This window comes from Typopeltis vanoorti, chromosome 24 (genome assembly GCF_054136105.1).
Source record: "Typopeltis vanoorti isolate ZY-2024b chromosome 24, IOZ_Tvanoo_1.0, whole genome shotgun sequence".
NCBI lineage: Eukaryota > Metazoa > Arthropoda > Arachnida > Uropygi > Thelyphonidae > Typopeltis > Typopeltis vanoorti.
Genome location: NC_143572.1, coordinates 44,339,034 through 44,483,212, shown reverse-complemented (window position 1 = coordinate 44,483,212; position 144,179 = coordinate 44,339,034). Strand labels below are relative to the sequence as shown.

Below are 144,179 nucleotides of genomic sequence, written 5' to 3'. Positions count from 1 at the left end.
GGGTGCTTTTTTAAGGGCTGTTAAAGACTACCCAGTTAAGGATAGCACCTGTTTCCCATTGTGATGAAACCTCTGGAGAAGGGTCAGAGATTAGTAACCGTAACTAAGGAAATGAGGAGTCTGGAATGTTACTTTGGTAGGATTGAAGCTTAAGGGAAGAGAAAATTACAGTTTAGTGGATATTGCACTAAACTGCAATTACAAGACAAGTGAAGAAATGATGCGATAGACAGAAGTTTGTGAGGACAAATACCAGTTTAATGGACCTGGTTGGCCAAGTGGTTAGCGTATCCGCTAACCATTTCTTCCCCCCCCCCATAGAGAATGGTGGGCAAGTGGATGTTGGCAAAGTGTGTTGCAAATGATAGCATTCTGAATGAGTAAAATTTAATGTTGATAAGTTGCTAGTTGAATGTGTGGCCTCTAGCGATCAGTAATTCCGTAGAGGTCGGTTAGTAATAAAATATCAATATACTGTATAAAGAAATGTATCTCTTTTGAATCCTCGACCCTCGTTAAATTCAAGGCTTAGGCATCGCATGCAACAAAAACAGAAGGACTTTAACAACTTAGTTGAGTTGGTCACGTCAAAAAGCAGCTTGGGATCACGGAAAGTGTTAAACTAGATTATTCCAGGTTAAGTTTACTGCTTATTAGCGTAAAAAATTCGCTTTTATAAGCAATACTATTAATGGCGACCTCGGAGAAAGCAAAGTTAAAAACTTTGAAAATCCTCAGAATGATAACACATTCTTACGAACAGAACCCAATTAACGTCATCGTGTGGATATTTTCATGATAGTGAATTGATGAGTGGAATTTTAAAACGCCAAAATAAGTTATTTTATTTTTTCAAACACACCTTTGCCATTCAGAGGGGAATACGAAGTTTGTCACATTGTCATGGGCAAACACCGAAACAAAAAGTGGGAGAAATAATCCTGACTTGCGGTGACAGTGCAGAGTTGAGCTGAGCTGAAGACCTTACGTGATTCAATATTAAAAAGATTTTTTCCTTCTATATATATATATATATCATCATCAATAGCAGTTGTCGATCCAATGCTGGATGAAGGCCTTTCCACGATTACTCCAACATTCCCTGTCCATGGCTCTCCTTTTGCATGTCACTCCTGCAAATCTGATAATATCATCAATCCATCGTGATTTAGGTCGGCGTCTTGGTCGTTTTTCTTCTCGTGGAATCCAAATCCAGTACTTCTTTTGTCCATCGCTGATCTTGTCTTCGAGCAATATGCCCAGCCCATTGCCACTTCAGATGTTTCACCCTTTCTATGATGTCAGAGACTTTGGTTTGATTTCTTATCCATGTATTACTTTTGTGATCCAATCTTGTGATACCAAGCATACTTTTTTCCATATTAAATTGTGGTTCTTAATTTATATATATATATAAATTAAGAACATATAAATTGTGGTTCTTAATATATATATATACAGTATATTCCTCAGTCATAAGTTTCCCGTATTTTTTTCCAATGTATCTGGGATCCCATATGATAGCAATTGCTGGCCTAACTTGATCGAGTTACCGAAATGCAACAGAGATCAGCAATCATTTCTAAATAAAGGCACTAATTTTTACACACCACTGCCATACTCCGGTCGATTATTTCGTGTTTATAATATACGTACAGGGGAACGTCAAGGGCATTTGTCGCTCAGGTGAAAACTTTTATCGGGCGCCGCTAATGCCGCATTGTATAATCCAAATTAGATATTAGCTACATAAAATGCCGCCCTATCAATGTTGTCGCCCGGGTACGGTGCACCCTTGGGTTGGCGCGGCCCTGTATACATAAATCAACATATATATAACCCTCTAAAGTCTGGCAGCATCATTCATAAACAAGCCGGTGACGAATAACGTCAAGTTCCATATTTATAAATTGACGCTCATGATTTCATACAACTCCATGAACAAATGCGATCAAGTGGAAACATTTACTGAATCGTATGCCTTGGCCCACGCAAAAACACAAGGCCGAGCAACTGCATGGCACATCCCACCTCATGTTCAAAGACTTCAGGGCCATTTACGTCACTCACGTGGCATGCAGTCTGGCGAGTGTATCCGGGTCGTTTTGTTTATACGTCACATAGCTTGCATCATAAGGGTAACATGTAATTCGTATTCCAGAAGTATACATGCAATATATAAAGAAAATTTTACGATGATCTCATTTCGTTAGTCGTCATTTCTCTGTCTTCTTTTCTAATGTAAACTAAAAGGGAACAAAAGAAACGTTACTTGTTTATACTTTAAAAGCGATGTGTCACTTTGGAATAACCTCAAGCTGCATCACATCAAGTTCTTAAAATATAATTAACAACACTTCCGTAATCTTACTTCCGGTGGCTCCGCCCTTTTCGCCATGTGCAAACAGTATTAGTTACTAAAAGTTAGACTGCCCGATGTTTTTGTATGCAAGAAGCAGTTTTAAAATAAGTAGCTCATATTTGCTTTAAGTTCAAATTTCCCGACATTACATAAACGGCTTGATCGGGTCTCGTATGGATTATTGTGCACAGATTTGGTTCCATGGTTTTCATGGTGAAGATATTATTGGAAAGGGTTCGGAGAAGACTGACTAAGGTCGTAATTGGTTTTTGAGATGTGAGGACAGACTGAAGGAATGCAGTTTGTAAAGCCTTGTGAATAGGAGGAAGAGAGGGAATATGACAGACATTTAAGTTGGTAAAGTGCTGTTACCAGGTTAATGTGGAAGAAATTTTTCGTGGAGTGGGGGAGGGTAGAACAAGGAGACATGCTTGAAATTGTATAAGGAGGGTGAGCAGGTGCATAACGACTAGGTTCTTTGCATGGAGTGTGGTCACTGGAATGCAGTGAATGCAGATACATTAAATGAGTTTAAAGCATGGTTTGATGGGCTTTGTGTGTGGCAGTGTTTGCTTCCCCCGATGAGTCTTGACCCCATGGATGTCTGGTGTTAATAATAGCAGTACATATCACAGTAAAATTAATAAATGGGAGAGTCATTATTTTCTGAAAGTTCACCTAAATTTCAGTTTCTATGACCCATTTTAAGTATTTCATATTCAAATTCAAAAATTGCCGGCCTGGCTGGCCAAGTGGAGGAGATCATCAATTCAGTCCAGTCTAGAAGAATGACTACAGCAGAATGGACACACTTAACCTCCAACCTTACATTAGATGAACCCTCCAACCAACAACAGAACGACACCTTCATCACTCCTAGTGGAAATGGGGCAAATCGGAAGTAAATTCGGAAGGATACTAACTCTCCACCTCCATCAGAGGAAACAGCGCCTGAGTCACTTGGAACAGATCTCCTACCGCAGGAAAAAAAAAGAGAGTGCTCTCCTACTTCATTGCATATCAATGTTATTTCGCTGTACAGATGTATATATGATTTATCTTGTAGAATATATATAGATTGTTAAATATATAATAAGTGTGATATATATTTATATATATGGTATGTAAATATAATTAACTGTATATTCTTAAAAAAAAAAAAAAAGCTGAATTATACCTTAATTGATGTAATAGGAAGTAATGTGTATGTAACTACCAGTTATGAGATTCCCTGTTTATAAGTAAAGGAAGTCAAGGCATTTTAAGAGAACAGTAATGGAACAACTACATTATAACATGATGATATAATATAAAAGAAACTTCGATTGAAATAATGGTATAACAATTGTGTATATTGTATATATAATTCATTATGATGTAAATAATTGCAAAAGTTGATAATAAAGTTGTTAAAAAAAAAAAAAGCTGGCTAAGTGGTTAGCGTATCTGCTCGCCACCCAAAGGGCTGCTGGTTCGAATCCTGCCATGGATGTTCGTGACTGTCTCTGAAAATACTATACTAGTGGTGGTAGATGGCGTGTGTAGTTGCTGTTCGTCAGTGGATTGAGTGGTGGAGACCGTTGTAGAGTAGGTACCCTCCCTCGATGAGTCTTTGAACTCCCTGGAGGTGTCAGGTAATAAGATTTATTACCTGATTTTTTTTTTTTTTTTTTTAATTTTAGTCAATAAAATAAGATTGTAAATTGTATTCAAATTTTATTCCATTAATTGTTTCAAATTTTATTCCATTAATAAAGAAATTAACAATAACATTCAGGGTTCAAGGTTTTCTCATCACTCCTTTTTATTAAATGTGAATCCCACCTATACAATTCTTGAAACTAAACGTGATTTTTTTTTTTCAAGCTATGGCAGGCTTTCAACTTTGAGTTTGAATTATTGCCACTTGGGGAATCAAGTCCAGCATACTACCATAATGTGCTACCAAAGTAGAATCCAATATATATATATATATTTGAAAAAAAAAAAAAACCCTTTTTTTAAAACTTTTCATAAATCTACACCTAACTCCCATGCAAGATGCCTCCCCACCACCTTTGGGAAATGTAAAAAATTATCCCTTAACTGAAAACTAGTGATTGCACATCAGCCATGACTTATCTTGATTAATATCACTTTCTGTAATGTCCAAGAAACTGGTCACTAATAACAGTCACTACTAGTATAACAAGCATGAAAGTGATCCTTGTTTGGTCTTAAGCTTTCCACAAACCAATGAGGTTCTTTAGGCTGTGGATGTTACAACCACAACTCTCTTGAGGATAAGTTAATCGCCTCTATGCTTCCCGATGTGTCCACAGAGCCAGTTTGCCTATTCTGGGGGACAAAAAAAACCCAAGTTTCTAGGTGAAAAAAAAACCCTACCTCTATATGAGGCCAGCTAACTCACTCTGAAAGTGATCTAAGCAATAAATAAAAAAAAAAAAAAGTGCAGTTTGCAATAGAATTCTTAAATTGTTACATTCATTATAATAACAGCAACCAAACTAGTTTTTAAATATATAAATACTTGTTTTAACTTAAACAAATTTAAGTATTAAATTCCTTCCGTTTGCATGTGCATGATTCCAAGATTTAGACAGTTCAAGTGCTGATGATATGCACAATATATTATTATGGGCAACTCCAAAGACTCATCAAGGGAGGCCCTAAACATCATGTTCAAGAACAACTATTCGACATTCACACAGTATCTATCATACCTCGTCTTCAACTCATTCACAGTCATGGCACCCACAACAGACTCTGGCAGCTTATTTCACTCATTTACCACTCTCCAAGTAAAAAAACCTAGCTCTAACACCCTTGCTAACCACACTCTTGCCCAGTTTCCATGGATGGCCCCTAATCATCCCACCACCAGTCCTGTTCTCAAAAATATCCTCTGAATTAATCTTATAGAAACCCTTCAGTAATTTAAATGTCTCAATCATATCTCCCCTTTTCCGCCTATTGACCAATTTCTGCAACCAACAAATCTTCAACCTGTTCTCATAAGGTTCATTCCATATATATATATATATATATAGCCTCTCCAAGCTAGGCCAACCTTCCCTTCTCAGAGAGCCAGTCCATTTTCACAAATGGGCTCTGGGGAAAAACACAGACTAGACCTCTATAGATAGTATGCCACCAGTTGAGATTGCCACTTGCTTATCGGAGGCTTGGTATTGCCGTTAGAACTTGATATTGGCTATTGCCATATCTGATTCAAGCTCCAGCCCCTTCCCATCTCACAATACAGCAGTAGAGCAGTTTTATAAGCCAGGTACCAGATTGTACATAAGACCAAACACAATAATTACTCGGAAGGCTTTGCAACCAGCTAGTGAATGATTTGTTGCCACTCCTGCCAGCTCATGTTTGGAGGAAATCCAGATACATTATATTTAACAAATTATATTCTTGTTTTAATTCTTTACTCAAGCAAACAAAGTTTGCAGGTGTACTATCTTCACAGTTAGTCTACTTATATAGAGGCTGACTTCACATCAATTGCCTTTGTATATCACAAAGCACAACACACTTCATTTCAAATATGTATACTCAGGGGCATGCCAGCCATATGTGCAATGTGTGCAACGCACACAGGCGCCAGGATAGTAAAGGCACCAAAATAGAGGAAATACTTAAAACTTTTTTCTAAAGTGATTTTTTTTATTGGAGTGGGGGAGATAGGGGCACCAACTAAAGTTTTGCACACAGGCACCGGGCACTACTGCCATGCCCTTGTGTATACTGCTATGCATGCATTATGGGAAGGATTCACTACCCAGATTACTTTGTAAGTAATGGGATCACTAACCTCAATGAGTGGCCTGAAAGTTTACTAACTCATTACTCTTGATCACTTAAGGATACTCAGCAGTGGTTCTGCGAGTGAATGCTTACCAAAGCTTTAGTTCTACAAAAGGTCAAAATTCTACCACTAAGCAAACGACCAACCAGCAAGAACTACTCATCTCCTAGGACAAGTATCCAAAGGTACCCTGAATAGGATCACATCAGGAGTCATGCAAATAGGTAAGCATAACCTTGGGATGATCATCCCAAGAAACCCAGGTGACCAGACCTGAGCACAGTAATCTAGATGTGGTATCAAGGCTTCATAAAGATGATGAATGATAACTCCTTTATTTCTGTTAGTGTGTTTTTCAATAACCAAGTAATCCCTTCCTACTTAGCATTATGCCCTCTAAACTTCAACTCTATCATCTATTACTACCCCAAGTCACTGGCTTCAATTTCCTGGAGTACAGTTCCCTCAATGTGATACACAGCTTGTAATTTTTGTATCCCAAAATGCATAACTTTACACTTTTCCACATTAAATTGACATCCATTATGTTTTGCTCATACTATCAGCCTATTTAAATCATCCTGCAAGCTCTCTACATCATCTTGATTAACTATTACTTTGCCAAACTTTACATCAGCAAACAACTGAATATCTTCCTTCAAATTATTTCTTGTATCATTTATGTACAAATTAAACAGCAATGATCCAAGTACTGAGCCTTGAAGGCAGGTCCACTAGTGACCTGCCTTCTCTTGGATTCTGATCCTCTGTATACTATATATTACTTTTTAGTATCTCCCCAGCAGCGATAGATGTGGTATCCAATGCCTTTGCAAAATCCAGCAGTATCACTGGTAGTCATTCCATGTATCCAACTAAGTTGTCACTATTATAAAAAATTAGATTACTAAGTCATGACTGATCCTTCACAAAGCCATCCTTCCCCCTCGTTGCATCATTCTTATCCACCCATTCCTGAATTCTCTTTGACTAACTTTTCCATTACTTCTACCACTACTCCTGAGATAGTAATTACTCTATAATTTGCTACCACAGACTTAGATCATTCAGGTTCCAAGGAAGTGGAAAGAAGGTGAGGCTGTGACTTCAAATTATAGGCCAATTTGTACATCTGTAGTTATTTTGTGACACCTCCAAGGAGTCTAAAGACTCATCAAGTGTGGGCTCCTGCTCTGTCTCCACTACTTAATTAATGAACTACACCAACACCATCAACTGCCCTCCACCACCATCACTAGTATTTTTTTACCTGTAAATTGCATGTGTTTTCAAGGCTGATTTGACTACATGCAGGACAAAAAAACCCTGATACTTCCATATGAGACTGGCTAACCCACCTTCAATTGGAAAAAATCCATATATATATAAAAAGATTCCTCTTATCATTACAAGAATCGAACTTAGACCTTTTCCAATCGAAGGGTGCAATGTGCCGTCGTTCTTCGAATTGTGCTACGTAGGAGTTGTGAAGGTACTAGAGAGATTGTGAGAAGTCAGATGTAGAAATGAGTTGATAACAGCAGCATTCTCTGTGGTTATCAGCATACGTTTGTTAAATGGAGATCATATTTTACTAACTTACTTATATACAAAGTGACAAATGTTTTGGATAAGGGAGATGCATATACAGTGGTATACTTAGATTTTGTAAAAGCTTTTGATAGACTGCTACATGACAAGCAGTTAAACCGAAATGAATGGGATTTGATAGCAGACTTCTGAGTTGGATCAGTGACTGGCTTTCAGATAGTATCAAAAAGCTGTATATAGGCAAGGTTCTGTACCCGTTTTTGGAACCATTGTTGTTCAGTTTGTATATTGATTATATTGGGATGGGTTTAACTGGTGATATATATACAGCTGTTTGCAGATGATGCAAAATTGGGGAGAGCAATACAGAGTCAAGCAGATGTAATGGCCTTACAGAAGGACTTGAATAGATTGCATGAATGGGCAGGTAAGTGGAGCTATCAGTTCAATGTTGCAAAGTGTAAGGCTTTGAAATGTGGTGAGCAACAATGAGATGCAAAATATACACTTGGTGGGAAAACTTGAAAGGAGATAGAAATGAGATCTGAGAGTGGTGGTGAATAATGACATGAAATTCAGGGGCCACATTTATCTGATGTGAAATTGTCACATCAGATAGTGGCAATGATGCAGAGGACACTGACGTGCAGAAATAAAGAGGTTATGATGCCATTGTATAAAGCTTTAATCAAGCTTCATGAATCATTGTGCACAGATGTGGTCACTGGGTTTTCACAGTGACAAGGATATGTTAGAGTCCAGAGAAGATTCACAAAGATGGTCTTTGGAGTCATAATTATTCATTTATAATTTTACAATTATAAATTGGGAAACCAATCAAAACAAATAAGTAGTCTGTATACACTAAGACAGGACTTGGAGGTTCTTATGATGTGAAGGAAAACCAGGCTTCTCTGTCATATGCTAACTGACAGATCTCCGATGCGGAGTTGGGGGGAAAAACAGGGAGAATATTGCTGATATATATATATATATATATCCAATATTGAGTTCGGGGTCTGCCTCATTTTTTTTTCCCATCTGTAGGAGCGTAGAGGACCAGAGCATCAAAAGGTGCAGAGGGTGGGTGTCTGAGTTGGTGGCCGAGCCATTTTATTTGGTTTCTTTGAATGGTGCTGACTAGAGGATCTTGCTGGATTTCATCTAATATAGTTCAATTGGGAATGTTGTCTTGCCAGGAGTAATCCACGATATTTCTTAGACAAGTAGTTCCAAAGCTATTTATAATATTGGTTACTGTTTTTGTCAATAGATTCCAGGTCTGGGAACCATATATAGAAAGGTAAACTGGCTGGTGCACTTGTAAAGATGAATCTTTGTCTCCTTTTAGATGAGGCTCTTTGGAGTATGAGGACGTATTGACAGAATGTTAATTGCAAAGACTCATGGTGCAGGAGGGAGAACATGATTGAGACAAAGTTAGTCAGGGGTTGTTATCAGGTTGATATGGGAGAGATGGTTCATAGAATGGAAGGAGGGGTGGGTGGGTATAGAACAAGAGGCCATCTCTGGGAACCATATAAAGAGGTATGAGCAGAGGAGTGAGGAGAAGGTTCTTTACATGGAGTGGTTAGCAAGTGGAATGCATTGCCTGAGTGTATTGTGAATATATATAAACACTCAGTTTAAGGTATGGTTGGATAAGTTTTGTAGTTGATAATAATTATTTGATAAGTGCCTCCGTAGTGCAGTTGGAAGAACGATGGTACGTTGCGTCCTATGATTAGAAAAGGCCCAAGTTCGATTCTCGTCATGACGGGAGGAATCTTTATATGGACTTTTTCAATCGAAGGTGAGTTATCTGATCTCATATGGAGGTAGCAGGGTTTTTCTCCCAGAAACTCGGGTTTTTCATCCCACATGCATACAAATCGGCCCTTCAGAACACATGCAATTTACAGACAAAAAATAGTAGCTGTGGTGGCAGTGGTTGTGGGCAGTAGACGGCGTTGATGTAGGTGATTGGTAGTAGAGGTTCTGTGTAGTAGTGGAGACGGAGAGTTGTACGGTAGGTGTCCTCCTGCGATGAGTCTTCGGACTCCTTGGAGGCATCACGAATAATAATTTGATAATGTGTATACCTCCCATGATGCGTCTGATTTCATGAAGGTCAGATAATATCTGATGCCAAAAACTTCCCCCTCTTTTTACTGATATTTCTGGTATTAACATATATAGATAGAAGCTGCAGCATCTCTGTAGGTGTCCAACCATCTTTATTTTCTAAATTGACTACACTATTCAATATTTTTGCTTGAGACTAGATTGTTTTTGTTCATTCACATACTAATTTGCTTCATGAGTACTTTCACACACACATACCTACCTCTGCTTCCTCCCTAATTGCTTTAGCTTTTCCGGACTTTGTGCTTCCACATTCTCAGTGAGCAGTGCTCTCTAAACACCCAACTCCAGAGGTCCTCTACATTATTCCTTCTGCACATTTATCATTAGCTATCATTGCTTTCCATCTCAGGTTTGCCACTATTACAGCATGGCAGCAGGCTCAAACTTCACCTTCTTGCTTTTCTTTTTCATTTCTTTCAATAAATCTTTCACATCTACCTTCATACAATATTTCTCACCTCTCAAGTCATTGGTTCCAGCCAAAACAATTCTCTCACCTTTTCTTTCTACATTCTAACAGAATTACTAATATTACTTTTCACACCAGGGGAAACAAGATTTTGTACAACTTTTGTGAAGTATTCTCCTTAGCATAGCATTGCCATAAAACATTATCTGCTTACACTCTCTCATTCTTACAATTTTTTTTTTTTTTGGCTTTGGACCTCTTGGTTTTTTTTTATATTCTTAGTTTGACTAATTTCTTGCTGTTTCTGCAGCCTTTCAATCTTGTTCTTTGTCCTGTGAAGGACTACATGTAAGTAAGCTATTTCTTTATTCAGGTCTATGTTTTCCTGAACTTCTATTACCACAACTTATGTATACATCTTACTGCTACTAACATTTCTAAAGGATTTAATCACATTTGTCACAGGCTACTCAGCCAGCTAATATCCAATGTTCTGCCTTCCATCTTCTGAAACTGATCACCAGCTTTTTCAATGGTTACTCACTGCAATTCATTGTGGATGGTTTCCTCTCCTCTAATTTCCCCACCAACACAGGAGTAATGCAGGACTACTTTCTCCTGCTCTTCCTTCTGTATATGAATGACCTATGACTTCAAATTTTATAGTTTTTTTATGAATAAGATTTTCATAGAAGAGTACACTGTTCCTTCCTTTAATTTGAAAAACCTTATAGTGCCCAAGTTTTAGAAACTTCAAGATCTACCATAACCAATGTCCTGACCTGTGATCTTGCTATCAATGGGGCAAGGACAACCTTGTAGACTTGAATACCAACAAAACCCAGTCCATCTCTCTCTCAAAAAAAATATCTCACGCCCCTTCTCCTAATGTTTGATAATACCCAGACAGCTAATTGTGATCAGATTTTTCTTCTTGGCTGATCTGTACCATCAGCCTTACCTGCCACAGATCTCAGCCATAGCTTCAGCTACACCCAAAACTACTTTTTGGTATGCGCAGGATCTAAAATCCTTTGGTTTTCCCCTCCCCCATAATGCTTTTTTGTTTTAATTTTATATTTTTTTATAGCCACTATTAGAAGATTTATTCCACAATAATTTTCAAGTCTTTACAGTTGTCTTTTTTTATAAAGTGAAATAACTATGCCCTTCTGCCAGTAGTTGTTCTCTATTTCATGTTCTATTCAGGAATCACTTGTTCAGCTGCTAACTCTGTAAAAAATCTCAGATGTCTAACCATGGGATACCACTCATATTTGGGGTGTTGCACTGAGAAATCCTTTAAGATTACTTGATGCTATCCGAAAGAGGTTAATATGGTTAATTGATCATCCTTCTCCCACAGATCCATTCCAATCTCTTAGATGTTCACTCTCTGCTTTTACAAATACTTTCATGGACAATGCTCTGCTGAAATGGATACTATCATTCCTCCAAAACAAGAACAAACAACTGCTGTTGATCAACAACCATTTACAGTTCAGGTCCAAACTTGCCGAACCCACTTCTCTACCACCACTCTGATTCCATCTTTTTTTTTTTTTTTTTTTTTTTTTTTTTGGAACAGTCTCTCACTCCATCTTCTCCAGAGAACAATCTTTGGCTGTTTTTTATATATATATATATAAAATAAAATGAAGCATTTCTTCTTAATCCTCTTGCCCACACATGGCACTGATATGCTACTGATCTTGCATCAGTGTGTAGGTCAGATATTAAAAAAATGTTTAAACATGATTGATGAGTTTGATAGCTTATTTGGCTAAACTTTTCAAAATGATAATGCCAGCCTGGTTGGTCCAGTGGTCAGCAGATCCCTCTCCAGCCAAAAGGCTACGGGTTTAAATCCCACCATGGGCATGGATGTTTGCAATTGTCAGTGAAAATACTAGTGATGGGTAGTAGATGGCATTGGTGTAGATAATGAGGGTTTGTCGCAGTTCGTTGTAGAGGGTGGACGGAGAGTTGTAGAGCAGGTACCCTCACTCGATGAGTCCTTGGACTTCCTGGAGATGACATAATTCTTCCCTGCAATTAAATGAAAATTGATATTTAGGATCAATGTGAAAATTTGGCAAGCAGCTTCAATTGAATCATTTTAATAGTAAAACAAAACACTTACAGATGTATAAGGCTACGTTGTATTCCCTGCTTCAGGAGGCAGATGAAATTTGAGATATAGGGGTGATGATTGACATTTGTCTGAAATTCAGAAAACATAGTACATTGAAAATGTTGCGAAGACTAAATATAGTGCAATGCTGCCACAAAGAGCACACTAATAAGAACAAGGAGGTAGTTATGCCTTTGTACACAGCACTGAACACAACACATACTGTTGTGCTCAGATTTGGTTGCTTAGTTTCTATTGTAATGAAGAAACTTTTGAGTCCACTCTTAGGTAGTAGATATATTTCACTGCTCAATGAGACCACCATCCTTGCTTATTGGAGTTGTGAAGTGGCATGGGGTAAAAAAAAAAACGTTCCGTCTCTAGAGCAGGGTTTGCAGCCTTTCCGACACTGTTTCTGGCTGGCCGAGTGGTTAGTGTATCCACTCTCCAGCCAAGAGGCTGCAGGTTCGAATCCTGCATAGGCAGATGTTTGCGATTGTTCTCTCCCAATATGGACTGGGTGGTCACTATGGGAGTAGTAGACCCAAAACTTCCCACAATGGGAGAGGCCTTCACTCTGCAGTGTGGGTAGAAAAATAGGCTGTAAATTTTTTTTTTAATTTAAAATTAATAAAAATAGAAAACAATACTAGCCTACTGGCTATTAATGTACCATAGTTCTTTTGCGAGTGGGAGCCACATAAAAAGATGAGTAAGGTAATATCTGGACTAGTATGTTTGTTATGAGGAGAGGTTGAAGGAATGTAAATTGCAAGATTTAGTGGAAAGATGGGATAATATGATTAGAGTAAGCTATTGAGGGAATTTTACCAGAAAGAGAAGCCATCCCTGGAAATTGTGTAAGGGTACTGTGAATGGAGCAAGGAATAATTTTTTACACAAAGAGAATACCATTCTCTTATCTCAATGATATATTACTTTCTGAATGAGACCTCTCGTAATTCATGTCGACTCCACAAAAGTTATGTGCCAAAATAGTTTTCGTTCAATTGTTGCAGGAACAAATTGTGTAAATGTACAAGATTTACTAATCAGGGCTGTACATCTTGATTACAAAATTTACCATTAATTGCTATTGTTTTATTAAATCATTAAGCTATCAAAACAACAGCAGTTAATAATTTGTTGTTTTGATAATCATTTTCTTACTTGTAAGTCTAAATGAGTAACTTCCCTTCATGCCAAACTTTTGCTCTAGGATTGATTATATAGGTTCCTTTCAAATCCAGTTTATGTTAACCACCAAAAGCATGAATCCAAGAAACCCAATTTGCCATGATGCATTCCCAATGCATTTGTCTTTTTTTTTTTTTTTTGATCAGGGCTGTACATCTTGATCATTAATATGCCAAGATGTGGTAGGCCTTTTCTTCCACAACTTTTATTAAAAATGCATTGGACAATATTTTAGTTTGTCAGCTGAAATTCTTCAGTATTCCATGTGATACTTTCTTGGAATCTTTTGGAATGAGGAATTGGATGGGAAGGAAATCAATGCTGTGGTCCCTACTGAGGAATTATCTGGCAGAGGCAATGACAGTGTATTCCAAAGGTCAGGAGATTAAATAAGATGGGTATAAAATGGATGACTGAAGAAGCGAAGCATGTAATCTAGAAGGAAAAGGCATTGTGGAGGCAGTACAAGATGAGTGGTGATAATTCATTACATGAGAAGTACAAAGAGCAAGCAAGGAAGATGACTCGCTAAGGATAGCAAAAGTGCAGTATGAGCAGCAGTTGGCAAATGAGGCTAAAAGAAATCCTAGGATGTTGGAATTTTTTTTCTGCTTGGTTATACTATAAATTAAAGATGCCAAGAAATTATATTCTTGGTTTAATCCTTTGTCCAAGGATAAACAAAGTTTTCACCTGAAGTATTTTCAGGACTGGGGCAACTCATATACATACAAGCTAATAACTTCACATCACTTGCCTTAGTATTCCATAATGCAAAGCACATATCTTTACTGACATGTATAATGCTATGCATTATGGGAAGGGTCACTACCCAAACTGGTTTCAACCTTTATTGAAGCCTCATCAGTGGGAGCCAGACCCAGAGGTGATACCAAAATTGCAATAATGCAGAAATCACATTTTCATATACAAGTATCCAAAGGTGTCGCACCTTATTGTTAAAATACTCTCAATTAGATAATTATTAGAATTTGCTTACACTTGGATAAAGGATTAACCAAATATATAATTTCTTGGTATCTTTATAGTATAATCCAATGGGAAAAAAATTCTAAACCATCTCTAATCCAGAGTATTTTAACAATAAGGTGTGACACCTTTTGGCTACTCATATATGAAAATGAGTTCTGTATTACTTCAATCTTAGTAGTATCACCTCTGGGTCTGGCTCCCACTGATGAGACTTCAATAAAGGTCTTAACTGGTCTGGATAGTGGACCTTCCCATAATGCATAGTATTATACATATCCATAAGGATATGTGCTTTGCATTATGGAACACTAAGGCAAGTGATGTGAAGTCATTAGCTTGTGTGTGTGTATACAGGGTGTTCGGGATAAATTTGACAGTTTCGTAAGGAAAAAGAAAATCTTCTTTGTATCTATTAAATTTAATGAATTGACAAAAAAACATTACAGGCAGAGTTAATTACAATACTATCAACAAGATTTACTCAAAATAACCACCATTAGCATCGATCAGAGCTTCAATTCTGCTTCGGAACCTCGAACAAGCTGATGCTACAGTCTCCCTGGGAAGGGCCGCAAAAACTGTTTTAATTTTATCCATTAACTGGGCTTTTGTATTACTGGAAGTGCGATTGGTGTCTTTTTCAACTGCGCCCCATACAAAATAATCCATGGGGTTAAGGTCTGGGGAGTTTGGAGGCCAAACATTTGGACTGGTGAAGTCGTAGAAATTTTCAGACAACCATTTTTGACTTTTCCCAGAGGTGTGGCAAGGGGCCGAATCCTGCTGCCATACATACGGCCTACCATTGGCTACCCTTGTTATCCAGGGCTTGACTACAGTTAGCAACTCCACGAACAAAGCCCGAATTCCAATGCCAGGGTTCTTCAACACCTGTTCCTGCAGATTTGCGAGGAATTCTGCTGTACGAACGCAATCAGATCGTCTGCTAGGGATCTTTCTTCTTGCTACATCCTCGTAGTCACCATTGCAAGTCTCTAGTTCATGCCTGATTGTTTTTACTGTATTCAGGGAGCATTGGGCAGCAGTCGTAATATCCTTATTTTGATGGCGGGCACGAATCATCATGATACAAGTTATTCTCTTCCATGATTCAGGTGGGTTCCAGCTATCCATCCTTTCTGACATCTTGTATATGAATGAAGAAGGGTCCAAACTTTTAAATGAAGAGAAGTGTGTGTTAATACATGTAACTTACGGAAAAATATAATTAATTATAAATATGTCAAATTTATCCCGAACACCCTGTATATATATACACACACACACACACACACGAGTTGCCCTAGTCCTGAAAATACTTCAGGTGCAAATTTTGTTTGCTTACACTTGGATGAAGGATTAAACCAAGTATATAATTTCTTGGTATCTTTAATTTATATAGAAATCTTAGGGAGTTTTTTTCCTCTCGATATGTGGCCAGTAGAAAGAAGAACAATTATGGGAGGAGGATGTTGGTCAGAAAGAATGATAAATGAGGATAGAGTAGAGGTGTTAAATAAGCAGTTCATTAAAATATTCCATTCTTGTAATTGTAATATAATGCAGAACGTGAGAACAGTGGGAATATGGCAAGGGGAAACTACATCTCCATATCAATAAGGCCATGGGACTTCATGGTATATCACTACACGTCTTGAGGAAATGTTCCAGAGAGTTAACAGGAATTTTTTAACTTTAACTTACCTTTGTAACATGAGTCTTAGATTGGCCTGAGTTCCAAAGGAGTGGAAAGAGGACAAAAAATTGTCCTCATCCATAAGGGGGGGGGGGGTGATAAGAATAAGGCTTTGAATTTGTGGTGAATGAAGTGGAGGTGAGTAGTCTATTGCATAACCTCAATGTCAATGCATCGGTGGGATTAGATGGTATACCAGCTTGTGTCTTACGTGAAGCGGCTAAAGAATTGTCAGTACCCTTGACCATTTTGTTTAATTTGAGTCTCGGGTCTGGGTTAGTCCCGAAGGGTGGAAAGAGGGGAAAATAGTTCCACTGCATAAAGGAGGTTCCAAGACTGCTGTTGTAAATTACCAACCAATTAGCATATCAGGAATCGTTTTCAAGGTCTCGGAGAAATTAGTCAAGAAAAGAATACAGGATTGGATAGATGAAAATGGGATATTGTATGGGGGACAACATGGTTTTGTGAAGGGTAGATCATGTCTCAGCAACTTGCTCACGTTTTATAACACAGTGACAGCTGAACTGGATAAGGGTAATGGGTTTACAGTGATTCTACTGGACCTTGCCAAGGCCTTGGACAGGATACCACATGGAACTCTAATCAGTAAACTGGAGCAGATGGGGATGGATATAGGGCTGGTGAGATGGATAGGAGGGTGGTTGATGGAAAGATACTAGAGAGTGGTTTATTCAGGAGTTGAGTCCAAAAGACGGCTTGTGACTAGTGGTGTGCCACAGGGCTCTGTTCTTGGACCACTACTTTTCAATTTGTTCATCAATGATATAGGAAAGGATCTGAGAGGAAGTGTTCACTTGTTTGCTGATGATGCAAAGTTGGGTAGAGCAATTGTGAGTGCACAGGATGTCAAAATTTTATAGGATGATTTGGAGGACTGGTCTAGGGAAAATGGATGTCAATTTAATGTGGCAAATTGTAAGGTTATGCATTTTGGGGTGAAAAGAATAGCAGCAGTATATCACATTGGTGGAACCGTACTCCAGGAGATTGATGAGGGCAGGGATTTGGGAGTGTTGGTGGATAGGGAATTGAAGTTTAGAGGGCACATTGCAAAAGTGGCTAAATCAGCCCATCAAATCACTTGGCTTCTGAAAAATACTTTAACAAGCAGAGACAAACAAGTTATTGTTCCTCTGTATCGAGCCTTGATAAGACCCCATCTGGACTCCTGTGCCCAGATATGGGCACTAGGATTTCTTCTTGATAGGGAGGAGGTGGAGAGGATCCAGAGACGAGTGACCAAGATGATAGCAGGTCTGTGGAATGAACCTTATGAGAGCAGGTTGAAGATTTGTGTTGCAAAAATTGGTCGATAGGCAGAAAAGGGGTGATATGATTGAGGCATTCAAATTACTGAAGGGTTTCTATAAGATTAATCCAGAAGATATTTTTGAAAATATGACTGGTGGTGGGAGGACTAGGGGCCATACATGGAAGCTGGGCAAGAATGTGGTTAGCAGGGGATGTTAGAGCTAGGTTTTTTACTTGGAGAGTGGTGAATGAGTGGAATAAGCTGCCAGAGTCTGTTGTGGGTGCTACGACCATGAATGAGTTCAAGGCAAGGTATGATAGATATTGTGTGAATGTCGAATAGTTGTTCTTGACATGATGTTAGGGCCTCCCTCGATGAGTCTGTCGACTCCTTGGAGTTGCCCGGAATAATAATAATTATAAGCCAATCTGCTTGTCCGTAGTTAGTATCAAGGTGTTGGAAAAACTAGTGAAGACAAGGATTCAGAACTAGATTGACAGCAACAGTTCTCTAATGGACAACATTTGCTAAGGGAAGATAGTGTTTTAGCAATCTATTTACTTATAGAAGGTACCTAAAGAGACCTTATAAGTAAACTGTTTTGAGGCCATTATTTAACCCTGCAGAGGTTGCAGCTGATCTGACAGATACATGCAAAATGTTTAATATAAATATTCTTACACAATTCAGTGTATAGCTTGGGATTATATAAGTGATATTCCACACTGTTTTTTGCTGTCAGTTTGGTTTAACATGTGTTATGACAGTAAATTGTATCCGAGAAATACCGTGATCTCCAATGTCAGTATAGTATTGGCTTAGTTTTTTTTTTTTTTCTTTGTTTAATAATTTCTAGATTGTAATTGAAAATAAATAAACAGTTTATTATATTTGCAGTGTTTTTTCTTTATTTTTTTATTGCATTTTAGCACATACTAGTAATGAATGTATCTCTCAGATGCACGTGACCTACGCTGCAATTTTTTCGACTGCAACCACCAAAGGGTTAATTTGTATGTTTGTTGATAAATTGTCTATTTACTTATAAGTAAATAGATTGCTAAAACATTATCTTCCCTTAGCAAATGTTATCCATTAGAGAACTATTGTTGTCAATCCAGTTCTGAATCCTTGTTTCACTAGTTTCTCCAACACCTTGACCACAACTACAGACAAGCAGATTGGCTTATAATTCGAAGCCTTATTCCTACCCCCCCCCCCCTTTATTGAAGAGGACAATTTTTTGTCCTCTTTCCACTCCTTTGGAACTTGGGTCAATCTAAGACTCATGTTAAAAAAGGTAAGTTAAAGTTAAAAATTCCTGTTAACTCTGGAACATTTCCTCAAGAGATGTAGTGATGTACCATGGGCCTTGTTGATATGAAGTTAATTCAGTTCCTCATAAGGAACTGAATATTTGCTTCATAAGTAAACTGCTTTGAGGCCATTATTTAATTTGTATGCAATTGAAAGGACTTAAATAGTGATATATGGTTGTTTGCAGATGATGCAAAGCTAGGGAGAGTTTAAAAAAGTAGAACAGATGTATCCTTGCAAGAGACCTGAATAGACTGAATGGGTGAGTGTGTCAGTTTAATGAAGCAAAGTATAAGGTTTTAAAATTTAGGAAGCAAAGATGGGATTCAGAGTATAGGATTGGTAGCGATATCTTGTGAAAGATATTGAAGATATCGGGGGTGATGGTGGATAGGACTTGAAATTTCGTGAACATTTTGCTAAAGTTGCAAAGATAACACGGCAGATTACAGGAATGATGCAGAGAATACAGACATGTGGAAGTAAGGATATTACTGTTCCATTGTCCAAGGCTTTGATCAGGCCAACATGGATTATTGTGCATAGATTTATTACTAGAAGTTTAATAGACATGTATATTAGACATAACATAATTTTAAAATAACAGCTTCACATGTAACAGAGAACTAAGTATAATTTATTACTCCTATATATTTCACTCAATGGAACATATGCATGCTCTGCAACTTGTTTTTGTATTCACAGTTTAAACTGTTACCAGTTTTGCCTTCTCCCTGAAAGCAACTCATGACATATTGACAAAATATAGGAGTAATAAATTATATTTAGTTTTTTCTTGTGAAGTTATTTTATAATTATACTGCTGTGCACAGATTTAGTTGCAGAGGTTTTCAAAAGGATGACGAGTGGACAATGGTGTGCAGTTTATAGCTGTCTTTTTTTTTTAATTTTTATGTTGGGACCATATACAGGAGGTTGGCTGGTCAACCTATAGTACATTAGTACCATATATGGGTGTTGGGTTGTGAAAGGAGAAACTTGTTTACATTTGATTTGAACACCTGTATATTGTATTCCTTGAGAAATACGTCAGGGGGAAGACTGTTCCACAGTACTGCAGTAGCAGGGATGAATGAGGAGGAGAGCAAACTGGTTCTATGGGTTTCGAGGTGTACTGTAAAAGGATGTTGGGTGGCAGCTGTACTTGTTCCAATGGGCTTGGTACAAGGTGGGGGAATTATTGATGCTGTTTCAGATGAACCTCTCCCATGAAAGTATTTATAGAATATACAGATTGCAGAGACCAAGCATCTATGTGAAAGTGGGGGGAGCGAGTTAGTGAGGGATGGGTCATTTATTAGTCTAATTGCTCTCCTCTGTATTGAGTCAAGCATTTTGAGGGGGGACCCCACTCCAGATGTGAGAGCAGTATTCGAGAGTTGGGCGGATTTGTGACTTGTATAGTGTTAACAGCTATTTAGAGGTGAAGTAGCGTCTTGAGCGAAAGAGAAAACCTAGTTTTTTTGGAAGCTGAGGATGCAATGGTTGTGATGTGTTTATGCCAGGAGAGGCTTGATGTCAAGGTAATTCGAGAAAAGAAATTTCGTCTTGTCTGTGAATTTGAGTGTCATCGAAAACAATGTTGGGGGAAAATGGTTCTTTTTTTTTTTGTGAGAAATAAGACAGAACTGGGTTTTACTAGCATTGAAGTTGACAAGGTTGTCTGAGCCCCATCAGAGGATGGCTTGGAGGTCGGAATTAAGGGCAGTGGTGGTTGATGTTCTGTGGGTTGAAGCGAGTTGTGTAGGGTTTGTCAAATGAAAGGGAGGAATGTAGTGTGCGGTCATCTGCAAAACTGTGTATTGGGTTAGAGGTCAACTGAAGTAGGTCATTGATATATAGAAGGAAGAGGGTCGGTGAGAGAACTGAGCCTTGAGGGACCCTGGCATTAGTTGGATGGTGAGTGGATATGGAGCCATCTACCATCACACATAGTGTGTGTCCAAAGAGGAAGCTGGCTATCCATCTGCAGAAGTCCTGAGGCAGTCCAAATGATGGGAGTTTGCTTAGTAAGCCTTTGTGCCAGACTCGGTCAAAGGCTTTGGAGATATCAAGTGCAACTACTTGGGATTCGCCGAATTTCTCCATAGCATTTGTCTAGTGATGGATGAGAGTAGATCTCCTGTTGAACGGCTTTGGTGGAATCCCTACTGGTGGTCGCTTAATAGCCGGGTACCTTCAAGGTAGATTAGGATTTGAGAGTTGATTTTCTCCATTACTTTAGATAGGACTGAAGTGAGCGAGATAAGGCAGTAGTTAGCTGGCAGTGATTTGTCATCCTTTTTAGGAATAGGTTGAATATAGGCCAGTTTCCAGGTTTTGGGATATATACCAGTGGAGTAAGAGTGTGTACAGGTGACATAGGATAGGAGTCAATTCAGATGCACAGACCTTCAGGATAATTGGAGGAATTCCATCTGAACCAGGAGACTTTTTTGTGTCTAATTTAGACAGCAGGTTTGCGATATCTGGAGTGAATTCAATTGATGTAAGGACCTGTATGTCTGACGGACTGCACATAAATGGCTTTGGAGTTAAGTGCTTGCAGAAATTATTCAATGAGAGTTTGGAAGTGTATAATCAGAGAAACTAGCAATATTTGGAGAGAAGCAATCGAGCAAGTGTCTAGCCCCCCCCCCATTGCAAGAGTTAGCAAAATAGCTTGGAGGATTACTTGGATGTTGAAGAACATACTGATAAGTAAAGACAGAGAGGTTATTATATCTCTTTATAAGGCTATGATTCAGCCACATGTTGAATACAGTTTTAGTCATCTGCATTTCTTGGGGAGGTGGTAAAGTAGATTCAGAGATGAGTGGCCAAGCTGATAAGAGGTCTGTGGATCTATCCTCAATCTATCCCTACGAGGATAGATTGCAAGTGTGTGGGTTGCAGAGTTTAGCTGACAGGAAGAAGAAGAGAGAGGGGATATGATAAAAACTTAAGTTACTAAAGGGATTCTATGAGATTGACACAGAAGAAATTTTTCAATACACAGGGAGCAGAGAGAAAACAAGAGGGGAGGGTCACACTTGGATGTCTAAGAGTATGGTTTGGAAGAGCATGCAGACTAGGTTATGGGTTGGAGAATGGTAAATGAGTGGAATGGATTGCCAGAAATAGTTGTGAGCACATCAACAGTGAACAGGTTTAAGGAGATGTATGATAGGTATTGCATTATTGGATAGAGTGGGTTTCCCACAATGAGTACCCATAATAAATAAGTTGTTGGAAAGGATTCAGACAATTGATTAAGTTGGTTTCTGGAACATGGAGTATAAAGACAGACTGCAAGATAATGCAAATTGCAGAGCATAGCTGATAGAAAAAAGAGGAGGCATGATTGAGATAAGCTGGTAAGGTAGTTACCAGATTAATGTGGATGAGATTTTTCATAGGATGTCTGGTGACAGGGAAAGAACAAGAAGCAATTCCTGGAACTTCATGGAGGTCTGTTGATAATAATATCAAACAGTGTAGTTTCGTCCACATCCCTTGTACTTATGAGTTCATCCCCTACATTAATTTATTACAGATACATTGAAAGAAAACTAGCTTCCAGCAGTTTAAACCCTAACGTTTAGTTCAGATGCATTAATGATGGCAATTTGCTCTGTATTCACCAGATATGGATACTTACCTTATGCATACAGGTAAATTAAGTTTATAATATCTTTCTTAGATTTGATAGAAGATGAATATACTTATCTTTTACAGGAGATCATAAACTGACAGGTAGTGCATAACTTTCAAAACTGATGTAATAAATTAACATTATACTTCCATGGACTCATCACAGGAAGTTTCTATTGTCCTACACAAATTTCTATTGCCGGCCTGGTTGGCCAAGTGGTCAGCATATCCACTCTCCAGCCAAAAGGCTGCAGGTTCAAATCCCATCGTGGACATGGATGTTTGTGATTGTCTTTGAAAATACTAGTGGTTGTGGACAGTAGATGGCATTGGTGTAGATGATGATGGTAGTTGTGGTTCATTGTAGTTTGAGTGGTGGAGACGGAGAGGATGCCCTCCCTCGATGAGTCTTTGGACTCCCTAGAGGTGTCACGTAATAATAATAATAATAATAATAATAATATAAAGCTCTCAAAAATAATGCTTCATTCATTCATCATTTCTGCATTCACCTTGCTCTGGCAATGCATTTTACTTTAAAAAAAAGTATTAACAAAATGAAATATTTGCTTAAATGATTAAGCTCTATCATTAAAACTCAAAATACATGTATTAAATAATTTATGAAATTTCCAAGATGCAATTAAAAAAAAAACACTTTATTTAAAATAGAATTACAATCTGTTTAATAATTGCATAAAAACATTAAGATAACATTATTAAATTCTTTTAGAATCAATATGAATTCCATTACAGAGCACTTAGCAATTCATTTTTCAATTTAAGAAAGGTATTGCAATAGATTAACAGTACTAGGAAAACTCCTGCATTCCAATACAATTTCCCTGAGTAGGCTGAAGCTGGGTTGGGAGTTAAATCTAGAGGTCAAGAATTATATCACATAGTAGCTATTTCAGTAAATAGCCAACGCTAGAAATTCTTGGGAGCTCCAATTTTAAAAAACAAAGGCACTTGTCTATCTCTGAATATAAATTTAAATCTATATTTTATTTTAAGTCAAATTACTAATACTGAATACAACATTGCTAAATGTTTCCATTAAAAACACTAACAAATTAAATCGCAACATTTACAGAAATTAAGATGAACCAGACACTTTATACAGCAGATCTGAAGACTAATAGCATCAATCTTTTACTGCTTGACTTAAGCAACATGCAAGGATGATACCCACAAGCTGCAAACAAAACAGAAAAAAAGTTAATGTATGCTTTTTTTCTTTCTTTTTGGGGTAAAACTATTGAAATTAATATTTACTAAATCTGTTTATTACTTAATCTACTAATTATTATAGAAAAAAAAATTCCAAAAACTGAACTTCTATGAAATTGATTCAATGCAGGGCAGTGACCAGCCACATGAATACTCTGAAAAGTATTCACAATGGAAAGTTCAGGAGACAACTAAGTAATAGCATGAAATGAGGAGTTAGATGGAAAGATCAGTGTTGTCAGTGCATTGGCCAAAAACTACCAACAGTGATGTCTCACTGTATTCCACAAGTCAAAAGATTAAACAGGTTTTGTGTAAAATGAATGAATGGTAAGATTAAATATGCAAGCTGAAAGGGAGACAATATACATAGAGAGTCAATTGGCTACAGGAAGGGTATAAAAAGCAAGCTAAGAAAGGTGGCTCACCTGATAAAGAAAGCAGAGTATGTGCAACAAATTAGCCAAATCATATCCAGAGATACAAACTGTTAGGACAGTAGTCATAATTGGCTGGACAGTACATATCTAATCCACACATGAAAGATCACAAATCCTATAAACACAAGAGTGAATGAACAGCTGGGAAGGGATGTTCCTTACGGACAATTGTGCAAGGAAAGCAGTTCCAAAGAATAGAGATAGATGTTGGTTCAAGAAGTGTTTGAAACTGAACTATATGTGTGGATATTGACCAGCAGCTGATATTTTTACATGTTTAAAGGAAAGTGAAGGAATGATAGTGGTGAATTTGACAGGGTAACATACCTATAGAAAAGTGTAAGGTAGAAAGAAAAAAATCTAACAGGTTACTTCACAATGTGTCAGTTGGTGAAATAATTATGAAAGATGATATGAGTAACTACTGCAGAAGATATAGTTGAAAAATTTAATTAACAGTCCATCTAGGTATTTTATACCTAGAGTATAAAAAGTAGTACCTCCTTCAAGTCACCTGACTCATTACGGGTGGCAGAAGTTTAACTTTGTGTATTCTAACAAGTTTGCCTATTTTGCAAGAAATTAGCTTCCATAAGAAAAATACCGATACTTCCATGAGACCACATAACTCACTTGTCAATTCAAAAGCCCATATAAAAATTACTCATGAGAATTGAACCCAGGTTTTTCTTTTTTTTTTTTTCTTTCATGCCACATCATTTCTGGAATGAATGAATGGAATAGTGGAGCAGAAACTGGTGGAGAGCACGGTATACAAGAAATTAAATAAACTTAATGTTAATGAAGTGTGTGACATCACTGTGCTTTAAGAGAACATTCCAGAGATAATGGCAACCTTGAATAAGAGCCTTGCAACAGGGTCAGTCCCAAATGATGAAACTATATACTATAAGGGAATAAGATGCTTTAAATTATATACAGATTTGATTAATCTAGTTGTAGTTAAGAGGTGGGCGAGAGCTAAGAGCCAGAACACAACAACAGGAGGCTGATTAGCATCAATTTAAGGAGAGGTTATAACATGCAAGTGGATTGCATAAATAGAGTGACAAATGCACTGACAAGAGATGCATATTGAGTGATAGATTTTTTGGTCTTTTGATAGACCACCACAAAACTGACAATTAAATTACCAGTTTTGTGGTGGTCTATCAAAATGAATTTAAACAGATTAGTGATCTAAAGAGTAGACTGGTTGCCTGATAGGTATGAACCTTGTGTATGGGGAAGCAGTATTCCATGAGAGGAAATTTAGTGGTTTGTCACAGGTATCTGTTTAAGGGCTGTTATTAACATGTTAATGATATCAGAAGTTTAAGTAAATAGATGCAATTGTGGCAGATGTGCAAAGTTCGAGAGAGATAGGAAGTGGAGTAGATGTGACCTTACCAAAGGCAGTATTTGAATATATTGAGTGGGCTGCCAATCCAAGATGGAGAATGGTGGGTGACAATGGGATGTAGCATATAAAATTTGGTGAGAATATCTTGAAGGATATACAAGGACTTGCAATTTAGGAACCACACTGAGGATAGCAAATTATGCCAATGAGGAACACATTTACAATGAAGTAATGTTGAAGACTACAAACTAGTGATTAGTCTTCAAGGGAATCAAGATATTTTGGAAAGGATCCAAGAAGAGTGACTAAGGTATTGTGAGCTCTCTGGAATGTTGGGCATGAGGATACTATTTGCATATACTGGTGAAGGAATCATGTGATTGAGACAATGTAGTAGGAGAGATCTTTTACAGAATGGAAGTAGGAGAAAGAGAGAACAAGAATCTCTACAGCTGTAGAGTAGGATTTTTACATAATGGCTGGTAAGTATGCATTCCTTGAATAAGAAAGTGCAGAAACAGCAAGTGACTAAATCATAGTTAAAATGTTAAAATATGTTAAAAGCATAATCCTAATTGTATTTCTTCTGTAGTTAAGATTTTGGAGAAATTGGTAAGAACTTGTATACAGAATTGGCAGATGAGGGAAGGCCCGCATGGATTCATTAAAGGGTACTCTTGTTTTAATAATCCAGTTACCTTTTACAATAAAGTAAAAAGAGTAGTAGATAAGGGTAAGGCATGCACTGTCATTATATTGGATTTTTCAAGACATTTGACAGGGTGCCATGACAAGTTGGTTTTAAGTTGCAACATGAGTTTCAATATCAGGTAAAGTACATTGGTACTGCTCCCCCATATATAACTCTATCAGAGTTGTATATGGGAGGAGCAGTATCTGGGAATAGGAAGGTTAAAGTGGAGTTCCATAGAGTTCAGTACTGGGACCATTGCTGAATATCTTTATGCCAGTGATATTGAATACAAGGAAATATTCAGTGATTTGAAGATGATATGAAGCTTGGGAGGGTTATTAGTAATAATGCTGAGGCTCTTCAAGATGATCAGATCTGGTCACCAGGATTTGAATGTGATTAAATAAGCTTTGAGAGGATGCAGACACAACAAAAATTATATCAAGACTGTACAATATTAATTATGAGGATAGACATGCAGATTACAGTTTGCCAGGGGCGGGGGGGGGGGGGGATATGGTTGAGACATCTAAGCCGTTGAAGGCTAATTATTGTAGTAATACAGATTTTTCATATGGTAAAATAAGGGGAATGAACAAGGGCCCATCTCTGGAAATTACAAACGGGGGTGGTGAAGGAAAAGTTTTTTTTTTTTTTTTGTTTGCATTGGAAGTGGTAGGAACATGGAATGCATTTCCTGAAAGGATGGCACGTGCAGACAGTAGATGAGTTTAAGGAGTGGTACAATAGACCTTAGTCAATAGCACTTTTACTTTCACCAATAGGTCACTTGTTCAAATCTAACTGTAGTCATGGGTGTTTACAAATGTCAAAGTGGCATATTGATTTTATTGCCTCATCTGAGACTACAACCTTGCATTAATTGGATACCTGAAGTGGTTTGAAAAAGTTTAACATTTGATATCTATAAAGGTTTCCAATTATCCCTTAGCCCAATCATGGTACTAATATACAAGTTTACAACCGTTTTTTCATGACTAGGATTCATATTAAAAAAAATCTGATCAGATACCAATGAAGTGCAAACCCAATTTCACTGGTTTAATATCAATAAATAATTACAATTATTTTCTCAGACATTCCCATGGAATCAAACAAATGTGAAAGTCTCATGCTAATCATTATTCAGACAATACCTATCATACTTTTCATTGAGCTCATTCACCAACAAAGCATTCTCAACCTCTGGGAACACATTCCATCCATTCACTACTCTGCAAGCAAAAAAAATCTAGTCTTTTTACCCTAGTCCCTCTTCTTACCAGAGATGACCCCTTGTTCTCTCCCCTCCTGCTATGTATTGAAAGTCTTCAGTTTCAAGTTATTGAAAGGGGTTTTTATAGGATCATTTCTAATCAATTCCCCCTCTTTTCTTGTCCATCAAGTAATCTTTGTAATCTGCATACCTTCAATCTATTCTCAGAGCATTCCATAGACCTATCAAAATTTTAGTCACTTACCTCTGGACCTTCACTTAATCACAAAACAATCCAGTTCTGCATGCAGTAGCTAGATGTGACCCTGTTATAGTCTTACAAAGTAGAATAACAACCACCTTATCTCTGCTTGTCAGTTGCATGCAACATTTTAGTAATATGAGCTAATTTGGCCATGTTTTCCAACATGCTGTCTAAACAAACTCCCTGTCTGCATTCATCCTCAGATCTCTAGTCTCAATTTTCTAGAGTGCAGTTCCATCAATGTAGTACACAACTTGTGATATGTGTATCCCAAATTGTATGACCATAAACTTAACGTTAAACTGTCAGCCGTTATCCTTATCCCATATTGCCGGTCTAAGTAGTACATGTTTCCATTCCAATTATCATCTTTATAAAAAGTGAGTGAATTACTAAGATAATTCGCTCACAAAACCATGATGCTCTTGTAAAGGATCATATTCCTGTTCATCCATTCCTGAATTTCACCTTTTACTAACTTCATTACCTTAACCACTACTCCTGAAATACTGATTAGCCTCTAATTTGCTACTTCTGTCTTAGAGCTATTATTCTAGGGAGCTAGGGGTAAGAGTTAAAAATTGCAAACTTTTCCAGAAATTATGTTTAAACTTTTGTCAAAGAAGATTGATCCCCAGCATATTAAGGCCTGTGACTAGTGGCATGCCACAAGGTTCTGTTCTTGGACCAATACTGTTTAATTTGTTCATTAATGATATAGGAAAGGATCTAAGAGGAACTGTTCAGTTATTTGCCAATGATGCAAAGTTGTGTAGAGCAATAATTAATACAGATGTCAAAATTTTGCAGGATGATTTGCATAGATTGGCAGACTGGGCAAAGGAGAATGGATGTCAGTTTAATGTGACAAAGTGTAAGGTTATGCATTTTGGGATGAAAAGATTACCAGCTATATACCACATTGGTGGAACTGTACTCCAGGAAATTGATGAAGCCAGAGACTTGAGTGCACTAGTGGATAGGGAGTTAAAGTTTAGGGGTACATGGCAAAAGCAAGTAAAGCATGTCATGACTGATTACTTGGTTACTGAAGAATACTTTGACGAGCAGAGACAAGCAGGTTATTGTTCCTCTTTATCGAGCTTTGATAAGACCCCATCTTAACTACTGCATGCAGATTTGGGTTTCTAGACCAGGGTTTCTAGGTGATGAGGAGAAGGAGAGGATCCAGAAGCAAGTGACCAAGATGGTAGCAGGTCTATGGAATGAAAACCTTACGAGAACAGATTGAAGATTTGTGGGTTACAGAAACTGGTTGATAGGCAGAAAAGACGCGATATGACAGGCATACAAATTACTGAAGTTTTTTTTTTATTTTTTTTTTAACAAGACATGGTGGGAGAACTAGGGGACATCCATAGAAACTGAATAAAGGTGCATTTAGCAAGGGTGTTAGAACTAGGTTTTTTGCTTGGAGAGTGGTGAATGAGTGGAATAGGTTGCTAGAGTCTTATGGGTGTCATGACTGAATGAGTTCAAAGCAAAGTATGATAGATATTGTGCAAATGTTGGATAGTTCTTACATGATGTTTAGGGCCTCCCTCGATAAGTCTTAAGGATTCTTTAGAGTTGCCTATAATAATAATAATAATAATATGCTTCTATTACATAGGCTGATATCCATTGGTTGTATTTGCATTCAGGTTCTACAATATCCAAACATATCTCCACTTCATCTACTTCTATTCTCACATCAGTCAATGTCACATTTAATGCTGGAATATCTTCACTGGGATGGTAAACTAAACTCTTAATCAATCACAAATATTAAGAAGAAAGAATCAAAAGGAATCATATATCATTGTATAGGAGCTATCATTAGAAGTGTGATGACTAATAAAGTACACAAAACATGCTTTTCTGGTGGAACACTGAAACAAATAACTAATGCTTTGCAGAGAAGGAAAGAGCAGGCATCAGAATTAGTGGTAGTAGTGGGCACAAATGACTTAGTTGGTAAAAAAAAGGAATGCTGATAGAGATTTGAAGTTGTTGCAGGAGGTAAAGGATAATAGTGTTGTTGGAAAAGTTGTTAATGTGTTGCCAAGACATGACAACAGTGAATTGAGAAGGAGAGCAGAGATAATGAATAGCAAGATGGCCAAGTTGTGAGAGTCAAAGGGGTTCACAGTTTGTGAATCTGTGGAGTGAATTTGAAGGAAAGCTAGAATGGTTTAAAATCTAATGGATCGCATTTGAATGGGTTTGGCATTGGGCGTTTAGAAAGGCTACTGTTTGTTAAGAAAACACAAAATCAAGAAGTTAATGTAGCTAATGATCAAAGGATATTTGTGAAGCAGAATAGCACAGCTAAATAGGTTTCATGACAGGAGGAAGATAGGTACATGGGTAAAGATATGTTGCAGTAGGAGAAGGTGATGTAGTATATAAAAGGTGAGAATGAGATGAGCAGGAATGGCAATTAGTCAGGATCAGGAGAAATGGGAGTGATCTGAACAAAGAGAGGTATGGTATAGCAGCTAGAATAGAAAATGTTGATGGAGACTGGCCTCACAAACACTAATTGTTCTGTTTGTATGCAAATGTTAGGAATATAAGCTGAGTTTATTGCATTGATTGAGTCAGTATGTCCAAAGATAATTGGTATAAGTTAAATGTGATTGTCTGAGGATAATGTGATGTCAGGAATAGAAATGGAAGGATATACAATTTTCCAGAAAGTAAAAAGAGGGGGGGGGGGAGTACTATTAATGACTTAAGGAATTGTATTATCAATTTCTACACCATGTGAACACATGTGCAGATATTTAACCTGTGTAGCGTGAAATTAAAAATTAACAGGTCATTATATCTGATAAGATGCTATTATAGGCCAGGAAATGTAGAGAATAGTAATGATTGTGAAATGTTTAAGCAAATTGGTTGGGGAAGTAAAAAGAAGGTGATCATGTTGGGAGAACTTTAATTACAGGAATATAGAATAGAAGGAGGAGATAGCGTACAGGAACAAGGAGAGCAAGTTTGTTGAATATCTGAGAGATAAATATCTTAAGCAGCATGTGACCAAAACAACTAGAGGCTATAGTGTTTTGGATTTGGGGATAACTTTGCAAGATGTAGTTGTTAATTAGATCTCATTAGCACTGCTGCCACTTGTTGAGTGTGATCATGAGGTGCTTGTTTGGGAAATGGTGAAACAAGAGAAGGTTACTGCCAAAAAAAGATGCATGTGGAATTATAAAGTAGGTGATTTATAGGAAACTCTGTAGTCAACTAGCATCAAAATGTTGGGTAGATGAGCTGTGCAGAAAAGATGTTAACAATGCATGGAAATTCATAAGGCAGTATCTGACACAAGCAATGTATAACTGCATTCCAAGGGTCAGGTAAATAAATAGAGTAGGAATGAAATGGATGATCAGTGAAATAAAGAGCAAGCTATGCTGGAAAAGAAAATGTGTGGAGGAGGTACAAGAGACTTGGTTGTGATCAGATCAATAAAGAGTAGATAGTGCAAGCTAGGAAGGTGATGAGCATGGTAAAGAAAGAAAAGGTGCAGTATGAGAGGAGACTGGCTGCTCAGGCCAAAGTTAACCCAATGGAATTTTTCTGCTATATGGCAAGCAAGAGAAAGAATAATTATGGTAGTAGATAATCATGGTAGCAGAATAAGTTGCAAAGGATATAGTGGAATTATTGAACAAGCAATTTATCAGTGTATAATCATACTGGTGTAAATAATGCAGTGCAACATATAAAGGAAGGTAAGTATTAGGAAAATTGGAAGTGAAAGAATCAGATTATCAAGTGTTAATTGGAGTGGATGTACGAGGGTGGTTTGAAAAGTTCTTTGCCGCGACCATAGATGGCAGCACTATCGGCAAGTTTTTTTTTCTAAGTTGGTACATCTGTCATAAGCATCCATGTGAAATTGCAAGTCATTCTTCATATTGGAGATTTAATGGATTGTATACGGCACTCAGAAAGGATTAAAACAGAATTTAATACTCCCTATATATTTCGTCTCAGTAAATGAGACATCTTCAGGGATTACAAAAAAATTAATGTAACATAAAAACAAGTAACACACAATACTAAGCCCAACCACATGGGTGACACTAAAGTCCTATCTAAGTGGAGCGCAATCTAAGGGCAGTTATAGGTGGCCTAGAATGTAAAGTGGGACTTTATTATTTCAAGATAATTGTATCAAATAATTTAGCATTTTTCGATAATAAAAGTGAAACTGATCACTATAAATAAAGAAATCATTTTTGGCATAAATACTGCATCAACCTGTGAAAGAAATGTCAGTTTTTCTGTGTTAGGATGTCTGCTAATCAACAAATGAAAACAAAACTAGAAATTCTTGCTTGAGGCAATTTAATGCGACTTACAGGAAACTTTCTCCCGTGTTTCTCAAAAGAGTAATCCAAGACTTTTAGCCTTTTCTCCATCTAAGAGGATTATTTTTCAGCATTTCTAAAACGTATTTCAGAAATAGCAACCAGCAGCAATAGAAGTAATAATATTTAGAATAAAAAAGAAAAAGAAACAAACAAAAAACATAACACAACTGAACTTTCTTTTGTGTGGTCAATGCTGTGGCATGGGTAGGAGGTGCCCTGGTGCAAAACGTTTTTCAGCACCCCCATAAAATAAGTTTCCATGAAAAATTTTACTTTGTTAAAAGTAAAAAAGTTTATACGCATATAAATAAAAATAAATTTTATTCAATAGTAGTAGAACATTGTTGTCACTGAAATTCATTAATAAGGAATTTTTAATAAAAATTTTCAAAAATGTTTATTCCTTAATATATAAATACAACAGAATATATATATATATATATATATATAAAAACAAAAATTACTTTTATTTTAATATAAAAAGGAATATTACATAAAGATAATCGCAAAATGTAAGGTTATGCATTTTGGGGTGAAAAGATGGGAGGCAGTTTACTGCATTGGTGGAACCGTGCTCCAGGAAAGTGATGAGGCACGAGATTTAGGAGTGTTGGTGGATAAGGAATTGAAATTTAGGGGACACATTGCAAAAGTGGCCAAATCAGCTCATCAAATCACTTGGTTGCTGAAGAATACGTTGACAAGCAGAGACAAGCAGGTTATTGTTCCTCTGTATCGAGCCTTGATAAGACCTCATCTCGACTACTGTGCTCAGATTTGGTCACCTAGGTTTCTTCTTGATGGGGAGGAGGTGGAGAGGATCCAGAGGCGAGTGACCAAGATGATAGCAGGTCTGTGGAATGAACCGTATGAGAACAGGTTGAGGATTTGTGGGTTGCAAAAATTGGTTGATAGGCGGAGGAGGGGAGATATGATTGAGACATTCAAATTACTGAAGGGTTTCTATAAAATTAATTCAGAAGATATTTTTGAGAACAGGGCTGGTTGTGGGAGGACTAGGGGACATCCATGGAAACTGGGCAAAAGTGTGGTTAGTAAAGGTGTTAGAGCTGGGTTCTTTACTTTTAGAGTAGTGAATGAGTGGAATGCGCTCCCTGAGTCTGTGGTGGATGCTGTGACAGTGAATGAGTTTAAGGCGAGGTATGATAGATACTGTATGAATGTCGAATAGTTGTGATGAAAATGATTTGGGGCCTCCCTCGATGAGTCTAATGACTCCCTGGAGTTGCCCGTAATAATAATAATAATAATAATAATAATAATAATTTGGATATATGCTTTTAACTATATAACAATTAGTATAAATGTAGATTTATTTTACATATTTATCCATCTTGCTTTAGCTGCCACAAAATTTTTAATAATATCTTTAATGTCTAATAAATCCATAATATTATTTTCAATTGATATAATTGTTAAATTCATTAGACACTCTCCAAACATTGTTGACCGCAAATAATTTTTTATTAGTTTCAGTTTTGAAAAACTTCTTTCCCCTGATGCTATAGATATTGGTAATGTTAAATAAATACGCATCACAATCATAGTATTCGGAAACGTGTCGGTTAATTTATTTTCGTATATAAGAAATTAGTAAAAGGACCCCAACCCCAATGTCTTCCAACCAGAACAAGAACATATATATATAAATATATCTCTTATTGAAAATTATTTATTTTCTAGACATCTACCCAACATAACAAAAATCTTTTGTTTTTAAAATAAGATAATTAACTAAAATGAAACAATTTAACTGATTTTCAAACTTAGCAAAATATAATATATGTACTTATTTCTTTATGTGAATAATAATCCAAATTCACAAAAAATTTACTAAACAACAATAAATATATTTTATAAAACAAAAGGCAACTGCACAATAACACTGTTACTGTAATGCACAAAATGAAATGATGCAAAAATACACCAAAAAAGTATCTAGAAAGGGCCAATTGCAGTATATGTAAACAACTTAGATCATCTAGAATTTTATAGCTCATAAATAATGTTTATTAATTTAATTCAAGCCGCGTCAGCCTGACGTGCTGATAGTCTACCCCGCATATATACGGGATTTTTAGCTATTGTCCCTCAGCTGATTAATATGTTTATAATTTATAAACTATTATCTTTAAAATTTTATTTTTGTCTATCAAAAATCCAAAAATAAGTACACAATTAAAATCAAAGTCAAAAATTGTCCAAAGTCACTTAAACACAGAATACACAATACACTCAATATGTTTCACATTCAAAATTTAAATGATGCTGAAAAAAATGTAAGTGGATATTTGGATAGATGCTATTTCATCTATCCATATTCGAAGCAGAATTTAAGAAAACGAACAGGTTTTAGATTAAATATTTTTGGATAGATCAATATGTCTGGAACTTCAGATATCTGTGTGCCCCTCTTTAATTTTTATTATTACCAAGTTCCTTTTTCAAAATACTCATATCAAAATAATAATAATAAAAATATATTTCATTGTAAATGTCTGTTTTATTTGAATTTAGATGTACATTTAAACAAAAAAAAAGATTTATTTTTAATAGAAAAAAATTTATAAAGATACTTTACATTTTTTCTTAATATAAATAATTTATCATCAATGAGAGGAGTGAAATTGCTTATTTCTATATCTGCTGTATTACTCTCTTTTGTGCGTTTTTTAAATCCAGTCTTTAACCAATGATCCATACTTAACAATTTGAAAGCTAAAAAAATTACCATATTTACTCTACTATAACTCACTTTTTCCCAAAAATTAAAGCTAAAAAATCATGCTGCAAGATATATACGGGGATTTTCGGAAACTAAGTTTTCAGGAAAAAAAAAAACTGAAAATGGGTATGATTTACCAAGAAGCTTCTATTCTCCGTCACTTCTTCTTTCCTTGAGAGCGGCTTCCTTGTGTGCAATCAAAGTTATCTACCCAAATAGTCATCTTCTTTCCATTATATCAAGCAAAAATTACCAGTAAGTTAAAACTTGAGATACGTAATGAACAATCCTTGACAAATTACTAATGAGAAGTGAAAGATGTGCACGATTGTAGGCCAGTAGAGAAAAAGCAACTATTAAGAAGTGCATATGATTGGTGCGATATTAACAAAAGATTGTGCGACCCAAAACAAGCTGACAATTGAATTGAAATTCAATTAATTAACTTAAAAAATTAATTCTCTTAAACCAATTTTCATATCTGTAATGCATTCACTATATATTTCTTAGTTTTAAACGTTCATGACGAGGGGGGGGGTAGTGTGAAGCAAAACCATATGTTGCACCTGCAATATGTGGTTTGCTTTGCTTGAGTGTATATAGCAGCTTCTGTTGGAGGGAAGATGCGATTCATTAGTTAGTTTTTATATTCCCAATTGTCTGTATTTGCACTATTTGTTGAGAAATATTACACAGTCTGCAAATGTCTGTGAACCTTATCCAGTGACATGATAAAACTAATTGGTTTTCGTGTTTCTGCAGTATAATGGCTGTTGGGGATAGAGTATTGCTGCAGGGAGCGAGTTATCGCTCCAATGTGAAATTCGGGGCGATAGAGACTCGCAATTTGAGTAGGAGAATTCATGCATAATATAATTTTATATACACACACACACACACACACACACACACACACACACACATATATGACTATAAAAGTTTATGAAATTCGTATGAAACTTCATGGGTTGTTTCCTTAAGTATCTAATAAGTGGATTCTAAAATGTTTAGTTTTAGTATGTATGACTAATTTTTTTTTATTAATAAAATATAATAAGCACATATTTAACTGTCAATGGGAAATGGCGCTTTTTTATTTGGTAAACTAAATGCTCTATTTTTGTAAAATATCTTGTTGCCGTAATACACTGAACGAGCGCCTTTATTAAGCAGCGCCATGAGGCAGGCTGCCTCTATGCTACATCCTGTCGATGGTACTGGACAAAGCACAGCGTAAGAATGAATTCACGGTCTGTCTTAAACTAACAATTTCCACTAAAAATATAATAAACAATCGAGAATATTTATAAAATTTTCGCTGAGTCAATGCTTACTCTGTGAAATAAAATCTGTGGTAATATTGATAACGTTTCACTTCAAACAAATTATAATAAAACTGGCGATGCATTAAGTTAAAAATGTTGTTAGATTATTAAGAATTCATAATAATTTGACTGATTTAAAATTTCATTTTTATTGCATTAACTATAATTTGTAATTGTGTAATTTATATAGTTCGATATAATTCAAGAATAAGAAAATTTATACATTTTTTTTATTTCCCGTGGTGAAATGGCACCCCTATCTTCAAGTGCCCTTTCGCGGCGCACAATCTGCACAACCGCATAGTGCGGCCCTATGTGTGGTATACAGTTTTACCTATTGACAATATAGCATAGTATTTCTAAAGCTTATAATAACTTCAGCAGACTGCTGACCAGCTGATTTCAGATGCAAAGAAAGAGCAGAATTAGAAGCTTCCAATATACAACAATATTATTGCTTTATTTCTTTTGTCAAAAAGGTCAACTGAAATAAGAGATTTTAATACTATCTGAAAGCTTTCAAACTAGTAAAAATTTAAAGTAGTTAAATTTCTACTGGTTACATTTAGCTACTTTTAAAGTAGTTAAATGTAACCGAGTTCCAGGACAGTTACATTTAACTGTCCTGGAATTAATCCGGGGGAGGGGGGGGGAGTTGCAGTAAAATATCCTAAAAATGAGCATAAATTTTTAATCATTCCATACAGGATATCCTTCCTATTATATTTTCAACGCAACTACAGTGGTTAAACAGTGGATATTATAGTAATGTGCATCCTACAAAAAAAAAAAAAATCTCTTGCAATTTTAAGCAAAAAAAGACTAACAGTCTCTGATAAAATACCATTGGATATAAATTTTTGATACTAAAAAAGACAATATCGGAAACCAACAGTAATGCAGTTTATAATCATCCATTTTAAAAAAAAATGTTCCTAAAACTGAAATGTGACAATCCATATAAAGGTATTTTGGAAAGAAAGAAGGTAAAATGTGATATTTATTTCACTAAATGTTATTTAAAAATATAAATATTTGCAAAATATTTTAAATTCAATCAAACATTTGAAAATTTGTGAAAAAAATCTACATTGTCAGTAAAATGAAATGAAGGAAATTTACTATTACTGAAATATGTTCATTGCAAAAGCTGATTTGTGGTCATTTCAGGATTGATTATTTATTTTGGCAGATGTGAAACTTCTATTTTTGTTTTGTTTGGGAGAGTGAATTTAGATTAAGAGTGACTGACCTGCAGAGGGAGATAGATGAGTTGAAAGAGGAGGTGGAATGTCTTGTGAATGAGAGCAGAAGTATGAAAGATAAGATTAGGAGAATGGAAGAGATAAATGCAAGGCGAATCAGAGTAGGAGAGAGAGAGAATTTAGGGAGTATGAGTGAGAGGTATGGGGGTGCTAGAAGAGGAGAGGATGGAAACAGTAAGAGAGATGGAATGAGAGAGAGATATGGAAGTGCTAGAAGAGGAGAGAATGGAAACGGTAGGAGAGATGGAATGAGAGAGAGGTATGGGAATGCTAGAAGACAAGAGGATGGAAACAGTAGTAGAGAGACAGAATGAGAGAGGGATATGGAAGTGCTAGAAGTGGAGAAAATGGAAACAGCAGGAGAGAGGGAATGAGAGAGATGTATGGGAGTGCTAGAAGAGGAGAGAATGGAAACAGTAGAAGAGAGAGGTATGGGAATGAAAGAAGAGGAGAGAATGGAAACAATAGGAGCGAGGGAATGGTAAGAGGTATAATGTATGGCGACTCAATGATCCGTGGTGTTCAAGATAGGATGCGTGAGGAGTGTTTGCCAGGAGGAACAATAGAATGGGTGGCCATGGCAATTAAGAGAGGTGAAAGGGTGGATGAGATGATTGTGATGGTAGGAACGAATGACTTGAGTGGTAATGTAAGTCGGGCAGCGAGAGATATGAGATTTTTGCTGAGACTGTACGGAAGAAGACAGAGGAAAAATAGTGTGCGTGTTGCCTAGGTATGATAATAATGAGCTGAGCAGAAGAGCGGTGATATTGAATGGCATAATAGCGAGAATGTGTGACAAGAGAGTACTGGTATATGTGGATGCTTGGAGTGCGTTTGAAGAAAGAGAGGAATTGTATGCGAGAGACCGTTTACATTTGAATGAGGAAGGACGTAGGCATCTGGAGAGATTGCTGTTCTGAACGAGTCAGTGTGTCCCAGGGAGGATGATAGCAGGGGTGGCCTCTTGTGGGAATGGATATTTGGGAGAAGGGAGACAATGTCAGGTAACACTGAGCCCAGTGGAGACTAGAAGGGATAATGCTGGGTATAGAAACAATGGCATTTATATGCTTTATACTAATACCAGGAGTATCCGGAATAAGGGAGAGGAATTGGTGGCACAGATAGCATCAGCCTGGCCAAAAATTATTGCGATCACTGAGACGTGGTTGACAGAAGGGGATATAACAACAGGAATAGAAGTCGCTGGGTATAGCATTTTTCGTCAGGATAGGAGGGGAAAGCGTGGTGGTGGGGTACTGCTTATGATAAGTGATGACCTATGTCCTCTAAGAGTGGAGAATTTGGAAGGAAGTGAGAAATGATTTTGAGAGCATAGTATGGTGTGAGGTAGAGGTAGGTAAGACAGGATATTTAGTGAGGTGTTGCTACAGACCCAGGAGCACAGAATATGGGGACCAGGAGATGTTTAGACAGCTAAGTTTGGCAAGTGCAAGAAGAATGATTGTTATGGGAGATTTTAACTTCAGTAGTATAAATTGGAGAGAGGAAGATGCATGTAGCAATAGGGGAATGGAATTTCTAGAATTCTTGAGGGACAAATGTCTTAGGCAACATGTAACAGAGGGAACAAGAGGTTCAAAAGTTTTGGATTTGGTTATAGCATCAGAAGAGTTGATAATAACTGAGTTGACGTCTCTCCCACCAGTTGGAGAGAGTGACCATATGGTGTTGACTTGGAAAATGAATAGACATGCAGGAGTATCAAAGAGACGGGAACTTATGTGGAATTATAAGACAGGTGATTATAATAGTCTTAGACGTCAACTTCGGGAAGTTTCATGGAGGGAGGAATTGGAAGGCTGGGATATCACTAGTGCGTGGGAAATTGTGAAAGAATATTTGTTATCAGCAATGGTAAGTTGTATACCATGAGTGAAGAAGAGGATGCAATTTGTAGTAAAGTGGATGACAAACAATATTAAACAGGAATTGCATGCGAAAAAGAGGCTATGGAAGAGACATAAGGAGACAGGTGAAGAGATGCATGAGGAATATAAGACACAGGCCAGAAGAGTGACTAGTGTGGTAAGGAAAGCGAAACTGGAATATGAGAGGAGATTGGCCCTAAGATCCAAAGAAAATCCTAGGGAATTTTTTAGCTATGTGGCCAGTAGGAGGAGAAATAACTGTGGAAGAATGATATTGTGGGATAAAAATGGGAATAGAGTGACTGATGCAGAGGACATAGTGGAATTGTTCAATGAACACTTTATTAGAGTATTTCATCCTAGAGGAGTCAGTTTTAATGCTAGAGGGATAGGACTGGTTCGAGGTCTGGAGGTACAGGAGGAGAGCGTGTTTCAGATACTGAGTACTCTGGATGTCAGTAAAGCTGTGGGACTGGATGGTATTTCACGAGTTTTGAGAGAATGTGCTAGGGAATTGACAGTGCCTTTAACGTGGCTTTTCAATGAAAGTCTGGCTTTGGCAAAGGTGCCCAGGGAATGGAAGGAAGGTAAGATAGTGCCTTGCATAAGGGTGGTAACAGACTGGAAGTGTCTAATTATAGGCCAGTCTGTGTGTCATCGGTAGTTGTTAAGATCTTGGAGAAAGTAGTGAGGGACCGTATACAGCATTGGGCAGATGAGGGTAATGTTATCTGTGAGAATCAACATGGATTTCTGAAAGGACGCTCTTGTTTTAGCAATATGCTAGCCTTTTATAATAAAGTTACAAGAACATTAGATGAGGGAAAGGCATATACTGCAATTTTCTTAGACTTGGCGAAGGCATTTGCCAGGGTGCCACATGATAAGCTGATATTTAAGTTGCAGCACATGGGTCTGGATGTCAGATTGGTCAACTGGATTCAGGATTGGCTGTCTGATAGGTATCAGAGAGTTGTGTATGGTGGAGCAGTTTCCAGGAGGCAGAGGGTTACAAGTTGAGTCCCACAGGGCTCAGTACTAGGACCTATATTGTTTAACCTTTATATCAGTGACATAGCCAGTGGATTGCAGGGGGATATTCAGTTGTTTGCGGATGATGCAAAGCTGGGAAGAATTATTAGTAATAGTGCAGATGTGGTAGCCCTGCAAGAGGATTTAAATAAGCTAGATAGATGGGCAAATGAATGGGGGTGTCAGTTTAATGCAGCAAAATGTAAGGTCTTGAGGTTTGGGAAACATCGATGGGATGCTGCATACTCTATGGGAGGAGTTATACTGGAGGAAGTAGGGGAGACAAGAGATCTGGGGTTGATGATTGATAGAAACCTGAAGTTTAGGGGACATATTGCAAAGGTGGTGAAGGTAACACAGAGGATTGCTGCTATTATGAGAAGGACACTGACCTGCAGAGATAAGAGGGTTATCATTCCGTTGTATAAGTCTCTGATCAGACCACACTTGGACTATTGTTCTCAGATTTGGTCTCCAGGATTTGAAGGGGATAAATTAACTATGGAAAGGATACAAAGAAGGATGACAAAGATGGTTTCAGGACTGTACAAGGATAGTTATGAGGATCGGCTGAGAGAATGTGGACTGCAGAGTTTGGTGGATAGAAGGAGAGGTGATATGATCGAGACTTTTAAACTGTTGAGAGGTGGTTACAGGGTTGACACTGGGGAGTTCTTTCGCTTGGTTGAATAGCAGGAAGGAGTGATGACAAGAGGCCATCCCTGGTAGTTACGAAAGGAAACTGTGAGCAAGAGGGTAAGGAGTGGTTTCTTTGTGCGGAGGGTGGTTGAGCCGTGGAATGCATTGCCTGATGGAGTGGTGGGAGCGAGAACGGTCAGCGAGTTTAAAGAGTGGTATGATAGACTTTGTGTTTCTCGGGGGGGGGGGGACCTCCCCTCGATGAGTCTCGACAGACTTTGTCTTAGGAAGGACCTCCCTCGATGAGTCTTTTGTCTCCTTGGAGGCCTGAATAATAATAATCATAATAAATATCCTAGTACAGTAAAGCAAATGCCAAGTACCACAGTACATGTAAAGACAAGCGAAAAAGTCCCTCCACCACAGATAATCTGTTAATGGCTCTAAAATCGCCGTTAAGGGATTAACAGCAGAGGAGGGTAAATACTTGATTAAAGATAGAATGCTGATGAAGTTTTGATCCATGAAAAACTCTGGGGTTGTCTGGCTATTTCATCTGCCTCGGCCAGTAGGAGGGTTAACTGGAGATATATAATTGTTTACAAATGGTGCAAAACTGAGGAATAGAATGAAGAATCAAGCAGATGATGTGGGCTTACAGGAGGACTTGAATAGATTGTGTGAGTGGGCAAGCATATGTGGAACTGTCAAGTTTGATGTTGCAAAGTATAAGGTTCTGAAATTTGGTAGGCAACAGTGGTATACAAAGTTAACAAAGATACAAAATTTGCTTACTTGGTGAGATAATTGTGCAGGAGACAGACCTGGAAGTGGTGGTGGACAAGTGCCTGAAGTTCAGTGGTTACAGCAATAGTTGTGAATGTCATTACATCAGATTATGGCAATGTTATGGAGGAACTTAATGTGCAGAAATAAAGACATTATGGTTCCATTGTATAAGGCTTTGGTCATGATTCATTTGTATTATCATACAGATTTGATTTCATGGTAATGAGGATATATTAGAAAGGGTCAAGAGAAGACTAAGGTGACAATTGGTCTTTGGGATGATATGAAGACAGATTGAGGGAATGCAATTTGCCAAACCTTGCACATAGGAGAAGGAAAGGAGATATGATTGAGACATTTAAGTTGGTAAAAGGTTGTTACCAGGTTAATGTAGAAGAAATTTTTCATAGAATGGGAGGGGATGTAGAACAAGGAGCCATCCCTGGAAACTATAAAGAGGGTGTGGGCAAGGGCAAAAGGAGCAAGTCTTTTGCATAGTGGTTAGTGAGTGGAATGCATTGACTGACTGATGAATGCAGATACATTGAGTTTAAAACATGGTTTGATGGGAGGTGCCATGATGAGTCCTGACTCCATGGAGGTCTGGTGTTAATAGTAATTAGATATATCATATCCACTAAACTTTGCAATTTTGCATGTTGATTACAGGAAGATGAGGAAATGTGCAGTCCTGATATTGCCTTAGTCATTTGTCTTTGGACTCTGTTTCCACATTATAACTGAAATTAGGGATCCAATGCCTTGCAGTTTTGCAACATCGATTGCTACATGTCAGTGTCTTATCACAGCAACAATACTTCTTGTAGTCTGACACTTTAAAAATATCCTCTAACCAGAAGGCCTGGGTCAACCATCATTTCCATTATCTAAATCTGAGTTCCTAAAGAGTGCAGAAGTGTAAAGATGTGTACTGCATTTGTGGAAATGTTCCACCAATACAACATGAAACCAAAATGCAACATCTTGCAATTAAAATTAAGACTAATCCACTCATTCATTCAAGCTAAGCATCTATTTCAATCTTTGAAATAGATTGCTTATTTCAAAGTGATCCTAACAGGTACTTAAGCACCCACAACCTTTCCGTAACTTCAAGGATCAGGTGGTTAGTCCTATGCCTCCCGGTGTCTCCTATGTCTGTAGATGCACGTGTTCATAAGGCCGGTTTGCCTGTTCTGGGAGACGAAAAACCTGAGTAAGTGAAACGCATGGATGAAAAAACCCTGCTAAACATCACTGATTATCTCCTATTTTTGGATCAATTTTTTTTTTTGAAAATGAGAGGGGGATTTTATACCTACTGAAAGATTCAAATAAGGCAAATTTTCAGCATTTAATTTTTATACCATTCATATTGAAAAGTTGTGATCATGTAGTTTCAAGTACTGTGCAATTAATAGTTTGTTTAGTATTATTTTAGACCTCAGTGGTCTACATCCATTCTCCATGCAACACTGAAGACTTTTTTTGTTTAATCTGATGGCACCTATGGCACAACTTAACATGACTCTTGCAACAAGGCAAGTCCCAAAGGAATAGAAGGTGGGAAAAATTATTCCACTTCATAAAGGAGGGGGTATAAGACTAAGGCTACAAATTATAGGCCAATGTGTGTCAGGGATTGTTGTTAAGGTATTAGAGAAGTTGGTGAGGACTAGGATTCAGAAGTGGGTTGATGGTTGGCATGGGAAGGTCATGTGTCAGCAATCTGCTTATGTATTACAACAAAGTGACAAACTTGCTTGATAAAGAAGATGCATATACAGTGGTGTACTTGGATTTTTTTCAAAGGCCTTTGATAGACTGCCACATGAAGCTGGTAACTACACTGAAACAACTAGGATTAGATAACAGAGTAATAATTTGGATAGCTGATTGACTGTTGGATAGGTATCAGCAGGTTGTTATCGAGGAATGGTATCTTAAAAGAGGATGGTCACTAGTCGTGTACCACAGGGATCTGTTTTGGGACCATTATTGTTTAATTTTTATGTTAATGACATTGTGACCAGCTTAACTGGAGATGTGCAGCTGGTTGACAGTGATACAAAGTTAGAAAGGGCTATGAGAAGTAGGGCAGACATGGCCTTGCAGGATCTGAATAGACTATGTGAGTGGACAGATGATTGGAGCCATCAGTTTAATGTTGCAAAGTGCAACGTTTTGAAATTTTGTAGGCAAGGTTGGGATGCAACATATACAATTAATGGAGAAATTTTGAAGGAGGTGGAGAAGATGAGAGAACCAGGAGTGACGGACAAAAGACTTGAAGTTTAGGGGTCACATTGCTAAAATTGTAAGAACATTCCAATGGATTATGGCAATAATGAGGACATTGACATGAAAAGGCAAAGAGGTTCCCCCTGTATAAGGCTTTGATCAAGCTACCAATGGACTACTGTTCACAGATTTGGTCACCTGGTTTTCAGAGGAATGTACTGGAGAAGATCCAAAGAAAGTTTACTAGGTTAGTATCAGGTCTATGGAATCAGATACGAGGAGAGATTAAGGGAATGTAACTTACAGAGCCTTGTGAATAGAAGAGAGGATATGATTGAGACATAAGTGAGGAGTTGTTACCAGATTAATGTGGAGAAAATATTTCACAGAGTAGAGGGCAGCAAGGGTAGAACTAGAGGCTATCTATGGAAACTGTATAAGGAAGGTGTGATCATGGAAGTGAGAAGCAGGTTCTTTAAGTGGAGTGATTAGTGAGTGAAATGCATTGCCCGAAAGTGTGGTGAGTGAGGAAACTGAATGGGTTCAAGGCACGATTTGATGATCTTTTAGCATGAGAGTATAGACCTTCTACAATGAGTCCTTTGATACCATGGAGTTAGATAATGATACGATTATGACAGACTGGTGAGAGCATCTTATTAACTAATCTGAGATCCTGTAGATAAAGAGGTACATATCTAAACAATACCTTGAAAACTGATGTATATAGCAAAATTCATGTACTTGGATAGTAAACAATACAGCAAATATTGGTTAGTTACAACTAGGTGGATATCACGAAGCATTTGAAACTGCATGGATAATCAAGTGATAACCTTGCAATAAATTATTTTAAATTACAAAAAGTTCAAAATTATGTAGACTAGCATTTCTTAGCATTAATAATTCATTATTACATGAATATAGTAACTATACATATTTGTAAATGGATCTTCAAATTAAGATGTAAAAAAAAAACTTACTTCAATAAAAAGGACCCCAATTGCTATTCCACCAACTTTAACAATGTTATCTTCAAGAAATGCTTTCAGTTTATCATAGCATCCCTAAAATGAGAAAATAAGTCTAGTTTAGTCCACTGAAGAGACAGTCGTCCTGCAAAATATGCCTACCTATTCTCTGTGTGCTGTGCCACATAACTGGAGTAAGACTGATCTGCACTTATGTCTTTTGCAACTAATTCTGCATCTTTCCCAACTTGCTATCTTTTTCTGTCATTCTTTGCCAGATTAGTTTGGTAAAGCAAAACATGCCATACATCCACCATAAGAAGAAATTTCTCATTCCCACAAACAACTTTGTTTACCAAATACTGCAGATTATGTTCTCTAAATTCATCCATTATAGCCAATGATTATGATATTTCTTATCTGCCTCTGAAGTTTTTCATTCCTTTGAAATTCAGGTAATGGAGAAAACTCAGGATTTGAGTGCTGGATATATCATTAATTTCAGGGGATTTGTTTATAACCAATATAACAAACTGTGCTTCTGATCAAGAAGAATTATCATGCAAGTCTTGTCTTGGGAGGTAGCTAAAATGTAGAATTCAGTTAAGGAGTACATGTGGAACTAAGAACCAGTAGTTATAAATTTTAGAAACTACTTTGAGCAATTCCATAGCATAAAAAACTACAACGAAAAGAGAAACAGTCAATGAATGTTTCGAGAAAAGCAATATCAGCTCTCTGATTCTGTTTAAGGATAAATCAGGCAAGAATTAAACAGATGAGTAGCAACAACTAAGCAGAAGCATTGGAAAAATATACATGGAATAAAGGAAAATTATGAAACGCAAGCTCATGAACAGTATGAGCAGAAATAAAATGCGACTAGCATGGTAGACAAAATCAGATAAGAGGAAATTCACCAAACAAAAGAAGGTAAATAGTAAGAAGACAACAGAAGCAGAATAAAAAAGAAAGAAAGAAAAAAAGGTGAATTTGGAATGAATGCAGGTAAAATGAATTGAGGAACATTTGTGAGAGGAGCAGATAGGATGGTCTGGCCATATATTATAAGAAAGCAAGAGACTAGCAATGCTTCTGAGCAAGTTGTTTAAAACATAGCAATGGCAGGATCCCAAGGAAGTAGAAACAGGTTATTTTACATAAAGGAGTTTCCAGGCTAGAGGAAACAAGTTATAGACTGGTTGATATCTCAGTAATATGATACCCCTGAGTGAGGTCTAGAGGGGATAATGATAGGTATAGAAGCAGTGACATCTTTATGCTTTATACTAATGCCAGAAGTATCCGAAATAAAGGAGATGAATTGGTAGCGCTGATAGCATCAGCCTGGCAAAAGATTATTGGGATCTCAGAGATGTGGTCGACAGAAGATGATATAATAAAACAGGAATTGAAGTAGCAGGGTACAGCATTTTTTGGCAGGATAGAAAAGGGAAACATGGTGGTGGAGTACTGCTTATGATAAGTGATGACTTATGTCCTCTAAGAGTGGAGGCTTTGAAAGGCAGGACACTAATGGTTTTGAAAACATATGGTGTGAGGTAGAAGTGGCCAAGACAGGATATTAAGTAGAGTGTTGCTACAAACCAAGGAGCATAGAAGGTGGAGAGCAGGAGATGTTTAGGCAGTTGAGCTTGGAAAGTGCAAGAAGAACAATTGTTATGGGAGATTTTAACTATAGCAGTATAAGCTGAGAAGAGGAAAATGCATATAGTAATAAGGGAATGGAATTTCTAGAATTCTTGAGGGACAAATGTCTCTTAGGCAACATGTAATACAGGGAACAAGAGGTTCAAGAGTTTTGGATTTGGTCATAGCATCAGAAAAGCTGATAATAACTGAATTGACATCTCTCCCACCAGTTGGAGAGAGTGACCATGTGGTTTTGACTTGGAAGATGAATAGACATGCAAGTGTATCAAAGAAAAGGGAACATATGTGGAATTATAAGGCAGGTGATTATAATAGTCTTAGATATCAACTTGGAGCAGTTCCATGGAGGGTGGAATTAGAAGGCCAGGATATCATTTGTGCTTGGGAAATTGTGAAAGGTTATTTGTTAGCAGCAACAGTAAGCTGTATTGCACGAGTAAAGAAGAGGATACAATTTGGTGTAAAGTGGATGACAAACACTATCAAACAGGAACTGAAGGTGAAAAAGAGATTATGGAAAAGATATGAGAGAAGGTGGAGAGCAGATGCACGAAGAATATAAGATGCAGGCCAGAAGAGTGATTAGTATGGTGAGGAAGGCAAAACTGGAATATGAGAAGAGATTGGCACTAAGATCCAAAGCAAATCCTAGGGAATTTTTTTAGCTATGTAGCCAGTAGGAGGAGAAATGATTGTGGAAGAATGACATTGCAAGATAAAAATGGGAATAGAGTGACTGATGCAGAGGACATAGTGGAGTTGTTCAATGAGCACTTTATTGGAGTATTTCATCCTGAAGAAGAAGGTTTTAATACTAGAGGAATAGGGCAGTTCAGGGTTTAGAGGAGAGTGTTCCAAATACTGAGTACTATGGATGTCAGTAAAGCTATAGGACTGGATGGTATTTCACCATAGGTTTTAAGAGAATGTGCTAAAGAACTGACAGCTCCATTGATCTTGCTCTTCAATAAAAGTCTGGCTGCAGGGAAAGATACCCAAGGAATGGAAGGAAGGTAAGATAGTGCCATTGCATAAGGGGAGTAGCAGACTGGAAGTGTCTAATTATAGGCCAGTTTGTGTGTCATCTGTAGTTGTTAAGGTCTTGGAGAAATTAGTGAGGGACTATATACAGCGTTGGGAAGATGTGGGTAATGTTATCTGTGAGAATCAACATGGATTTGTTAAGGGGCACTCTTGCTTTAGTAATATGATTGCCTTTTATAATAAAGTGACAAGAGCAGTTGATGAGGGAAAGGCATATGCTGCCATTTTTTGCAAAGGCATTTGACAGGATGCTACATGATAAGCTAATATTTAAGTTACAGCACATGGGTTTAAATGTCTGGTTAGTACTGGATTCAGGATTGGCTGTCTGATAGGTATCAGAGAGTTGTATGGTGGGACAATATCAAGGAAGCAGAAGATTACAAGTGGGGTTTCCACAGGGCTCAGTACTGGGACCTGTATTGTTCAATCTTTATATTAATGACATTGTCAATGGATTGCAAGGGGATATTCAGTTGTTTGCAGATGATGTGAAGCTGGGTAGGGTTATCAGTAATAATGCAGATGTGGCAGCCCTGCAAGAGGATATGAATAAACTAGACAGATGGGCAAGTGAATGGGGGTGTCGATTTAATGCAGCAAAATGTAAAGTCTTGAAGTTTGGTATCCATCGATGGGAGGCTGCCTATTTGATTGAAGGATGTAGGGGAGACAAGAGATCTGGGGGTTATGATTGATAGAAAACTGAAATTCATGGAGCATATTGCAAAGATGGAGGTAACCCAGAGGATTGCTGCAATTCTGAGAAGGACTGACCAGCAGAGATAAAAGAGTTATCATTTCGTTGTATAAGACCCTGATCAGACCACACTTGGACTATAGTTCTCAAATTTGGTCCCCAGGATTTGAAGGGGATAAATTAACTGTCGAAAGGGTACAGAGGCAGGTGACAAAGATGGTTTCAGGACTGTACAATATCAATTATGAGGATTGGGCTGAGGGAATGTGGACTACAGAGTTTGGTGGATAGAAGGAGATGTGATATGATCGAGACTTTAAACTTGAGAGGCGGTTACAGGGTAGACATTGGCGAGTTCTTTTGCTTGGTAACACAGCCAGAAGGAGCGATGACAAGGGGCCATCCCTATAGGTTACGAAAGGTAGCTGTGAGCAAGAGTTTGAGGAGTGGTTGAACTGTGGAATGCATTGCCTGAGAGAGTGGCGAGAGCAAGAACGATCAATGAGTTCAAGGAGTGGTATGACAGACTGTGTTTCCTAAGAAGGATCTCCCACGACGAGTTTCTGGACTCCATGGTGGCCTGAATAATAATAATATTGGTTAAAGTACTGGAAAACTTAGTTAAGTCCAGAATTCAAGAATAGGTGAATAGGAATGTGGCATCTATGAGAAAAACTGCTTTTCAAAAGAGAGTTCTGACCTTAGTAATTTGCTCAATTTCTACAATAAAGTGAGCAGCTAACTTAGATAAAATAAATGGCTACACCATGAAATTAATGGTCTTTGCTAAGATATTTAACAGGATACCAAGTAAAAACAAATATGAAACTGGTGACATAGATAAGAGGATGGCTGATAATGATTAGTATATAACAAAGTAAAATCAAGGAAAATGTTGGTGATCATTGGAGAGCCACATGGTTCTACACTTGAATTGCTATGTTATATCAATGATATTGTGGATAGTTTCAGGAGAATATCTAGTTCTTTGATGATGCCATACATCATTAAAACATTAGGAGGCCATGTATGGCCTCCTCAGCTGTCATACTTTTTCTTAAACTCATTCATACTAGATGCACTCACCACTTCAAATAGGCAAACTAGTCAACTCGCTGCTCGGAGAAAAATCTACCTCTTGTACCTTTCTTAACTACACATTACCTTCCATGGAAGCCCCATGTTCCCTCCCCACCTTCCACATAACGAATTTTGTGGTTTTTATGTATTTATGAATTTTCAGAAGTTTTTTGGCTTCTGTCCTATTGCACTTCTTTCTCCTCTCCCTATACTCTCGATCTATCTTCAAAATTTACCATAATCCTGATATGATCTTTGTGCTGTTCTTTGCACCCTTCCCACAGCTTCATTCCCTCTGAACCCAGGGGACCAAATCTGAACACAGAAGTCCAAGTGTGGTCATATCAAGAACTTGTAAAGAGGCAAAATGATTTCCTTATGCTTACATGTCACTTTTTATCAGCATCACAATTATCCTCCACGTTGTATTTGCAATTTTTGCAGTGTAACCTTTTAACTTCAAATTCCTATCCAAGATTCCTATCCTCAGTTTCTTGTAGCATAACCCCACCACTATAAATGTGGTTGGAAATATCACACCAAAGTGTATAACTTGACACTTACTAATATTGAACTGATAGCCATTATCATTTTCCCACATTTCTGGCCTATTGATTGCTCTGCATATCTTTGCATTATCAGCAAATAATGGAACATCTCCTGCCAGATCCTTTCAATATTATTAATGTATATATCAAACAACAATGGTCCAGGGACTGATTCCTGGGGTACACCACTGGTTGCCTTAAATCTGGCAGATTTGCACCCACCCACCCTATGCCACTTTGATACCTATCTGTCAATCACCCACTTAATGCAGGTCAATAGTTTATATATTTCAGTTCCATATTCTTCAGTTTATGCAACACATTTTATGTGGTACTGATCAAATGCCTTTGCAAAGTTTAATAGTATAATGGTGTACCCATTTTCTTTATCCAACTCGGCCATAATACAAAATATGAGCAAATTGCTAATACATGACTTTCTTTAAGTAAACTCATACTGTTCCCTGAAAAGTATAGTTTGTTGTCTGTTGACCCATTTCCATATACGAGTTCTTGCCAACTTCTTTAAACTCTTCACCACTACTCCAAAAATAACTTAATTCAGTAGTTAGACATTGGTTTTTGTACCACCTTTGGTACAATGGAACTATCATATTTTCTTTCCATTCCTATGGTTTCTTTTCTGGACTCAAGTTGTACTAACTGTCACTGGTAAAGCCCAATTTGGCTGAACATTCCTTTAATGTGCATGCTAATATTTCCTCTGTTCATATTGCCAAATTCTTATCCAGGTTATGCAACAACTCTTGAACCTCATTTTCATGTAGATTATCTCTTCAAACATAGTAGCAGCACTATATGCTATGTTGCATGCACTGGGTATATAGAGAGCTTGCTACGACAGCAGAGTGAGCCCTCATTATTTGAGCAATATCATCAGCTTTTGACACAAGGGTATCATCTGCATTCAGTAAAGTTATGCTTCCACATTCATTCTTTCGTTTACTTATGGCCTAACGATAAAATTCTTTTAGATTGCTTTTAAGCTTGCATTTCTTTTCATATTCCAGTTTAGTTTTTTCTATACTCAACTTTTCTGGCTTACAGTTTATATATTTCATAATCCCTCTCATTCTCATGATATTCCTTCTCTCCATATCTTATGAGTCTCTTCCTTCATAATTTAAGGTTGCACATCCATTTTACTCCCACCTTAACTGTTTTTTGTACTCAAGGACATACAGATATTTAAGCACCTTTTCAAGCTTCTCATGTATTACTGATCTTTCCTGTTCAGGAACTAATACCCGAGTTTGTTATTATTTTGTAGTTCAGCATGTGACTTGACCTAATTGGAACATCCAAGGTCAGCATAACATCAGTCACCATTTGATGGCAAAAATGTTGGAGCTTCTGAGAAATAGGAGAACAGGATAATCCTCAGCAACATTAGTATAAAAGTGCAGGGTAGGAAGGTCATGAGCATAATGAGGAAAGAAATTAGATATTCTTAATTGGGCAGATGAGGGTAATATCTATGCATGTCAACATGGATTTGTGAAGGGCACTCCTCTTTCAGCAATTTGCTTGCCTTTTATAAGGCAAGTAAAAAGGACCAACAAGGATAAATAGTTTTTTTAGATTTTGTAAAGGCATTTCATAAAGGTACCAAGTTGATATTTAAATTCTCACACATAGGATTAGATATAAGGTTAGTAAATTGGATTAGAAATTGCCTGCCTGATAATCAAAGACAATGTCACACATGGGATTTTACACGGCTGAGTAAACTTTGCTGTTTAACTTTGTCGATGATATTGTCACCAGACTACAGGGAGATATACAGATATTTGCAGATGGATAGGCAAATGAATGGGGATTTCAATTATTATTATTATTCAACTCCATGAATCACAAGACCCATCCTAGACAATACAAAGTATATTTGTACATAAAAAAAAAATAGTATACAAAGTATAGTATAAAAGAAGGCCTGTGACTAGTGCTGTACCGCAGTGTGCTTGGACCACTGCTATTTAATTTGTTCATTAACGATATAGAAAGGATCTGAGAGGAACTGTTCATTTATTTGCTGATGACGCAAAGTTGGGTAGAGCAATAGTGAATGCACATGATGTCAAAATTTTGCAGGATGATTTGGATAGATTGAAAGACTGGGCTAAGGAGAATGGATGTCAGTTTAATGCAGCAAAGTGAAAGGTTACACATTTTGGGATAAAAAGATTAGCAGCAGAATACCACGCTTATGGAACTGTACTCCAGGAGATTGATGAAACCAGAGATTTGGGAGTGTTGATGGATAGGGAGTTGAAGTTTAGGGGACACATAGCAAAAGTGGCTAAATCAGCTCACTTGGTTATTGAAGAATACTTTGACGAGCAGAGACAAGCAAGTTATTGTCGATCTTTATCGAGCCGTGATAGGTCCCCATCTTGACTACTGTGCCTAGATCTGAGTGCCAGGGTTTCTTCTTGATGGAGAGAAGTAGAGAGGATCCAGAGGCAAGTGACCAAGATGATAGATGGTCTATGGAATGAACCTTACGAGAACAGGTTGAAGATCTGTGGGTTACAGAAATTGGTTGATAGGTGGAAAAGGGGTGATATGATTGAGACATTCAAATTACTGATGAAGGTTTTTACAAGATTAATTCAGAGGAAATTTTTCAGAACAGATCTGGTGGTGGGAAAACTAGGGGCCATCCATGGAAACTGAGCAAGAGTTTTAGAACTAGGTTTTTTACTTGGAGAGTGGTGAATGAGTGGAATAAGCTGCCTGAGTTTGTTGTGGGTGCCACGACTCAAAATGAGTTTAAAGCAAAGTATGATAGATACTGTCCGAATGCTGAATAGTTGTTCTTAACATTATGTTTAGGACCTCCCTCGATGAGTTTAAGGACTCCTTGGAGTTGCCCATAATAATGATAATATATTGCTAACTGATTCACTGCTCATATTCTCACCATCTTATCAGGCAATGCATTCCATGGTTTGACCACCTTCCATGAAAGAAACCAATCTTCACTTTTTCTGCTATGAGATCTGTATCAACTTCAATCTTAAATAAATATATATATATGTTAAAAATACCAAGCAATTTTAAACCAAGCAAAAAAAAAATTCCAACACCAGGAATATGTTAACCATTCTCATAATATATTCGCTATAAATCTTAAAGATAGCATACAACCCTGCCACATCCCTTTTTCACCTCAAACGCTTTTTCCAAAGACTGTTTTCCTGAAGCTTCTTGGGTGTCATACAGTTCTTATCAAGAGAATTAGATGTTCAGATATTCCTATTGATCCCATTACAATCCACAGTGGTGTACTTAAATTTTGCAAAAACGTTTGATAGACTCCCACACAACAAACTGTTAAATAAATTGAAACAGAGGGGATTGGATAACAGACTTCTGCATTGGATCAATGACTAGCTGTCAGATAGGTATCTGAAAGTTCTATATGAGGATACAGTATCCTGAAAGAGGAAGATCACTAGTGGTGTACCACAGGGTGTGTTTTGGGACCAATATTGTTTAATTTGTATATTAATGATATTGGGATGGGTTTGACTAGTGATAGCGATATGCAGCTGTTTGCAGATGATGCAAAACTGGGGAGAGCAATGCAGTCATGAAGATGTTATGGCCTTGGAGGACTTTAACAGATTACATGAATGGGCAGGTAAGTGGAACTATCAGTTCAATTTTGCAAAGTATAAGGTTTTGAAATTTGGTAAGCAATGATGGAATGCAAAGTATACACTTGGTGTGGAAACTTTAAAGAAGGTAGAGGAAATGAGAGATCTGGAAGTGGTGGTGGACACCGACCTGAAATTTAGGATCCACATTGCAAAAGTTGTGAAGATGTCACGTCAGATAATGGCAATGATGCAGAGGACCCTGACATGCAGAAATAAAGAAGTTTTGATGCCATTGTACAAGGCCTTGATCAGGCCTCATATGGATTATTGGTTGCAAGGTTTCCATGGTGACAAGGATATGTTGGAAAGTCCAGAGAAGATTCACAAAGGTTGTCAGTGGTCTTTAGAGTACAAGGACAGAGTAAGAGAATGTAAATTGCAAAGCCTCATGAATAGGAGTGAGAGGGAGAGATATTGAGACATAAGATAGTGAGGGGTTGTTATCAGGTTGATGTGGAAGACATTTTTCACAGAATGAGATGGGGAAGTAGAACAAGAAGCTATCCCTGGAAACTGCATAAAGAGGGTGTGAGCAGAGAAGTATAGAGCAGGTTCTTTGCATGAAGACTGGTTGAAATGCATTGCCTGAGTATGTTGAAGGTAGATATATATTGAATCATTTGAAGGCATGGTTGAATGAGTATTATGTGCAATAGTGTGCACCTCTCACAATGAGTCTGACTCCATGGAGATCAGATGTTAATAATATATAATCAATAAAACAGATGAATACTTCTGAAATTCTCTTGTTCTCTCTATAATCTCATGTTTGCTATGTGATCTCTAGTTGCTCTACCCCCCCCCCCCCCCAAAGCCTGCCTGTTCTTGTGACATCTCTATTCAAATACGGCTCCAACCTTTGTTGATCACTTTCAGCATAACTATCCCATCAATCTATCCCAAACTTAAAGATTTTACATTTAGCTGAATTAAACTAACACTGTCCTGCATTCATTTTCCTATCTGTCCAGCTTATACAAATCCTCTTGAAGGGCTAATGAGACATGGGATGTCTCGGCCTCATATCTGCACTATTACCAATAACCCTTCCCAGCTTCAAATCTGGAAACCACTGAATATCCTCTACAATTCACTGACAATGTCATTGATATAGAGGTTAAACAATGCAGGTCCCAGTACTAAGCCCAATGAGATCCCACTTTTAACTTTCTGCTTCCTTGATACTACTCACTCATACACAACTCCGATATCTATCAGACAGCCAATTTCCAATCCAGTTCACTAACCTAGCATTGAAACCCCTGTACCATAACTTAAATATCAGCTTATCAAGTGGAGCCCTGTCAAATACCTTTGTAACATCAAAAAAAAAAAAATGGCAACATATGCCTTTATTTTATCAACTGCTCCACTCTTGTTACTTTATTATAAAAGGCAATCATATTACTCAAACAAGAGCACCCCTTAAATTCATGTTGGCTCTCATAGATAACATTACCCTCATCTGCCTAATGTTGTATATTGGGTCTTCAACTTTTCGGACAGTGCATTAAAAATTTCAATGAAGCCCGCGGGCCACTAAGCTATACTGCAGTATTTAGAATTATAAGATGCTTTCCAGATTCACAAGGAACGCTGTGCATTTGATACTTTACATAAAATCCTATAAAAATAAACAAACTCAGCTTTGAGAGCATAGGTAGGAGTCGGGTTCATGATAAGTAAATACAATCAATACTTGAAAAAAGATAATATAATGAAGAAAACATTCATTTTTTACAATGTCAATGGGCAACTTGGCAATGTTTTTACTTGATCAGCTTGTCGATGTTGGAAGTCGCTATGTGCAGAATATTCTTGAGATGTTGGTCTGTAATCTGTGTTCTTGTCTTGGACTTCACATGCTTCATTCTGGAGAACTGCTCACATAAGTATGTGCTTCCTAACAAAGCGCACATCTTCAAAGCATTCTGACAAAGATTAGGGAATGCATCCTCAGAAATGTAGTCTGTAAAATGTAAGCAAGGGCACATTGCATAATTTTTCTCTCAAAGAATAGTTGATTTGGAGTTCAAGCAGCTCCATTTGTACTGAGCCTGGCATTTCAGTAGCATTGAAAATAAATCTAAAAGACTGTTGGTTATGAAAATCATTAAATCTCTCTTCAAACTCACTTCGCAATATGACTAATTTTGTAGCGTATTCATCAAGAGATGAACAGTTAGACTCAGTGAGAAGCTGAAAATCAGTTAAGTCTTTTTTTGCAAGTTGTGCTTCCCAAAGTTTGAGCTTGGCCACAAAAGCTTTGATGTGATCAAACAGTGTGCACCAGTTGATCTTTGGATTGTAGCCGCATATTTAGGTCATTCATATGTAATGAGATGTCTGTAACAAAAGCAAAGTCATCCACTTCGGATCATTAAATTCCACAATCAGCTTCCCCTTGGTTTGCATGAACTGCTGTATTTCGCTCCTTAAGTCAAAGACTCATTTAAGAACCTTCCCTCTGCTCAACCAACACACAGCACCATAATAAACCACCTCACCATGATCCGCTTCACACTCTTGGGTCAAAACTCTTGGCATTGATGATGATTCAATCCTCCTGCCCTAATAATGTTGATGATAGTCACAATAACTTTCATGACATTCTCAAATCCAATAGTTTTTGCACACAAATTCTCCTGGTGGATTAAACAGTGGTAATGGACAAAATCTTTTCCTTCTAGTTCCAGTTCTTTCCATAGCAGCGCAACAAACACTTCGTTCTTTCTCACCATAGAAGGGGCACCATCAGTTACCACACTCTCAAGGTTGGTTAAGCTGAGGTCGAAACGCTGGAGCATTTTCTTAGCGGCTTCAAGAATATCAGTGCCTTTCGTCCTTCCCTTCATAGGTACAAGAGCTAGCAGCTCTTCTGTCACAGTAAATTGTTGATCAATGCCACAGACAAAAGATAGCCAGTTGTGCTGTATCCTTCACATCTGTGCTCTCATCTAAAGCAAGTGAATATGACATAAATTCAGACGACCATTTTTTTAAAAGTTCCTTCAATGTCATTGGAGTTCTTCGACATGTCGTGCTACAGTTACCCCAGACAAAGTTGTTTTTTTAAACACTTCCTTATTATTTGGGCACAGAATATCCCCAGCAGCAATGAGACACTCTTTCACAAACTCTCCATCCAAAACAAGAAGGCTTTGATGTTTTAGCAATTTTTTTCAGCTATTACATAACATAACACATGCTTCGATCTCTTCCCCCTGCCTTTTAAATGTACTCTGCTGGCATTTTAAATCAATTTGGAGATGGTTCACTTTGTCCACACGAAGCCACCCTTGAAGGTGATCGAAACTGGAAGCATGCTTTGTCTCATAGTGGCGTTTTATATTGTATTCTTTTGATACTGGCCAGTGGTAGCGCTGCAACTTTCGAAATATACATACACACTGTAAGTACAATGTATACATGTTTGGATAAAATATCAAAATTATGGTAAAAATTTAAAAAAAAATTAAACACGAAACAATATTGTTTATTATCGATAAAATTATACAGTTTGGTATAATTGAAAATTATACCAAACTCTATATTTATACTAAAGTTATGATAATGGATTTTAAAAATAAAATCATTATCATAACCCCAACAATGCTCTAAAATAAAAACTATAACAATTGTTATGTCTTTAATTGTAATGTCCAAATATTTAAAGAGACAGAGTAAACACGATAAACACTCTACTACTGGTGCAAACTGCATATAAACAGTGGAACTGCGCAACGGACAGTGCTGTATTATGCTAATAGCTCGCATCTCACTATGACGTGCATATGCTTGAACGAGTAGCAATATTTTTTTTATACAAAATAAGAGAATTGTGTAGGATTGTTGATGATAAAATTAAATATTACAAGCAAATATAAATTAATATATTTATATATTGATAAAAATTGGGAGTGCTGCAGTTCCTATGCACGAGCCGCCTCCAATACTGACGCTGACTCATGACAAATTAAACACACTGGCTTATTGTCAATCAGCACAAAAAAGTACAAATTGGTTCACTTTTCATTAAAAACTGGACAAGAATCTTGATTTAAGATTTTTTACTCTCAGACACCATAGTGATGGAAGGTGAACCCAAAAAATTATTCAGAAATGGCTGTTACAATATGTCTTACTCATTTGATTTCAATATGTCTCACTCAATTTCAGTATGTTCACTCAATATGTCTCACACTAATGAAAAAAGTCTGGCAATATAAAACAACAATAGGCTATGGCTGACACGACGAACCTGCATGCGCTTATATATACGAATATCACACTGTTCACAACTGATTGTGGATGAGATCCTCTTGTATTTATATGAAAATAATGAAGTATCAAGAACCTTTGAGATGTATCTAGACAGCACACTCGACCGAACTACTGCTTCAGCCATCTGCCTGTGACGTTATTACTACTAGTACTTAAGTACCGCTTGGCACTGGTAGATGGCTGAAGAAGCATGTCGATTTAATATTTATTTTTATAGGATTTTATGTAAAGTATCAAATGCACAGCGTTCCTTGTGAATCTGGAAAGCATCTTACAATTCAAAATACTACAGTATAGCTTAGTGGCCCGTGGGCTTCATCGAAATTATTTTTTATTTAAATCACGTTTTAATGTTAAGTAGTTATTTTTTTTAAAGGCCAGCAGGCCATGGCAAAGAGCTCCGCAGGCCACAGGTGGCCCACGGGCCATGCGTTGAAGATCCCTGCTATATATGATCTCTGACTAATTTCTCCAAAATTTTAACTATTGATTAAATATAAACTAGTCTATAGTTTGACACTTCTGTTGTGTCGGAAAATGAGCTGACTCACTATTTGTAAGCCATCTTGTTTCCGACCCAACACACAGTGACGATCAGACCTAAAGATAAGGACATGCTTATGCCTCCAGAGACAGGGCTAAGAGAGTATTGTATACATGTTCATTCAAAAGTATATCAAACCGACTGAGATTGTTAATATTAAATAAACTTAGGAAATCTGTATTTAGAATTGTGGGCCAAGTACTGCGGACGTGTTTTGAAGAGCTCCTGATTCAGATAAGTTTTTACTAGGAATAATTAAGTATATATGTGTGATTGTTTGAGTAAGAGCGGCTGTAAACGTTGTACGCTACCGGTATTATTAGTGTGGGTTTTTTTTTCTTGTCTAAACTAAATTACGAAATCGTTATTATTAGACCTATAACCGGCAGAGAGAAAAAAAAAATGGCGGCGGCATTGTCATTCCATGATTTGAATGTAGATTTCAGTCGTTTCGTTAAGTGTGAGGTCTGTTATATGTATTCCTTCGATTACATAAATGATTTGTGGATGTTTAGTGCGGATGGAAGAAGGGTGTGTGCGAAGTGTGACCTGAACGAAGAACTAATGAATGCGAATATGAAATTGATGACAGAAAGTGCTAGTACCGATTGTATCGCGATTGCACGTTTGAAAGAAAAGGATAGTGAGCAGGAGAAGCGAAAAAATGTTAAAAAATCAGGAAAAAAGAAAAAGAGCGATTTGACAACCGTAACGGATGTTAAAAGGGACGAAAGTGAGGTGGAAAGAAACGAAATTGAGAGAACGAATGAAAGTAGAACTTGCGTAATGCAGAAATCGCAAGTAAAAAAAATCGAAAGAATAAATGATGGCGAAAGTTCGACGCATGTTGGACCGAAAGTACTGAAACAAAGAAAGATGAATGACAGTAAAAGTGAGAAGAATGATAGCGAAAGTTGGACGCATGTTAGTCCGAAAGTACGGAAACAAAGAAAGATAAATGAGAGTGAAAGTGAGAAGAATGATAGTGAAAGTTGGACGTATGTTAGACCGAAAGTACGGAAACAAAGAAGGATGAATGAGAGGGAATGTGAGAAGAGGGGGTCGAGAGTTAGAAAGTTAGAAAGATTTAATGATAGAGAGAATGTGTCGCGAGGTTCGGAAAGTGAATTAGATTGGATGAGGCAAGAAATGAAATGGATGCGGAATGAAATTAAGAGAATTCAGGTCAAAACTATTACAATAAATCATGATGGCATGAAAGAGTTAACGAAAGATGAGCGAGTGGCGTTGTATGGCGACTCCATTATTAAAGGTGTGCTAGAGGATAAAATGCACAAGGTATGTTTTCCAGGTGGTAAAATAAGTAGAGTGATTGAGGCATTGGATATGAGGCGGGAGCGAGCAAAAGAGTTAATTGTATTAATTGGTACAAATGATTTGAGAGAGAACAAAGAGCATGTCAAAATGAATGTCAAGAGACTGCTTGGAAAGATAAAAGAGAATAGTGTGACAGGAAGGGTGGTCAGTGTGTTGCCTAGGTATGATTGTGGTGAAATGAGGCGGAGAGCAAGGATTATGAATGGTATTCTGGCTGAAATGTGTGAGGAGATGGGAGTACAGTTTGTTAATGTGTGGAATGAGTTTGAGGGACGAAGTGAGCTGTATGGGAGTGATGGACTGCATTTGAGTGGTTATGGTGTGAGTCGCTTGGAGAGACTGCTGCTGGAAGGTAGAGAAGTGAATAGAGAAAATGAATCAGATCGAGAGGGGAGTGATGTGGAAGAGCAGGAGAGTAAGACGGGAGAGATTGAAGAAGTGGAAATCAATGGAGAGGTGAGTGGTATGAGTATAGAAAATGAGAGAATGGGTGTGCAAGAGGAGCAGGGAAACGGGGAGGCCCAGGGTGGACAGGGATACACAGCGTGAGAAAGGTGGATGCTCCAAGAGGAGGTGAGAGCATGTGTAGGCAGGAAAGTAATGGGATGACCAGGGATCAAGAGGAAACAGATGTTGTTGCAAAGGGTTCTAAAATGAAGAAGCAGAAAGAGAAATGGCCCCAGTCCAGCATGGAGAGAGCACATCGAGTGAATGGTATCAGTGGAACTAGCTGTAGATCCAGAAATGAGTTGTTGTGTTTATATACCAATGCTAGAAGCATAAGAAACAAGGCGGATGAAATGGTTGCACTAATTGCGTCTGTGCACCCAGAGATTGTCGGAATAAGTGAGACATGGTTAGATGAGGACGACATCCTGACAGGAATAGAGATGGAAAGGTATGATGTGTTTCGTGAGGATAGAAGGGATAAAAAGGGAGGGGGAGTGCTATTGATGATAGAGAAAGAGTTATGTCCATACAAGGTAGAGATGCAAGAGGGAAATAGGGCCAGTGGTTTTGAGGCAGTATGGTGTGAGATAGAGGTGAATAAAATCAAATACTTGGTGGGATGTTGTTATAGACCTGGTAATGTGGATGGTGGTGATAGTGAAATGTATAGTCAAATAAGCCAAGCAAATAAGAAAAGAGTGATCATTATGGGTGATTTTAATTATGGCAATATAGACTGGAATGAAGAGATAGCGACTGGAAGTAAAGAAAATGAGTTTCTTGAGTTTTTGAGGGATAACTACCTCAGACAGTATGTAACAGAGGGCACACGAGGATTAAGGGTCTTGGATTTGGTCATCTCATCGGAGGATGTAATTATAAATGAGGTGTCAAATCATCCACCAATTGGTGAAAGTGACCATGAGGTGATTACCTGGGTGGTTGCCAGCAGTGCAAGGACCCCTGTAAAAAAAGGGTATATGTGGAACTACAAGGGGGGTGATTATGAAGAGCTCAGGAGACAGCTTGCAGATGTAGCATGGAATGAGGAGTTAGCTGGAAAAGAGATCAATGCAGCTTGGGGGATTTTCAAAAACTATTTAGTAGATGCAATGTCTAAATGTATACCATGGGTGAGAAGGTTAAATAAGGTAGGTGTGAGATGGATGAATAAAGAGATTAAGCATGCAATACAGAAAAAAAAGGCATTGTGGAGACAGCATAAGAGAAGTGGAAGTAACCAATTTCATGAGGTCTACAAAGACCAGGCAAGGAGGGTGACTTGGTTGGTGAGAGTAGCTAAAGAGAGGTATGAACAGCAGTTAGCTAATGAAGCCAAAAAGAATCCTAGGGAGTTCTTTCGATATGTAGCCAGCAAAAGAAAGAATGATTATGGAAGGATGACATTGATTGGAGGAAATGGTATAAAGACAGCTGTTGCAGAATGTGTTGTGGAGATACTTAATGAGCAATTCATAAAGATCTTTCAATCTTGTGAATGTGACTTCATGGAGAGATTAAGAGCAGTTGATGATGGGGAGGAGAGACTGACTGTAAGTGAGCAAGAGGTGTTTGGGGAGTTGAGTAAACTAGATGTAAATAAGGCTGTGGGACTTGATAATATATCACCACGTATTCTGAAGGAGTGTGCTAGAGAGTTGACACCTGCCTTGACATATTTTTTTAATACGAGTCTTGCACTTGGTCAAGTTCCTAAAGAGTGGAAGGAGGGCAAGATTGTGCCACTTCATAAAGGAGGTGATCGAACTCAAGCATCAAACTATAGGCCTATCTGTGTGTCAGGTGTTGTGGTTAAGTTGTTGGAGAAGCTTGTGAGAACTAGGATCCAGAGTTGGGTTGACAACAATGGTATAATTTTTGATGGACAGCATGGATTTGCTAAAGGGAGGTCATGTTTTAGTAATCTACTTACTTATTACAATAAAGTGACTGCTTCCTTGGACAGAGGAGAAGGATACACAGTAATATACTTGGATTTCGCAAAAGCTTTTGATAGAGTACCTCATGATAAGTTGACAGTCAAACTAGAGCAGATGGGGTTGGATATTAGATTAGTGCATTGGATTGGAGACTGGCTATCTGATAGGTATCAACAAGTTGTGTATGGGGGTGCAATATCCAGGAAAAGGAAAGTCACTAGTGGAGTGCCTCAGGGGTCTGTTTTAGGGCCATTACTATTTAACTTATATATTAATGATATTGGTGAAGATTTGGATGGAGATATTCAGTTGTTTGCAGATGATGCAAAGTTGGGACGAACCATAAAGAGTAGTGAAGATGTTGTGGCCTTGCAAGAAGACTTGAATAAATTGAGTGATTGGGCAAGCAAATGGGGATGCGAGTTCAATGTTGCAAAATGTAAGGTTTTAAAATTTGGAAAACAAAGATGGGATGCAGAATTTATGCTTGGTGAGAATATATTGTTGGAAGTAGAGGAAATAAGAGATCTGGGGGTGATAGTGGATAAGGATCTAAAATTTAGGGGACACATTGCCAAAATTGTGAAGACAACACAAAGACTTCTGGGAATGATGCGGAGGACACTGACATGTAGAAGTAGGGAGATACTTGTTCCAATGTATAAGGCTTTGATTAGGCCGCACTTGGACTATTGTGCCCAGATTTGGTCACCGGGTTTTCAGAAGGATGAAGAGATGTTGGAAAGGGTCCAAAGGCGAATGACTAAGGTAGTTTCTGACCTCTGGAATGTTGAGTATGAGGAAAGATTGAAAAGATGTAATTTGCAGAGTCTCGTGGAGAGAAGGAAGAGGGGAGATATGATAGAGACCTACAAGTTGGTAAGGGGTTGTTATAGGATCAATGGTGGAGAAGTTCTACAGAGAATAGTGGGAGATCAGGGGAGAACCAGAGGTCATCCCTGGAAACTGTATAAGGAGGGTGTGAGTAAGGGAGTGAGAGGCAGGTTTTTTTCGTGCAGAGTTGTGAGTGATTGGAATGCCCTGCCTGAGAGCGTGGTGTCTGCAAGTAGTTTGAATGTGTTTAAGACACGGTATGATGAGATGTGTGTGTAAGATAAAAGGACCTCCTAGATGAGTCTTTGACTCCATGAGGTCTTGTTTTAATAATAATAATAATAATAATAATAATTGATAATGTCTGTGTAAAATAAGCAAGGGAAATTGTGTCTCAGGACACAAGTTGTTATTATTAAATGTGCTTAAGAGATATATGTATTAGAACCATGCCAAAACAGTTTGGAGTTGCGGTGACCAATCGACCGTGGCTAAGAATATGACGTAGTCACCGAGAGAGGGTGCTCGCATTTGTAATATAAGGCACGGCACAAGACTCAAAGGTTCTCTCTCGTTGTCTGTTCCTGTGTTCCCGTCCAATCCTGGATAGCTACGGAAGCTTGTCGCCAGTACCCAGCAACAATCGCCAGGTTGCTGTTGTGCCAAGTCGAATAAAGCCACCAAAGGAATAAAGTCAGAATTCCAGTAAAGAGCCGTTGGTAAGCTATGCCAATGTGAAGTCAGCGAAGGGCAGCCTTTGAAGATAGTGGAAGTAAGTTGCTGATGCCACAGAAACACGTGGTGAGAAAATACAGAAGTCTTGCATATTGGAAGTGAAAGCATGGAGGGAAGTCATGGAAACCCCATGAAAAGAACAAGATGGTAATGTACAATTTTTCATACTCATTATAGAATTGTAATCTTAAAAGGAATAGGAGCCAAGGATTTAAGGAGCTCCACACATTAACTTACCCATAGTGCCTAAAAGACTGCTTGGACTGATCTGTTTGTGTCAAATAAGCTGGTGCCACTCTAAGCTTGTGCTGAGAAAGGAACCTAACCTCTGCACTGTTTGTCAGGAAGAAGCTATATGATAATGTTAGATATTAGCCTGAATTTTAATTAAGTTGTGAGGGGATAGAGCTTGAGCACAAATTAGAATATTTTTCCATGTTAAAATACAAGATGGAATGCATCTGATATACTTGGTATAAAGATTGTATATAATTGTGCTTAGAAATGAGCACTGAGTAACCCTGTATGGAATAATCCAGTCTGAACATAATAATATAACAGAGATATAGGATTGTTTCATTTAAACATAATTGAAATTTTGGATCTCTTAACCCTTTCTGCCCTAGTGATTCCAATTGGAATCACTAACTTTCTTGGTATTCATAGCCCATATTACGTGGCAAATGATTCCAATTCTGAAAAAATGAATCATTTCATTTTCAATGATTCATTGAAAATGAAATTTCCATGAATCATTGAAAAAAAAACATTTTCATTTTCTGAAAAATGAAAATGTATTTTTCAGAAAAATACTTTATATCCTTGCATTTTTTAGACCTAAAGACAAAATAAACAGAAAGAAAAATTTTTTTCACTTGTAAAAAAAAAATTCAGGTCAGAAAGGGTTAACCTAAAGAGGTGGGAGGGGGGGGGGTTCAGACTCTCTAGCATTGAAACTATTACTTAAAGTGTATCGATGCAAGTGTTTATAATAAAATGTATTTCTTTATGTCAAAGTTCATGAGTCTGTTGTTTCTGAGATTGAATTACCACTTATAAAACTTTCAGACCTGTATGAGTGAAGGGGGAAGCAATTTATGTAAGAAAGAAAAGGGGAGAGCCACGACTGCACATCACATGATCCCTTTGTTGTTTAGCGTTATTTATTTGAGTATCAGAATTTAGTTGCTGGATGGCGCAGTCGTTCTAAATAAAATATAAATTTGTCAGCAATGAAATAACTGATATGCATGAGAGATAATACATATAGAATAAAATAACATAAGAATAAAAGTAAAGGTGACGAGGCGCAGACGTAACAGTTAGTGAATAAGGCTGTGGGAATGGATGACATATCACCATGTGTGCTTAAGGAATATGTACCACAGTTGGTTATGCCCTTGACCTGATTATTTAATGAAAGTCTTGCAGTGGTTAGGGTTCCTAAGGAGTGAAAGAGGGCAAAATAGTATGACTCCACAAGCATGGTTCTAAGACAAGTCTCCAACTGTAGGCCAGTCCTGTATAACTGCAGTTGTGGTCAAGGTGTTGGAGAGATTGATAAGGAATAGAATACAGAATTGGGTTGATGGACATGGCATCCTTTACGAAAGTCAGCATGGATTGGTAAAGTAATTTACCAATCCTGTTTCAGTAATTTACTTGCATTTTATGATAAGGTCACAAAGTGTATTAGATAAGGGAGAATCACATACAGTGATATTCTTAGACTTTGCAAAAGCATTTGATAGATTACCACATGATAAATTGGTGTACAAGCTTTAGAGGATGGGAATAGACAATATATTGGTTAAATGGATCAGAGATTGGCTCTCTGAATGATACCAGCAAGTTGTGTATGATGGAGCAGTGTCTCAAAAAAAGAAGTGTAACCAATGGCATGCCCCAGGGTTCTGTTCTTGGGCCCCTGTTGTTTAACTTGTTTGTAAACGATATGCCATGTGGACTTACTAGGGATCTTCAGTTATTTGCTGATGATGCAAAGTTGGGAAGAATTACAAGTAGCACTGCTGATGCTGAATCCCTTCAGGAAGATTTGAATAGACGTTTTACTTGGACAAAAGAGTGGGGTTGTAGTTTTAATATCAATAAGTGCAAGGTGCTACATTTTGGAGTGCAGAAATATATGGCTGTGTACTATATTGATGGTGCTGTACTGCAGGAAGTGGATGAGATTAGAGATTTGGAGGTGATGGTTGACAGTAGAATGAAGTTTATAGGCATATTGCTAGGGTTGCAAAGGTTGCACATCGTAGTGCTGCTATGATAAGAAGTACTCTAATATGCAAGGATAAGTGGTAATGCCACTGTATAAGGCACTGGTCAGACCACACTTGGCCTATTGTGCTCAGATCTGGTCACCTGGTTTTCAATGTGATGTGAAGACATTGGAGATGGTCCAGAGATGAGTAACTAAGACAATATCAGGAGTTGAAATGCTAGCTATGGAGAGAGATATTCCTGGAATTTATGTAAAAGTATGGTGAAGGGTGTGAGGAATAGATTTTTTACATGGAGAATTGTCAGTGAATGGAATACATTACCAGAATGTGTTGTTAATGCAAGGAGTGTTCTATATGATAAATATATTGTCAGTTGAATGAACTTCCCACGATGAGTCTGTCCACTCCATGGAGGGTGTAATAATAATTTAAATGCAAACCATCACTCTCAAAATACTCTTTCCTTTTATCAAACTCATCCCAGACATTCATAAAATGAATATTCAGTTTAATTTCTTTGCAAAAGCTTCTACACAATATTGACATCATTCCATTTACTATAATTGCTCTTCTATTTAATTCATCACTGTCAAATCTTGGTAGCACACTCATGATCTTTCCATTCATTATTATCATTAAGTACTTCAAATCCTGTCTCACAGAAAATCTTTCACTACCTAGATCATTCGTCCCCGCAACTTCAATAAATCTCATTCGCTCTATTCCTCTGCAATTTCACAGCTTCAATTATGAGGGTGGTCTGAAAAGTTCTCGGCCTAAATGATAGAACAGATAGAATTCAGAGGGAGTCAAATCTGGGGAATAGGGTGGATGTTTCGACAATTCATAGTGCAGATCCCTTAATTTTCCCATTGCTAAAAGCACCTTTGTGGGCAGGTGCATTGTCCTGATATGAGATTATTTTTTTTCTTCTGCAAACTGGGTCTTTTCTCATGAATTTTTTTGTCCAGTCTGGTTAAAAGATTGGAATAATATTCCCTAGTTATTATTGTTTTACTCTTTTCAAGATAATTAATAAACAAAATGCCTTTAGCATTCCAAAACACTGATGCCATGCCTTTTCCTGCTGATAGAACTGACCGTCTTCTTTGGCATTGAACAACCAGCTTCTGTCCACTGTTTTGACTGCTGTTTGGATTCTGGTGTGTTATGGTGAATCCAAGTCTCATCCGTAGTAATATATCAATGCAGAAAAATCAGTTTTATTCTTCTTAAAATGCTCCACATACTGTTCAGAGATTTTCATGCGAGTGCATTTGTTGATCTGCTGTGAGCAAGCGCAGCACCCATCTTGCACAAATCTTTTTCATATACAATTCTTCATTCAAAATATATCCTACAAGTTGTTCTTTTGAAATGCCTATAATCTCAGCAATTTCATGCACTTTGACTTGCTGGTCATCCAATATCATATCGGGCACTTGATCAATGATTTCTGGTGATACACTTTTTTGGACATCTTTCACGTGGATCATCTTCAAGGCTGGTACGGCCAAGTTTAAACTTGGCAGCCCATTTCTTAATTGTCGAAAATGCAGGAGAAGAGTGCCCATAAAATTTTATGAACTTCGAATGAATTTCTTTTGGCGTTAAACCTTCTTTTACAAAGAATTTTATAACTGCACGATACTCATTTTTATCCATTTCAAGAGATAGAGACAACAATTTTGCTTCAGACAGCTGTAGAAGCGAACCACTTGATAGAATGACTTGCAATTTCACATGGGTGCTTATGACAGATGTACCAACATCTGTCATTTTTTTCTTTTTTTTTCCTACAGATATAGAAAAAAATATCTTGCCAATAGTGTTGCCATCTATGGTGGAGGCCAAGAATGTTTCAGACTACCCTTGTATATCCTTAATCTTTGATCCTGGATGACATGCTTTACTTACTCTACCATCTTTCACACCCTTAATCATAGAATCCCCATACAGCACAATATCTTTTTTGCTCCTTTTTAACTTGACATCCCTTACCTGATGCTTGTTTTTGTCCCTGATCTTCTCTCACATTCTTTTGTATATTGCTCAGTCATCTCTGTATGTGTTTCTGCACTTTTTATTCCATGCACACACTCCCTTAATCTGTCATTCTCATTCCTTGTCATTCTTAATCCCCCCCCCCATACTTTCTATTTCATAAAAAAGATTAGAATGTATTGGAATGCTGCAAGATAGACTATACGAATTGGTCAGATCAAAATTATAAAATATATTACAGTCATTTAAAAATGTCAGTTCCTTTGTCTCAAGAAAACCTGTACAGCATCATTTATTCCACACGCTTCTATTAGTTACACTGGGGTATGGTTGTATAAAAAAGCCACGTTTCCTATGAGACTGATGGCACATAACTGTGAAGTCTTGATGATCACTTGAACTTGAAACATATCACCATATAACACTAAAACTTTTGTTGTTTATACAAGTCAAGTAAAACAGGCAAAACAGTTGACAGATTAGAAGATGCAAAATGGACTGTATAATCTTATGTTTCTATCTTGACATCAGATCCAAGAGATGATACCATAGACACACACAGGATGATAAAGATGTTAAGTAATCTGGATTGGTCACTAGTAACTACAGAAGAAATGGTTGACTGATGACTTTTTGTCATCACTACCCAAGATTTTGATTCGCAGGTGAGAATTAACTGAAGGATCAGAAAATGAAAGGAACAATATACTGGTATGCACACATTTACCTGACAATTGGCCTTCTTCAACCAGGTCAAGCCTGCTTAAAAGTTGATTTAGATGACCACACTCATTAGGCAAGTCTGACTCCTTATCCTTTAAGGATTATTATTATGGGTATCTCCATGGAGTCAATAGACTCATCGCGGGAGACCCAAACTAGCAAAACAATATCTGTCATATCTCTTCTGAATTCATTTACAGACGAGATTTACATAAGGCAATTTAAATTGCCTTATATTTACTAGAAATGACAAACCTGAAATAATCTGTGTTGGAGTAATTACCAAATTACCCCTTCCCTCACTAGACTGGTACTCAATTACTAATTAATCTTTACTGGTTATATAAAAATGTCTCAATTTCATTTCATATTCAAAAATTTCAAATCAATTTCAAAAAAAGAGTACTATTTGATTAAGAGTTGTATACTCACTACAGTTTGATATTTAGGATCACAATCAGGTTTATCTTGGATACCTGCCCAATCTGTAACATTGGTCACACCACAGCAGTCAAACTAGAAGAAAAAAAAAGTTTAAGCTAAATGAGATTTCAAATACTGCATAATCAAGTAAAATTAAATTGTCATTGTAAAACGATAGTTCAATGTGTAGATATCATTATCTGAATATTTGCATAGCCTTGAGACTTATTGTAGGAGGACCAGGCTAACATTTATTTACACAGTTTCTGTCCATCTCAGTTGACATGAGTGATCTGAAAAAAACTTTCAGAAGGCATCAAAGCAAAGAAAGGTTACTGTCAAGAAGGATGTGGAGTTATAAGTTGGGTAATTTTACAACTCAGTCAATTAAATGGAATGAAATGTGGAGGAAAACAGGTTGTCAGAGCATAGTTTGCTTACAATATCTCAGCAAACAATGCACAACTCTATACAGAGAGAATAAATAGAGTTAACTGGATAGGCAATGAAATCAGGTAAGCAATACGTGAAAGCTATGAAGGAAATAAGGCGTTTCTAGTAATCAGATACATGAGGAATACAAATGAATGTTAGCAAACCGATATGCATGGTAAAGAGTACAAATGTTTTCAAATATAACAAAACAAGAGATTGGACAGTCAGGACAAAGAAAATTCTTTTATTATGTTGCATGCAAGAGGAAGAATTTAGCACTGGTGGATGGCTATGGTATCAGAGTGACCATGGCACAGGTCAGTGAAATTATTTAATGATAACTCTTATTAGCATATATACTAGTATTAATGTTATGCAACATGTAAGGATGGTCTGAAAAGTTCTCGGCCTCAACCATAGATGGCAACACTGTCAGCAAGTTTGTTTTCTTTTAAGTTGGTACATCTGTCACAAGCATCCATGTGAAATTGCAAGTCACTATCAAGTAGTTTCTTTTATACAGCTGTCTGAAGCAAAAGTGTTGTCTGTATCCCTTGAAATGGATAAAATTGAATATAGTGCAGTTGTTCAGCACCAAAGAAGACAACGTCAGTTCCATCAGCAGGAAAGTCATGGCATCAGTGTTTTAGGATGCTAAAGGCATTTTGTTTATTAATTATCTTGAAAAGGTAAAACAATAACTAGGGAATATTATTCTGATCTTTTAACCAGACTAGATGAAAAAATGTGTGAGAAAAGACCCAGTTTGCAGAATAAAAAAAAAACATCTTTCATCAGGAAAACGCACCTGCCCACAAAGGTGTTTTGGCAATGTAAAAATTAAGGGATCTGCATTATGAATTGCTGGAATATCCACCCTATTCCCCAGATTTGGCTTCCTCTGACTTCTATCTCTTCTCAAAACTAAAACTCTTCCTCGCTGGTCGGCATTTTTTTCGAATCAAGAGGTGATTGCAGCTGTAGAGGGAGGGTATTGTGCAGATCTTACTGAGAACCACTACAGGGCCAGGATAATGGTGCTGGAGTATTGTTGGAATAAATGTATTAGTCTTAAGGGAGATTATGTTGAAAAATAAAAATAATTTTAAAATTATAAATTCGCTTTTTCATTGTTAGGCTGAGAACATTTCATGCCACCCTCGTAGATGTTGGCTAATGGGAGGCTAATTCTAAAGGAACTAGAAATAAAAGAATCAGGTGTTAAGTGGAGTAGATATTAATAACAATGCAGGAATAAATGAAATCACATTTTTAAGGCATGAGCAAGAGTTGGTTGTGCCTTTGACCTGGTTGTTTATGTAATAAAACTGGGAAGTCCTTAAGTAATGGAGAGAAAGCAAAATAGCAAGGAAAAAATGGTGATAGAGCTTCCAATTATAGACCAATATATATATATTTGCAGTTACGTTATTAGGAAGATTGGTTAAGAATAGAACACACAAATAGGTTGATGTTGATAGACATCAGTGTTGCCAATTTAGCTCTTTTGGAGCTAGATCTTTCTCTTTTTTTTCTTCCCTAGCTCCAAAAATTTTAATCTAGCACCTAGCTCCAAATCTAGCTCCTTCAGAACTAGTTTCAGCTCTTTTTAGTTGTTTTTATAACTTACTGTTAAAGAAATTGTTTTAAAAGTTTTCCAGATGTTCGCATTTGATAAGGAATTGTATTGTATGTTTGGTGCAAGCATTGTACGTTTCAAACTCATGATAACATCAGTCAGTCACGTGGCCCAACAGTCTGCCATTTTTTTGCCTTAAAGTTGATAGCACTGCTACAAGTTAGTCTTTGCACAGTGTTCTGGTTGGTAATTATGATAGCGAGTGGAAAGGTTTCAAAGACTGATCATAATTTGTTGCAGTAAAGAGTTGTTTACCCTTCTTCAAAAATGAAGAAAGAGAAAAATAAAGCTTACAAGCAAAAATTTAGAAGGGAGTAGTTGCAAATGGGAATGTTTAGTAAATGGTTGGGTGAAGTTCCTGGTGACGCTACAAAAGTACGCTGCAAGTTTTGCAGATGTGATATAGCTGCTAAATATTGTCAGCTTGTAAAGCATAGTGAAACTAAGAAACATCTTTGCTGCAGTTCCATATAAGGCTGTTCCTATTACAAATATGCTTGTGAAAAAGTCTGAGACCGCAAACTTTGAAGGTAGGTTAGCATTATTTCTTTGTTGTCACTCATCATTCAACAGTTGCAATCATCATAGATCTTTGTAAAAATATCATTCCAGACAGTCAAATTATGCCAAAGGTAAAAATGTACTGAACTAAGTGCTCTGCAATTGTAAAGCATATTCTAAGTGAGCGTTTTGAAGAAGATCTAATTGTGGACATTGGATATGAAAATTTCAGCTTGCTAATACATGAATCGAATGATATCACAGTGAATAAAATTTTAGGAATGGCCATCATTTATTATAGCAAGAAATTCAACAAAATTATGCATACATTTCTGAGCATGGTGGTTCTAGAAAAGTGTGATGCTAGTGGTATTGTGGCTGCACTGAAAAAAAAAAGAGAGCTCTTGACCAAAAAAACTGGACATTAAAATTCTCATTGCAATTGGCACAGACAACGGCAGTGTTATGGTTGGTGTCAATAATGGCATTTATGAACAACTGAAGGCATATATTCCCTCCTTAATTTTAATTAGATGTATATGCCATTCATTACAATTGGCAATATCTCACACTTGTGCAGAGTCTCTCCCAAGAAAATTAGAATTTTTAGTTGCTGAAACATAAGTGGTTTTCACATTCTTCAAGACAAGCAGCATACAAAGAGATGTATCAAACTATCAATGAAAATGATGCTCCTTTGAAAATTGTAACAATTGTACAAGGTTGCTCTCCATGCAGTAGACAGAATTCTCAGCCAGTGGTTGAGAATTAAAAACTCACTTTGAAGTCATGAATGTGACTGAGAAATGTTAAGAAGCTCAAATTTTGTGGGAGATGTACAAAGATGAAAGGAATCTGTTGTACCTTTTTTTTTTTTGCATCCTGTTCTAGTTCAAGTTCAGAAAGTTAACAAAATTTTAAAATCTAACAGTGTGGATAAGATGAGATTATTTGAAGACCTTTCTCATTTGATTCGATCTATTGCGTTCTAAGATCTATTCGATCTAATATGTTAGTGCTACCATTATCCACAGTCGACCCTCTAGAGTCAGAGATTGATGACTATTTGGATCCCAATCCAAATCTTGGTTACGGATTTGAAAGAAAAATTTCAGAGTTGATGATACAACAGAAAATAATGCAAAATGATGAGCAAAATCTTAGAAGTAGAGCAAGACAGTTTCTTCTTGGTCTCTTCAAACAGCTTAAGCAAAGATTACCTGAAAACTTGAATATTTTAAGAATGATATCTTCTTTTTCTGTTGACAATTATTATTATTATTATTATTATTATTATTATTATTATTATTAAACAAGACCTCATGGAGTCAAAGACTCATCTAGGAGGTCCTTTTATCTCACACACATCTCATCATACCAGGTCTTAAACACATTCAAACTCCTTGCAGACACCACACTCTCAGGCAAGGCATTCCAATCATTCACAACTCTGCACGAAAAAAACCTGCCTCTCACTCCCCTACTCACACCCTCTTTATACAGTTTCCAGGGATGACCTCTGGTTCTCCCCTGATCTCCCACTATTCGCTGTAGAACTTCTCCACCATTGATCCTATAGCAACCCCTTACCAACTTGTAGGTCTCTATCATATCTCCCCTCTTCCTTCTCTCCACTAGTCTCTGCAAATTACATCTTTTCAATCTTTCCTCATACTCGACATTCCAGAGGTCAGAAACTACCTTAGTCAGTCGCCTTTGGACCCTTTCCAACATCTCCTCATCCTTCTGAAAACCAGGTGACCAAATCTGGGCACAATAGTCCATGTGTGGCCTAATCAAAGCCTTATACAATGGAACAAGAATCTCCCTACTTCTACACGTCAGTGTCCTCCTCATCATTCCCAGAAGTCTTTGTGTTGTCTTCACAATTTTGGCGATGTGACCCCTAAATTTTAGATCCTTATCCACTATCACTCCCAGATCTCTTATTTCCTCTACTTCCAACAATATATTCTTACCAAGCATAAATTCTGCATCCCATCTTTGTTTTCCAAATTTTAAAACCTTACATTTTGCAACATTGAACTCACACCCCCATTTGCTTGCCCAATCACTCAATTTATTCAAGTCTTCTTGCAAGGCCACAACATCTTCACTACTCTTTATGGTTCTTCCCAACTTTGCATCATCTGCAAACAACTGAATATCTCCATCCAAATCTTCGCCAATATCATTAATATACAAGTTAAATAGTAATGGCCCTAAAACAGATCCCTGAGGCACTCCACTAGTGACTTTCCTTTTCCTGGATATTGCACCCCCATACACAACTTGTTGATACCTATCAGATAGCCAGTCTCCAATCCAATGCACTAATCTAATATCCAACCCCATCTGCTCTAGTTTGACTGTCAACTTATCATGAGGCACTCTATCAAAAGCTTTTGCGAAATCCAAGTATATTACTGTGTATCCTTCTCCTCTGTCCAAGGAAGCAGTCACTTTATTGTAATAAGTAAGTAGATTACTAAAACACGACCTCCCTTTAGCAAATCCATGCTGTCCATCAAAGATTATACCATTGTTGTCAACCCAACTCTGGATTCTAGCTCTCACAAGCTTCTCCAACAACTTAACCACAACACCCGACACACAGATAGGCCTATAGTTTGATGCTTGAGTTCGATCACCTCCTTTATGAAGTGGCACAATCTTGCCCTCCTTCCACTCTTTAGGGACTTGACCAAGTGCAAGACTCGTATTAAAAAAATATGTCAAGGCAGGTGTCAACTCTCTGGCACATTCCTTCAGAATACGTGGTGATATATTATCAAGTCCCACAGCCTTATTTACATCTAGTTTACTCAACTCCCCAAACACCTCTTGCTCACTTACAGTCAGTCTCTCCTCCCCATCATCAACTGCTCTTAATCTCTCCATGAAGTCACATTCACAAGATTGAAAGATCTTTATGAACTGCTCATTAAGTATCTCCACCACACATTCTGCAACAGCTGTCTTTATACCATTTCCTCCAATCAATGTCATCCTTCCATAATCATTCTTTCTTTTGCTGGCTACATATCGAAAGAACTCCCTAGGATTCTTTTTAGCTTCATTAGCTAACTGCTGTTCATACCTCTCTTTAGCTACTCTCACCAACCAAGTCACTCTCCTTGCCTGGTCTTTGTAGAACTCATGAAATTGGTTACTTCCACTTCTCTTATGCTGCCTCCACAATGCCCTTTTTCTCTGTATTGCATGCTTAATCTCTTTATTCATCCATCTCACACCTAACTTATTTAACCTTCTCACCCGTGGTATACATTTAGACATTGCATCCACTAAATATTTTTTGAAAATCCCCCAAGCTGCATTGATCTCTTTTCCAGCTAACTCCTCATTCCATGCTACACCTGCAAGCTGTCTCCTGAGCTCTTCATAATCACCCCCCTTGTAGTTCCACATATACCCTTTTTTCACAGGGGTCCTTGCACTGCTGGCAAACCCAAGTAATCACCTCATGGTCACTTTCACCAATTGGTGGATGATTTGATACCTCATTGATAATTACATCCTCCGATGAGATGACCAAATCCAAGACCCTTAATCCTCTTGTGCCCTCTGTTACATACTGTCTGAGGTAGTTATCCCTCAAAAACTCAAGAAACTCATTTTCTTTACTTCCAGTTGCTATCTCTTCATTCCAGTCTATATTGCCATAATTAAAATCACCCATAATGATCACCCTTTTCTTATTTGCTTGGCTTATTTGACTATATATTTCACTATCACCACCATCCACATTACCAGGTCTATAACAACATCCCACCAAGTATTTGATTCTATTCACCTCTATCTCACACCATACTGCCTCAAAACCACTGGCCCCATTTCCCCCTTGCATCTCTACCTTGTATGGACATAACTCTTTCTCTATCATCAATAGCACTCCCCCTCCCTTTTTACCCCTTCTATCCTCACGAAACACATCATACCTTTCCATCTCTATTCCTGTCAGGATGTCATCCTCATCTAACCATGTCTCACTTATTCCGACAATCTCTGGGTGCACAGACGCAATTAGTGCAACCATTTCATCCGCCTTGTTTCTTATACTTCTAGCATTGGTATACAAACACAACAACTCATTTCTGGATCTACAGCTAGTTCCACTGATACCACTCACTCGATGTGATCTCTCCATGCTGGACTGGGGCCAATACCCTAAAACATATAAAAGAACCTGTTACTCCCATCTTAGAAATAATGCTGAAGACAGAAAAAGATGTTGCTGCTGCTGAATACAGTACAGTACTATCCATTTAAATAAATGAACAAATATAGAAAACACCGAGCTATTCTGGACTGAAGTACGAGAATATAAAAATGCATCTGGAATGAATCCATTTAAAGAAATTGCTCAGTGTGCAATAAATTTATTAATGCTGCCAAATTCTAATGTGGAAATTGAACGAATTTTTAGTTCCATGAACTTAGTTAAAACTAAATTAAGAAACAAGATGGAATTGACAATGCTGACAGCTATTTTGTAAGTCAAGTATGGCCTCAGGCATAATAACAAGTGCTGTACAGACTATCATTTATCAGCATCTACACTGAGTAATATTGGAATGATGGCCACATATAATAAAGCTGAAAATCTAAGTGAAAATGCAGGTGAATTAAATGCAGAAGACCACATGGAAGATGTATTTAAGCCACTTATATGCAAGTATCACTTCAACTTGAATAAAGTAAGTAACTTAAAAGTATCAGCTACTACTTTTAAAATTTTAGCTTCAAATTTTTATTTTTAACTCCTTTTCAGCTCTCTTTTTTAAAGATTGAACTGTTTTTAGTAATTTTCGTTTGGCAACACTAATAGACATGATTCTCTATGGTAAGCATGGATATGTGAAAGATAGGGTATCGTTTTAGGATAAAGCGATAATGGGCTAGATAAGGAAGATTCCTACACATTAACCTTGTTGAACTTGCAAAGCATTTATTTGTGTACAGTATAGAGACTATAACTGTTAGGAATGATTAGTTTAATTTCCCAACATTTTGATCTTCATATTAAGTTTATCATCTAGAGCGCACACACACACGAGCTATATTACATTTCAAACAATATGCTAAAGTGAAGAAAATGATTACAAAGTATTTGATTGCCACATGACTAGTGTATAAGCTGAATAACAGATAATAGACTGGTCAGGTGGATAGAAGATTGGCTCCCTGCCTCACATATAGAACTTCTATCATTCAATGTTCCAAAAAAAATTAGTAACCAGAGGTATATGCTAGAGAACTGTTAGACTTCTTGATGATGCAAAGTTAGGCAGAGTTTTAAGTGGTGACACTAGTTTCCTTAAGGTGATTTCAATAGGCTCAGCTTGGATAAATGAGTGGGACATTTTAATAAGTTGAAAGTGTTGCATTTTGGAGTGCAAGGTTTAAGGCTGTAGACAGTTTGTGTGAAAAGTGTTTTAAGAAGTCTGAGATTTGGAATTGAGCACAATGCACGTGTGAAAAACTATAGAGTATTACTACTATGAAAAGGAGCACACTGACAGGTAAAGATATAAGGTGACTATATAACTGATGGATTTAGATACTATATGGAGTACTATGTGCAAATGTGGTGACCAAATTTGTACACAATAGTAAATGTGGCTGGAGACTCTGGAGAGGAACCAAATATGAGCAACTAAAACAATATCAGAACTCCATGAGGAAATGTAAATTGCAGCATTTAGTGGATGGGAGGAAATTGTGATGCGTTAGACATCAGTTTGTTATTAGATATACTTGTGAATAAGTATAAATAATGTTTGTTATTGCAAATATTTTGACCAGAAATATTTGCAATAAAAAAGTTATTCTTATGAATACATGTGTCTAATAAACTATTATGCCATAAGTGCCATTAAAAACTAGACATGTAAGTTGGTGTGGAGACCAAGATCAATACAGAAGATAGTGGGAAATGAAAGGGGGAAAAGCAGAAGTTGAAACCACCCTAGGAAGTTATAAAAAAGGTATGGTGAAGAGGGGAGCAAGTATTTTTTTTTTACATGGAGAGTGCAATGTGCTATTGAGATATGTTGAGCATGTTACAAGATAAATCAGCTTAAAGTTCAATGGTAAATATGTTTGCTGAGTAAAACCCTAATAAGTAATGAGTATATGAGAATTTCAAGACAAACTACTTAATGATTCGCAGACCTTGCACCATTCCTTTGCTACCCTTTCCATTAATTCGCCACTCTCCAAGCAAAAATCTTACTTGTATCCTAACTATTCATACTTCCAGAAGTGATCCTCTTTCTCTCATGAATTGAGAAATTTCTGCATTTATTATAGAAATATGTTACTAAAGAGATCATGTTTTCTCTTGAGGTTTGTTGATTGCAAAATTTAAATATCTGCTGAGCCACTGTTCTATAGATGTGACACACTTGTTAGACAATCTGAATCTTCCACATCCCTTTGAAACCCAAGATGACCACATCTGAACACAGCAATTTAGATGCAGAATCTGGCCTAAAAATGAAGACTGATTCTGATCTATACTTTTTGCTTTTCAACACTCAAGTCATCCCTTTGCTTTTTTGTCCACTTCTTAAAAAAAAAAAAAAAAGGTGACTGTCCCTTGATATTCAAGTCCCTCCCTGTCCAACACAAATTCTTGAAATCAAATTTCTTATAATAATATAAACTGAGCAGGGGAACATCACTATGTAGAAAAGAGAGTGAGAAGTAGCTTTTTTTGCAAAGTGGTCAGGCTATGCAATGCATTGCGGAGTTTCAGCAGTGCTAATGATACTGTTGTCTATGATGGGCAAGTCATGTAACCAAGTGGAGGTCCAGAATAAAACAACTATTTTAAATTGAGTTAGTGGCAATATATCCTGTTAATGAGGATGAAAGTTTATATGATTGGAAAGCAAGTGTCAGAAATGTGGATCCTGTAAATTCAGTAGCAAAGCATTACTAAGCATTACTTGCTGAAAACATGATTTTAGCATCTGGAAATGCAGAAAATCACATCTTCAAAGATAAGAAAGAAAGCATAGAAAGAAAATAAAACTCTTACTGGATCCAGGACTCCAAAAAATCTACTCAGCAAGTGAATTTTTCAGCCTCATCCTAAATGCATTAAAAATATTAGTTTCTTTGCATAATCTACACTCTTAAAAGATTATTATTATCTGACACCTCCAAGGAGTTCATGGACTCCGAGGGACGGCATCTACTCTACCTCTCCAACTACAGCGAATTGCATCATCTAGACCAATGCCATCAACTGACCACCACCATTAATATTTTCACAGACGATCACAAACATCCATGTCCATGGTGGGAATCGACCCCGCAGCCTTTTGGCTGGAGAGCAGATATGCTAACCACTAAGCTAACCAGGCCAGCAAAATAATTTCATTCAATGTCAAGTTATTTGATCTCTGCCATTGAATTTGTTAAAGAAGTTTTATTTCTGGAGAGCTAGAAATAAAACTTCTGGATCTGAAATCCTTAATTCAAAGACTGTAGCATTACCTTTTAAATAATCACAAAAATACTTGAAATTTTAGTTGCTGGTTTTCTCTAAAAGTTATAACATAAACCAGTCTTCTTCGCTTTCTTATTTCCTTTAAAGGTTCAGAATTTATTATTATTTTTTTTTATACAAAAGAAAAAACGAACAATCATTAAAAACTCAACCTGTCACATCTTTCCCCAACAGTTGTTTTATTGTAACATATTCTTGTAGACAGGCTTATACGTTGGTTATGCATTACTAAATTACTTAAGGAATTGACAACGTAGATAAGAATATAAATTAAATTACACTTTAATAAATATTTCCGATATTATGAACAAGAAAGGAATCTTTATATGGGCTTTTTTTTAACTAAAGCTGAGTTAGCCAATTTCATATGGAGGTAGCAGGATGTTTCTCATCCTGCATATAGGTAGGTCAGCCATAAGAACACACACAATGTACAGACAAAACACTATTGGTAATGGTAAGTAGTAGATAGCATTGTGGTGATGATAGTAGTGTAGGATTAAGTAGGGGAGATGGCAAGTTGTGTAGTATGTCCTCCCACAATGAGTCCTTGAAGATGTCACATAATAATAGTGAAGAATAAATGAAAGAAAACACAAACTGAATTGTGAACTGTGATGTGCCACACTTGGATGTGTTCTTACCAGATATTTAATTACCTGGTTTTCATTTTGATGTGGAAACATTGGAGAGGGTTCAGAGACAAGTGACTAAGACAATATTAGAACTCTGGAATGTTGGCTATGGAGGGAGGTTGAAGGAATGTGGATTGCAGAGTTTGCTGGATAGGAGGAAAAGAGATGATATGATAGACATTTAAGTTAGTGAGAGGATTTTATCAGGTTAATATAGTGAGAATTATAGCAAGAATCTAAGGCGAGAGGACCCAGAAACCACCTCTGGAAGTTATGTAAGAGTATGATGAAGGATGCAAGGAGCAGATTTTTTTTTTTTTTTTTTTTTTTTTTTTTTTTTTTTTTACATGGAGAAATGAGAATGAAGGGAATGCATTACCAGAATACGTTAATGCAGGGAATGTTATGATTTCGCTGGTCAGATCACACTGACCACTATGCTGTGATTTGGCCACCTAGTTTTCAATGTGATGTGGAAACATAATTATTATCCAACCTCCATGGAGTTAAACGACTCATCATGGGAAGTCTATATTCTCATGCGAAAATATCAAAACCATGCCTTGAATCTATTCAGTTTCTGCACTCACCACACTTTCAGGTAATGCATTCCACCCGCCAATTACTCTCCTTGCAAAGAACCTACTTCTTTAGTTTCCTTTCTTCCCTCTCCTCTATGAAATATCTTCTCTACATGAATCTGGTAATTACCCCCTCACAAACTTATGTCTCAATGATATCACCTCTTCTATTCACAAGGCTCTAAATTGCATTCCCTCAATCTTTCCTTGTGTCTGACATTCTATAGACCTGACTAACTTAGTAAATCATTGCTGGAACTTGTCAAATACATCTCATCCCTTTAAAAATCAGGCATCCAAATCTGTGTACAGTAAACTATGCAGCCTGATCAAAGCTTTATACAAGGGAACCATAACCTCTTTAATTCTTCACTATCCTCCTCATTATTGCATAATCCATTAGGATGTTCTTAAAATTTTAGAAGTGTGACCCCTAAACTTCAAGTCTGTCCACAATCAATTCCCAGATCTCTCATCTCCTCCACTTTCAAAATTCTCCATTAATTGTATACTCTGCATCCCAACCTTGCCTATCAATTTCTGTGACCTTGTACTTTGCAACATTAAACTGATGGCTCCACTCAGTCTATTCAGATCCTCCTGCAAGGTGACAATGTCTGTTCTTCTTCCAGACCTTCCCAACTTTGCATTGGCAAACAGCTGCATATCTCCAGTTAAGCTAGTCTCAATATCATTAATGTACAAGTTAATAATAGTCCCCAAATGGATTACTGTGTCACTTCTCTAATAACCCTCCTCATACAGCCTGCTCATACTTGTCAGACAGGTAATCAGCTATCTAACTTACAAGTCTGTTATCTAATCCATCTGTTTCAATTTAGCAACTAGATTGTCACATGGCAGTCATCAAAGACCTTTAAAATCGAAGTACACCACAGTATGTTAATCTCCTTTATCAAGCGAATTTGTCATATTGTAATATGTAAGAAGATTGCTGAAATATGACCTCCCACTAAAACACATGCCGACTATCAAAGAATACTGCTATTATCAACCCACTTCCAAATCCTAGTCTTCACTAACTCCCCTAATATTTTATCAACATCCATGGACACACAGATTGGCCTATAATTTGTAGGCTTGGTCTCATCTCCCTTTTGTGAAGTGAAACAATTTGTCCCACCTTCCATTCCCTTGGAAATTACCATGTTGGAAGACATAGTTGTGACAAAGGCGTCACTAATTCTACAGAGCATTCCCTCAACACACATACTGTTCATAGTGATATACTGTTCAATCCCATTGCTTTATAACATCAGCAAACAGCTGTTTACTGATGATACAAAGTTGGGAAGTTCTATCGGCAGTAGAATACATTGTGGTTGTGCAAAAGGATCTGAACAGACTATGTGAGTGGGCAAATGATTGGAGCCATTAGTTTAAATGTTGCAAAGTGCAAGGTCTTGAAATTTGATAGGCAAGGTTGGGATGCAGAACATACAAACGATGGACATTTAAGAATTTTGAAGGAGGCAGGAGGAGATGAGAGATCTTTGAGTGATGGTGGACAAAGTTTAGGGATCACATTGCTAAAGTTGTAAAAACATCTCAGATTATGGCCATAACTAGGAGGACACTAACATACAGACAAAGAGGTTATGATATAAGGCTTTGATCAGGCCATATATGGACTACTATGCACAGATTTGGTCACCTGGTTTTCAGGGGATTGTACTGGAGAAAGTCCAGAGAAAGATTACTAGGTTAGTATCAGGTCTATGGAATATTAGATAGAGATTGAGGGAATTCAGCTTACATAGCCTTGTGAATAGAAGAGGGTGGTAGGTATGATTAAGACAAATTAGTGAGGGCTGTTACCAAATTAATATGGAGGAGATATTTCATAGAGGTGAGGGCAGCAAGGGTAGAACTAGAGGCAATCCATGGAAGCTGCATAAGGAGGGTGTGAGCAGGGGAATGAGAAGCAGGTTCTTTGCATAGTGTAGAAACTGAATGGGTTCAAGGAACATTTCTCTTTTGGCATGCCAGAGTATAGATCTCCCATGATGAATCCTTTGACTCCAGAGGTCAGATAAGTTTACTTAATTCCTCATACTGCTCATTCAGTCCCTCCTCTGACGTAGCCTCTAAACTCTAGCTTCTCCTAATGTTGCCATCATGAGGATGATAAATTGATCATTGAATAATTTAACTATATCCTCTGCATTGATTACCAATCTGTCAATGTCATCAAGTAGCATCATTCTACCATAGTCATTTTTCCTTCTACTTGAAAAAGTAGAAAGAGTTAACTTCACTAGGAATTTTTCTTAGCTTGACTCATATTGCACTTCTTCTCATATTGCACTTTTACTGTCTTCATCAACTGAGTTACTTTCTGCTCTTTGTACTCTATGCAACTGATCATTATTAACATGCATTTTGTGTTGCCTCCTTCCAGATTTCATGCTTAATCTCTTCATCCAGTTTACTCCTATCTTGTTTAGTCTTTCCACCTTTAGGATATATTCAGACATTGTTGCTATTAAATAGCTCTTAATTATTGCCCACACATCATATACCCTTTGCAGTCAACTCCTATTTCCATGCTATAGCTCTGTCTTCTCTTAAGCTTTTCATGATCACCAGCCTTAGTTACACTTTTTTTTTAGAAGTCTTTGTGTGACTGGCTACAACTCAGGTGATCACTTTTGCCAACCAGCAGAAGATTAGATACTCCATTCACAATCATCCTCTGATAATATTATCATCAGATTTAAGACTTAACCCTCATGTGCCCTCCATAATGTTCTGCCCAAGATTGTTGTCCCTTAAGAACTTTAAATTTATTTTTACTCCCTATACTATCTCTTCATTCTAATGAATACTGCTGCAGTTGAAATCTGCCATAATGATTAACCTTTGCTTGCCCACTTAGCCAAGTTGCCTATACATTTGTCTTCACCTTATACATTCTTTGGCCTGTAGCAATATCACACCAACTATTTCATTCTATCAACCTCATTCTATCAAAATCACTGCCCTCTTTTTTCACCTTTTATCTCAACCTTGCAGACATAATTGCCCTGCTATCATCAGCAGCACTCTCATTCCCTTCTTGCCTTTCCTATCATCACGAAAAACATATCCCTCTGTTTTTATTCCCGTCAAGACGTCATTCTCATCCACTATGTTTCACTCAATCGAACTATTTTCAGACAAACTCAATGCAACAATATCTCCCATTTCTGATACTCTTGGCATTGGCAAACAAACATAATTCATTGTTTAACCTATAACTAGTCCTACTCATGCTGTTTCCCATCTGCTCATTCTTCTGCCCCATGTACCCATCCCCAGGTATTCCTGACCTTTCTATTCCTATACTAACCATCTCCATACTTGCATTCATTACATCTTTCAGAATCCACTATCATTACACTTTTTTCTCCCTGACCAACATGCACTCCTGTTCTGATTTCTCTCATTTGCAACCACCTTAGTCTCACCTAGTCCACTCTCCTGCTCATCAAATGACTTTTACCGATACTTTTGTTTGCATCACTTGCTACACTTCTTTCAAGCAGTAACCTTCCTGAATGGTCACTCCAAAACCATTCAGATGAAGCTCACTCTTATACAGTTCCATTTGTCCTCCAAATTCATTCCACACATTCACAAGCTACACTCCTTTCTCTTCACACATTTTCACTAACATTCCATTCAAGATCTTAGCCCTCTGCACAAATGATCATTGTCATACGTGGGCAACACAAAAAACTTCCCTTCCTACTACACTGTCTTTCACTCTCCTCAATCTCTTAATGTGCAATCTCACATTCTCCCTGTGTCCAACCAAATCATTCATCTCACCCACTAACTTCCTCACACACTTCTCATATCCAGTGCCTTAGATCGCCCTGTTCGTTCCTCTCCTGGAAAACATACTTTTCACCCTCTCATCTACCACACTTTTTTTTCAATAGAATCTCCATATAGTGCTATTCTTGAGTATTCACTATTTCTTTCTCCCCATTTATTTTATCTCCCTTTTCATTTTATTCTTTTGCACTCTTCCAGTTATATCCACCATACATTTAATTTCATTCTTCATCTTCCTCAATCATTTCAACTAGAGAAGTAACAAACAATATCAGGACTATGGAGAGGAATTTGAAAACACTGATTGCAGAGTTTGGTCAATAGGAGGAAAAGAGGTGATATGACAGACATTTAAGTCAGTGAGGGGGATTTTATCAGATTAATCCCAAAGGGGGTTATAAAAAGAGTAGAAGGAAAGAGAGAAAGAACCAGAAGTATCCCTGGAAGTTATGTAAGAATATGGTGAGGAGTAGTACCAGAATGTTGTTCATGCAGGAAGTGTTAGTGAATTTGAGATTACTATGACATGTTGGTTGAATTAGCTTACTACAATGAGTGTCTACTCAATGGAAGTATAATAAAATATTTGTCATAACATTTCTTTAAATCAGCACCTGGAACAGTATTTATGTAAATTAGAGTAATGCCCTAGGCAAGTAAAATTTATATTAAATTAAAAAATAATTTTGTGCATGCTATATCTGCTTGCCACAGAAAAGTATTTGTCGAGGCTTGAGCTATAGGACTTGATTTATCAAGCATTTTTGAACAAATGATTTAGGGACTTAATAGCTTTGAAGTGGAATCAAACAAGTACATCATACTGATGTGAATGATTCTATGCAAATACTAGAAATAAAACAAGAGACTTTTAAACTGTTGAGAGGTGGTTACAGGGTTGATACTGGGGAGTTCTTTCGCTTGGTTGATCAGCAGGAAGGAGTGATGACAAGAGGCCATCCCTGGAAGTTACGAAAGGAAACTGAGCAAGAGGGTAAGGAGTGGTTTCTTTGTGTGGAGGGTGGTTGAGCCGTGGAATGCATTGCCTGATGGAGTGGTGGGAGCGAGAACGGTCAGCGAGTTTAAAGAGTGGTATGATAAACTTTGTGTTTCTCAGGGGGGGACCTCCCCTCAATGAGTCTTGACAGACTTTGTCTTAGGAAGGACCTCCCTCGATGAGTCTTTTGACTCCTTGGAGGCCTGAATAATAATAATAATAATAATATATAGTGTTGAAGGGGATAAATTAATAAGGTTGTGGGTGTATGTAATGTTTTGATTGTAAATGCAAAGTACTGACTGCAATTTAAAAGTTTAGTGGATAAGCAGAAAAGATCATAGTAATTTAAGTTGCTGAGGAGATTTCAGGTTAATACAGAAACAATTAGACATGGAGAATGAGAATTAGAGGCACCTAGAAGTTGTGGAAAAGGGGGGGGGGGTAGACTTTTGTTTTTTCAGTGTGCCGCTGCTCTTCCATGAAATCCAATCAACAGTTCTTTTCATATGGTATTAGTGCTCACCATAGTGTTACTAGTGCTCTGGAACTCATATCACAGATGGTCTGTACCAATTGTAGCCAGTTTTTGCATGCCACCCATTTTAACAGCCTCCTGTCCCTGTCAGTAATTTTTAGTAGCAGGTCTGGGTGTTTTCCTGCACTAGTGATGCCAGAATGTCTCCATTTGTTGATCACATTGTCAACTGTTGATTTTGGATGCTTCAGTTGGGCAGCAATGGCACATGGACATGCCACCAATGTGACAGTCCACAATGTCACCTCTCTCAAGGTCACGTGTTGCCATACCACCTGTATTCAATTGCTATGATTAAATACTGCTTCCTATTATACGTACACTTGTTTTTATGTTATTAACAAACCTAGAATGTTCCATAACTTCAAATAACAGGGGTGTCCAGACAATTATTGGTAGACAGTGTATATTGCACACCAAGCAAGACTTCTTGTGATGGACTATCTGGAGGTCTGTTATATCACTGAACTAATATCTATTAATGTGTCTCCAAATTATTTAATACTTTATTATCTTAATGCAATTACATTTAATTTAAAGTTGCACATTTATATACAAAATCTTATTTGTTCATTCACAAAACTTATAGTAGTAGTAACATCCAAGCAGACATTTAATTTCACATTTGTTTTAATTCTTTATTTAAAATGATATAAATACACACATCTGTTTTCTGACCATTCTTTCTCTGTGCATTCACTTGTTGGGACAAATGAATCAATAAATTTGGATACTTTGTGGAGAAGTAGTGCATGTTTACTCATTTCTTGGTGTACAATTACAACTTCCTATTATTAAACATTCTTAAGGAAAAAAAGAATTATCTTGCTTTTTGGAAACTTAAGAAAAAAATTTTTTTTTTTTCTTAAGAATGTTTAATAATAGGAAGTTTTAATTCTACACCAAGAAATAAGTAAACATGCACTACTTCTCCACAAGGTAACGAAATTTATTGATGCACTTGTCCCAACAATAGATCAGTTCATTGATACCAGTACTGAAGAAGTGTGTGCCCACACCCAGTAACTAACATTACACTGCCTGATGACCTCCCTCATCTAAATGCTTTCTAGAAAGGCATTTCTTGAGAGGGGGGGGGGGCTGAACAAATGGAAGTCTGAAGGCAGGGAAGAGGGTACGTGGCAGAGTTTCCCAACAATTACAGTGCCTTATGAGTAGTGTGTATGTGTGTAGTAGCATTGTCGTGCACCAAAATCACTTCACTTGTCAGGAGTCCTGGTCATTTGCATCAAATATTGGTCTTCACTTTGTCTAACATTAGCTCTTCACTGACTGTTCCTCCCATCAGCAAGAAGTCCACCAGCAGAACACCTTGGTGATCCCATAATATTGTGGCCATGAATTTTCAGACAGTGGAAACCAGGGGCAAATATTCAGGGTGTGCAGTACTCATCCACCGAATAGCAATATCACAGATATATTTTTGCATTTATTCCTGTTAAAGACTCCCCTAACTGTTTCCAGACTTTGTGTGATTCCTAAAAGTAAACACAATATACTAATGCTTCATAAAGAGGACACCTTTTGTCGCATATTGCATCACATTTGCATTAATAGCCTGGGCATGTGTTCAAAATACATTACACCTTTGAAAAGATGTACAGATGGCACAGTGGGTCAAATTCTTAGCATTCTAGTAGTTTTAAACAAGCTTAGAAGGCAAGGCAGGATGAGCTCTGAGACAATAGCTCCTAGAGGCTGTGATTGATTATTGTGTCAACCAATCCAATTGAACGTTGTCGTTTGTCACGAGTTGCGATTTTTTGTTTTCTGAGTTTCATTTATTTTGCTTGCATGAAGTGTGAACAGACGTTGTAGGCAAGCTTTTATATATAATACAGACAAGTTTAATATATAATTTTGAATAAATTTATAACTTTTTTGCCCATATTTACAATAGGAAAAGTATTGTAGTTAAAGGAGGTAAGCTTCATCCTTCTCTTCCAAATTTTACACCTTTGAGTAATTCAAATATACCAAGTATAGCATTCTCCTTCATTAATGTTTTCTAATATACAATATATTTAAACAAACACATTATCCTCCACTCTGCAGAGATTTAGTTACAATTAATTGATAAATTAAACTATTCAAAGTTATCCTATAATTAATTGCATTAGCCCAATTAAGATAAGCACTGATGTGCTAAACACTTAAAAAAAACTTTCATATATCAATAAAAATGCAATCACACAGTCAAATGAATCATGTGAATTTTGCAGCATAGGTTGCATAAGCCACGACAGCACACCCAACCAAAATGGGAATGCAATACAGCTGGTGGAAACAGTTTTGATTTTTTTTGTGCACAGGTGATTGTGGATGTTTCCAGGTCATGGAATCTTGTTTGCTCTCTGGAGTAAAGTGATGAATCCACATTTCATCTCATTTGTGATTGTCTGTGGAAATATTAGTGGTTGTGGTGGGCAGTAGATGGTGTTGGTGTAGTTGCAGTTAGTTCTAGGTGGTGGATTGAGCAATGGAGACAGCTGTACAGCAAGTGCCTTCCCTCAATGAGTCTTTGGAATCCACAGAGGTGTCACATAATAATAATTACTCTCCTTGTGCTCAATAAGCACAATCATTCTTTGAATCCCCCTAGGTTTCTCACAGCAACCAGTTACATATTTGATCCTGTTGGCTTCTATTTCACACCAGACAGTAAAACTGCCTCCTATGATCCTGCTATTATTCCTGTCAACCATATTTTTCTTTATTACAACTATCATCAACAAAACCTCTTTTTACCCTCCTCATCATGTCCTCTTTTCTCCCTGAAAATAAAATACCTTTTATTCTTGCAACTGTATTTTCTCTGTCAATTAATTCTCACTAATATCTTTATAGTTTCTGACCAAGTCAAATTAACCAATGCCAAAAACTAACATACATTCCTTAGGCTAATAGTACTTTTGCATCTTTTGATGACAATCCTATTTGTATTTGAGACCTGAGAAACTACTGAAATCATTTATCATTTTTATTCTCACCTCAAGGGCACCTGCAAATGATCTGAACTGCTTCCACCTCAATAGGCCTCTTTTTGCTAATTCTGTATGTCAGCTTTCTCCATACATCCAACTCAAATCCGTTCAAGTGAAGGAGGCCTTCACCAAACTGATCTATAAGGGTGGTTCCATAAGTTTCTGGCCTGACTAACTTTTAGAGGTTATAGAAAGAAAACAACTGTCGCTTTTCAACATAATCTCCCTTTACTTCACACATCTTTGAATTTACATTTATATGTACTTGAAAAAATAATCTGTACTTTTGTCTGCAAAATGGCCTATAACTACATCTGTTACCTCATTTCATCTGAAAATTTTCTTCTCTGAAGGTCTTTCTTCAGTGTTGAAAAGAGGTAGTAGTCATTGGGTGGTAGATCTGGACTGTAAGGGGGGGGGGTCAATCTCCTGGAAGCCACAGTCCTTCATTGCTGCCTTTGCTCCAGTCCATGCAGCTATTGTTGTTGTAAACAATATGACTTAGCTTTTTTTTTTGTCTCTTCTCTGTCACACAGGAATGAAGCATAATATTCTGCATTCACAGCAGTATTCCTTTCTTTGAAGGAAATCAAGAGAATTCCCTGGCAATCCCAAAAGATTATTGCCATGATCTTCTTGGTGGGCTGAGTGACGGTGGCTTTTCTTGGCAGGGCTTTGCCTGATTTGTGCCACTCCATGGATTCCCTTGGCAAAGCTCTAAAAACTTGCAGGAACAGGTCACTCCTTCTGAATTGAAGAGAAGTCGGAGCACACAATTTGCACCGACCTACATCATGTGAAGCTTCTTGTGAATGATGCAAAAGATGTTGTCATCAAGCCTCAACCCTGTTGAGATTTCTTTGAGCTTCAGCCATCTGTCAGTGAGCTGTTCCTCCTCAACAAGAAAGACATTTTCCTCAGTCATCACTTCCATAGGCCAACCATCACAAGATCATCGTTTATGAGGCGAAACTGTTTAGCCCATTCCTTCATGGTGAAATATAAAGGAGAAGCTTCCCCATAAACACCATCCAATCACATTTGACAGCACTTGAAGAAAACCCTTCTTTGGTGAAGAACTTTATCACAGCAAAGTACTCAATTTTTAACATTACAGCCATTTAGCATGCCACGTGTTAGTCAAATGAGTGCATCCAACTATACGATGCAGGTAGAGTTGAAACTAGTACACTAATCTCCTCATAGATGGTGCTATCCATCATGCATGGAATTTTAAGAATTGACACAAATTTTGCATGTCAGGCCAGAAACTTTTGGAACTTACCTCTTATGAGGCTATTTTGCTCAATTCCACTAACTCTCACCCGATGACGTTTTGTTGGCTACCTGTGACTAACAAAACTCAAAGTATTGATACATAAATTAATATTACATCAACTCTCCTGGAGTCAAAGACTGGGGGGGGGGGGTTACATTATTAACGATTACAAATAGAAGAAATATATATCATTACATTACAATGTGAAATAAATGCTACACTGTTTAAGCTCAAAGTTGATACAAAAAAGAAATAATGAAAAAGATCAATAAGTTTAAATTATGGTATCTACCTTTTTTTGCAATTCATTCCAAGCTTCTTTATAATCTTTACTATTGACTTTTGATAAGCTGTTTGTCATCTCTTCCTTTAAAAAGGTTTCAACCTAGTTGGAAAACAAAACTATGCTTAGGAGACAGAGCATAATATTAGACTAACCATTCAATTTATATGCTACAGTAATTTCAACTGGTGACTTGTTTTAATTGTATGTCTTCTCCAGCTGGTGCTCATTTTATGGGTAGAAACTCTTCACAAATGAAATCTGAAACTCTGAACAGAACTAGATACATAATGAAGGAGATATAACATAAATTTTAACATAACATAGATATAACATAACAAACGTTCCATGTTTCAATCTATGCTAGAACTAGATACATTTTTGAAACATGGATAAATTAATAGCAAATTACTTTTTTTTTTTTTTTTTTTTTGCAGTGAATCATTATTATTAAGATCCAGGCCTCCATGGAATCAAAAAACTTACTGTGGGAGGTCCTTCCTAGAAAACACAATCTATCATACCATTCCTTGACCATTCATGTTCTTACCACTATTAGGCAATGCATTCCACAGTTCAACCACCCTTCATGCAAAGAAACCACACAGCTTCCTTTCGTAACTTCCAGGGATGACCCCTTGTCCTTGTTCCTTCTCCCTGTTCCATCAAGCAAAAGAACTCCCCAGTGTCAAACCTGTAACTACCTCTCAATTTAAAAAGTCTCAGTCATACTACGCCTCCTATCTCCCAAACTCTGTAGTTCACATTCCTTCAGCCAATTCTCATAACCAACATTGTATAGTCCTGAAACCATCTTTGTTATCCACCCCTATAGCCTTTCCACAATCAATTAATTCATCCCCTTCAAATCCCAGGAACCAAATTTGAGAACAATAGTCCAAACAAACAAGTCACTGTGGGCTGATCACACCTATACAATGGAATGACAACTTATCTCTGCAGGTCAGTGTCCTCGGTATTGCAGCAATCCTGAGAGTTATCTTCATCACCTTTGCAATACGTTCCCCGAATTTCAGGTTTCTATCAATCATCACCCCCACCTCCTCCAGTACAGCTGCTCCTCCTCATGCACCCCCATTCATTTGCCAATCTGTCCAGTTTATTGAAATCCTCTTGCAAGGCTGCCACATCTGCACTAATCCTAGCTTCACATCATCTGCAAACAACTGAATATCCTCCTGCAGTCCAATGACAATGTCATTGATATAAAGGTTTTGTATTATTAAATATCAATGACAATGTCATTGATATAGAATAATAACACACAAAAAAAAAACTTCTGGCGAGGCAGATTTGAACCACCGACTTATGGATTACTGCATTTCATATGACATCTACAGCCCGCTGCTCTGTCAACTGAGTGAGTAACTGCCCTGAAATTCAGTTATGCAGCAACTGGTAGCCATGTGTACAGAATTCCTCAGCACGCATGCCTGAATATGTGTTTTAGTTCAAAATTTATCTCTAAAGGACAAAAATCTTGATAGCCTATTTTATTTAAGAGTACACCAGATTTTGGTATGCTACATATATATATCTCAATTTACTGAACTTAGCAATGGAATGCTGAAAAGACTTCTGCAGAAAAGATGTTTATCTTAGAGGACATATGTATTAACAGATGGTTACCTTATGTGGCATGTTTTGTGCCTTAGTCTACATCAGTGTTTCTCAAACTTTTCTTACGACAGAACACATCATAAATCCTGAAATTTTAATGGAACACCTTGGTTAGAGTCGAGTATCAGTTTCGTATTCATTATAAAGCTAAGTGCATACTATTACATCAACAGGCTGTATTGTATCACAAAAATGCAACAGCGCACACTACAGGCATGCTAGGCTGCAGCGCATCGCATTGACCTTGCTTGTGACTGACGTTTCCTAGAATAGATACCTCTATACTTCACTCGCGCTCTGGAGTGTTGACAACCGCAGGTGGCTGAGTCAAGGCCAGCACACACTGGCCTTAATAGCATAATCCATAAGCAAAGTGAGGAGCAGCTACTTTTCAAAAACATGTTTGAACTTGTTGCAGCATTTAAAACATTCCAGACTCATTAATTTTGATAATGTTTCACGAAACACTTATTCACTTTCCATAGTTTGGGAAATGCTGGTCTAGGTAGAATGGGCAATTTGTATATCTGACTCATAGCAAACTAGTTTGGGACTTAGAAATAGTTTATATCTAATTTCTTTTAGCATAGCATGCAGAGGACTTTCAGGTTTGTTATAGCAAGTCTACTGTATTCAGGCATATCTAAATAAGTCATTGTGCATCTGAATGTACAAGACTTATTTGTAACACCATTGGTGAGCAAGATATCTTTGGAAACTTAGCATGCACAAATTTGTTAGCTGATATTTGTTAATGTGATATTTGTTAATGAAGACAAGAAAAAAGTGAAAAATGGTGAAACATATTTTGAGTGTTCTAAAAATATTAGATCATGCTAGAAATCAGGTAGCATAGCTGTGAACGACAAAGCACATGAAACAACAAATGTCAGATCATGAAGGTAGGAAATTTCAGGTAAATGATATCAGTAATGGGAAAGAGTGAATATAGCTGATGTAAAAGAAATAGTGGTAGATCAGAATGCACAGTAGTAGTGAAGAAAAAAAAAACTAGAGCTCAAGAGACTATAGAAAAATATTAGGTAAATAATGCTGCAAAGAACAGAAAGAAGTTCAAGGGGAAGGAGATCAGAAAAGAGATAGTATTATATGGTAATCCATTATCAGCATCACTGAATGAGTGATGCATATGCCTTTAATGGGCAGGCAATGTACAATATATAGCTGCTCCTTCAAGTCAATCCTGCTTTCACAAAAGGGGCTTGGTTCATGCAGTGAACATCCTGCTGCAAAAGGCTATCTTCCTAGTTGAAGGAAATTCCAAATAGACCTCTGGGTTGTAGATGGCCTTCATTGCCTAGAGAAATAACACTAACCAGCTTATTGATGGCCTAAGGTGACATATGCCATGTTTAGTCTCCAGAACAGGGATTCTAGTTTCTGTTCTCCCTACTCACTTATCCACACAACAAGTAACATCCTTGAAGGCCATGCCATACACATATTTAAAGATCCATAACCTCCATTTCAAGGGTACATCAGTTAAAACGGTAGTGGTACTGCAGTCAGGATGCCAGTTAGTGCACAGACCCGAACCTGTCAGTATCAAGTTAGGAGGCTTGCTGATCGACTCATGCATAATCCTGTTGCCACTTACTCTGCCAGGAGAGGTAGTCAGAGTAGTGGTACACGGGAGGCACCATCAAGGCCACATTATACAAGGAGACTGGTCACTATGTATGGATGTCATGTCCAAGAGTATCTTCACTCACTGCACATCCCCACTTTGTCCTTTCATCTAACCATGAACAAACTAATGAACTTTACAATATTAGTGACACTACAATAAAAAGGAATCTCCTTCAAACTAATTCCAATAAAAAAAAATACACAATGCAACCAAGCACCATGTACAAACCATGCCAGAATACCCTTAAAAAGTGGGTTTTTAATCTACTTCACTAACATCCATGGCATTAACACCAACATAAATAACATTCATTATCCTTGTCTTTAAATGTTATGCAGTGATCAGCATTCAGATCCATAAATTATGGAAACTACAACCGTGTTATAATAAAATTAGTTTAATCCTTTATCCAAGTGTGAGCAAACAAAGTTTGCGCCTGAAGTATCTTCAGGACTAGGGTAAGGTGATACAACACCAGGGCAACTCGTTGCAAAGGTGGAGAAAGCTACCAACACTCCTATCTCAGTATCTCCTATAATGCAAAACACATCTCCTTGCGGATATGTCTAATGTTATGCATTAAAGGAAGGGCCACTACCCAGACTAGTTTCGACCTTTATTGAGGTCTCTTCAGTGGGAGCCAGGCTGTAGTGGAAATACCAGGCAGAAGCATTAGCAGGTCATCTCTACCTATAGGAGTTGCCAAATGGTGTGCCACCCTTTTTTAATAAATTACTCTGGATTTAGAGAAAGATGTTGAAAGTTTATTATACTCTAACCAAGTGAAAAAATAAACTTTCAACATCTTTCTCTAAATCCAGAGTAATTTATTAAAAAAGGGTGGCACACCATTTGGCAACTCCTATAGGTAGAGATGACCTGCTAATGCTTCTGCCTGGTATTTCCACTACAGCCTGGCTCCCACTGAAGAGACCTCAATAAAGGTCGAAACTAGTCTGGGTAGTGGCCCTTTCTTTAATGCATAACATTAGACATATCCGCAAGGAGATGTGTTTTGCATTATAGGAGATACTGAGATAGGAGTGTTGGTAGCTTTCTCCACCTTTGCAACGAGTTGCCCTGGTGTTGTATCACCTTACCCTAGTCCTGAAGATACTTCAGGCGCAAACTTTGTTTGCTCACGCTTGGATAAAGGATTAAACTAATTTTATTATACTCTAACCAAGTGAAAAAATAAACTTACAACCGTGTTAAGAATAATACTTTACTTTCTCAGTGCTTCAACCTTCATATTAAGATTATCTTTTGGAGTATCACATTGTGTACACACAGAGACAGAGAGACTACATTATATTTCAAACAGTATTCCAAAAGTAATACTGATCTGTAGTGGAAATACCAGGCAGAAGCATTAGCAGGTCATCTCTACCTATAGGAGTTGCCAAATGGTGTGCCACCCTTTTTTAATAAATTACTCTGGATTTAGAGAAAGATGTTGAAAGTTTATTTTTTCACTTGGTTAGAGTATAATAAACTTTCAACATCTTTCTCTAAATCCAGAGTAATTTATTAAAAAAGGGTGGCACACCATTTGGCAACTCCTATAGGTAGAGATGACCTGCTAATGCTTCTGCCTGGTATTTCCACTACAGCCTGGCTCCCACTGAAGAGACCTCAATAAAGGTCGAAACTAGTCTGGGTAGTGGCCCTTCCTTTAATGCATAACATTAGACATATCCGCAAGGAGATGTGTTTTGCATTATAGGAGATACTGAGATAGGAGTGTTGGTAGCTTTCTCCACCTTTGCAACGAGTTGCCCTGGTGTTGTATCACCTTACCCTAGTCCTGAAGATACTTCAGGCGCAAACTTTGTTTGCTCATGCTTGGATAAAGGATTAAACTAATTTTATTATACTCTAACCAAGTGAAAAAATAAACTTACAACCGTGTTAAGAATAATACTTTACTTTCTCAGTGCTTCAACCTTCATATTAAGATTATCTTTTGGAGTATCACATTGTGTACACACAGAGACAGAGAGACTACATTATATTTCAAACAGTATTCCAAAAGTAATACTGATTTGATCAACATTCTACTGGCCTGAACCCTAGTGAAAAAAATCTAGATCAAAGCTATATTCTATTATTATTATAATCATTATTCAGGCCTCCATGGAGTCAAGAGACTCATCATGGGAGGTCATTCTTAGGACTATAAGATGGTCAGAGAACAAATTCATATTAATACTTTTAATATAGCAACAGTGGTGGCCTAATCAATAATTTAACATGTGTTATATTAAGGCTAAGATCCTGGATTATTAGTCTTAAGTATAGTTCATAATGAACTTTTAGAACAAAAAAGTTGCGAGTAGAATATGTATACCATCCAGCCTAATCTTGTTAAGATTAGGGCAATCGATTAGAAATTTATGTTCATACCACGTTTAGTATGATGTAATGAACAGATGCCTTTCCAGTCACTTCTGTGTAGAGTATTCAAGGCATGATCAGAAAGGTCAAATTTACCATAATTATTAAATTTAGTGTTATTTATATTTCCCCCCCTCAAATAGGAATTGAACATCCAGTTTCACCTTTATAAGGCAAATTACAGGTGTACTGAATACAGTATACTCCCAGGTGGGCCAAGGGAGGAAATGGATCATTGAAGGAGTGGAATGAGTTCTTTAATTTTGCAAGAGGTTTAAAGATGGCATTAAGGTTGTACTTCTGTAGTATTCTATACTATCTGTTTTTACAGGTTTTATTGTAATCTCATTTATTTTTATTATTAGGTGCAGTCTTTAATTTTGTTGATATTTTTGCTGTCACCATTTTTTTTAATATTTTTTTTTTTTTAGAAAGGTAGCTGGTAACTCAATTCCTGCTTAAGTACTGGCTCATTGCAGCAAATCTTTAAAGCCCTGTTTTTCAGGGTGTTAATATGTTAATAACACCTAGTTTTTATGTTGGGTGGGGGGTGGGGGGGGAGAGTTTATGTGTACATATTGGCTAGACATAAGAGAAGGAAATAGTGGCACTGGTTATGAGGCAGTGGTGTAATGGGGAAGTTGACAGGAAAACGTTTAGTTGGATGTTGCTATAAACCAGGGAATGTGGAGAGTATTGAAGAAATGTATAAAACTTGGATTAGTGAACAAAGGGTAATAATTAGTATGGCCTATTTTAATTATGGTGGTATAAATTAAAATGAAGAAATAGCATTTGGGAATATGGAAAATGAATTTCTTGGGTTCTTGAGCACTAACTAACCGTCTCTGGCAGCATGGAAAGGATGGCGTGTGAGGATCGAAAATTTTTGATCTCATCATATCGTCAGAGAATGTAATTGTGACCACTCTCAGAGAATGTGATCACTAACTTTTATCCAATTAGTGAGTGTGATCTGCATATGGCTTGTCACAACCTGGGTTGTGACAAGCCATATGCAGACTTCTGTGAGGAAAGGATATGTGTGGAATTATAAGGCTGGTGATAACAAGCTTAGGAGACGGTTTGGAGCTATAGCATGGAATGAAGAGTTGAGTAGTAAGTGATTATAAGAAGCTCTATAGTCAGTTAGCATAAGTACATTGGGTAGAAGAGCTGAGCAAAAGAGATGTTGACAGTGCATGGAAAGTTATACGGCAGTATCTGACACAAGCAATGTATAACTGCATACCAAGGGTTAGGATGAGTAGAGCAGAGTAGCAGTGAAATGGATGAACGGTGAAATCAAGCAAGCTGTGTTGGAAAAGAAAATGCTATGGAAGAGATACAAGAGAGTTGGTAGTGATTGGATCCATGAAGAGTAAAGTGCAGGCTAAGAAGGTGAGGAGCAGTAAAGAAAGAAAAAGGTGCAGAATAAGAGGAGATTGGCTGGAAGGCCAAGGTTGGAATTTTTCTGCTATATGGCAAACAAGAGAAAGAATAATTATGGCAGTTTCACACTGGTGGATAGTCATGGCAGCAGAATAACAGTTGCAAAGGATATAGTGGAATTATTGAATGAGCATTATATCAGTGCATATCATACTGGTGTAAATGTGCAATATATAGAAAGGAGCCAAGTACAAGGGTGGTCTGAAAAGTTCTCAGCCTAACAATGAAATAAATTTATAATTTCAAAATTATTTTTATTTTTCAACAATCTTCCTTAAGACTAATACATTTATTCCAATGATGCTCCAGCGCTATTATCCCGTCCCTGTAGTGGTTCTCAGTAAGATCTGAGAAATACCCCTCTACAACTGTAATTGTCTCTTGATTCGAAGAAAAACACTGACCAGCGATGAAGAGTTACCTTATTTTCCAGTGTATAAGACGCACCCAAGAAATTTAATACAATTTTCTGGAAAAAACAAAATCTCCTTCTGACCACGCCAAGTTCTAATCATTTTTTCTGTGGGCAGAGGTCCAAAATGTCTTTCAGCTTCCCTATTCCCGTGTTCTTCCGCATATTTTACAACCTGCAATTTGTAACTTGAAGTATATGAATGTCGCCTGTTCTTTTCCATCATTAAAATCTACGGGGAAATATCAAACTGAACACAAAATATCTCAACACGTCAACTCAATACTGATAAACATTGGTAACTGATTACTTGGATAAGATATTATGAAACTCGAAGAGGGACTCCCCATTCTTAGCCGGTGACGCACTAAGAGTCACGTGAAGGTCACGCATCAATTTGGTTGCACCATTACCCACCCACAAAGATCTTGGAACATAAAAAGGAGTGCATATGACTTTGAAAAGAGGAAATAATCTTTACCTTCATTATATAAGACACACCCCATTTTTAAGATGAATTTTTAAGGTAAAAAAGTGCATCTTATACACCGGAAAATATGGTAGTTTTGAGAAGAGATAGAAGTCAGAGGGAGCCAAATCTGGGGAATAGAGTGGATGTTCCAACGATTCATGGTGCAGATCCCTTAATTTTTCCATTCCCAAAACACCTTTATAGACAGGTGCATTGTCCTAATGAAAGATGATTTTTTTCTTCAGCAAACCAGGTCTTTTCTCAAAAATTTGTTCTTCTAGTCTGTTTAAAAGATAGGAATAATATTCTCCAGTTATTATTTTACCCTTTTCAACATAATTAATAAATAAAATGCCTTTAGTATCCCAAAACACCAATGCCATGACCTTTCCTGCTGATGGAACAGACTGTCTTCTTTGGCACTGAACAATTGGCTTCTGTCCATTGTTTTGACTGCTGTTTGGATTCTGGTGTGTAATGGTGAATTATGTCTCATCCATAGTAATAAGTCAATGCACAAAATTAATTTTATTCTTGTTAAAACACCCCAAGCACTGTTCAGAGATTTTCATGCGAGTGCATTTTTGATCTGCTATGAGCAAGCACAGCACCCATCTTGTGCAAAGCTTTTTCATATGCAATTCTTTGTGCAAAATATAGCCTACACATTCTTTTGAATTGCCTACAGTCTCAGCAATTTCATGCACTTTGACTCGCTGGTCATCCAATAACATATCGTGCACTTGATCAATGATTTCTGGTGTTACACTTTTTATAACACCAGAAATCATTGATCATCTTTAGACATCCTTCACCTGGATCATCTTCAAGGCTGGTACATTGAAACTCGGCAGCCCATTTCTTAATTGTCGAAAATGAAGGAGAAGCCCATAAACTTTTATGAACTTCGAATGCATTTCTTTTGGCAATAAATCTTCTTTTACAAAGAATTTTATAATCACATGATACTCAATTTTATCAATTTCAAGGATACAGACAACACTTTTGCTTCAGACAGCTATATAAAAACAAACTACTTGATAGAATGACCTGCAATTTCACATGTATACTTATGACAGGTGGACCAACTTAGGGAAAAAAATATGTCAATAGTGTTGCCATCTATGGTCAAGGCCGAGAACTTTTCAGACCACCTTTGTATTAGAAGAATTGGAAGTGAAAGAATCTGAGTCGTATCAGGTGCTGACTGGGCTAGATGTTAATAAAGCTGTGGGAATGGATGACATATTACTACATATTCTTAAGGAATGTGCATAGCAGTTGATTATGATGCCCTTGACATGGTTGTTTAATAAAAGTCTTGCAGTGGGTAGGGTTCTTAAGGAGTTGAAAGATGGCAAAATAGTACTACCCCATAAGCATGATTCTAGGACAGAAGTTTCCAATTATAATGCAAGTCTTTATAATTGCAGTTGTGGTCAAGGTGTTGGAGAGATTGGATAGGAATAGAATACAGAGTTGTGTTGATGGACATAGCATTTTTTATTATGGTCAGCATGGATTTGTAAAGGGTATTAGCAATTTACAAATCCTGTATTAGCAATTTATTTGTATTTTATAATAGGGTAAAAAGTGTATTAGATAAGGTTGTTGGTGTACAAACTACAGAGGATATGAATAGACAGTATATTGGTTAGATGGATTGGAGATTGGCTCTCTGAATGATACCAGCAAGTTGTGTATGATGGAGCAGAATCCCCCCCCCCAAGAAGGGGGGGTTAACAGTGGCCTGTTCCAGGGTGTTCTATTCTTGGGCTATCCCCCGCTGTTTAACTTGTTTGTAAATGATATATCATGTGGACTGACTGGGGATTTTCCGTTGTTTGCTGATGATGCAAAGTTAAGGAGAATTATAAATAGCACTGCTGATGTCAATTCCCCTTCACAAAGAAAGATTTGAATAGACTTTTGACTTGGACAAAGGAGTGGTGCTGTAGTTTTAATATTAAAAAGTGCAAGGTGTTGCATTTTGAAGTGCAGAAATATAAGGCTGTGTACTATATTGACAGTGCCATACTGCAGGAAGTGGATGAGATTCAAGATTTGGGAGTGATGGTTAACATTAGACTGAAGTTTAGAGGGTATGTTGCAAAGGCTGCACATCATAGTGCTGCCATGATAAGTACTCCAACATGTTGTGATAAGGAAGTGGTTGTGTCACTGTATAAAGCACTGGTCAGACCACACCTGGACAATTTTGCTGAAATTTGGTCACCTGGTTTTCAGTGTGATGTGGAAACATTGCAGAGGGTCCAGAGATGAGCGATTGAGACAATCAGGACTTTGGAATGTTAGCAATGGAGAGAGGTTGAAAAAATATGGATTGCAGAGTTTGGTGAATAGGAGGAAAAGAAGTGACATGATAGACGTTTAAGTTAATAAGGGGATTTTATCAGATTAACCCAGATGGAATTATAACAAGGGTAGAAGCAATAAAGGAAGCTATCCCTGGAAGTTATGTAAGAGTGTGATGAAGGATGCAAGGAGTAGAATTTTTACATGGAGAAATGTGAGTGAAGGGAACACATTACCAGAATATGTTGTTAATGTAAGGAGTGTTAAGGATCTTAAGATTGAGTATGATAAATGTTATCAGTTGAATTGACCCTCCATGATGAGTCTGCAGACTCCATGGAAGGTGTTATAATAATAACGGTGCATAACATATTTCAAATGTGTAAGCTTATATTACAACATTAAAACAGTAATTTAATACATCTCTTGAAAGCTATTAGCTTTTCAAATATTTCTGAAAGCTAGCATCACTTCTTACAAAAACTCCCAATTTGGCATCAGCCAACTCAAGAATCCACTGAAAACAGACAAAAAAGTTGATTAAGACCAGCCTAAGAACTAAAACTCCTAGCATGCTATTTGTCATCTTTCTGGGACACCAGTTCCTGTGGTTGTTAGATATCAGCCAATCTCCTATTCACAATTAACTTCGTGTAATAAAATTAAAATAAAATTATAATAACATTATTTTAAACAAAATAAATAATTATTAATTACATACCTTATTTTTGTAGACAAATGCAAGGATACCACCTACTAGTTCAACAATCAGGATAATTGAGAGAAGTACTGCAAACTGCAAGTATTAAAAATATTAAGGAGTTCAAATATGAAGTTACAAGATATGTTAAATTACTCATGAATACTATATAGGTTGAACACAAAGTAGTGGTGATTTTCAAATCACCAATGCAAATAATGGAGATGCACTTTAAGTATGCAAACTATGAAGCAAGCTGTTTAAATGTATTTGCTATGACTATGAGGGGCAGTCTACCCCGGGTGGCACTTGGAACCTTTTTGTACTTTTGCAGTTAATTCTAAAATACAGTCTCCAGAACTTAGTTCCAAATATAGTAATACTACTGCAAATTTTCCTCAATTGCTGTTAGTGTTGCTAGTTGCGAGAATAGTTTTTCTAAATAAAATATGATTAAGAATTACCGACATTACTATGAAATAGACTTCGCCAATGTCATCGACGATTTTGCTAACAGAAAAGCAAGAAAAATAACATTTTAGAATGTTGAAATTAAAGTTTTACTTCAAAAAAATGAACATAGTGTTTTAATTTATTTCCCTATATGTCGTTTTGACTTTTTGTAATATTTTTGGTGTGTATTGAGAGGGGCAGCAACAGCTCTAGCTACGCCACTGATAACATTACTGTGTATTCTAGTATGTAATGCAAATATCATTCAAATGAAGGACTGTGGAATCTTGTATATTTTAACCAGGTAATCCCAGTACTTGCTAATAAGTTATTAGTTAGAGAAATCATATAAAAAGAAAATAAAACCAAATACAAGAAAACAGCTTGATGTTGCATATACATTCAAATAAGATTAAATTTAACTGACATGCTGTTGTTGGGAGTACTAACGTGCTGCATTTTATAAGTCAGCATGCAGATTGTTTGAAGTAATTCTTATAGATATGATTATACACTGGTTACACATAGCTTTAATTTTTCAGGAAATGACAATGTATACTAGAATATTAATTATAATAAACTTTAATTGATACCTTCCTACATTTCAGTAATGTTATATTGCTATCATCACAGATCACAAAAACAATGTGTGCACACAAGTACTAACACTGAGCACAGAAGTTGGGCCTAGAGTCCTAAAAGGTGCCCCTAGTGGGCTAAATTGTGTTGTCTTGACCAATGGGCTGACAATCTTAAAAATTGTTTTCCAAATTTGGGGCAGTCTCATGGACCCAAATTTGTCGAGGTTTAGAAAGTTTTTCAGAGCTGAGGCAGATTCTAGGAGTAGTCTTTCAAACTTTTATTTTCTGCAGTGTAATAGAGTGGCTTTCTTGTAGCATATCCTGTAGTAGGTGTCCAAAGCATGGTCAGTAAGTCTTGAGTGGCTGTATTGATGAAACCTTTGTGTTCGGATATCCTGATATTGGCTGTCCTGCCTGTTTGGCTATAGTAGGACATTTTTCAACTGCTAGGGACTGTAGATCTAGGAGATGTAGCTGACCTTTGGTGGAGCAGATTAGATTTCTTATGTGGTCTGTAACTGATTGTAAGGTGGTCATATTTCCTTAAGAGTTTTGTTAATTTTTTGGATGTGCTCCAGATATATGGAATGGTAATAGATATTGAGTAATCTCTGCTTTGCTTTGAAAGGGGAGGAAAGGGAGGTTATGGTTACATGGTTTTAATATTTTTTTTTGGAGGGGGGGTTGTAGCCATTGGCTAAAAAAGTGTCAAGGATATGATCAAGTTCAGTAATTAGGGCACTGTTAACCAACCTGATTAATTTTGCCTCATTATATAAGGTTTTTATAATCCCATATTGTTGGGAGGGAAGGAGTTAAAGCTGGTGAATGTATCTAATTGTATGCGAGGGTTTTCTGTAATTTTGCCTGAAATAGCCCGAGTTCATAGTGAACTGAACTAGGGCCGAAACATCGGGAGGAAATATGACTTGGATGAAGTCTAAGGCATCTTTGAGTGGGACATTGGTGAATAAGGAGGAGACATCAAAATTGACTACTATGTCAGTGTGTTGGAGTGTGAAGTTTTCTATACTGGCTTTAAAGTAAGCAGAGTTTTTTTTCCCTGTGTGTGAGGTGTGTTCTCCAGTATATTCTGTGAGCACTTTGGCTAAATATTTGGGTAATAATCATCCACAGATTCCACTGCATGCAAGGCCCATCAATACAGCAAATTGAAGCTGAAGATATCCAAGATGACTGAATCAATAAGCCTTTTAAAAATGCTGCTGGGATAACAAATTGATCCCAAATTGTATTAAAAACCAAATTTATGTCATCAAAGGCTCTGCACATTTACAGATGCACTAGCTTCACTCTTCTACAGGAGCAGATTGGCACCACCCACATTCTCTTGGCAGACACCAACGAAGCTATCCGTGCACTAGAAGGGCTTGCCATGACACTGAACGTCGTGGATGATCCTTTCTGACATCTCGAACATTCAGAATTTCAACAGAATAGGATGTCAGCACAATAAGAAATCTGAAAATCTACAAAAAAAAAAAACTGCTTCCAAACCTTAACTACCCCCTAACATGGTAATAAACCTATCTTCCTTCATCCTGAAGCAATGAATGCACTTGAATATAGCCATAACTTTGCAATAGCACCTAAGAAAATTCCTGCAGAGGAAATAATGATACAAGTCAAATGAGGCATCTGTAGCTTTCCAAACAACATCAGACTGGATGTATCTGATGTTTTCACTCAAGCTAGACCACCAAAAAGCAACCTACTAAATAAAAAAATAAAAATTTGAAGCTCTATAAGAGATTAAAAGCAACAACAGATAATAATTATCAAAGCAGATAAGGGAAATTCCACTGTGGTTTTAAACCAAATCAGATTACTCAGGTATGCTTGCCTCTTTACTTGTAGATTGCTCTACCTATCTCCCTATAGACTGATCTCCCACACAAATTAGAACACTCCATAAACTCCTTAAAAAGGTTACCTCTTGGTCTGTGGAAGTTACATACTAAAACCTTATAACTCTAGACCCCCCCCCCCCCCCAGATATGGACTACCAAAAATCCATGAGCAAAATGTGCCATTACATCCCATTGTGGAAAAAAAAAAATGCAAGGTGTAATAATCAAGGGAAGATAAATCAAATATCAGATACAACCAGTTTATCAAAAACTGGTTGTATCTGATCAACAACCAGAAAAAGTCTGGTTTAGTTGTTTATAAAGGATGGTGTATGGCATTTATTATTTTTATTACATAACACCTCCAGGGAGTCCAAAGACTCATCGAGGGAGGGCACCTACTCTACAACTTTGTCTCCACCTACAATGAACAGCAGCTACCATCATCTATGCCATCTACTACCCATCATCACTAGGTTTTTTTTATTTTTTTTTTAAAAAAGACAATGACAAACATCCAATGCCCACAGCAGGATTTGAACCCACAACCTTTTGGCTGGAGAGTGGATACACTGACTACTCGGCTGGCTTATTTATGCCAAATCTATTAGTCAAGTGGATGTCCAAGCATTTTTTGGTTGAAATTTGCATGTTTTGTTTCATTTGTTTTTTGTTGATTTTTTGAGAGAATTAAAAAAAAAAAACCATAGTACTATTATACATTTTTGACTAAGAGATGGTTAATGAATATAGATATACACAGAGAAGGATTCTTGCATGACACTACTCCTGTACAGAGAAAAACTAGTTTCCTTGCCATAAAGTGGCATCTATAGTGCTTCTCATACACTACTGACTCCCACTCTACATGACCTAGCAAAGTGTGACAGTGGGATTATGTACCATCTGACAAGAAACTCCAAGTTGCTGACAGGTTTATGCATGTTATCTAGTGGAGAGCTGCAGCACTGTTTTACTGTTGTACCCTTGAAAGAGATTTTGTTGAAAGTTTTTTCACTTGTTTTTAAAAAAAAAAGTGAAAGCAAAGTTTGTACATGAAGTACCTTCATGACTGTGTTACTTGTACTGGGCTGTTCAATAAGTAATAAGACTAGTTTTACTGTGGCGAAACCACTCATCACAATATTAATTTCTGTGGAATAAAGAAATGTTACTGTCTGTATTAACAAAAGAGGTTGAAAGATGGCATATAAGGGCTGATGTGCCAGAGTGTCATGTGACTAAACTCAAGTGCTCATCAACGCGCCTACGAGGTGCGACCAATCTTCGAGATGGAAGCGTCCTTGGAACAGCGTTACGCGATTAAATTTTGTGTGCATTTGCAAAAATCGGCATCTGACACTTTTAACATGATACGCGAAGCTTTCCATAATGAAGCAATGTCAAGGGCAAGTGTTTTTCACTGGCATTAAACTTTTAAGGAAGCAAGACAAAATGTGGAAGATCTTGAACGTGAGGGAAGACCTTCAACGTCCATCACAGAAACAATGATCAACACAGCAGTGATTATCATTAAGCACGTCAAAAGGAAGCGTCCATTGCTGAAGAATGGATTCTTATTGCACCACGATAATGCAAGGCCACATATTGCTGGTTGTGTAGCGGACGTTTTGCAGAAGATTAACACATATAGCCTACCACACCCTCCATACAGTCCTGATCTCGCACTGTGCGATTTCTGGCTGTTTCCCCAGCTCAAGAAACCACTAAGAGGCCACCATTTAGAAAGCAGCAAAGCATGTGTAAAAGCTGCATAGGCGGTTTTGAAAGAACTCTCAAAAAACAGACTCTCACATGTGTTTAAGAAGTGGATGCAACGTTGGGACAAATTCATCATGTCTCACAGTAGTTACTTCGAAAAAGACCATGTAAACAATGATGATTAAAGGTAATCTGTTTTCTGTATAAATATAGTCTTATTACTTATTGAACAGCTTAAGTATATAGAGGAAAGAAACTTCGAATTAATTGCCTTAGCATCCCATAATACAAAGCACACACTCTTTTGGATATTTATTATGCCATGCATTATGGCAATGGCCATTACCCAGACCTGTTTCTACCTTTGAGGTTGAATCAGTGGAAGCCAGGCATTAAACAATATAAATTGTTCTCTTTAATTTAATTTAAAACTAAGTTAAAAAAAACTTGCAACTAGCTCTAATCCAGAGTTCTAATAAGGTGTTACACCTTTCCACTACTTGTATATGGAAAATGAGTTCTACATTACTTCAACCTTAGTAACTCTTCCGAGTCTGGCTCTTGCTAAATTTTAATGTTAGTCTTTGGACTTGCTTGATCAGGAAGTAGAGTGGTTTTACTCGGTAGTAGGTTTTTATCTGTCACTGAGTAGAGCCACCAATAGAGAGAGAGAGATGTATTTAGGAGTAATCCTGTTGGGTCACTCAATGAAATTTAGAGTGATCTCATAGATTGCTCATTTTGGAGAGAGGTACCTCCCTGCACCTTAACAGTCCCTCAAACAGAGGGCAAAACCATTTTAGGTAGTAGCTCTTCCCATAATACATAGCATTATACTATTATTATTCAGGCCTCCATGGAGTCAAAAGATTCATCATGGGAGGCCCCCCCCTGAGAAACACCAAGTCTATCATACCACTCCTTAAACTCATTGACCGTTCTCACTCTCACCACTCCATCAGGCAATGCATTCCATGGTTCAACCACCCTCCATGCAAAGAACCCACTCCTCACCCTCTTGCAAACGGTTTTCTTTCGTAACTTCTAGGGATAGCCTCTTGTCATCACTCCTTCCCGCTGTTCAATTAAGCGAAAGAGCTCCCTAGTGTCAACCCTGTAACCACCTCTCAACAGTTTAAAAGTCTCAATCATATCACCTCTCCTTCTATCCACCAAACTCTGTTGTCCACATTCCCTCAGCCAATCCTCATAACATAGTACAGTCCTGACATCCTCTTTGTTATCTGCGTTTGTACCGTTTCCACAGTTAATTTATCTCCTTCAAATCCTGGGGACCAAATCTGAGAACAATAGTTTAAGTGTGATCTGATCAGAGACTTATACAATGGAATGATAACCCCTTTTATCTCTGCAGGTCAGTGTCCTTCTCATTATTGCAGCAATCCTCTGTGTTACCTTCGCAATATGTCCCCTAAATTTCAGGTTTCTATCAATCATCAACCTCAGATCTCGTTTCCCTTCCTCCAGTATAACTCCTCCCATAGAGGATGCAGCATCCCATCAATGTTTCCCAAACCTCAAGACCTTACATTTTGCTACTTTAAACCAAAATCCCCATTCATTTGCTCATCTATCTAGTTTATTCAAATCCTCTTGCAAGGGCTACCACATCTGCACTATTACTAATAATCCTTCCCAGCTTCACATCATCTGCAAAACTGAATATCCCCTTGCAATTCACTGACAATGTCATTGATATAAAGGTTAAACAATATAGGTCCCAGTACAGAGCCCTCTGGGACCCCCCACTTGTAACCCTGTGCCTTCTTGAAACTGTCCCACTATACACAACTCTGATACCAATCAGACAGCCAATCCTGAATCCAGTTGACCAATCTGACATCCAGACCCATGTGCTGCAACTTGAATATCAGCTTATCATGTGGCACCCTGTCAAATGCCTTTGCTAAGTCTAAGAAAATGGCAGTATATGCCTTTCCTTCATCTAATGCTCTTGTAACTTTTTTTTTATAAAAGACTAGCATATTGCTAAAACAAGAGCACTCCCTTCAAAAATCCATGTTGACTCTTGCAGATAACATTACCCTCATCTGCCCAATGCTGTATATGGTCCCTCACTACTATCTCCAAGATCTTAACAACTACTGATGACACTCAAACTGACCTATAATTAGACACTTCCAGTCTGCCACCACCCTTATGCAATGGCACCACTATCTTATCTTCCTTCCATTCCATGGGCACCTTTCCCGCAGCCAGACTTTCACTGAAAAGCCAGGTCAAAAGGTACTGTCAGTTCCCTAGCACATTCTCTCAACTCATGGTGAAATACCATCCAGTCCCACAGCTTTACTGACATTCAGAGTACTCAGTATTTGAAGCACACTCTCCTCCTGTACCTCTAAACCTTGAACCTGCCCTATCCCTCTAGTATTAAAACTGACTCCTCCAGGATGAAATACTCCAATAAAGTGTTCATTGAACAATTCCACTATGTCCTCTGCATCAGTCACTCTATTCCCATTTTTATCCCATAATATTCTTCCACAATCATTTCTCCTCCTACTGGCTACATAGCTTAAAAAAAAAAATGGATGTGCATTTTGCATTATAGGATACTAAGGCAGTTAGATGTGAAGTCAGTGTCTTCTACATACAAGTAGCCTAGTCATGAAGAAAATCTCATTTGCAAATTTTGCTTACACTTTGATAAAGGATTAGCAAGAATTTCTTGGCATCTAATTTAAATAATAATAGGTTTTAGGTCTGTTTGGCATGTCACTTGCTGCATGGAGAAGAATGAGAAGGATAGAAGTCAGAACCTACATCCTAAACTAAAACATATCACTTCAGGTCTCCATTTAGCAGGATGGAGGTAGTGGCGTTTCATTGGGAGATAAATGCCATCTGAGGCATTGTAGGACTAATTGGCATTTTTTTTTTCCCCAAAAAGGAAAAAACCCTTGCATCAAGAACTAATTTTCATTTTACTGAAATTTTCAATAATTAAAAGTACAGTTTACTTCTGCATTTCCACTACCATTTTATTCTCTGTCCCTTTAGATATTTCAGGATTAGCCCATGTGAATCAAAAACTATGCTTCCCAAAAAGCAAGTGCTTTTTTGCAAGCATAAAAGCAGCAGTGCTTTTTCCCATTGAAGCTTTTTGTAGCAAACTAGTACATTAGAAAAATGTATAAAGCAAAATTAGTTTGGAATCAAGTGCAATCATTATGGACAATTTTAATTATGGAAATAGCACATACTAGTCCAATGAGAAGGAAGTACTTTTCATTAAGAAACGTCTGCACTTCTAATCCTTCTTGTTGCAGGTTCATGCTTTTTTTATGTTCCATGAGAACACTGAAGAAAAATTTGGTGTGCTCTCCCCCATACTGAAGAAAAACATTTTTCTTCAGTATGGGGGGAGACACCAAATGTTTATCTCAGGACTGTTAAAATCATGCAGATTTCATGATGCCGGTATACAGCAGTTGTCCAATTTTGTAATTTTATCACTGAAAATGACATTAACCATGTAGATGAACATTTTTGGAATAATGTCAGCAGCAAACTGTGTACCCAGAGTGGTTTGTTATTTGGTAGAAGTTTCTACAAGATTTGTAATTTGAGTGTATTTAAGTAATTTTCATTATATGTGGCATAATTTAACACAGCGATTCAACCCCTTGTGAACCACTTTATGCATAGCTGAACACAGTACAGTATTTACAATTCTCAGTGGTAGGTTTTATTTTATTTTATTTATTTTTTAGGACTTAGGTTATAGAGAAAATTCAGGGATTTGTTTTTATCTGATCTCCAGACACACTAGACCTACCAGCTCCTGAAATAAAATACCATTTTCTTGAATGATTGCTTTGTTGGAGATTTAATTTTTCCCAAAAAAACATCTCTAAAGTCAATGGAGACTTTTCTATAGCACATAATTGTTAACTGAAATATAACTGCAGTGGTCTACTTAACTAAAAAAAAGATCTCTTTCATCGTTAATTACCACAAACCATTTTAAGATAGCTCCTAAAATCAGATTTATTTAAGCTTATACAGGGCGTCTATAAATTCGTCCCATTACATCTGCAAGCTGTCGGTTGAGTTTTTCAAAATTACCAGCTTTAATTCCACATACATCTTCTCACTGAACTCCAGTCGCTTTCATCAACTGGAGGATTTGATACTCCATTTATATCCTCAGATGATCAAATAGACTCCTTGATCCTTATATCCTCTTTTTTAGTACTGTCTAAGATAGTTCTCTCAAACTTGAAATTCATTCTTTTTGCCTCCGATGTCATCTCTTCATTTCAATCTCTATAACCATAATTAAAATTGCCCATAATGATCACCTTTGATTGCCGAACTAATTTTATTATTATTATTCATGACACCTCCAAGGAGTCTGAAGACTTATCGCAAGAGTATACCTATTATATGACTCTCCATCTCCACCACTACACCAAACCGCTACTACCAATCATCTACATCAGCGCCATCTACTGCCCACCACCACAGCTAGTATTTGTTGTCTGTAAATTGCACATGTTCTGAAGGGACGATTTGTCTGTATGCAGGATGAAAAACCCGAGTTTCCAGGAGAAAAAACCCTGCTGCCTCCGTATGAGATCAGCTAACTCATCTTCGATTGAAAAAAATCCATTTTACATTTGCTTATACATTTCTTTCTAATGTACTAATTTGCTATAAAGTGTTAATGGAGAAAAGTAATTGCTTTTTTTGAAGTGCAGTTTTTGGTTTGCATGGACTAATCCTGAAATATTTAAAATGGACAGAGGATAAAATGCCAGTAGAAATGCAGAAATAAACTGTACTTTAAGTTGGAAATAACTGTTTACACATATTGGTATGCTGAGCCATCTGGATCAGCATACATTGTCCTTTAGCCATATGAAGAAATCCAGATATCATTCCTCTGGAATTTATTTTTATGTAACTTCATAAAGGATGATGTTATGCAAATGTAATAACAAAGCCTACCTAAAACAAAAAGATGCCTTTACTTATCAATTACCACAAGACGTTTTATGAACACCCTCTATCACAGAAGAAGCCGAATGAAAAAGGTAATCAATGCTGCTTCAGCCCTACTGAAGAGTTATCTAGCAGGGACAACAAATATATTCCAAGGATGCAGGCTAAATAAGGTACATGCGAGCTGGATATGAGTGAGGAGGTTAGACACAATCTGGAAGTTATTAAAACTTCTTATGCTGCCTGAGGTAGCAGAAGAAAACAAGGGGAAAAAAAAATAACATGGAATTGTTTTGATATATGTCCAATATAAGAATCAGGCCCGTACCATACTGAGGTGCAAAGAACGGGCCTGATTTAAGGGCACAATTTAGGGTAGCATAATCGAACACGTTCATCAAATATAGGGAATAAATAATACACTGAACTGTTTGTGCATATGTCACCTTTGAATGAGAGAGATTTCACTGAGGGGGCCGAGTAGTTAAATAATATAAATACCCTAGATTTATGCGATGAATTAGATACTATTAAAGATTATTTAAAATTATATAAAATTATGTTTAGATATTTTGCAATTTATATTTGGAAATAATTTAACAACATTATTTCCGAATTTGGTAACAGCTTTAAGTCTTTTTTTTTAACGATACCATTAACAGTTGCTTCTGGAACAAGATCCTTTTCAAAATTCAAATTAATAAAAAAAATCACTTGCAATCGAGTATGTCACAAGAAAGATTAAAGAAATTTATCCACATTAAGTAGAGAAAATGAAATATGTAGCAATTTAGAAGATATCAAAAGATTTTTCTGTAATGAAAGCCAGAAGAGCATCTCAGTAGAAAATTAATAAAAATAAGGTTTTTTTTACTATTTGTGTTTTTTCTTTATTTTAATAAAGAAAAAACACAAATAGGAATGTATATTCCAGGCATATATTCTTTCACTACGCTTTATTCCCACTTTCTATGCAGGGTCCGCGCATTACTTAGATGCAAGTACTTGTTAGTACCTCCCAGCCGACCTGTCGCCTAGTCTGCCGCTTGGGGGGGGGGGGGTTGGCTGTAGAGGCATATGTTCACGGGGCCAGTTTGCCTGCTTGCGGAATGAAAAACGCCAGATAAACTGGCAGAAAAATCCCTACTGCCCACGCCCAGCTAACTTGGCTATGCCTGAGGAAAATCCTCAAGTTCCTCACGTCTTCGACGAGAGTTTAATCTGGGACACTTCTTCCTCAGGCATATGGTTGCAAAGCACAAAGCCACTAGGCTAAGCGCACTGCATATACATTCCTCTTAATATGCAGTATAATAAAATGATTTGTAACGTTGTATTGCCAGGATCTTTTAATTTTTAAAGGAGGGGGAAGCACAAAAATTTTGCACCCAAGCGCTGCAAACCCACAAACACATGGAATGACCTTTATCAGGGTCGTTCCATGGGTTTGCGCCGCTAATTGTCTTTTTCATTATGAAATTATATTGGTTATTGAAAATGATAACCATTGCAGAGAATGCAGTGGTGGTATTAAATGAGCAATTCATAAAAAAGGTATTTCATCTTCATGAATGTGACATTATGTAGAATTTGGGTGCTGTAGAAGATAAAGGATGGCAAGTGAGCAGGAGTTATGAAAAAATTGATCAACTATGTCAATAGGGCAGTGTTTCCCGATATGGAGCATATGCCCCACAAGGAGGGAATTTGAATATTTTGGAGGGCAATTAAAAAATGATGTTGCATTCATCACCTCGTCACTGATGGTAAAAAAAATGGCATCGTCGGCGATAAATTAGTGATATTGCAACCCTGACTTTCCGAGAAAAAAACTGGGTACAGCAGTCAACATAAATGCTTGGTGGCGCAAGCGTGTTAAGGTTAGATCACAGCGTCGGTTACTTCTAAAAAGTAAACAGTGCCAATTTAACTTTGTGCAGTTTTTGTTGTAGAAACAACGAGGCAAGTTTAATTTTTTTTTAAGGATTGCCAATGTTTTTTATGCTAGCAGGCATTTTTCTTTTATGTAAGATTTTTACATGTTAGTTTTCCAATTACCCAAAAGATGCACCACTATCAATTTAAATAAAATGAACACTTTGCCATAATTTTATTAGGTTCATTTGCCAGTTGAAAACAAATACAATCTCTCATATTTTGTTGTTTCTTTTTCTCTGCCTGTGATGATAGACTTAAAATTTTACTTTATTAACTTTTTATACATGTGTTATTATATATGTGTTTGTAGTAGTATAAATACATGTTATATGCCATTAATTTCCTTGTGTAATGCAAAACGTATGCTTTGCAGAGAGCAGTTGGAGTATAGTTGGAGTATAGCCATAAAGGACGTAACTGCATCTATTAGAGAGCAAAAGGAAAGGGTGAAAGAAATGATTGTTGTGGCAGGTACGAATGATTTGAAAGGAGATAAAATGGAAATGATAGAAGACCTGAATGAATTGTTTGAGGTAGCAAAAGAAAAGAGTGAGAGAGTTAGAATGATTAGTCTTTTGCCACGGTATGACAGTGAAATGTTTAAAAGGAGGGCTATAATTGCAAATGACTTTATGCGTGGGTTATGTATGACGAGTGGTGTGGAATTTGTGGATGTGTGGAGCGAGTTTGATGGGTGAAAGGATCTATATAAGATGGATGGCTTGCATTTGAATGGTTACGGTGTAAGAAGACTTGAGAAAGTGTTGCTGAATGTAGTGGATGTGCAAATTCAGGGAAACTAGATTTGTTAGGGGGGGTGGGTAGAGATACAGTCCTTATGGAGGCAGTTGAATGTAAGAATGAATATAATATGCCAGAGCAAATAAGGACAACAAATCAGAGTGGGATAGTTAATATAAGGCATCAAGGTAGGGTTGGGGCTAATGGGGGTCTTAAATTCATGTACACTAATACTAGGAGTATTAGGAACAAGAAGGAAGAGTTTTTGGCCATGGTTGGCACTTCCAGACCACAGGTTATAGGTATTAGTGAAACATGGCTGACTGTAGATGATATAACTAGTGGGATTGAATGTGATGGGTATAGTGTGTTCAGGAATGACAGAGAGAATAAAATGGGGGGAGGAGTATTGTTGATGATAGCTGATGAGCTCCAGCCAAGGAGAATAGAAGTTGAATTGCAGGATAGAGAAAAGAGCACATTTGAGGCCATTTGGTGTGAGATTGTGGCTAGCAGAACTAAATATACAATTGGGTGCTGCTATAGACCAGGTGATGGAAAAGATGGTGGTGACAGTATGCACAAGCAAATAGAAGAAATGGGTGGAAAGAGGGTGATTATTATGGGAGATTTCAACTATGGTCGCATTGATTGGAGTGAGGAGAGGACACATGGGAGGAAGGAACTGGATTTTATGCAGTTATTAAGGGATAACTATCTGCGACAGCATGTAATGGAAAATACTAGGGGTCAGAGAGTGCTTGACCTAGTAATTACATCTGAGGATTTGGCTGTAACAAATATGACCACATTGCCACCAATCGGTGAGAGTGATCATAGGGTCTTAACTTGGGAGGTGGCTAAAGGTGTAGAATTTTCAATTAAGACAAGGTACATGTGGAATTATCGGGCGGGAAAGTATGACAAGCTTAGGAGTTTGATTGGTTCAGTGCCATGGCATGTACAACTGCAAGGACTAGAAGTTGATAGTGCATGGGAGGTAGTTAAGAAGTGCTTGCATGAAGCAATGGCTGACTGTATACCTAGAGTCCGAATAATAAATCAAGTAGGGGTTAAATGGATGAATAACACCATTAAGCTTGAGTTGCAAAAAAAGAAACAACTATGGAGGGAATTTAAGGAGAAGGGTGACCGGCAGGCACATGAACGGTATAAAGCGCAGGCCAGAAGGGTGACAAGTGTGGTAAGAAAAGCAAAAAAGGATTACGAAAGAACATTGGCCATGCAGGCTAAAGAGAATCATAAACAGTTTTTTAGATATGTAGCAAGTAAAAGGAAAAATGTACATGGCAGATTGATTTTAAAGAATGCCGATGGTAGGGAGGTAACTGAATCAGTTGAGATAGTTGAGTTACTGAGTGAGCACTTTGCAAGTATATATCATCCAGGTGGTGACATTGCAGAAACGAATAAACCAGTAGATTATACGGGAATTGTGGTTAATGAAGTGGAGGTGAGTAGTCTATTGCATAACCTCAATGTCAATACATCTGTGGGATTGGATGGTATACCAGCTCGTGTTGTACGAGAAGCAGCTAAAGAATTGTCAGTACCCTTGACCATTTTGTTTAATTTGAGTCTCGGGTCTGGGTTAGTCCCGAGCGGGTGGAAAGAGGGGAAAATAGTTCCACTGCATAAAGGTGGTTCCAAGACTGCTGTTGTAAATTACCGACCGATTAGCATATCAGGAATCATTGTAAAGGTCTTAGAGAAAATAGTCAAAAGGAAAATACAAGATTGGATTGAAGAAAATGGGATACTGTATCGGGGACAGCATGGTTTTGTGAAGGGTAGGTCATGCCTTAGTAACTTGCTCACGTATTATAACACAGTGACGGCTGAACTGGATAAGGGTAATGGGTTTACGGTGATTCTACTGGACCTTGCCAAGGCCTTTGACAGGATTCCACATGGAATTCTAATCATTAAATTGCAGCATATGGGAATGGACATAGGGTTGGTGAGATGGATAGGAGGGTGGTTGACGGAGAGATATCAGAGAGTGGTTTACTCGGGAGTAGAGTCCACAAGACGGCCTGTGACTAGTGGTGTGCCACAAGGATCTGTTCTTGGACCAGTTTAATTTGTTCATAAATGATATAGGAAATGATCCGAGAGGAACAGTTCATTTGTTTGCGGATGATGCGAAGTTGGGTAGGGCAATAGTGAATGCAGATGACGTCAAAATTTTGCAGGATGATTTGGATAGATTGGAGGTCTGGGCTAAGGAGAATGGATGTCAGTTTAATGTGGCAAAATGTAAGGTTATGCATTTTGGGGTGAAAAGATTGGAGGCAGTTTACTGCATTGGTGGAACCCTGCTCCAGGAAATTGATGAGGCACGAGATTTAGGAGTGTTGGTGGATAGGGAATTGAAATTTAGGGGACACATTGCAAAAGTGACCAAAACAGCTCATCAAATCACTTGGTTGCTGAAGAATACGTTGACAAGCAGAGACAAGTAGGTTATTGTTCCTCTCTATCGAGCCTTGATAAGACCCCATCTAGACTACTGTGCTCATATTTGGTCACCTAGGTTTCTTCTTGATGGGGAGGATGTGGAGAGGATCCAGAGGCGAGTGACCAAGATGATAGCAGGTCTGTGGAATGAACCGTATGAGAACAGGTTGAGGATTTGTGGGTTGCAAAAATTGGTTGATAGGCGGAGGAGGGGAGATATGATTGAGACATTCAAATTACTGAAGGGTTTCTATAAAATTAATTCAGAAGATATTTTTGAGAACAGGGCTGGTTGTGGGAGGACTAGGGGACATCCATGGAAACTGGGCAAAAGTGTGGTTAGTAAAGGTGTTAGAGCTGGGTTCTTTACTTTTAGAGTAGTGAATGAGTGGAATGCGCTCCCTGAGTCTGTAGTGGATGCTGTGACAGTGAATGAGTTTAAGGCGAGGTATGATAGATACTGTATGAATGTCAGATAGTTGTAATGAATATGATTTGGGGCCTCCCTCGATGAGTCTAATGACTCCCTGGAGTTGCCCGTAATAATAGTAATAGTAATAATAGTTTGATGATGATAATGGAGTGAATGTGTGTGTAGAAAATGCAAGGAAAATGAGAAATTAAACTATATTTCAGGTCGTGAGTGCGATGATAGTTTTGTCAAATTTCAGAATGAAGAAAATAGCGATATGATAAAAAATTGCAAGGTTGTACCAGAGAACTGCGAGGGCATGAATGATGATATTAATACAGAGGATATTAATGGTTTAACAGTTAATAAAAAAGATGGGATAGATGCAATGAGCGAGATCACGTTGTTAAGCAGTGATACATAGAGCAAAACAGCTAGAGCGTATGCACAAATGTCTACCGAGTGTGCCAGCCAGTAATAAAAAGTATGATAGGAAAAATAAGAGTATGTTTGTGAACGTAAACAAAATGAAGGAGCGAGTGCTGTATGGAGATTCGTTAGTACTAGTTGTGTTAGTAGAGGATTTGACAAAATCGTACCAACCTGGTGTAACCATCAAGGACATAAGTGAGTCCATTAGAGAGCAAAAGGAAAGGGTGAAAGAAATGATAGTTGTGGCAGGTATGAATGATTTGAAAAGAGATAAAATGGAAATGATAGAGGACCTGAATGAATTGTTTAAGGTAGCAAAAGAAAAGAGTGAGAGAGTTAGGATGATTAGTCTTTTGCTGCAGTATGACAGTGAAGTGTTTAGAAGGAAGGCCATAATTGCAAATGAGTTTATGCGTGGGTTTGCATGACGAGTGGTGTGGAATTTGTGGATGCGAGTTCGATTGGCGAAAGGATCTATATAAGATGGATGATTTGCATTTGAATGGATTCTGTGAAAGGAGACTTGAAAAAGTGTTGTTGAATGAAGTGGATGTGCAGAATCGGGGAAACTAGATTTATTAAGGGGGGGGGGGGAGTAGATATGCAGACCTTAGGGAGGCAGTTGAGTGTGTGAATGAGTATATGCCCGAGCGAATAAGGACAACAAATCAGAATGGGATAGTTAGTATAAGGCATCAAGTTAGGGATGGGACTAACGGGGGTCTGCAATTCATGTACACTAATGCTAGGAGTATTAGGAACAAGAAGGAAGAATTTGTGGCCTTGGTTGGCACTTCCAGACCACAGGTTATTGGCATAAATGAAACATGGCTAACTGTAGATGATATAGCTAGTGGGATTGAATGCAATGGGTATAGTGTGTTCAGGAACGACAGGGAGAATAAAATGTAGGGGGGAGTATTGTTGATGATAGCTGATGAGCTGCAGCCAAGGAGAATAGAAGTTGAATTGCAGGATAGAGAAAAGAGCACATTTGAGGCCATTTGGTATGAGATTATGGCTAACAGAACAAAATATACAATTGGGTGTTGCTATAGACCAAGTGATGGAAAAGATGGTGGAGATAGTATGCACAAGCAAATAGAAGAAATGAGTGGAAGGAGGGTAATTATTATGAGAGATTTCAACTATGGTAGCATTGATTGGAGTGAGGAGAGGACACACGGGAGGAAGGAATTGGATTTTATGCGGTTATTAAGGGATAACTATCTGCGACAGCATGTAATGGCAGTGGGAGGACTAGTGGCCATCCATGGAAGCTGGGAAAGAATATGGTTAGCAGGGGTGTTAGAGCTAGGTTTTTTACTTGGAGAGTGGTGAATGAGTGGAATAAGCTGCCAGAGTCTGTTGTGGGTGCTATGACCATGCATGAGTTCAAGGTGAGGTATGATAGATACTGTGTGAATGTCGATTAGTTGTTCTTGACATGATGTTAGGGCCTCCCTCGATGAGTCTGTTGACTCCTTGGAGTTGCCTGTAATAATAATAATAATAATCCACACATGTGTACAGTATACTTTATAAACCTATTTTTTTTCTTTCAGTTGCTAACCCTATACATAAAATGAGTAGCACAAGAAAGAAAAACGTTTACAAGTATTCAGATGAGTATTTGAAGTTTGGTTTCATACCTGCCACTCAGGATGAATGGTCATCATTCTATCTATTGTGTGAAACTGTTTGACCAACGAATCAATGAGAAAAGGTCATCGCAAAGCACTTATACTTTAAGAACTTGGTTGACTATTATGCTAGAGGAGGCATCAAAATCTTTGAGGCAGGATATCATCCAAAAAAGGTTGAGAATTAGTACTATAGGATTAGATAGATCATTGCATGTTTTAAGGAAATGTTCCAGTGAGTTCTCAGCTTTGTCATACTTTAACCATTAGGTCAAATTCCAAAAAAAGTGGAAAGAGAACAATTATGCTTCATATGAGCAGTGATTAGATTGAAGGCTTTGAGTTATAGGCCAACTATGTCTGGAGTTGCAGTCTGTGTCAAAGAAGTTAGTAAGAACCAAAATTCAGAAACTTCTTAACAGAAACATTCTCTAATGAATTACAAAAACATATTCCTTTAGCAATCTACTTATAACACAAGGTGACTAATGCATACCCAGCAGTATGTTGAATGTTGCAAAAACCTTGATTAACCAGTGATGATGAAAAAAAGATGGCGTCTCGCATAGTAGTCTCGCATGACGGTTGTTGTTGTGAAGAATGTTTTTTGATATCAGTGGTGATTAGCGAGTTTTAGATATTGTGAATCTGCTTTGTTTACAGAATAGAAGGTAAGAATTTAACTTTTGATACAATTTTCTGGCCCTAGCCCGTTCTATTCGCCATCATACCTATCCAAAATATATCTTAATATTTCGTACACAAGAATGGAGAATGTAAACAATATCAAGGACGCCATTCAACAGCTAAACAAAGATATGTCACTTGACATTCTCAAATTCATCCTTAAGAAATTTGATACAGACTACCCTGGCTGCTTGAATCTCTTCACTCAAGTAAATGACACTGAAGATGATTTAGACATAGAAGAGGACATTACACCTGTTCTACCTACAAAGATTCCCCGACAGCTTGATTGTTCTCATGAGGAACAATCTAATAAAAGACGAAGAACATCGGAAGGTGAACTGGAAGATAATGTAACAGCTCAACAAAATCAGATCTCCCAAGACAGAAAAGAAAAGGTCCCTCCAGTTATCCTTCGAGATAAAGACAAATGGACCTCAGTCTCAAGATCCCTAGGAGAACATAATATCAATTTTTCCTGGGCAAGAAATACGGAAGAGGGTGTAAAGATCCACCCTACCACTGTCACCGATTATCGCTTGATGACCAAAATGTTTGACAACTCCAAACTGCCCTTCCACACCTTTGCGCTAGCAAGCGAGAAGAACTTAAAAGGTAGTTCTAAGAGGAGTGGCTGAAGGCATCTCAACTGATGAGATTACAGCTGACCTCATCAATTCAAGGACTGACTCCAACCAAAGTCACTAGAATGCTGAGGTCAGATAAAACACCAATGCCACTGGTGTTGGTCGAAATCTCTAATACACAAAAAAGCATCTATGAAGTAACGGACATCTGTAAGCTTAAAATCACAACCGAACCTCTAAGGAAGAAGGCATCGGCAGGGCAGTGCCACAGATGCCAGAGGTTTGGGCATGCCCAAAAACTGTGCAGAGCTGCATATAGATGCCTAAAATGCGGTGAGGGTCATCAAACCAACTCCTGCACCAAACCCAGGTCGACACCTGCCTGTTGTGCCAACTGTAGAGGACCACACCCCTCTAATTACAAGGGTTGCCTTTTCCATCCAAAAAACCATGGATCATTAAGAAGTAACCACGCCCCTCCAAGAAATGACACAATGCACATCCAAGAAGTTCGCCCTCCAGAACATATTACCTCACATTCCACAACACAGGAAGGCACTAGACCCTCAACCATGTCCAAATCATATGCAGAAGCGGTAAGAACCCAGACTTCTTCATCACAAGAGCGAACAAGCTCTAATCTCACCTCAGCTTTAACCTCGTCACTTGCAACAATGCTGCATGAATTCAGCAAAGCAAGCACCTCACCATCCTCCAGAAAAAGATTCTACCTAGAAACCCAATCCATATTAACAGCTCTCTATAATGTTTAAAAAATTTAAACCAAATTCTCTCATGATAACAGCATGGAATGCCAATGGCTTAACAAACAAAATTCTCGAGCTGCAAGAATTTGCAAAAAAGATACAATCCAGACATAATCTTGATCAGTGAATCCCACCTCAGACCATCAAACAATCCAAAACTAAGAGGTTATATTTTATACAGGACAGACAGACTTAACTCTAGTGGAGGTGGAACAGCTTTCTTTATCAAAAATTATTTAAGCCACAACTCGCTGACCAACCCCCAAACTCTAAACCTTGAGGTGACAGGTGTGGAGGTGCACACAAATAACGCTGGCAAACTCAAAATCTACGCAGCGTACAATCCTCCCAGTATTCCACTATTGACAGCAGACTTAGACTCCATCCTCGGCTCCACGGATTCCATAATTATAGCTGGAGACCTCAACTCTAAACATACGGCCTGGTTCAGTTCGTCAATCAACACCAAAGGCCGTACCTTATACAACTACACATTACTCAACTCATCAATAGTAGCTGGACCCACTGAGCCCACCCACTACAGCCCATCAGGAAGTTCTGATGTATTAGACATAGTTATCCTCAGAAACATCAAATATCAATACCAGCTGGAGACAGTAGAAGAGCTTAACTCAGATCATAATCCCATCCTACTCAGGTTAGGACTTCAAGACCAACTCTCTCCCCATCATTCTTTCATACCATGGGACAAGCTCTCTAAGGTTCTTCCAATCCACATCGGTCCTCCCCCTGTCATTCGTAAAAAAGAAGAAATAGATCAAGCTGTAAACAATTTGACTAGGCAAATCAACACAGCAATAGCATCAGTCACTCCAACCACTGTCTTCCACGCTTCTAAGATCCCAGAAAAGATAATGGACCTGATTAGAGCCAAAAACAAGGCCAGAAAGCGATATCACAACACCAGAGCCCCGCAGGACAAAGCAACCTTAAACACTTTGAACAGACAGGTTCGAGAAGCCCTCCAGGTCCACAGAAACTCCAAATGGGAAACCAAACTGAAAGAAATCAACCCAGAAGATAACTCCATGTGGAAGTTTGTAAAATCTCTTCGTACCAAAAGACAACCACTTCCCCCTTTAAAGACCAATCTTGGAGTTGCACACACAGATGAAGAAAAAGCAGAAGCCCTAATTGACAACCTGGAAAATCAATGCAGTCCATCTTATGCAAACTTAAATATCAATCTTATTTACAAAGTTCATCGTAAAGTTAGAAATGCACCAAGTCAGCTTAAGGATGATTCAGAAACCATCACCCCCACATCTCCAACAGAAATAATAAATATCATTTCCCATCTGAAGAACAAAAAGGCCCCCGGCCCTGACAGCATTACCAATAGAATAATAAAGCTACTCCCACGGAAGGCCATAATTCATCTAGTTAATATTACCAATTCCATCTTAAGATTCCAATACTTTCCCTCCGATTGGAAAGTCGCGGACATTATACCTCTGAAAAAAACCTGGTAATAACCCACAACTTCCCCAAAGCTACAGGCCCATCAGTCTTCTTTCCTGTCTTGGCAAAGTAACAGAAAAGGTCATCCTATCAAGACTACAATCAGCAGTGGACCAACAGAAAATAATCCCAAATGAACAATTTGGGTTTCGCAAAGCTCACAACACGGTGCAACAAATTCACCGACTAACAGAACATATCACTCATGGCTTTAACTGGCACCTTCATACTGCTGCTGTATTTTTGGATGTTGCCAAGGCCTTTGATAAGGTCTGGCATCAAGGCCTTATCTTCAAACTAATTGAAAACAATATCCCAATTAAACTAGTGAAACTCATATTCATATATCAATGAAAGATACATGCAAGTAAAACTCAACGGAATTGTTTCTTCAAGGCACAAAATCCTGGTGGGAGTACCTCAAGGTTCTCTTCTGGCCCCAATACTTTTCACAACTTACATGGCAGATGTTCCTCTCAACCCAAAAACTACTATGGCTCTTTATGCCGACGACACCGCTATTCTAGCCAGATCGCTCAGCCCTCACCTAGCAATCACTAGACTCCAAGGAAGTATCAATGAGCTAGCAAACTGGTTCACCAACTGGAGAATTCAAGTAAACCCCCTCAAAAGCTCAGCCATGATGTTTTCAAGAAGAAAGATCTGCAACAAAGAAGACATCCTGCTCTCTGGTCAAAAGATCCCATGGCATTCAGAGACCAAATATCTTGGGGTATTGATGGATAAGAAACTCCTTTTCAACAAACACATTAATCTCGTTTGTGCCAAATCTTCCAAAGTCATAGCTCAGCTCTACCCATTGATCAACCGCAAGAGCAAATTGAACCTACATAATAAATTGCTTCTTTACCAGATGGTAATACGTCCAGTCATTACCTACGCCTCACCAGCATGGAGTCACACTTCAAGATCAAACATTTCAAAATTACAGAGAATCCAAAACAAATGCCTTAGGATGATCCTGGATGCACCGTGGTTCATCAGAAATTCACCGAGAAACCGGCACTCCATACATCTCCTCTCTTCTTCGTGATCTTGCAGAAAAATTCTTCGTGAAGTCAAGTTCACATTCAAACCCACTAATCGTGCAAGCTGTCAATTACAATGAGACTGATTACTACAAACACAAAAGACCGAAGGCTATTCTTCTCTCAACTGATCATAGCTAACACCACTGCCCTCAGAGGGAGAGCTTAATTGCTCACAAATCTCCCATTCCCAAATAACTCTCATTACAGATAAAGGGGAATATGAAAAGCACTTGTGCTTCACCCATCCTGTCAGTAACGTCAATGGTTGATTAACCAGCTTGTCATGCAGTAATCAACTGGAATGGATGGGGTGGGAAGATTAGCATGTTCGACTGGCTTTCTGATAGGTATCAGCAAGATGTGTATAGGGTGTGGGCAATATCCCAGAAGATAGTTCCCAAGGATATACTTTGGAGTCATTGCTGTTTAACTTTTATGTTAATAATAGTTTGAATGGCAATATCCAGTTGTTTGCAGATGATGCAAAGTAATGAATAGCTATGAGGAATAAAGAAGATGTTGCAATTTTGAAAGACTTGAATAGGCTGGGTGAACTGAATGAGCAAGTGAGTGGTGCTACCAGTTCAGCATTGAAAACTAAAGTTTTGAAATTCTGGAAGTAGCAATGGGATGCAGAGTACACAATTGGTGGGAGGATATCTTAGAGGTGGTGAGAAATCTGGGTGATGGTGGATAACAACCTAAAATTTCAGTGACACATTGCTAGAATCGTGAAAACAGCACAGCAATGCAATATCCAAGTGTAGACACTGTATGCATTTAAGGAAAATGAGCTTTGTGCATAACAGTGGCATCTTCCATGTCATCTTACACCACAGAGGTCTAATGATAACTAGCATTGTCAGACAAGGCTAATCTCAAAACACTGTTCCAACGATCAAATACATATTGATCTTTGGAACTTGGGAGTTTAGACATTCAAATGTAGTTAAAAGAATAACTCATGTTTGTTAAAATTAATAAACAAAAATAAGTGCATCATTACTCAGCATCCTCAATCTATATACAACATCACTATGCAAGTAATGAGATATTAATGTGAAAAAACAAAGGCAAGTCCTATATTGCACCAACTAATGAATTTGATTGCATTCTTTGCAGTCAGTCTTATGGTCAGGGAATAAGCAGTTTTCTAGACTTGAGGCAGTTTTATGCATCTAAATTGTATTCAAGTTTTTTTTTTTTTTTTTTTTTTTTAGGGCAAAAAGCAGTTTCAAGTAAGTCATTTTTATTTGACTCTGTAAAAGGTGTCCTTTCAGTAGATCCTGTTGCCAATACTCAAAGCATGGGCTGTAAATCCTGAACAACTGTTAGTGAGGTATCAGATATAGTTTGTGTTCAAAGATTCTGATATTAGCTACCAATCTGCCTATAGGAGAGATTACAGCTGCACGGTACTTGTTACACACCAGAATTATAGTTGACTTTAGGAGAAAGAGGATTAAGAATACTTTTTTTTTATTATTATTTATTTTTTTTTTTTTATGTAGTCTGAAGGTGATAAATAACAAAAAATCTGAAGAAATAAACTTCTCAGATGTGTCACAGCTATTGGATAGTGATGATTTTATTATAGTCTGGTTAGGAGAGAGGGAGAAAGAAAAGTGTATGGAAATGAGATCAGGTTTTTTTTTTAAAAAAAAAAAAAAACCTAGGTAGACCATAGCCAGATGAGAATGGCTAAGTTTAGTAGTGAGAATATTAGAGCAAAACTGATTTGATTTTAATTTTTTTATGATTCATTACTATTTGGTGGATATCTGCCTATGTGTATATGTTTTTTCTAGAAGAGAATGCTAGGATTTGGTTTAATCAAGGTATCTAAGACCAGACTACTCTTTTTCTAAATAACTGGATCCTGTGGTGTTTGCTATGTTCTAGGCTAGATGGACAAATAGACACTTTTTTTTTTTAGCACAGCATAGACAAATAGGTTTGTGTAGAGTAGAGTTTGGAACTTTCTTTTCAAACATCTCTATGAAGAAGTTTCTAGGAATGGAGAGGGAAAGAGCTTATTGTTGTACCCTTTGAAGAATATTCCTTGTCAAATGAAAGCCTAAATTCATGGTGAACCAAAGCAAATCTGGGATATTAGAAGGGAATTTAGTGTTAATTAAAAAAAGGTGTCCAAGTGGACAAAGTGAAGGAGTGGGCAGAGCTTTTAGTTAACTATTAGAACATCTGTGTGCAGCTTTAGCCATCACCGACAGCCAAGCCTGCTGACGCCCATGATTTTGAAAGCCTATGGTAAGAGTATTCATGTTAATGTTCAATGGAAAAAAACAAGTCTCAAAGTAATGAACCAATGAAATTTATTTTGCTAATTAGATTATAAGCCAATATTTCATCTTGTGGGTGAAATATCTTCATAAGGCACAAAAGAAAAAAAAAAAAATCAAGCATGTGCAAACTAGCAAAAAGGCAAAACAGACAGATTTCAAAAGGAGCAAAGGATATTATTCAAACCAAGAAGATCAAGGTAGTGAAGGGGATCTTTAGGTTAACAGTTAAAAAAAAAAGCTAATTTTTGGTATGAGTAGATGGGAGCAATATCCCAGAAGAGGAAAGTCACTAGTTGTACCTCAGGGGTTTGTTTTAGAGCCATTGCTGTTTAACCTGTATGTTAATGATATTGGAAAAGATTTGAATGAGGGTATTCAGCTGTTTGCAGATAATGCAAAATTGGGAAGAACTATGAGGAGTAGAGCAGATGTTTTGGCCTTACAAGAAGACTTGAATAGAATGAGTGAATGGGCATGAGAGTTTTTCAATGTTGATAAATGTAAAGTTTCAAAATTTGGAGAAATAAATGAGGATGTAGAATTTACTCTTGTTGGGGATATATTGTTGCAGGTGATGGAAATAATAGATCTTTGGTGATGCTGGATAAGGAACTAAAATTTAGAGGACACATCACCAAAATTACGAGGACAACAGAACAAATTCCAGTAATGATGTGGAAGACACTGACTTGTAGGAGTAAGGAGATTCTAGTTCCATCATACAAGGCCTTGATTATCCCACATGTGGACTACTGTACACAGATTTGGTCACCTGGTTTTCAAAAGGATGAAGAGATATTGAAAAGGGTGCAGAGGCAATTGACTATGGTATTTTCGTCTATGGAATGATGAGCATGAAGAAAGATTGAGAAGATGCAATTTGCAGTCTAGTGGATAGGAGGAAGAGGGATGACGTGATAGAGGCATACAAGTTGGTAAGGGGCTGTTATAGGATTAACATTGAAGAGGCTTTTCATAAAATGGGTGGGAGAACAAGAGGTCATTCCTGGAAGTTGGATAAGAAGTGTGTGAGAAACAGGTTTTTTGCATGGAGAGTTGTGAAGTATTGGAATGCACTGCCTGAGAGTGTAGTGTCTACAGAAAATTTGAATACATTCAAGGTGAAGTGCAATCTGTGTATATGAAAAAGGGATCTTCCATGGTGAGTGACTCCATGGGAGGGGGGGGGGTCTTGAGAGAATGATTATGTTGACTAGGTTTTTTCATAGAATGGTGGGAACAAGAGCACATTGCTGGAAGCAGTACAAGAAGGATGTGAGATGTGAGGAAAGTAGTGAAAAGCAGATTTAGTGTGGTGGTGAATAATTGGAATACACTGCCTGAGAGTGCAGTGTCAGCAGGAAATGTGAATGTATTTAAGACATTAACAACTGTATGTATGACAGAGGAATCACAATGAGTGACTCCATGGAGGTCTAATAAGAATATGGCAGAAAACTTATCTTTTAGTGAGTTCATTATTTATGAATTGCAGGTTAGAAATCAGTTTTTTTTTTGGAGAGAAAAATCCTTTCCTGTCAAAAATCAGCTAATTCAGGAAGTGGCTGAAAGAAGGCTTATAATGGTGTTTCTTCTGACAGTAGCATTACAGAACTGGAAATTCTGCCACAAAGCACTTTAATTTAATTTTAAAATTTCATGTTTAATAATTTTAAACTCCAGAAACAGAATTTGCGTATGGTACTTTACTTTGGCATATGCATAACAAACAAATATTTTAGCTGATAAAAAAAAAAATGACTCAAACTAGTTAATTTTAGATTTATCAATATACTTACAGTTGTTAGCATGCAACTGCTTTCTTTTACTGCACCACAGCACCCAAGGAATGCAAGGAAGAAAATGATACATCCCACTATAACAACAATAACCGGAGGAGACGTTATTGGATGATCACCAAGAATAATTCCATATTTGCTTGCAGCGTGAATGACATAGCTTCCAACTCCAATAATAGCAATACCTGCAATCTGGTGAAATAAAAAGAGTTACTGATTGCTTTTACAGATTAATAAAAAAAAAATTCAGAAGTTTATAATTCATTTTCTCTTAATTAGAAATTTGAGATGAGTTAATTATGTTCAGTGACAACTACAGCCATGAGGTAGCCTTCATAGTATTGTTTCTTAAGATCACCATCATAAGGGATAAAAATCATCTCTCCCCATCACAAAATTAGTTTGACTTATCCCAGTATTGTTTTGCTAGTTTCGCATGCACAAGCTGGTTCGGTTAGACAAAAAATTAGGGCAGTTCTAAGATATTAGCTAATGCAGCTTTAGTAGTAAAAACATACGTAAATTGCAGGCGTTCCACTTTGATATTATGCTATGAGCATAATATTAAACAATTTCCTGTACCAACATTCTTGCCCTCCCCGCCTCTTCCCACCTCTTGCAATTCATTTTGCTTATCCACCAACCTAATTGCAAATAATTTGGCTTTCTCTTCACATGCTTATATAATGCTTCAAAGTCAATCTAATTTTTTTTGCCCTTCTTATTTCACTCATGAAATGGTGCAAAACCTATATAAAACAAACATACAGAATTGTATATAACAACTACTAATCCAGAAATGTCATAGTATCATGCTAGTAATTAAAAATAATCTTTCTTTCTTTCATAGTTACTAGTGTTCAGCATACACTGTTTAGAAGCATGGAGACAAACTCCTGTGTTAGAGCAATTACTTTAAGATCAAATAACACTCCATGTTTTGACCTCTCCCCCCCCCCTCATCAGTCAGTCAGTCATTGAGAATGCGCGCACGCATGCATGGGCGGGTTAACTGGCAAGCATAGCATGACTTCTGATGAGGAAAATCGAAAAAAAACCCAACTAATGCCTTTTTATTCCCGTATATATAGGGAGTAGGCGAGGCCGTATTTATCCCTATCTAACTTTTGGAGACTGAGTGGGCAGTTCAATCTCCACTGGTACCCAATCAGAGATAGCTGGCCCAAGGCTATCACTAATTAAGCGGCATGCAGTGAAGAGTGACGGCTCAACAAGTGCCGCCATCTCGTGGTCCCTAACCCTAACACTCATATTTAATGTCTGGAATAATGTGGGTTCTAGGGTCGATTTTCTTGAGTTCCGGGACGAAAAACCCAAGTTTCCGGGAGAAAAAACCTGCTTGCCCGTGTCAGAGATCGACTAAAAAAAGGCTTAGAAAAATTTCCTCTAGTCACCGACTAGACTCTAAATCAAGTCTTCCTTCGTGCAGTCAAGTGCCGTGGTGTGCAAACGCCACATCCACTGAGCTACACAGGCTCCAAAAGGAGAAATTAGATAAAAGTAATTAAATAAGCAGAACTACATAATTGCTACCTGTTTGGGTATAATCCGCTACAGTCCTGTTATTATGTGTTTCAGTAAGGAAATACCGTGAGTAGACATTAATTAAAATTATAATTTTAATTATTATGCGACACCTTTTGTATTTGTGTAGCTCAGTGGAGGTGGTGCTTACGTACTCTGTGCTTGGCCGCTTGAAGTCAGACCTAGGTTCTAATCTAGTCACTGACTGGAGGAACTTTTTCTAAGCCTATCTTCGACCGATTCCCGAGTTAGGTGATCTCTGGCACTGGCAAGCAGGTTTTTCCTCCTGGAAACTCTGGTTTTTCATCCCAGAAAATCAAGAAAATAGTACCCACATTATTTCAGACAGTGACATATCTTGTTAGGATTAGGTACCAAGAGATGGCAGCACTTGTTTGCCAGCCTCTTCATCGGTGGCTGCTATAATTAGTGATAGACATGGGCCAGCTATTTCTGATTGGCTACCAGTGGAGATTGAACTGCTCACTCAGTCTCCAAAAAGCTAGATAGGGTATAAAGGCCTCACCAACTACCTATTAGGGAATAAAAGGCATTAGTTGATTTTGATTTTTGAGTATTTTAAATACATTTACATATTCTGGAAATCCGGCTCTAGAGGGCAAACATGGAACATTTTCAGGCCGCCAAATAAGTGCGGGGTTGGTCTCGCATTGGGCGATGAAATTCATCTCCCACCTAAGAGGGTTTTCAAGTTCTCTATTATGTTTCTGTTCCTAAATGCCATACGAGTTGCAGATGGGCCTTACATTCTTGGAATGATTACTGAGATTGGGACAATCGAGAAGCATCTCACAACTGTCTTTAATTTTTTTCTTTTGTACAATTTTCTTTAATTTTGTACTATTATTTAAAATTTTCTTTTGCAAAAATTAAGATCATTCACATCAGTAAAATATTTCAATAAATGATTAAAACGAGTTGCAGCTCTATGGAGGTCCTGAATCATAATAATCATGGATTCTAGATTAAAGTTCATCGAAATTAGCTTTAAACAACGAATGCACATTCAGTGCACCCTCGGAAAACTCTACTCACCAACCACTTTCCATACAAAGAACCTGCTCCCTTGCTCATATTCTGCTTATACAGTTTCAAGGCTTTTTGTTCCACCTAGTCACCCATTCTATGAAACATTTCTTCTACATTAAGCCAGTAACAATTCCACAATATATCACTTCTCATATAATAGATTTCTAATATATCACTCCACGAAAATCGCGTTACCAAATCTGTATACCGTAGTCCATATGAAGTCTGATAGCCAGTCACCTGTCACCTCACTAAGCTAATGTCTAATCCCATACTTTCCAATTTAATTAGCAGCTTGTGTTGCATCTCCCTTGCATTCACTGCTATCAACAGCAATATTAGGAGTATTATGTGCGAGAGAAATCAGCCGTTTGTCAGAGATAGTACGTGTACACACACAAAGCTATACCAGTATGTGTGTGTGTCCCCAGTCAGGGAAACGGGAATTAAGCAGTAGGTTATGAGCGCAAATTACCAGGACAGGTGCAAGATAAATGATGGAATGAAACAGACTATATGGCCTTAATGGGAGCAGCAAAGTCTGAAGTTCTTATCAAATAGGAAATTGGGAATAGAAAAAGGGAAACCAAAAGGAAAGGTATTATTTTTTATATAACAATGCAAGGAGTATAAGGAAAAAATATGGAAACTGTTTCTATAATTGAATTAATTTGTTGCTCAAAATGGATGCAGAATTTTCCAAGAACTAAAGCTACACCTGTAAAATATCAGAAATATATGCTTCGTATCCATATTATTTCTATAATATGGAAAGGTTATATTGACTTCAAAGGAAACTTCGCACTATGTAATTATGGACACACACATAAGATGATTAATATAAATTTAAATCCTCTAATACTTCCGGTGTAGGGCTTCTTGCTCCATAGTGCTATACTGTCAGAAGAAAGACAGATGAGCAACTTGCTTATAATGTATTTTTTCAGCCAGTTTCATTGGACTTTTGGCAGGTAAAGTCCACCTAATTTTTAACTTCAAATCAGAAAATTCGATTATTAAAACTTGCCATTTCACATACGAGATGAAAAACAGTTATATACTCTAGTATCGCCTAAAACCAGTGGCGTAGCTAGGGGGGTGCGGAGGGGGAGGCCCGCCCCGAGCGGCATTCTGAACCTTTTTGAACTTTTGCAGTTAATTCTAATATACAGTCTCGAGAACTCATTTCCAAATATTGAAATACTACTGCGAATTTTCCTCACAATTGCTGTAAGTGTTCCTAGTTGTGAGAGGAGTTTTTCTAAATAAAATTGATTAAGAATTACCTATATTACTATGAAATAGACTTCGCCAACGTCACCGACGATTTTGCTAACAGAAAAGCAGGAAAAATAACATTTTAAAATGTTGAAATTATAGTTTTACTTCATAACTAAACAGTGTTTTAATTTATTTCCCTATACATCGTTTTGACTTTGTGGTATTTTGGTGTGTATTGAGAGAGACGGAAAAAAACTCAGAGACCGCCCCGGGCGGCAACAGCTCTAGCTACCACTGCCTAAAACTGATAGCCGGATTCATCTTTCGGTGACAGGAAAGCTATCTTCGAAGTTAGAATCGCATATTCTTAATATCGCAAACTAACTTCGACGTAAGAGGAAAGGGAACAAATATTTGAGTTTGTCCTTTTGTACCTTGCAATATAAAGTTCTGCCGGCTATTTGGTTTGCATTCAGTATTTTTGAACTGCTGATGTTATTTTAATATTTTCAGATGAAAGCTTCATGGTTGCTAATTTACAAATTTGCCGTTTTATTTTTAATTTCGAAGAATATTAAAACCACGCTACTGGCCAAGACGTCTATAGACGTCAAGTTTATCATGGATGCGAAGTGCATATTAAAATTGTAATACCATTGATATTACATTGAAATATATGATGTATACGAAGCATATGAAGATGCGTATTTGATCCATAATGGCCGGTGAGGTGGTTAAATCGTGAGATTCGTAGCCTCATCTCAAAACAGTGTCGAAAGAACAGGAATATGAAGATGAGGTAATGACAATGATTTTACTTTAAGTCGAAGAGATAATCGCTAATACCAAAAAAAACCTTTGTGCTTATCTAAGACAGCTGCTTTCTTCTGAAAAGATACTGAAGAAAAACAGGAACTATATTCAGAAATCGAACACCTGCTGTGCTTTAAGATTAGAAAATGCTGCACACCATTTCAAATGAATGTTAAAATTCGCACGTACTTAGCTCTCTGCTACTAATTTTTGTTATTCGTTTCCCTCCCCCTTTCCTTAGGATTGGTTGAGCCCTCCTAATGAGGGAATTAAGAATGTATTTTATTACTGTAGATCCGTGTATGTTCACTGGCCGGTTTGCCTGTTCTGGGGTTACGAAAAACCCAAGTTTCTGGGTGAAGAGAAAAAAACTACCTCCGTATAAGACCGGCTAACTCACCTTTCATCGAAAGAGACCAGATAACGGATAATGGACAAGAATCGAACCCAGGTTTTTCCTACCAAAGGGTTTCGTCTATATCGACTGAGCTACGGAGGCTCACTGCTGCTAACTAATATGGGTTGAGTAGAACATCGAGATGGAATATTAAAGTGTTTTATAGGGGGAAAATAAATCCGTTTCTCGCAGAAGAAACTTCAAGTACTAAATAACGACGTATGTTGAAACAAAAGAGTAATGGTTCGCTTTACGCAAGTTATTTACCAGTTGTTTCCAACTCCCATTGAGTTGTTTGAGTATTTTGTATATATTTATATACCTTGCTAGTTGATTCTTCAGTATACCAGCTTGTGATAAAGAATTTGGAACTGTATATACTTCCAGAAACAAATTCAAAGTCATAACTGGCGATTGTCAAAGTCAAGAGTAAGGACAAGATTACATGTAACTTCAAATGGTACACTGAATCCTAAACAGGCAGCTTTGCTGAAAAATCAAAAAGGCACAATAAACAAGAAATTTAGTTTAGATTTTTTGGTCCAATAAGCCTTTTCCTTACGTATTTTAAGTGGCATATTTTTCTCGTTTGCATCATTTTTCTAAGTGAAAAAGTTGTTACGCACATCGTTAGGAGAAAATCTGAAGTTGTCGTCCATGACCATTCTGATTATTTTTTGCTAAAGATATTACGCAAGTTATTTGGCCTAAATGTGCTCAGTTAGTTCACTTTAACATAATGAACTTCTCAATTTAAATTTCCGCTGCTTAGCAGAAAAAACAAACTTAAAAAAGGACTTTAAAAGCTTAAATAGGCCAATTCCCTCCAGGCGCTATGTAAATATTATTTTTTTTTTTTACAATGCTCTGTTAAAAACTAATTCGTTTGATATTACTTAAACAAAAACAATTCAACGTACACTCACGCAAAAAAAAAAAAAAAAAAAAAAGTTGGTCTTCGTGTAATGTGGCAACTATCTTTCCAATTTTAACAAAAAAATTGGAATTTTTTCCTTCTCAAATGCTTACTTGTTCCAATCAGAGTCCGTTTTCGAGCCATTTTATGAGTGACTGACGAACAAATATTAAGCTAATAATCGCCGTTTGCAGAATCAGCGGAGCTTGTAAAGCTTTGTCTGGGGAAAAATTGATGGCCCTGAACGTAGATTCCCGCGTGGTGATCATTTGTAAACATACTGGAGATTTTAAAGGTTCACTTGATGCAAAATGGTTGAATAATTGCCGTTACCACCCATGTCTTGATAATGCTGCTGTTTATGCCCCATTTTTATATTACTGGATTAAAAACCTTGCGATATGAAGTGTCTAAGCGTAAGTTGCACCCGTTTCAAATAAATTTAAATTAGGAGTTACATTGGTCCATCTCTTCCCGTCTTATCTACAGTAAACCGCTCGCAAGTCGCTAAAGAAACCCCGACTCGGTGATATCTTCAGATCTAAATGTCATTTGAGAACACTTAGGAGTATCCAAAGTCATAATACCTACCCCTGGTTCACGAACGCTATTCGCCGATTCATTTTTAAGCTCAGTATTCTGGTACGTCTCCAAGAAATTCCTCTTTTCACTTTTTGTTTCCCCATCACAATTAACGACTGTCCTAAGAAGCTTGCGCTTTTTTACCGCCTTAAGGATCTCTCTATTGACTTCGTCCACTGCACGTTTACTAGATAGCATGCGTGATCTGGTCCGAGTATTAACGCTAAAATTAAGCATTTCCAGGGTTATTCCAGTGTTGAAGCGCAACGATCCACACTTGCAGCGGTTAATTCTAAAAACTAAGCATTTAGTCTACAATTCAGACTTATTGTCGATACTCGACTGATTAAATTGTCCATCAGTATAAATATTATGGAAAGGTGTGCTCTCTTGTTCTGAAAAATTTTATTTCTTTTTCTAAATTCTGAAATAGATCCATTTATCAAACGATTTCTACTGTAGTTCTGTCTGCTCAACACTCATTTGAAAGTTTTTTTTATGTTTACTGGCAGTTTACCCGCATGTTTCTTTCTGTATAAATTCTAGCATATAAGTTTACAATCTGCAGTCTGGAAACTGAAGTATTCCAAAACGGGTATTATTACTTTGTTTTCTAGCAAAAACGATAATTCAGTTATGCTCAGTATATCGTACTCTTATTAGTTTTATTTGAGAGATATATTCAAAACACTACACAACTAAATTAGAGTGTTAAATCCAGTTTTTTTTGTTAACTCTTTTTAAACAAACGAATTCTATGTTCGTCCTTGGTGTTTCTGTGAATCAGACTCCTCTGAATTAATGTCCGTAATAGAAAAATAAGACCAGAGAAGTTTCAAGTTTGATAGTAAAGAAATTCAATGTATTAAGCCAATGGAAATTAATTTCTCATTGGTTTTGTATTTTAAGACAGTCGATAAAGTTATGCTCTGCAAAATACACTAGATGAAGTTTCGAAACGCGCTCTCTGTACATTGCTTAAATAAGTTTATCTTCAACGTCTGTCTTCGAGAACTCATACAGCGAAGTTTGAAATTTTGTGGTTATTTCGTCTCCATCTATACTTATGGATGATTTCAGAAATATTTATGAGGAAAAAAAAAGTATAAATTACCACCATCTCGTGTTATATAAAAGTCTTAGTGTTAGTTCCTCTAGTGAGGAACTAGTATCAACTTTATAAAGTTTTCTGGTCATTAGCATCATGAAACCAGAAAGACCTTCCAAAAGGCTGCAGAGGCACCCATAATATTAATATTATGAATTATATTAAAAAGGAAAAGATTGCCATTACAGTATAATTTCGTCTCCAAGTATCATCTTCGCCAGAGAGAGAAACCAGTTTAGAAATCTGATTAGCCAATCGTCCAAAGACTGGCTTAATGCCAAATTCACAGCATAAGAAGAAAAAAAAAATTCTCATAAAAATCATTATTACTACGGGCGACTCCAAGGAGTCCTTAGACTCATTGAGGGAGGCCCTAAACATCATGTCCGCACAACTATTCGACATTCTCACAGTATCTATCATACCTTGCCTTGAACTCATTCACTGTCATAGCACCCACAACAGACTCTGGCAGCTTATTCCATTCATTTACCACTCTAAAAGTAAAGAACCCAGCTCTAATACCCTTACTAACCATACTCTTGTCCAGCTTTCATAGATGTCCCCTAGTCCTCCCACCACCAGCCCTGATCTCAAAAATATCCTCTGAATTAATCCAAGAGAAACCCTTCAGCAATTTGAATATCATCATATCTCCTCTTTTCCGCCTATCAACCAATTTCTGCAACCCACAAATCTTCAACCTGTTCTCATAAGGTTCATTCCATAGACCTGCTATCATGTTGGTCACTCGCCTCTGGATCCTCTCAACCTCCTCCCCATCAAGAAGAAACTTAGGTGACCAAATCTGGGCATAGTACTCGAGATGAGGTCTTATCAAGGCAGAGGAACAATAATTTGCTTATCTCTGCTCGTCAAAGTATTTTTCAGCAACTAAGTGATTTGATGAGCTGATTTAGCCACTTTTGCAATGTGGCCCTAAGCTTCATCTCCCTATCCACCAACACTCCCAAGTCCCTGTCCTCAATCTCCTGGAGTACAGTTCCACCAATGTGGTATACTGCTGCTAATCTTTTCACTCCAAAATGCATAACCTTACATTTTGGCACATTAAATTGACATCCATTCTCCTTAGCCCAGAACTCCAATCTATCCAAGTCGTCCTGCAAGATTTTGACATCATCTGCATTCACTATTGCCCTACCCAACTTTGCATCATCAGTGAACAAATGAACCATTCCTCTTAGACCCTTCCCTATATCGTTAATGAACAAATTAAACAGCAGTGGTCCAAGAACAGAACCCTGCACCACACCAATAGTCACAGGCAGTCTTTTGGACTCTACTCCTGAGTAAACTACTCTCTGATATCTCTCCATCAACCACCCACCCACCCACTCATCTATCCATCTCACCAACCCTTTATTCATTCCCATATGTTTCAGTTTAGATTAGAATTCCATGTGGTATCCTGTCAAAGGCCTTAGCCAGGTCCAGCACTATTACTGTAAACCCATTACCGTTATCCAGTTCAGCCGTCACTGTGTTATAAAACTTGAGCAAGTTACTGAGGCATGATCTACCCTTCACAAAGCCATGCTGTCCCACACACAGTATCTCATTTTGATCAATCCATTACTGTATTTTTCCCTTGACTACTTTCTCCAAGACCTTGACAACGACTCCTGATATGCTGATCGGTCGGTAATTTGCAACGGTAGTCCTGGATCCTCCTTTATGCAGTGGAACTATTTCCCCCTCTTTCCACACCTTCGGGACTAAACCAGACCCGAGACTCAGATTAAACAACATGGTCAAGGGCACTGATAATTCTTTAGCCGCTTTACGTAAAACCCGTGCCGGTATACCATCCAATCCCACAGATGTATTTAACATCAAGGTTCTGTAATAGACTATTCACGTCCACTTCAATCACCACAATTCCCATATAAACTAATGGTTCCTTCATTCTTTCAATGTCACCACCTGGATGATACATGCTTGCAAAGTGCTCAATCAGTAATTCCACTATATCGACTGATTCAGTGATCTCCTTGCCATCGGCATTCCTTAAAATCATTCTGCCGTGTACAGTTTTTCGTTTACTTGCAGCATATTGAAAGAACTGTTTGTGATTCTCTTTAGCTTGCATAGCTAGTTTGCTTTCATAATCCGCTTTTGCTTTTCTTACCATGCTCGTTATCCTTTTGGCCTGTGCTTTATACCGTTTGTGTGCCTGCAGGTCACCTTTCTCTTTAAATTCCCTCCACAGTTGTTTCTTTTTTTGCAGCTCAAGCTTAATGGTGTTATTCATCCATTTAACCCCTACTTGTTTTACTATTCAGACCCTAGGTATACAATCAGCCATAACCTCCTGTAAATGCTCCTTGACCACTTCCCATGCTCTATCGACATCCAGCCCTTTCAGTTTTACATGCCATGGCACTGAACTAAGCAATCCCCTAAGCTTGTCATACTTGCGAGCATGGTAATTACACATATACCCTGTCTTAATCGAAAACTCCACACCTTTAGCCACCACATCCCAGGTCAAGACCTTATGATCACTCTCACCAATAGGTGGCAACATGGTCATACTCATTACAGTCAGATTCTCAGATGCTATTACCAGGTCAAGCACTCTCAAACCCCTAGTATTTTCTATTACATGCTGTCTCAGATCTTAGATGAACATATATCAGACAACTGGAGAATTAAAGAAAATATTTCATATTTCTGCTGCATGGGTATCAATCACTTAAATGCGAAAACGTTACTAACCCGCACTCGATAATTTACTAGCGTAATTTTCCATTTCTCATCTGCACAATTATCAATGGTCTCAGGAGAAAACAAAAAACAGTATATTCGAATATACACACACGGAAGTAAGGTAAAAGTTTGGCCTCGCATTGGTCTGACGTTCATTTTCACCTTCTTAAAATACGCTTTTGGTGTTTATATCATACCTACACAAGAAGTCTTGAGACCTGTCTGTTATCTCCTATTATTATTAGGTGTGCCTCAATGGAGTCGAAAAAACTCATCGCAAGATATCGACACTTCATACACCTTCAAATTCTCATAGGAAGCATTACACAGATTGGTCATCTCACCAGGTTGGTCACCCGTCCCTGGATCCTCTCCACTACCTTCCAATCACAAAGAAACCCAGGTTACCACACTGTACACAATATACTCAAGATGCGGCAAAATCATGCCTTACGAAGAGGGATAATAATCTCCTCCATCTTCATTTGTGAGTGTACGTCACCATCTAATAATACTTTGAATTATTTTACAATATGTCCTCTGAACTTCAACTATTCACCATCACTCCCAGATCCTTAGACACCACAATTTTCTGCAATCCAGTACCAATGTAATACACAGCATAACCTTCCATTTTGAAACAAACTGAAAACCCATTATTGTTAACCTACACTGCCAATGTATTTAATTCATTCTGTGGAAAGTCTGCATCACTTTTGTCAACCGAATATCCCTCCCTTAAATCATTCCCTGTATTTTTGATATACAAATTGAACAGTAATGGCCCTAGTACAGAACCTTTGAAGCATTCCCATTCCCCTAGAATCATAATACCTGGTGTCTGGCAAATCAGCTACTTCCTATCCATGCCACCCCAACTCATATCAATTCCCCTTTGCTCCAACTAATGCACTAGTCCTCCAGAGGACTTCTGTCAAATGACTAAAGTCCAGCAGTACCATGATGCAGCAATTTCGCTTATCCAATTCTACTGTGATTCTATTATAAAATGTGAATAAATTACTGTGGAAACCGCGCGGTTAGCCTAGTGGCTTTGCGCTTCACAACCATATGCCTGGGGAAGGAGTGTCCCAGGTTCAATTCCCGTTGTAGACGTGAGGACTTTGAGGATCTTCCTCAGGCATAGCCAAGTTAGCCGGTCTTGGGCGCGGTCAGTAGGGTTTTTTCCGCCAGTTTTTCATCCCGCAAACAGACAAACCGGCCCCATGAACATACGCCTCTACAGTCAAAAATATATCCCCCCCCCCAGCGGCAGACCAGGCGACGGGTCGGTTGGGAGCAGTACTAACAAGAAGTCGCATCTAAAGGAACACGCGGACCCTGCATGGGAAGCGGGAATAACGCGTAGTAGAAGAAGAATAAATTACTACGGAAGGACCTACCTTTTACAAAGCCATGGTGGCCACCAAAGAATATTTTATTCCTATCCACCCATTCCTGATTTCTACCAAACCAACAACTTTTCCAATATCTTAACCACCACTTCTGAGATACAAATTCGTCTGTTTGCTACTTATGTTATGGAACCACCTTTGTGTAATGGAAAACCATCTCCTCTTTCCATTCCCTTGGAATCTTGCCAGAGCAGAGACTTTGATTAATCGTCAAAGGCATTATCAATTGCACATTCTTGGAGCACATGGCCAACATGCCATCCAATCCAACTGTTGTATTCACATTCATATTTTTCAATATCCCAAATGCCTTCAGTTCCTCCACCTCAAAATCAGTTTCACATCGGCAGGTAAATATACCTGGATAATAGGTATCTTTGCAAAGTAATCAATTAGCAATTCAACTATTTCTTCTGCTTTTGTTATTTTTCGATCAATCGGCATGATTAAAGTTACCCTTCCATAATCATTCTTACTTGCTACATAACTAAAACAGTTCAGATTTTCTTTGGCTTGCTTAGATAAGTTTCAATCGGATTTAACTCTTCTGACCAAACCAGTTACCTTCCTTTCCTGCCTGCGTTTTGTACTGCTCGTGAGCTTGCTAATCACCTATCTTTATAATCTATCCACTTTTTTTTTTCAGTTCATGCTTTATATTACTGCTCATCCATTTAACCCCAACATATCTTCCTGATACTGCCTTTCTCAAACAATCCCTGACCACTTCCCATACACTACTTACATAATTTCTTTGTAACTTATGCCATGACACTGCTCCAAGCTGCTTCCTAAGCTTGTCATAACAACAGTCTTTGCAAATAAACATATACCCCTTTTCTGACTGAAAATACTTTGTGTTGAGCAACCTCCCAGAACAAGACCACATGATCACTTTTCTCAACAGGTGGCTGAATGGCCACTGTGGTTATGGGTACTTCGTGGGATGCCGTTACCAGATCCAGCAATCTCAAATCACTGGTCCCTTTCATCGCATGCTGTTTCAGATAATTATACCTTAGCAACTGTATAAATTCCAACTTAAAATCTGCCTTTTCCTGCCTCCAATCTATGTCTCCATAGTTAACGCCTCCTCCCAAAAAAAGAATTTATCGTTTTCACTTATGCTAATTCACCGATGAATGTCATCCATCGGTGTGAGGCTATCTGCTTGAGATAGCCTCAAATGAACTATTCTTTAGACCTAAAATCCTAGACTTCTATTTTGGTTGGCTGTAATTCAAAAAGCTATCAGTAATACCCTTCCTCCAGTCCTATTCCTTCTATCCTCCCTGAAAATGCAATACCTCTTACTCTAAGTCTCTCTTATTCCGGCAACTATATCTTACGTCAATCAGATCTCGCTGATATATATTTTGGCCAAATCGAGCTGACCAATGCCAAAATCTCTTCCCTTTTCTTCTGATACTTCGGGAATTCGTACACATGTACTTCAACATCCTTTTGGATCCATAATTCCTCTTCCGTGATGTAATCACCAACCCATTCAGATTCGAAACCTATGAAACTGCACTCAGCATCGCATAATTATTTGTGTACTGACACTCATTTTCCCCCAGAGGTAGCTGGACCACTTGATGTGGTCCCCCCCCCCCTCCAACACGTCTTGTTTCCCTGCTATCGCCCTAGCAACATTAGTTTCCCTGCCCAAACGCGTCTCCAAACGGCAATCTCTCCCAACACCTGCATCCTTCCATATTCAGATACAGCCCAACTCGCTGATACCACTCTGTATTTAAATGTGCACTCCAAGCATTTACATATTTAATATTTCTTTCGACGACACATTCTGGTTATGTCTTTCGTTATTACTGTTCTCTAATCTGAATTGACATATCTAGGCAATATGCTCACTATCTTAGCTCTCATTTTTTGCTGGACAATTCTCAAATGTCTCGCTACCCGATTCATATCTCTCCAGTTATGACTACCAACCATCACTATCATCTCATCCACATTCTCACCTCCTGGTAAAACGCCTTATTCTTTCATTTTCATGGTCTTCTCATTTCACTGGTTCTTCCATCAGTTATTCTCGTGTCGACTCTTCTGACCTTTCAATTCAGCCCTCATATCGTCTATCTCTTTACTGACTGCTTTTATTTTTTCCTCAACGGAAGCGTAGATGGTGGCGAATCAGAACACAATGAGAGGTTATCTTGACAAAACTTCAGATCAACCGCCTTTTGAAGCAAATCACGATTTTAATAAAGAGGCGTACTGAGCACTCCAGAGAAGTGGCATTAGTGTTAATATTAATGCAAAAACAACTGACTACACCCCTGGCTGGCAGACGCAAGCAAAGATTACTACTATGAAAACAAATCATAACTGTCAAGGTTGCATCCGTCTTAACCCAAAAAACATTTGTTTTTGGTGACTTACATTCCGAAAAAAATTAAAAGTCAATTTAATTGACACCAAGCACTGTTTTACACGAGAAACGTACATTTGTAAATCCCAGGGAAGGTAAAAAGTAGGTGGATTTACTCCGCCTTGGATTCTACAACGTAGAATATTTTATCATTCGAGAACGAGTACATTTTACAGCACATATGCCTATTGGTGTGTGTGTGGGGGGGGCGCAATTCGGTTGACCACTCAATATGGATATGGTAAAAAAAAAATGAAGTTAATACTGCATTTGTTTACTAGGAAATGCTACGAGTACGGTACAGGAGTGCGATGCAATAATAAGAGTAAATAGGACATACGTGCACGAGTTCTATGTAATACCCCTCACTAGTCGCTTCGTGTGACTAAGAATGCATTTCCAGCTCTGTTGGCAAATTTCGCTTATAGGTATTATAATCGAACTGACAAGCCAAATGAATAAAAAGCAAATTTTATCTAATTATGGTAAAATTGTAAAAACTGCTTAAAGCATTTTGTAAATTGCTCCATGCTTATTCATTGATCCAAGCTAAGATGCAGCTAAGGACATCACAAAATAATTTTAACTTAAACAATTCGATAATATTGAAGTAAAACGTCGCGACTACTTTTGCATTTAATAAAATTAAGGTAAAATGAATATTAACGGAAATGTATATTTCCGCTAATATTCATTTTAGCAAACCCGATTTGAATCTTTTTTTCCCCACCAGTACTGCAAGTGTAAATCTTAATCTGGGCACGTTGTAGCTCTTTATTATTATTAAACTCTTGAATGAAAGAAAGATTAGCGAATATGTTTGATTTGAGTGACAGGTGTTCGCAGAGTGCAAAATACATTTTCAGAATTACGTGTAAAAATCGGTTCTGTAGCTTCTTAGCAGTTAGCTACAAGACAACAGTTGACCTGTTGCCTTGTAGTCACTATTTTTGGCTTCTTCTACGAAAACGGGAGGGGGGGGGGTATAGTGGGACAAATAAAGTTTACAGTCCAATTTTTATAATAATTGACTAATAAAAATATATTTTTTATTAGTAGCGGTAGTTTTAATCGAAAATACTTACCAAAAAAATCAAGTTGAATGCATGTAGAAGATATTTAATACACGTCTGTCCACCACTGACCACCATTTTTAACTCGAAAAGATAAAACCGCTACGAAAAATAAAATAAAGGTTATAGAACAGTAGTATCCTGCCACGAAACCGCTTGAAGGAACAACACGCCAAAGCCTCTTGAAAGCGAGAACTTTGTTTTATTAATAACCGCCCATTGTACGATAACAGAACGTAATAATCTGGCATGCGCAGTGCAAATGTGACATGTTACTCTAATTTCGTAATATTTACAGTCACGAGTACGTATTCGTTTAAAATGAGTACCGTGAAAATAGATTACGTTTAACGAAAGAAATAACCTCCGATAATCTGTGATTTTATGTATAATTCAATGCGTCATTAAAATGATTTAGTTTTAATATGAGAGCTTGATATATGGTCGAAAGCAGACGAAATCTTTTTATAAGCTAAGGTGAAAGTATTACATAATATAATGCTTTCATCTTAGCGCCAGCGATAGCTGAAGTTATTAAAATTACAGACAAAAGTTTGAATGATTATAAATTATTGTGTGATATAGCTAATGCTGTGCTGAAAAAAAAAAAAAAACTCATTCAAAAAGCAAAAGATAAAATAAAATTATTGACTGGAAGATTGTTCTAACTTTCTTTACATTAAACAGTTTGAATATTTTGAGGCGATTTACTTCGCCGTAATCTAATCAAATACTTTAGTTTTTATGCTTTTATTGAAAACCACTAAATTATGCAAAAATTGTTACTGAAAATAAATAAACAAAAGAATCCGAAAGGAAGGTAGTGAATAATCTGACCCAGATTGAATAGGATATTGAGCATCATCGTTGACTGATGACGTTTAATATTCGGTGGAGTAATATTTCATAATGCGATATTACGAAAATACCAAAATATTTATTATTATTATTATTATTATTATTATTATTATTATTATTATTATTATAAAAACACCTCCTGGAGTCAAGACTCATCGATGTATTTATGCAACATCGTTTATATAAAACCTTTTCTTTCAAATAAATGCAAACTGAGTTTCGCAATAAAAAAATTTTATTTTTTATTGCAAATTTTGCAATAAAAAAAGGAAAGGGAGAGAGAAAATCCCGCGAAAAAACTGTAATATTATTTCCAGATGACAGATGGCCTCATTAATCCCATCTCGGAATATGCATCATTTATATAGAAGAATGACTTCTCTATAAATGTCTCATGATACGAAAATAGATACTTCATTGATACAGTAAAATAAAAAAAATAAAAAACTGAATATCATTGCTGCTTTTAAGGAATATTTTTATCTAAAAAGTTTGAACATT

General features: G+C 37.5%; 1 protein-coding gene across 1 annotated transcript; it reads right to left on the bottom strand.

The window, feature by feature from the left end:
- Window positions 1–23,195: 23,195 nt before the first annotated feature.
- On the bottom strand, window positions 23,196–143,017 carry LOC150093142 (CD63 antigen-like). Its single transcript, XM_090413540.1, has 7 exons — window positions 142,833–143,017; window positions 127,573–127,764; window positions 101,651–101,725; window positions 90,598–90,690; window positions 69,322–69,405; window positions 45,075–45,158; window positions 23,196–23,755 (listed from the first exon to the last, which is right to left on the bottom strand). Exons 1-7 carry the CDS (start codon window positions 142,896–142,898, stop codon window positions 23,705–23,707), a joined length of 645 nt encoding a protein of 214 aa, XP_090269666.1. The 5' UTR covers window positions 142,899–143,017; the 3' UTR covers window positions 23,196–23,704.
- Between the last annotated feature and the right edge of the window lie 1,162 nt (window positions 143,018–144,179).

Bases quoted from the DNA above. Each gene is read 5' to 3' on its own strand.
- LOC150093142 (XM_090413540.1), bottom strand. From the start codon at position 142,898: ATGGTGGTCAGTGGTGGACAGACGTGTATTAAATATCTTCTACATGCA. The intron at 101,726-127,572 runs GTAAGTATATTG...TAATACTTGCAG, and splicing joins GCAGTTGCATGCTAACAACT to TTTGCAGTACTTCTCTCAAT. The intron at 45,159-69,321 runs GTGAGTATACAA...TTCTCATTTTAG, and splicing joins ATCCTAAATATCAAACTGTA to GGATGCTATGATAAACTGAA.